The sequence below is a fragment of the Spea bombifrons genome, chromosome 8 (genome assembly GCF_027358695.1).
Source record: "Spea bombifrons isolate aSpeBom1 chromosome 8, aSpeBom1.2.pri, whole genome shotgun sequence".
Taxonomy (NCBI): Eukaryota; Metazoa; Chordata; class Amphibia; order Anura; family Pelobatidae; genus Spea; species Spea bombifrons.
In genome coordinates, this window is record NC_071094.1 from 35,240,246 (window position 1) to 35,384,424 (window position 144,179).

A 144,179-nucleotide genomic window follows, 5' to 3' on the forward strand; every position below is an offset into this window, starting at 1 on the left:
CCTGTCACCGTACCTCCTCCAACTGCCCCATTGAGACTTACACTACAAAACATCACTAAGTGGAAGACATTTGGTAATATTTTGCAGGGTCAAACCCTGTGAGTTTCACCTTCAACACAGGCTGAGTTACCTACAACAATAGTCAACACAAGTTTTACTCTGGTAAGATGTAATTGAACGTTCTGCTAGACAGAAGGAAGCAGTTTGGTTCATGGAAGAATTCTGACAAGATGATGTCACATAGTCACATGGCTGCTTCCAGCACCAGCCATTATGTCATAAAAATTGTAATTAAAACAACAGTATTCTAGTTTTTTTTTCCCCCAAAACAGAAGTCCAGCACAAACGCAATCCTCAATCATACACAGCTTTTTTGTACAATCCAGACAGGTGCTGTCTTATCACAGTGGGATCTTTATCTGGCCACATGTTTCTAAATAAAACACTGCTCATTTTGCTAAAATACAGGGGCGATTAGAAAAATTCTCCGCCCACCATATGCACATTAATGCATATGATGTCTGTCCTCTTATACTTTACCTTTTCCAGCCAGATGTATAGAGAGATTCATCAGAATCACCTTGGTCTGTGTCCTCGCCCCCTGTTTATTCTCTTGTCCCTGTAAGATGGGCTGGTACAATGGGGTAAAATAATGAAAAGTTTATTTTTACTCAATAAAATAAGTTGCTGACCAATTTACACATTTGGAGAGAAAAAAAAAGGTAACCTATTTTAATAATCTATACAATATTTGGAATAAACAACTAGATTCAAAGGATTTATTAGGGAAGTCAGAAAGTGTACATTCATGATTTATAGGGTCATTTTTCAACTCAGTTTAACAAGCTAAAGATAATTGTGAATGGTAATTCTTGTTTAGTTTTTTTTGTGTGCATAAAAACAGCGGTGACTCTTGTCATGTAGTAATTCGAATGGAAACACACAGATTAAAATGTCAAACGTGTCAACAAGGCTGACTTGATGACTGAATTAAAAAATGTGAATGCTATTAATTTTAACTGCCAATTATATTATGGAATTAAAAGTGTGAGGGTTATGTATAAAAAGTAACTCAGCTGTAAAGTAGCAAAAGTGGTCCTATTACCATAGCAACGGATGGAATAAGCCGATCAGCAATGTATTAGTTGCTACGGTGATAAGACCACTTTTCGAACTATGAACCCAAATCACTTTTTATGCACAAGTATATAGGAGTCTGTCTCTCTCTATCTACACTACGGTGATGAGACTACTATGAACCAGAATCACTTTTTATAGTTTATAGGAGTATCTTTTTCTCTCACTCGCATTTTCACAATGTCATCTACCTATAATTCAGGACTCCAAAATTAATACATCTGTGTACAGGTGATAAGACTTTCTTATGCTCCGTCTGCTGAAACCTCCAAACTGAAATATATAAATTAATGGTTACAAAGCATGACTATAACAGTGCAGAAATATCAGCCACGACATAAATATAATGGTATGTGTGTGATAAGGCCATTCTTCCGCTTGGAACATTTACATTCATATGTTTTCCAGTATTTAATGCATTTTAACATAACCACAACCACTGCATTTGCTGTACCTGCCCCAAACCTTTTGCAGTGGAATAGTGTCAGTCCTATACTGCCACCTAGTGGTCATCACTACACCACATCACCTTTGCACGTATAAGGCGATCGCTTTTTTCACAGCTTATAAATATTGAGGTTTGAAAATGGGTGAAATTATTTCTGTATCTGTGACCTGCAAGACAGAGAGGTCTGGGTTTTCAAACAGTGGGACGTATCTGTTAGTCTGTTAGTGACAAGATTTCGAGTATTCGTTCAGGTAGATCCATGAGCACAGCATGTCTTCAAATGTAGTATTGTCGCTTCTGTCATTGGCATGGGCTTGCCATGCAACCAGCAGCTAGTGGTTTACAATCATGTGGATCATCAGTAGAATAATCTGGTTCCTATTTGAACAAGAGGCTCTTACACAGTTACAGTGGAGGCTCTTAAATAGTTACAAGAGTCTCTCACACAGTTGTCCAGAGAGGGTCAATTTTGTTTCAGCTGGTGCAGTTAAAGGCATGGCTGGTGGTGGACTTTAAGAAGACTTTGTGTATATGACTTTGAGACCTATCACAAACATTGATGTGGTGTAGGCCTACCACTTCAGTGACTGGCTTAGTATATAGTAGGGATGCACTGAAATGTAAATTCTTGACCGAAACTGAAAATTCAGCATTCATTTGGCCAAAACCGAAAAAAACAAAACCAAAAAAAGACAACTACTTTAAAAATAACACCAAAATTAGACAGAAAAATCAATAACAAAATTAATATTAATTGTTCTAGCATGTACTGGCTGACTTAGCATGATAGCTGTTAGTAATTATGTATATATATATATATATATATATATATATATATATATATTAATACTGTTATTTAATTTTTCGGTCCAATTTTGGTGTGTTATTTTCTTTTAATAAAAGTGTTGTTAACACACCAAAATTGGACAAAAAATATATAATTGATAGCAGCAATCACACTCTTATCATGCCCAGGCAGCCAGTGCATGTTGGAACCTGCGCATGATAGGAATGTGATTGCAGCCACCCTATGCCATGCTACCCCCCACACACTTACACATCCATGCTATCTCAAACCCTCATTCACAAACATTCAGCATAAACTACAGTATAACACCCATTACTCTTACACACTTACTAATCCACTCTCCCTAAATATTTTCCTACCTTTCCTCTGTCACTGTCACTTTTCCTCCTCCTCTTTGTTCTTCCTCTTCTTCTTCTGTGTCCTGTCCTTCTGGTGCAGTGAGCGCAGTCTAAGTTTTTTCACATTTTCAGCCATATCTGGTGTCCAATGTAGCTTCCAAAGCAGGCCTCCAATACCATTCCTTTTAACTAGGATGTTATGTGGGATGCTAAAGGAATTATTTCCTAAAGTTTTAAGTTTTTTCACATTTTGAGCCATATCTGGTGTCCCATGTAGCAGGCCTCCAATACCATTCCTTTTAACTAGGATGTTATGTGGATAGCCAATAGGGGCGGGATAAGGCATCTCTGGGGCAGAGTGGTAAATAGGGGGGTATAAGGCATATATCGTGGGCACAGTGGCAAATAGGGGGTATAAGGCATGTAGGGGGTAGAGAGTGGCATATCAGGGGGTGGCATATAGAGGGGTATAAGGCATGCCTGGGGGCAGAGTAGCAAGCAGTGGGGCAGATGTGCATAACTGAGTGGCAGGTTGGGAATTAAAAGGAAATAAAAACAAAAATTTGCGGACAGTCCTAATTTTTGGGCACTGCAATGCTGTCCCGAGAAACTATCCCATTTGGGCAGGCAGTGGGGATCATGAGTTAGTTGAGAAGATCCTCTGATCTCTCCAGGGATCTGTAAAATCAAATCAAATGCATACAGTTTAAAACCAAAGCAGCCCTGTATGATGCACTTTATTTGAGTCCCTATTTAAAGGGTCCATCTGCTTGCCTTACATTTGTAACAGTTCTACTGCACCACAGATGAGCGTGTGCTATAATTGAAATCATTCCTACAGAGTGCCTATAATGTATGCATATAGATTGGGCTATAAATAGCACAGCAATTCTGCTGCAGCACAAACACATAATACAGACGAGTGTGTTTATGACTCTATCAGAGAGATAGAACAACGTTTACACCAACAATAGATACCATGTGCAAACACTCGGATAATCTGGAACATCTGGAGAGAATACATTGTATCAGAACATTGTATTGTTCTACCGATTGGGATAAGAAGAGTCTGGTTCCCGTTCTCCGACGGTATGCAAAACCAGGTTTCCAAGACACATTCAGCCCAAGAAAGCCCAGAAATAATAAAACCCAGAAAGTTTGCGACCCTTGCTGATAGGCTTGGAAACTACTAGATAAGGTTTTTATTTTGTTTTACTTTTTTATTCATTAAAACATATTACAAAACAATCACAAAAACATTGAAGACAAAATGATAAAATATGTTTCTTTTATTTCATACCGTTAACATGTGGAGTAGGGTTGACCAAAAAAAATAGTTTGTTTTTTTTTTTCTATTAAAATCTCATGGTGCTGCCACAACCACAAGGAATTCTGGGTAGGCGCATGCAAATAAGGTCACCAATGATCACCTTTTGCTTCTATATCCACTTTATATATAAGTTTAACATTACTTTCAAGGGTTCCATATATAAAGTGGACATAGAGGCATAAGGTGATCATTGTTGACCTTATTTTCATGCGCCTACCCAGAATCCCTTGTGGTTGCGGCAGCACCATGAGATTTCTGCAAAAACACAACATTCCAGAAATTTTAATTGGAAAAACTGTTTTTTTTTTTATTGTTCATTAAACCTATTCAAAAAAATGAAAAGTAATATACCTTTAATGCATTGGCATTACAGAATTGTTCCCTGGTATTCAAAGGTTAATCAATCTCTGATTTTGATTCAAATGGAAGATTCAGTTCTAATCAATAAAAAAAAAAAAGTTTGTTTACTGAAACAATGGTCAGAAGGGGATCTCTTGTTTTGCAAGAAGCATTTTAGTTTGATAAGAGACTTGGTTCTTCTGCCTTGGGGCAAAAATGACCTTTGAAGTAATTGATTTCATTTCTGGTCCAAGAAGATGTTCTCACTTGTGAAGAAGTATAATGAGTTTGTTCTGCCTATTTGTCCAGAACTAAGACGGCCTGTCGGGTCACTAATGAACTGGATCAGACTCTGTCCAACAGTCTGATGTCTGTCTGAGGCATCTCAGAGAGAATTCATGGCCCGATGAATCGTCTGCAGCTCGGATGGTAACTGGAGGAGATCCAAATGTATTCTTTGCATGTAGAGTGGCAAAATATTTCATTTAAACCACCAAACAAATGTTCTCAATACATCAGTCTGTGAACGATGAACAAAGAAACAAAAAGCTAATATTTAGGGAAACATTAAAAAAAAAAATTTGTTGGCATAATGTATATTTTTAATGCAACAAACTAAACAGCTTTTTAAGGATAAAAAGACACTAAGGAAACTTGTTTCAACTGGGGCTGTTTTATTCATTTCAGTACATTTTCTGTGGATGCTTGGTGAGATAAAGAGGTCTATTCCCTAAAGAGAGAGTTGACCTAGAGAGTTGAGGTTTCAGCTCCCTGACTTTACTATACATTATGAAGGGCCAACCCCATTGCGATAACCCCCCCCCCCCCTTTAAAGAAAAAACAGGCAAACTAGATGGGCTGAAGGATTCTAACCCGCCATAAAATTGAATGATTCTTGTGTGTTAACTTCCAAATTCCTTAATTGTTCAAAGATGAAAATATACATGTAATAAAAATCCACCTTTTATGTACACCAGGGGGAAATATACCTTAATGTCCTTTTGTCAGGATCTGAATGATAAAACATGGTTCTACAAGACAATGCGAATGCGTGCAATGGCAATATCAGATAAATGAAAATACACTAGCTAAAACCAACTCTAGATATTGTAGTGTATGTTTAATATATGTTTAACATTCCATTAAGCATTTGAATTATATGTTTATCAGAGACCAATGAATCATTTTAATAATGGCTTTTAAATTTTGCCTACAACTGTATACACGGCAGCAATTCTCACTAGTATCTCATTAGCAACACATGCACTAGCTTTCATTTTGTACCTTTTATGTAAATTGACTAATTTAATGGTATCATAAAGTACTTACAATATAGCAAGTCAATAGATCTATTCACGAAAGGGAGAGTTGCGGTTTTACCACTTGACCCCACTATCCAAAAATCTCATTTGAGCAGGGCCCTCCTTACCTTTTGTCACACACATTGCTGTTGTATAGGACGGTGCAATATAAAACAACTATGATGGCAAGCCAACCCTGGTGCAGGAATGTACCCATCACTATACAGATAAGAAAAGTAGGAAAAAGAGACCATGCCGTAGACATTGTGTATTTGCCTGGTTTTATTTCTTCTCACATTTCTGAGGCTTAAAAAAGTGGTGTCCTTCAGAGAACTGCTGTATTTAGTATTGTTATATGGAAAATCCCAGCTGAGCCCTTTGATGTTTAAGGAAACGCAAGGTCTGCAATCCCTAAACCTGCCACTAGGAGAAAGGCGTTGGTAGAGTACAAAATCTGCAGCACCCTCCCAACGCCACAAATTGTGTTGAGAAAGTATGGCGACTGACCTACTGCTGCTTACTTTTGTCAATCCACTGCATGTCCCATTACATTTGCCAGCTATTTAAAGTTTTGTTCAGTGGAGATCAAAAGCATTTAACAAATTTGTACTGTAATGTAGTGAAACACTAAGGATGCCTGCCACTGGGATTTCAAAATACAACCATGCAAAAAGTTCAAAATAAGAACATAATTTCTGTATAAATTCTATTTCATTTCCATAAACCAAGCAGCAATATTAAAGTATATACAAAAAAAAACTGAGTTGCACGGATCCTTAATTATTTTAGAATTCCCCACGATGGGGGATTTGAAAAGAGAGAAAAAAAAAACAATACAAATTTTACACAAACAAAAGTAAATTCAGTTGAAGGGACAATTCGGCCATCATGTGATCACTATTTGGTCCCTGCAGAACCCATTAAGCTATATTTTGTGTATGAGATGTATTAACCTGACCACATCTCCAGACATGCAATAACTGCTGCCAGTCAGCTCCAGGACTAAGCGCTGGTAATTGGTGGCAAGAATCATCAGACCACAGAGGGCGGCAGCTGAAGCTTCTAACGTTTTTCTATTTTTGAAGAAAGCATATTAAAGTACTTTAATATGCATTATTGATTAGTGGGGCAGTCAGGGACAAACATACAAGCCCTGAGGCAACTTTAAACATGGTCCATAAAGAAACTGTCCAAATCTGCAAAAGAAGCCTTCTTCACATGGCGTCATAGTCTTCGTCATCTTCATGTTTTCGCTTCATGGAGTTGGACTCGGTTGTTGTATTCTGCGAGGACACCATGTTGGTTGTAATGAGAATGTTTTTTGAACCGATTAACGAAGGATTGATGAGGACATTCTGAACTGTGGGAGTAGATGTAGGGGCTGGAAGACAAAGATGGTTCATGCTGGTTAAAATGTTAAACTAAAGTGATCAGTACATAAAATCATGTTTAGATGTGTTTCTACTACACAGGATATAAACTGTATATTGAAATAGTCGATCAACATTTCTTAGAAGTTAAATAAATAGATCAGGGACAACCCAACATGTCTGTTAACCGCATATGTGAGGCGAAACCTTTAAATTAATTTAAGCAAAAAACATTCTGTTACTGCATAGCGTATTGTTTTCCCTACATAAGGACAATTACATTATTAATATATACTATAGTAAAGGCATTAAGTATACTCATGCCCCTTTCTCTCATGTCCCAAAAGGAGACTTATGCATTTTTAAAAATATTTTTGTACCTAAAATGAAATATTACTAACCTGTTTTCACGGTCTGTGAGGTTGGGATCTGAACCGTGAAACGTTGTCCTGTCAGAGATACCGGTGTCCCTACTTTGGAAACAGATACTGTCTGTGCAGATGGGGTCCCTAAAAGCAACACAGGGAGGAACATATAACTTCAATGAAAAATTAGAAGCCTATTAAATATGGTGCTCACATGACTACCCAAAGACCTGATGATTTCAAATAAACAAATGCTTATGTCAAATTAGACTATAAATGAAAATCTGATTTTTCCTTTTTGCAGCCCGACACATTTGTAGCCAGTCTAATTGGCCTGGGCTTTAAAAAAAAAAAAAAAAAAAAAAAAAAAAAAGTCAGGTATATTCTGAGCTTTTTGACAAAATCAGTGTTGTTTCATAAATGGTTTTAAACTTCAGACACTTGAAGATCAGTAGTTGGTGGTCTTCAAAAGCCAGGAAACGTAACTTTTTATCATACCAGTGTGTCCTCCAGGATTTAGTCTCTAAAAAGCCTCCACTGTTCTGGACTTTTTAGAATAATGCACTCACATACAGTAGGGATTTTTTAATCAATGAACACACAGAAACATAAGACTGTACAACTACTATGCAGGACAACCTGCTTCCAGGAATGTGCCCATCACTTTATATACAGATAATACAAGTAGGGAAAAGTGAATGTGCTGTATATGTTGTGTAATTGCCTGTAATGCTAGAGCCTACAGGTATGATCAGGGATCACTGTTAACAGATGACATTATTCAAAACAGATACAAAGAATTATTAAGAGGTGCTTTACATGAACCCTCGCTTACCTAGTGTGGGAGTGCTGGGCCTGCTAGTCACTGCACCTACACTTAGCCTCGGCACAGTAATTCGTCCAGCTGAAGACGAAATCTTGAAGAAAAAGAATAGTTTTAAATATGAAAACAAATACAGTACAAAATATAAGCCAATATATAGATCAGATAATTCCATAAAGCTACTGTAATAAACACACATCAAGACATACTGGTACAGAAGAAGAGACCTGCTCAGGATATTGCCATTTGTTAAGAGATGGGGCTACTAAACCAGATATGTCAGGGACCAACTATAATGTCATATTGCCTAAAGAGGCAGCCAAACGTATAAAATGCAAAATCTATTTCAGAGCTCAGGGAAATAACAGCGCAGAATCCTTGTGTTTTGCATGGAAACACAGATCCAATTACTAAGAAATTACATTGAGCTCTGGCAGGTGCATTCATACTACTAAATAAAACACGACTAATCCACTAAGCCAAAACGAAAAGTATTAGCAGCGAGGTGCTGCAACAACACACAATGGAATCCCATAGAATGAGCTGAAGGCGCGCATAAAGTAATACCAGTATTGACTCCTTGACCAAGTACTTCAAATCACATATAATAGGCAAGGCTTTATTAGATGATGTACATCCTTTTAACAGATGTTACTAACAAGTTAGCTTCACTTACCTTCTTCTGTAAAGCTTTAAGCCGATAGTTGGGAGCAGTCAAGCAGTATCTGTCTGGTGGCAACCTGGGCCCAGCGTACGGTTTGATTAAAGGCAAAGGTGTCTGGTTCTTTTGTCTCGCAATATCTAGGAGAAACTACGGGACCCTTCATATTAGTTTCACAGAGTAAAAGAAATCTCAAAAGTTAATACCACCCTAATCACCCCCCCCCTCCAGTATGTCCATCGAGCAAAGAAAGAAGCTATGAAAAAATGTAGCTCATAGCTTGGAGGCAACCCTTTCTGCAGGCCTGTAAGTGTTAAAATTCAGCAGATTGTTGTGGACATTTGGACCTTACAAGCCTTCAACTTTCTCTACTACTTAGGAAGTATGAATTTGGTGAAATTACATCAAAGGCTTATATGACATCATGCTCAGTTGCTACCTGGATCTGATTTAGTAAGACACTGAAAATCAATCTGCACCTTTACTAGCTGCTAAGATTAGGTCTACTTGCTCATTGCAGAGCTGCACAACTCACAAGAATTACTTTTAGTTATGTTTGTGTAGGGACATATTCTGCCCAATTTGGTGACAAAAACATGCTCATTAAATGTATTAGTGATTGTTCCACATACTGGATATGATTCACAGAACAGCTCATTTTAACATCTACCTCTATGACTTATTAACCACCATATAATGGAGTGCGAGTCAAACTGCTGCCGGGTCAAATCAAAGCAGGAAGAATAATAAAAGTGAAAGTGCCCATCACACCTGATTTAATTATATATATATATATATATATATATATATATATATATATTGGCAATAAAGAAACCTGCAGCTATGGATGAACCCATCAATGGATTATGGGACCAAGGAAACAAATGAAAACACTTTAACAAAGAAGCTAAAAATTCTTCAAACAGGCGCTGCTTCCATTTTTGTATAGGACCTGAGCAGAAACTTTTCAGAACTAAAGAACAGCGCAAAATAAACTAAAAAATTGGAATGCTTTGTTCTGAAATCCTTACATTTACACATTTTTCCTGATCACTGATACTTTATCCCAAACCAAGTTCAAATGCAGAACGCGAAAAACCATAAGTCAATGTAGAGATCAAAAGAAAGTTTTCAAATATCTCTGCCACTTCTGCAATATCTCCAGTATTTCATATTAGAAGGAAATGTACAAAGATAAACTCACATCTCTGGGGGGAGGAGACGTGAAAGACTGGTCCGTCCGGCACTGAATCGCGAGTCTGACATCATCTGCATCTATGTTGTTTTTCTTCGCATGACTTGAGTATATTTTTGCATCTTCAAGTATTGTCGTCACATATCCTAACATACAAAACATTACAGAAACCATGTTTAAATTGTATTTAACAAAAAGCAGGGAAGGAGGAAAGGATTTTGTCTCATCCGTGGATTTTTTCTGAACCTTGCTTTCTTTGGAAATATATCACTTTGAGGTTTAAACTGCTTTCTCAGTAAATTATATATGGAGGTGACATAGCTAATGCATCCCGGGTTTTGGAGCTCATGCTGTCTTTAACAGAAAACATTAAAGAGAAGTCACAGAGATAGACTGAACCTTAACATGAAGTTATGCACTTCTATCATATAGGATACAAAATAACAGTCTAAGAGCGAGTAACGTGCATCCATTGCTTTGTGTGATTGTAATATTTATCTAATCTATATAAAAATGTGTAGTAAATGTTTTGGTGTTCCTATGGCAACAGAGCAGCTATAAACCAATTACAAATAATGGCATAGAAATAAGTCTATAGGTTCTGTTCTCAAACTATTGTTTGCCGGTGGTTTTATTTTACGAATTACGACCCGCTTTGCACTTACGGTATGTGAATTCCAGCATTTGGTTAATCACTCTAGGTTCGTATTCAGTAATTCCCATGTCCTTCAGGATCTGAGCCATAACCTGAAAAAGAAAGAAAACGACTTTCACGTCAGCTTGTTCTGTGTAGGGCCACAATGGTGTCGATTCACTAAAGGGAGAGCTGGCCGAAGGCTTGTGATTTTAACACTCTCAGTTCATTGTTTGTTCTAAAGGGCCAACGCTGACAGGTTCCACCAGCTATACAATATAATCGATTGGAGAAATATTGCTGATTTGATAATGCAGTATACAGGGCCAGCCTACTGTATAGGAGCCAAAACACAACTCAGCCTTTAGTGAATAGACCAAGTTGTCTGTCGTTCATCTTTAAGTTGGGACACTCACGACTGCAGTATCACTCATACACACACACACACACACACACACACACACACACACACGGCTGCGGTATCACTCATACTCACGGCTGCAGTATCACTCATACACACACACACACACACACACACACACACACACACACACACTAAGGCACTTTGCCTCAGTTACTCTTGCGCCATCTGTAAAGTTATTAAAAGACTGAGAACCAACTTTTAAACCAGACAGCCAAGTTTATTTGCACAGCGAGCCACTGCCTCAATGAATGACAGTACAGAGTGACAGCCACATAACACACACCGTGTGCAGCAGACTATTACCCGGGCGGGTATCCGGTGTAAACCTCACGCCAGCTCGGTTACGCACAGAATTCGCACATATAACCCCAAAAACATCACAATACCTGGGCATCCTTCGGCCCGCTTTTAGGAGACGCCATCTTCGCTTGCTCCATGGTATCCACCCCGTTCGAGCGACTTCCGGCTCCGCCAGGAAGGAACCAAAACAAAGGGGCGGCGCTACTCGGTGACTGTCGGCATGACGGATCTGCCATCTTGGTCGAGGAAAGTTTGCCAACCCTCTCCGAGCGTATCGCTATTCGCTTTAGTGCTGCTAAGAGAGCGATTGCTTCTGATATTTATTGACTTTCCCTCTTTTCCAGGACGGTTTATATTGCGCGTGAGCGAGTTCACACCGCGAATTCAATCAATCTTATTGACGGAGCTGCTCGCGTTACCAAAACGCGTCATCTTTCAACATCCGGCTGCTTGATTGGCTGCGAATTCTGTGCGCCTGCCCCCTGTGGGCGAATGAAAATGACTTAGTTACACCAACAGCATAAGGGCTTTTTAAGACTGTGGTTATGCAAACTGTGGTTCTGGGGAATGAGTAACCCATCCCCCAAAATCTAATTGATGCGTGGAGTACAAACCTATCCTTAGCCCAAGTTTACCTGCCAGTAGTCAGTATGTCCTCCTCTCACAGCTCTTTGTCTGTTGGGATAGAACCTTTACAAATTTTCTCTTACTTCACTATATCCATTCGTACAAATCCGATCCGTCACCGCTCGCTACGTTCACCGTCATTCACCAAAATGTGCAACGCAACAAATATACAGAAGCCCATACTTCATAATACTTATATCTTCGAATGGAATTTAACACGGATATCATCAAGGCTATAGACCCCTTGTGAATGATTATTTCTCACTATGTTCATATCAATGCTTTATTTAACCCCATTCAGTACCGAGGATTTTTCATACCCTAAATACCAAAGTTTTGAGGGTTTTGTGCCCTTTTTTACAATGATTCCCCTTTTCGATGTATCCACACAAGTTAGACATTTTTTATGTCTATTATGTTTATTAGTATATTATCGCTAGTATGAAAAAAATGGTACAAAAACATAGTTCTGTCATGTTGTAGAGGGCCGCATCCATCATTTATATAGTATCCTTTATTGATGGGGTTTCTTCTGGCTTAAAGGGGTTTGGAGGTTTTTTCTTAAAATGGTGGTGAGAAATAGTATTCGTTTATGTTTTTACCATTTTTCTTTTTTTCTTTTTTTTTTTTTTTTTTTGCAAAATTGATAGATATGCTTAGGGATCTGTCTCAAATCATGTTAATGCCAGTGTTCCTTCTCCTTCAATAAACCTGCCTGAGTGGAACCCTTGAGTGCCTGGAGCCTTTTTCTATAGTGTTCCTATAATGACATCTCTGGACTACCTAAAACATTTTTTGTAAACATTTTTCTCCCACTGATCTCCTCTGTACTAATCAGTCTGTGATCAGCAAGCATGGCTCCATAGCCTTGTATTGCTGATCACAATATATGTGTGATCAGCCAGCAGAGGAACAGAGATCCCAGCAAGGTCTGGACTGACTAGGTTTCCTTTCTCCTCCCAAGGCCTTAAAGGCAGGTCCCTACCAGGGGTGAATACGTGATCACACAATAGGGGGTTCGCAATGAGTTCCATTACATTGGATCTATGAACATGAATCCAGAAATGCTGTCTTTGCTGAAAGCTGAGCGTTAAGGCTGTTGTTAGCCTGATCTCCCATGCAGCAGCAGAGCGAAGTCCCCGCCACTGCAATAAATATCAGAATACTTCAAAAACTGATTAGTCAAAGGTTGCCAACAAAAGAGATGTCTTTTCAGCTGAGATGTAGCGATTTCGCAGAAGAAACAAAATATGGCATGGGCAGCATTAAAGGCACCCTTCCCAAATACTTGGTTACATAACATTTGGCAACAATCATAGCCTTCAAACATTTCTCGTAGCCATCTATTGGCAGTTCCTCCAAGTCATCGACTGCAATTTGTTAGCGCTGTTGCTGGATTGTTTTCACTGCAATTTCCCTGCATTGCCAAAGAGCTCTGCTTTGGTTTCATCTGTCTGTAGAAGACCTTCCTCAAATGTGGTTTTATCACAGTTCGCACCTACCTTAGACGACATCTTTGATCAATTGTCCTCTTGCCACCATGTCCCAGGAGGCTCTTGAGCGTTCTGTGAGCAGCAGACCTCCAAATAACATTGTGAACTGTTGAAACATCTCTAAAGATGGCCTTGGGCCCTTTAGAATTCTAATTTCTAATAATAATATATTCTGATGCTCTCAGACAACTCTTTTGTCTTCATTAAAAAGGAACAGGGACTAAAGTAGCCTTTTTATCAGTTAAAGCCCTACAACATACGCACTGGCACATTTTGAGCACCTGAAATGTTGGGGTGGGGGGGCACATGTATTACTAATATATTATGTAGAACGATAGCAAATGAGTGTAGCAATGAGCACACCATGAAAGACCACCAAAAAGTCTTTTTAAGGTGTACTTGCTTCTTAAATTGATGTTGAACATATGGATGAAAAGAGACAAGTAGGGGACATAATGCCGCTAGCTGCCACATAGCAGTAAGATTGATCACTATATCCACGTTTGTTTTTCATGCTTCAGTAAAAACGCATTGAAGATCACACAATTCTCTGTTCTCAAAAATTGTAGCAAATGTGATTTTTTTTTGGAGGTTAATGGACTGTTAAGGTACAAAGGACACATTTTGAATCTACTAATTGAACATTAAAACACATTACCATCGAACATGGTGACTTTGTGTAACCCATCACCATCGCTTAGAAACCTTTTTTAAGACAGTTTTGAATAATGATGCATATAATTAGGGTATTGCAAATCAATTAGCGCCACCTTTTTCTAAAACAAAACTTGCACTGGGCACCTCATGGAAATCGGTAGTTTCTCACAAGTCTCTTATGGAATAGGATACCCGCTCCTGCAGACAAAATTGCTAACATGATCGGAATTTTTTGATGGAGTATCTTCTAGCAGCCAGATAAGATGAGGGGTTTTTCGTAACATGGGAGAAATGGGTATCAATAAGACCGACAATAGGTCTGGGATCATGTCCGACTACCCTATGGACAATAAGGACAGCCTATTTGATATTCAGGTATTGATTCCAGTAACTATAATTTGTATTTTGCTGTTTCTGCTAGGAGTCACGGGAAACTTCATAACAATATTGATTTTCAAGAGGTACAAGGACATGAGGTCCACCGTTAATATGTATCTTTCCAGTATGGCAGTTTCCGACATCCTTATTTTCCTTGGTATGCCTTCAGATTTGTACAGAATTTGGAAATATAAACCATATATATTTGGGGACTTTGTCTGCAAATTTCTCGTTTACCTGAGCGAGATGTGCACGTACTGTACAATTCTTCACATTACCACTGTAAGTGTGGAAAGATACCTTGCCATATGTTTTCCTTTGAAAGCCAAGATTATGATAACCAAAAAAAGAGTGAAGGCCGTTATTATCCTTCTGTGGATTGTTTCCTTAATCACGGCTGGGCCAATATTGTTCCTTTTTGGGGTGGAAAATCCTTCTGGATCTCAAGAGGAAGAAACCATGGAGTGTAAATACGTGGAACAGTCAGCCCAAAGTGGACTTCTGCGCGTAATGACATGGGTTTCCACCATATACTTTATCATACCAATGTTCTTTTTGATGTTGTTGTATGGGCTCATCTGCAGAAAGCTTTGGAATACCAAGCATGAGAGCAGAGGACCATCTACTGTCAACAGAGGGAAACAGCACAAGCAAACAGTGAAAATGTTGGGTAAGATAATGAGATATCATTTGTATTGGGATACGTTGGAGGCTTTAGTTAAGTGCCGTAGGAATGCATCATTCATGTGAAGGAAAAAATTAGATCATGAGAACGTACATTTAAGACAAGATTGTAGGGCTTACAGATTTTGGAAGTATTAATTGATGCAGCTCAAGATGGAAGAATTAATTTGAAAGGTAACAGAGCATGCTGATACTACAAAATGCCATGGTTAGTCGGTATAATTAAAAGCTCTGTTCCAAGTTCTCTGCTGAATTTACGTTTTATAATTAAATCCAGACACATAATTCCTAGTGCTGTCGAATGTCCAAAGCCTTTACAGAAGTGACTCTTTAATCATGTCATTTTGCCTCATTAATGTTTTTAGGTAATGGTTGCGTTATTAATAATCTCATATAAATTTTAATGAAGGGATGCGACCCCTTATTTGGGGTCGGATCCTCAAATAAGTCTAAATGGAGACAAATAAGTTTTTGAGCTGCTACAAAACAAGTTGAAAGATTTCAAGTTACGTTATGATAAAGGGGTAGATTCACTGAAGAAAAAAAACATTTTTTTCCCCCGTGGGAAAAAAAGCATACAAGAATAACTAGGCTTTTTAAATTTGACATTATTTTCTTTGTAATAAATAAGACATTTATTCGTAATTTGGCCTTCTGTCTCTTACAGTGCTTGTAGTTCTGTCCTTCGTATTGTGTTGGCTGCCTTTCCACATTAGCCGCATCTTGTTTGCCTGGGCTGGCATCGGAGAACTCATGCTGTACGAACTCACACAGTATTTGAATCTGCTTTCGATGGTTCTTTTTTATCTAAGCGCCTCCATCAATCCCATGCTCTACAATATCATGTCCCAAAAATACAGGACAGCCATGAACAAGATTCTGAACCCACGTCAAGCCCTACAATCCAGGACCATTACACGAAGCGAGCAGTCTTCATTGGAAAGGACTGAGCTCAGTTCATTTCATTGACGGCTTCATTTAAATGACCATGGATCTGTATTTTAAATTTTTCTTTAGATGCAATTATTTCAATATTTCAGAATTTATCTTGGGGAAATTAAATGTTAAATGGTGATACATTTGTAACGCGTTAGATCTGAGCAAATGAGCTTTGGATATAGTCAAATTAAAAATATAGATATACTAGTTGGGCCAAATAGTTCTTCTTTGCAGTCATATTCTAGATGTTCTAGGAATACAAGGTTCAAGATTGCCATGCGAAGCAGGATAACAAGCCGCCAAGCCATGAAACCATTTAGTTACCTAGAAAACATATATATATATTTTTTTTAAGTTTCTTTAAAGTTTGTTTCTACAAATAAAGGAACAAAGGTTCCTGAGGCTGACAGGACCATTAACCCATGTTGAAAAGACCCCTTTTGTATCATTTATATTTTTTTAAAAAGTGAGGCATAAAAAAAATATAAAAATCTTTCATGTTGATTACTGTGTGTACGTTTTGTTTTTTTGCTACAATTAAAAAGAAAAAAAAAAAACAAAAACTAGAATCCAATAAACAAACTCCCCTTTGAACACGTTTATATTTTTTTATTGGACATTAAATATATTATCTATTTCATAGTAACAATTTAGTAATACATATGCAGGGTAATCTTATCGTACTGTAGATAACCTCATATTACAATGAAAATACAAAGCAACTTATTTTGTTTTAACAAGGACACCAACTAAATTACATAAATCTGGAATGTATAATAGTACGTACAAAAAAAATAAAATAATCACAAAGTCTATGAAGAAAAACTAGTATAAATGAATGGCAGTACACTAATCATTCAGTAAAGTATAATAGTTGTATTATGCTTATTTTTTGTGAGCTGTTATAATCCTGATTAGTACTAATCTTGAAGCCTGTAATGCGATTATTTTCTAAAATGAAAAATATGTACTTTAAAAAAAAATATTTTATATGTCTTCGTGTGAAATGTGGTTATTGAGAATAAAAATCCTTTGGCAATGAAGATAGTCTATTTCTTTAAAAAAAATGGGAAACAATATAAAGTAGCCAGATATAAAATAAATTGTAAACATGTCTGTAGCCTAGGGATACTAATGCGTGTACAAAAACATTTAGAGACATATACGCAGACACATAAAAACATTATTTTAACTTTTTCTCTGTGGGGGGGTATGCAAAGCATAGCAGTGTCGCAGAGAAAGGGTTAACAACGCTAGATTTTCTATTTTTTTCCGTCAGGAGACAATTATTTTCTGCTACAATTTGAACAATACATTCAAACCTTTTTTTTTCTTAATGTATTTAATCAAAATAAATATAACACGATTAAAAAAAAAAAGTATTTCTGGAAAAAAATGTACATTTTAGATTGCACGGTAAATCTACTGTAAAAAGGAATGGTAATATATAAAATATAAAATGAAATGATACGCAGGGAGATTATGATTGACATTGATGAGCAATATGTATTTTTTATGATGTATGTAGAGGTTCATACATATAAAAAAAATGCTCATTTTGCATAATGGCTGAGTATTTGATAATGAAAAATAATCTAAGAAATGGACACATTTCACATGACTTTAAAACACTACCACTTTGCTACTATTGTTTCATTTGTAAAAAAAAAAAATCTATTACAAAAGAGAGATCGCATCCGTACAATGGAGTCTTTTAGTTCTATGAGAAACAGTCTTTTTCAAATGGATGCAAAAAAAAAGGATTTGAAAGAACAATGACGTATCGTGAAAACAAAAAAAAAAAAACATCTCCAATATAAAGTGATGGAATGTATATTTATATATTTATATATATATATTATCAGCATGATAACTTTCTTACAAAAAACATCTTATATGTAAAAATATTTAGGTTAGTAGATAATACATCATATGGGCATATCTCACGTGCGATTTTAACTCTTAGATTACAGACAGTATAAAAACATTTGCTCAGTTTGAGCCAAATAGTGTAACATTTATAATAAATGCACTTTTTCTTTTTCCTCCGTAAAGACAAATCTGTGCTTGTTCAGAAAGTGCTGCAATGTTCTTGAGTAGCACAGAAAATTAAGATTTTTGTCTTCTAATATATAAATGAAATGCAAAGCAGGACGATATATGAATATGGAATTGCATACACAGTACAGGGTCGTAAGGCCTATTTAACCTGCAAAAGGCAGAATGGATATTGCAATGAAACGCTCGGAATAATAGCTAATGCTTTCAGGTACGCTATATAACTTAGGTTATCAGTAGGAAGCTTCAGGGTCATGCTATGCATCACTGGGGCTATTATAATTAGGATAATTATAATCCTAGCACCAAACTCCAGCAATGTATTTCTTTTGCTGGAGATGTGTCACTGTTATGATGACTTCACACGGCTGCATATCTGATTCACTCTACTAATGTCCTTCCTTCTTGTGCATGAACAGCCCGACTTTTATTATTATTTTTTAACAAAAACCTTACTATAAATAATTACTCCGCGTGTGTAAAATGATCTGATTACTGGGATAAGGTATTCACCGCAATCAGTAAATACACATTTCTTTTAGCGTGCGCACGTACACACTAGGTGGATTATGCAAGCACCTAATATCAGCTACTTAACAAAATTTCCAAAATGGCGTTCTTCATCTAGAGAACATTTCATCACTCAAAAAAAAGTGATCTTGTGCACCGTCAATTATGGCAAATGGGGAAACCATGTCAAACCGTGGGCTTCAACTGGACCAAATGACAGAGGACTTACGCCGTTTGGCAATGCAAACTTGGTGTGGAACCTGTTTCCACATCTCTGTTCTTCACTTTCCACTTACATCAATATAATATATATGCAGTAAATAACAGTGTGCTTCCCTATGATTTCCTAGAGCTTCCCTATCGTCTTCCGCCTCTACACTCTCTTTCGGCCAGTGTAAAAAGGTACACCAAGACTATTTCTTTTCTTCGTTAACAAGTCCTTTTTTAGCTACCACTTGCAAAAGCTTGAACATTTAAGGACACACTTTAAAAGCAGATGTTCTATATAAACAGCACCGTCTTGACATTGAAGAGTCTATATTAAGGCATATCACACCACAGTCCAGAAACAAAGGACTTAAATTCCCTTTCTAAGAATTTCATGATGTTTTATGGTTTTGCAGGTAGGGAGGATTGTGCTAATCCAGCCTCTCAATGAGTGAGCAGCAAGAATGGAAATGCACTTATATATAATACAATCATTTCCATCTATAAGTTTAATTAGAACAATTAAACATAAATATTGAAAGGAGAAACAAAAATAGTTGTACTGGTTATCTTGAGAATAAGCGACTAATGTCTACTTGATCACAAAGTACTGAATGACGACGGCAAACAGGAAAGCCACGACAGCAAATATCACGAGGAGCAAAATGGCGAACTGCTCGTCGGTGAGAGGTTTCCTCTTGGTCTTTGTGGCTTCCGTCGTAGCGTTAGCACACTGTAGGATCAATTCTTGTCTTTGAGATGAGAACGTGGTGCTTGGACTGTAAGGTCCATACACTTCCTGCAATCCCGTGGCATCTTGGAACTGACGTCCAGCGCAAACTCGAAACCGGTATTCACAGTTTGTTTGAAAGTTTGCAAAACTGAATGAGGTCTCCGGTCCTTTGTATACCTGTTTAAGAGGGAAGAAAAGTGCTGTGAGTTAATATCCCGAACATGCCGGCATGTATAGCTGAACTGGCCGACCAAAGAAGACAGAGAATGAAGAGGAGTGAGATGTCGGGATAAATAAAGGTGACCTGTAGAAACTATGAAAAACTTGGTAAAGTTGACACATTTCAAAGTGAACTGTATCAAAGTGCCAGGTACCTGTATCTTTTTCAAGCCTGAAAACGCAGATTTTATTAAACTTAATACTGGAAGATAGCATACTTCACACTTACATTACGTCTAATTACACATATAGGTAGCAGCGGAAGAAAAGAACCAATAGGCTCAACTGGTCTGCCATTTTTAATCACTATTTGACTTATTACTTCTTTAGGACAGCTTTATGCACAGCCCAAGCTTTCTTGAATTCATTTACTGTCCTACATCCACTGGAAGACTATACCAGGTATCCACTACCCTTTCTGTCCAGTAGTAAAGATGGCTACCTACTAATCCGTACACATACCTGATCAGTCTCTCTCCCATTGGTAAGTTGGAGGATGTAAACAATGGAATCCCCCCTCATCGGTGGCAAGGTTTCCCAGGTTACTTCACACAAGTTATCCTCGATCTGTTGCACTTTGGGTGCTGCAAAAAAAAAAAAAGGCATATACATAAAATAAATAAATAAATAAATAATATATATATATATATATATATATATATATATATTAATCTTCAATTCAGGGCTCCTGCAGACTAGATAGAGTCCTGATTTAGGAAATAACAATTATATACAGCACGAGGTAATTAGGTTACTCTAAGATCCTAAAGGATTAAGGGTGTAGGGAGGTTCTGGGTTCTGTGTTGTATTGAGCAGGGGTAGGTTTCTCTAACACTTCCTCCTTACAAGGGCTACATGGGCCAAGCCCATGGAATATGACATCATATTACAGCGCCTTCAGTCATGGCCAATAAGAAAAACCTGTAATAAGAGCCAGCAATGTCTCGACTATTTCACATGAGGTTACAATGCCAGCCTCTCTTTTGACTTGAGGGTCGACCTGCTGCTGCACCCTCTGTAATGCATTAATCTCTATTAATATTTGGTAGATCCACCTTTTACTGCAATAAAAGCTTTAAGTGATTTGGGGGTAACTATGCGTCCGTGTATATCCGATTCCAATATGTACTGATTTTTAGGACACCGTGTGGAATTCCTACCTTTTAATGCCGATGGTGGTGACTTGGTTGTTGCAAAACTGTAAACATCAGAAAACGGTCCCTCTCCTGCATCATTGTACGCTTGGATTCTGAAGTTATACGTGGTGGATTCGTTAAGCCTCTGAACCTTGTACGTGTGGCAGGGTCCATTGTAGATTGTAAAAAACCTACACGAGAAAACATCCCACTGTGAAACAAATCTCATTTAGCCATTTTCAGTTCTGCAGGTTCTGGATAGCCCTGGCTCAACTTAGCAGCCGGGGCTGCATGTGATTGTGGGGATAAGCGGTCAAATATAGGTCAGGCAGGTAAAGCAGGTTAGGGTCAAAAGTTCAGTGTTTATAATAAAAAAAAAAAAAAAAAAAAAAAAGGGGTAGAATGTTTTATTTACGCTTGCGCTACCAGCACTGCCAGCACTGCACTAATGTCTCGCACTGCGCAAAGGGCGGGAATTTGCGCTATAAATAGCACCACGTTTGAGGTGAGGTGCACTGCAAACTGTCTGCACTGACCTCGTAGGAGCATCTGCTGAGCAGCAGCATAGCAGGAGAGCCAAAGGTGGAAGATGGGAGAACTTTTTTTTTTAGGCGACCGCCCTCCCACCCAAAAAGAACTATTCTTTTAAATTGTCGTGGCTTTTATTGGGGTTAAGGTTTCCCTTTCTTAATAATAAAAAATAAAATTAAAAAAAAGGGTGGACTGGTGGTTCGGTGGGCCTTGTGGCTTTAGGGCGGATGGCCTGGAGTAGTGTTAAGGTTTGTTGCACTGGCGGGGGACATCTACGCAATACAACTTCCGGTGCCGGCACCGGAAGTTGTATTGCGTAGATGTCCCCCGCCGGCCCCGCAAGACACCCGGGAGTCTGCTCCGGTAAGTTGGGGGGGGGCAGAGGAGGACAGTGCCAGCGTATCTCGGGGAGGGGGGAGAGTGCCAGCGTATCTCGGGGAGGGAGGACAGTGCCAGCGTATCTCGGGGAGGGAGGACAGTGCCAGCGTATCTCGGGGAGGGAGGACAGTGCCAGCGTATCTCGGGGAGGGAGGACAGTGGCAGCGTATGTCGGGGAGGGAGGACAGTGGTAGCGTATCTCGGGGAGGGAGGACAGTGGCAGCGTATGTCGGGGAGGGAGGACAGTGGTAGCGTATTTCGGGGAGGGAGGACAGTGGTAGCGTATTTCGGGGAGGGAGGACAGTGGTAGCGTATCTCGGGGGGGGGGACAGAGTGGCAGCATGTTTTTTTGGTGCTTTTTTAAAGAAAAAAACTTTTTCTTTAAAAAAGCACCAAACTTTTAGGGTGCGGCCTATATACGGGGGCGGCCTATATCCGAGCCAATACGGTATTACTTGTGTTAGATCTACTTACACTGCTGAAAACAAAGTAAATGTAAAGTCTACTCAATATTATCACATACATTAAGTCTGCTACGGACTCAGTGTCCTCATTGGCTATAAGAGCAAGAAGCAGCATTAAACGGCCCCAAACCTTTCTGTAAGGATTGTATACCAGTTAAAAAACAAAACATTATTTGGCTAGGTGCAATTCCTCTGTTTCACAACACGAAAATGCCCAGTTCCAAGCTTCTGAAAGTAATGAGCAAACATAACCATGGATTCCCTAAAAGATTAATTAGTTGGTTTTATGCCCATTAAAAGGGAACATCTCTAATGTCTGGAAAACCAAACCTTGTCGCGTTAAGTATTAACCCTATTACTTTTAAGCAGCTAATGATCTATTAACATGCAGGAGACTAATGAATCACTCATTAATCCATCGACGGGACTCACTAGAGTGACTTACCTGCTGAGCTTATCCTCCATTTGTAAATTGAACTGGGAAGTCTCTGTTGCTAAAGCTTTGCTGGATCCATCACCCCATTTCAATTTAAGGCTCTGGGGGCTGAAAACCACGCATTCCAGATGAGGAGGGTTAGGCGGCGGTGGTTTTGTTTTGGCTTTAATAGATTGACTGAATGGACCCGCACCCAAGCTGTTTATGGCCTGGATTCGTATCCTGCGGGGGGAAAAAAGCAACAATGAGCCCTGTGTGGAACTTAAAGGGATTTACTAACAGCTGAAAATGCCAGCATTTTATAAACATGAACAATTTATTCAACAATAGTTTTAAACTCTATAACCCTATATCTACATGTATAATAAGCCATATTAATAAAAGTGAATGCTAGAATCCTAATCATCAAGAGACAAAAATGTTGAGCGCGTTACCTGTAGGCGCGGTCTGGGATCAGGTTTTCTAGAATGCAGCTCGTAACGCAGTCAACAGTTAGCTGCTGCTTTTCGCCGTATTCTATGTTGTACCCGGTGATATCAGATCCGTTACAGCATGGCTCTTTCCATGCAATAGCAAGGCACTCTGACGGTGAAGGAAGAGGAGTTTCCAAGAGATCTCCATCAAGCACATGTAAGGATGTCACGGCAGCCGGGACTGATGCTGGTGTGGTCACTACAGCGGTGTCTCCAAACAGTCCTGCACCTGCTGTATTTACTGCCTAGAAGATGTAAAAAAAATTTTTATCGGTCTTAGAAGGCAAGTTAGTGAACTAAATAATACGCAAGTCAATATCCTTTGAAAAATATGCAGTTCTGGTTCAAATATTTTGGTGCTATTATACCTGGACTCTGCAGTAATATGTTGTTGCGGCTGTAAGACCTTTGATTTCATAGCTTGGACAGGAGCCAGTATAAACGATCTGCATGCATCCTTCCATCCTGCCCCATTCTAACCTGTATTCAGTGATTTCCGAGCCATTACACATGGGAGCCTAAAACAGAAACAAGAATCTCAGCCTTAGACAGCACTGAAAACAAAATACCTCCCAGCAGCCTTCTCATATATCGTACATGCATACAGAAAGAGGTTTTCCTAAGCACCTATCACTTAGTACAGGTGCCTTTACACATACTGCCAGATTAACTGACAGACTTGGTCTCCTAGATCTGACAGCATTTACTACAAGTTTTTTTCTGCATTTGCCACTTCATCAGAAATGTGCACATTGGCCGCACTCTTTTTTCATTAAGCATGACTCCTTTCATTTGTATACTGAGCCAGACATTGATGGTGATACAGCATAACTCCCATTAACATTTTCGTTTGCATTTTGTTGCTGTTTAACACTCATTACAGAAATGGGGAGAGGCTGTCCTGGTTGCTCTGCCCTTTTGCAGAAGGGCTCGGGGAGGCCTGGTTCAGAGAGAAGTTAGCACTGCAGAGCTCATGTAGGATGCTCCTGATTTACTTAGTATTGAAAATTGCCTTAATGGCACTGGTCCATCCACTAAATGCCCCATTAGAAACATAATTCGTGGCATTATTAAATGCCTCAAATCCTTCCTAGAAATACTATATTAACAATGAAGTTGCCATGACAAAAATTATGTATGAAACAAAATTATACACAAATACAGTCATTCTCGTACAAACTGCAAAAGTGTCTTCTCCATACACAATACCTGTAACATCCAATAGATGGCAGCAAAATCAACAACTGAGTGTTTTATATAAAAAAATGACCATACCTCCCTGCTCCTGATACAGAATGAACTATTATTTAATCAGATCATCATTTACAAGCCTGACAAATCTTATTCATACTACAGAGTATTTACCATACTCTGTAGTATGAATACGATTTGTCAGGCTTGTAAATGATGTTAAAGGAACACTCTGAACACAAAGTTGAGGCCACACTCACCTCCCAGTTGGCTAGTATGCAGTTTGCACTCTTACAGCTCAACAGCGGCATCTTGCATCTTTCAGGAGGCCCTGGAGCTGTGCAGAATTCAGACTTCTCTGAGAAGGGTCCGCACTAGGAGAACACAAAAGCCCAAATGAGAAATTGTAAAGCACAAAGTAAGTATTACTCAAAGTAGTACCCACTAAGCGTACAAATACTGAAGAAAAAAAAAGCAATACGCAACAAGAAACAACAAGAATGATCACATATGTTTAGAGATACCATACCCCTGCTTTATTGGCGGCTTTGATCCAGAAGGAATAGGTCTGCCCTGGCAGCAGGTTGCTCACTGTGCACTCTAGCTCTGGACCTTGGTACACCGGCCCCCGATCCTCTTGGTCAGACTTTGCCATCTCTACAGTGTAACTCGTCACCGATGTGCCACCGTCAGAAGGAGGGTAAGCTACAAAAAAGAACACCCATCTCAGTTACATGAAGTCATGGTTTTTTTTTTTACGTTCACCATTTCACATGGAAAATGTTTAAGGTGGGACTGCCACCTACAAGTAAAAAAAGAGCTGCCCTACACATTTGCACCGTCCTTTTTCAATATGCAACGTGTCATGTCGAATTGTACATTTGTACATTGTTACCACATTGACAGCAGAACGTTAACTTAGAATATTGCCTAAAAATGCAGATATCAACACATTTATGGGTTGACAAGGTGCAGGACAGAACTGGGTGCACAGTAAGTGGAAACGTACCCCACTGTAAGCTTAAATCCCTGGGCCTGGCCTTCCCAGCCAAACGTGGAGGATGGCAAGGACCTGGCGGTACAACTGCTGTCTGAACTGTTAGGATGTCCGAAACCTAGAAACCACAAGGAAGAGAACATAAGACATTTGTACTGGAAAATCCACCTAGCAGGAAAAAAAAGATTATTGCACTAAGGCTAAACTTGAGACGGCTTGTTAGAAGAGCGGTAGAGCATAGCAAACATAGGTCATGGCCTAGTGAGACACCTCATTGATTTTTGTGGAAAGCATTAAATAACACTTCCTTATGTCAACAATGGTGGAGAACCTGAGAACCAGACGGTTTATAAAGTGTAAAGACATACAGTATATTCATTCACTGAACAACAACATTCCGCGCCTGAATAATCCTACAGATGTAATGGCAGCTTCCTATTTCCCACCAAAAGGTCTACAGTGGGTGCTTAGACACTAATATGTCAGGACACCATGGCAACCTGGCCTTTGTCTCACACGTGTTCAGTTTAGTGAGAAACCCAGGAGCTTTTTATTCACAATGTCTGAACAGGGTGCTCCATGGGAGAAATACCCTGTGACATCATAACGTGGTAGGAGTCACGTGTGATATCAGTTGTCACAATATCTTATGGAGAACATCAAAAAGGTGTTTGGTATGAAGACGTTTGAGCACAAAATGCTAAAAAAAAAGGATTAATGAACAAAAGGAAAATGTGCTGTAAAGATGACAAGTTTGTGTCGTAAGACAAAAGAGAATAATATCAGAACCCGGGCGAAATTTCCAAGCGTGAGACACAAACGTGCGTTTCTCATGCAGGAAATTACGTCGGTTTGTTACGTCACAGCCAGATATTAATAACCGAGTATAGAAGGACTAGCAATCGTATGTTCCTCATTTGATGTTTAGAGAAACGGTGTCTGTCCAAAGAGCAAATGCAAGTGCAACCTATGCAATGGAAAGCTCACCTGACTCGAGCCAACGGCATTGGCACAGTACAATCTTAATCTGTAGACAGTGCCAGGCTTAAGGTGGTCACATACGTGCTCTTTTGAAGATCCGCTGTATATAACGTCCCATCTATTCCCTATTTAAAAGGAATATGTATTAAAAATCCAGTCAACGAGGCGGAAAACATTTATTTTTCTTACGTGTCAATGTTCAAGTAACAAGTGCGCCATTATTGAGCATAACTTCAAGTTGGCTCTTTGCAGTCTTATCTCTCAAGTTCTACTGGGCAGAGGCCTTGTCTCCTAATGTATTCATATCGGTTGTATCTCATCCATAATGTCTGTAGGACCCCTTCTCTTCTTAAACAAATGCATGCACCTCCCCTTTATTATACTGTAAAGCGCTAAACGCATCTGTCATCGATACACAAATATATAGGAACATGTACGACCACAAGGCATGGCAGCAACAAAAAGATAGTTACAGCAAACCTAGTGTTCTTAATAGAAAACAGAGAAACTCTAGACAGTTACCATTTGAGGTTTCTGAGATTTCAAGGAAATATTTGGAGACCTCTGCCCCTCCGTTGTCTTTTGGTGCATCTAAAAGTTAAATAAAACAGGTTAGTAACAAAAATAAAATAAAAATGAAAAACATGTCATAAAAAAAAAAAACAAAACAAAACACAAAACCAGACTTACCCCAGGTTACTTTTACATTATGTGCATGGATTTTCCCCTTTACACTGAGTTTACACGGAGGGCCAGGTCTATCAGGAGAGGTTGCGTATTGTACGACGTTACTGGGGTTACTTCTGCCTTCACTGTTAAAAGCGAATACCTGTGCAATAAAATAAAAACAATAAGATTATTCACTAAAAAGTCCAATAAGGACATTTTAGAAATATTGATAACCTCTAAATATCTTAAAAGCAAAGACAGGACAGACACCCTTTATAGTAATAACAAAGATCACAATACCAAATAAAACATACAAACGCCAAACTTGAGCATACCCTAAACTTGTAAGAAGTGTTCCTTCTCAAGTTTTTTAAAGTGCATGTGAGTTCTTCACCGTTGTGTTTTGGCTTAAAACCGTAACCCTGCAGAAATCAAACACACAAATTCTTCATTCAGTTAATTGTTTCAAGTCAGACCCGAAAACAGCAGAACAGACGTATACATCAAATATAACATACGCAAAGCATGAAACAGGTGGTGAAAGCAGGCTCCTTCATTTCAGCTTCATTTTTATAAGCGCAATCTGAAGGTGGTGAGCCAAGAATGTGTGCCATCCCACCTAGTACTGTTAAACCCCCCCAAACCCACGCCATAAATAATTATTTAAATCGTAACAAAATTTAGATTTTTTTAGGGAATCCTAAATTATCATGCGATACAAAAAACAGACACTCCTCTGTTGCAACGGTAACTAAACCAACATTTTCATCCACACGGAGCAATGGATAATGTGTTTGGGATTATTACTTACAGAACCTTCCTCTTCCATTTCTAAGCAATAAGTTAGTGTCTCATCTGATGAATTGTCGTTGGGTGGGCTCCATTCGAGAGACAGCCATGTGATGCCAGACTGCACAAGCCTGGGAGGCAGTGGTGTGGGTGGGACGCTTCCCGATGTATAGAAGACCACTGTTTCACTAAATCCACTGGAAAGAATGAACGAACGCAAAATGTATTAAGAGTAAACATAAGCACCCCTTCCCCTACCTAAAAACAGAAATAAATACATAAAGCGTGTATTCACGTACCTCATTCCCATGTCATTTTTGGCTGCCAGTCTGAAAGCATATTTTGTGGATGGGGTCAGCTTTGTAAGCTTGTATTGTTTGAAATATCCAGAGTAACACTCCTTAAACGGTCCTTGTTTACCCTTAAATAGAAGAAAAAAATATCGATATAATTTTACACGTAAGACGATATATACCATTATATACGGTTAGGTTTTCACTCTGATGAAGGGGAGCGAGAGGAGGCGATGAAGAGTTAAACAAAATTCTATCAATTTCTTTTCCTTTTTAAAGAGAAATATTAAAGCCCCCTCACTGTTGCCTGTGCCCCGGCACGGTGGTTCTAACAGAAAATGATGCATTTTGGGCAAACCGCACTCCTTTACCGACACTGCCAACCCAGGCATCTGAGCCAAGCTGTTGGGATCATTACTGTACCTGGGGGGGGGGGGTTGCACATGCGCGCTTAGACAACAAAGTCTATGGAATCAACTCAAAAACACACTTTTGTGATTGAGAAAAAAAAACCCAAAAGGGATTTTTATTTGGTATTAGGTAATTCACCAAATATAGTAACAATTACTACAGGCTGCCTTTTTAGATAAACCAAAAGAGTAAAGATATGAGGACAATCGTTGATATCACAACATCCTTGAAACTGTGAGATAAGAAACGGTTCTAGAGAATGCAGACATGCGCGGGTTATTACCTCGTCCCATTCCAGGAGGAAGCCGTTGATTTTCGAACCATTGTCACTGGCGGCCTGAAAATATTTGAGGAGGAAAAGTGAATTTCCATGTAAAGCTTCACTAATCTAACTGTCGTGTGGTCCAAATAACAGCTGAACGCGTGAGTATGTTGCTGGTTATCCCTGGCTCAACCGTTCACCATCATATTACCGACACGTAATTCGGGCACGTGGTATATTAACGATATATCTGTACAATCAGCCCAGGAAACTCACCTTCCACTGTAAGTTCAGCCAGGTCCGGCTTCGGTTGGTGAGTCTCGGTGCCGCCGGAGTGTCCGGCTCACAGCTCTGCGTAGTGAAACTCACTAATTCACAAATGGATCCCTCGAGAGGCGGACAAGTGGCGGAAACTCTGAAAAATCCACGAGCGAACTTTATTACCATAAGGTGACTTTAATCGCCCTGTGTATCTAGCTTACGATTTTGGTGGAAACCCCGTCCTCCCCTCTCACTCCTGTCTTTACTATAGAATGGACCCAACGGTCGTGCTTCAGGCTTCTTTTTCCTGTACCTGGTAGCCGGTTCCCTTACCTGACGTGGTAGTCTGTCGCTGGCCGCAGGTCGGTCAGGGAACACGATGCAGCTTCGCCTCTGTGAACAAGCAGCATGTTACCAAGTGGCACGTACGCTTTAATTATAACTCATACATGTGCCTTTATTGTTTAGACAACACTCTGCTTATACAACTCCCATCAGGCAGGTATCATAAGCAACAGCTGGCGAGTGAAAGGTGCCTGCGCCCAACTTATTATCTCAAATTACTATTGCCGTATTATTAATATTATTACCCCAAAGGAAAGACCACGGAGCGTGAAAACACTACTGTCCTAAACGAGTGCGGACGCGCATGCACGGACAGTACAGGGGCAGGCTGGAGGAGCTGCTTACGTGTACACTTGCTTGAAGTTTCCGTTCTTCCCGCCGTTGGAGACTGCCACCTCGTAGACCAACGGCCCGGGTAAGAGGCTCGCGGGACTCTCTTGGTTCGCTGTACCCATTCCAACACCCCACGACAGGCAAGCGGACCTGGCCTCCAACGCGGAGACCTAAGGAAAAGCAAACAGCGAGCGTCAGCTGCAAGGATTTTACACAGGTGGCGCAGAGACAACCTAAATGTTACCCCCCCAATTGCTGCGCTGCAGAGTATGTTGGTGCTACGTTCGTAATAAGCGGTTTCCTTCGTCTCTTTGAAGCAAATGCTATTAGTTGTATTTGTGAGCGATTTTGGTTCACGTGAGTAAGAGTGTAAACAGCAAAAAAAAATAAAAAAAAAAATGCAGCGGTTGCCATGACAATTGCAACATTCTGCATTCCACCTGAAGAAGAGACAACTGAGCTCCTGAAAGATCATTTAACGTTACATCTTTTTCAACACTGGCTATAAAACAAAAAAAGCGCCAACTTCGAGTAAGACTTTTCCCCGAATATACTCACAGCCGGTTTTGTCACGCTGACGTTAAAATCCTGCAGCTTTTTGGGCTCCGTTTCTCCATCTGGTAGAGAGAGAGATGGAAACATAAACATTGGGGTAAACTTTGCACCCGCGGGATGACTCGGCCCCGTAACGGCTGTGGCCCTTTATTTATTTTGTAAGACCTTCCACGGCACATCAGCCGGCATCGATTACGGCCGGGTTAGAAACGCACAGATTTTACTTTCTGCTGGAAATTAACATTTGCATGAAATTGATCAATTTTTCAATGCTACCCCTCCCCCACCCCCCAAAACACAGCGCCGCGGAATCTGCTGGCGCTATATAGGTAAACATCAATAAACGTTCACGCCGCACGTCCTTATCAACCTCCGCTATATTATTTATTGGCAGCGTCCTGGTGCACATCCTGGATTAGAGAGCACGCCACCAGCCGGAACAAACCTATTTTCCACTCACTGTAATCTACCGCCTTTGCGGGGTAGCGGGGCTTGATTTAACACTCCAGTTAAGAACCAACCGGCCAATATAATCTTTCCCATGTGTATCTAAAAAGCCACATTTTCTTCTTTGTATCTTCCCCCACTCATGCAGCATACCACCCCAGCTGCAAGGCAGGTCCATGCACCCAATACCATACAACGCCATGTTCTCTTTTGAAGGCACATGTTTAATGAATAAACATATTCTATGATATACGGGTACATTTCCCAGAAGTTGTCCTTCCTCTTTCCAAGCTACCAATGCTACATAAAAGCATTATCAATCAACGCGGCAACCGAGGGTAATCGAGACGCCAAAGAGAGGGCAGGTGTGATGGGACAGAGAGACAAAACGCAGCAATAAATAACCGCAAGAAGAGAGGTGTGACAAGCAAAGTGTACGTTTCCAAGAGCGTACGGATCTAGAGCAGCATAAAATGTTTTTCCACCCCACAAAACTAAGAATAGACAGAGACATCTCCGCGTGGCAGCTTTCTGCCTTTTAACGCCGGTGTAGAGCTATAAACCATGCTAAATTCTTAATTTTACGGGGCGGATTTGTGTTCCTAGTTTAGAGAACAGAAATGAATTCAAGCGATTAAAGAGAGCCAGGAGACTGGCTGCCGGTTGCCAGGTTGCCAATTGCATAAATATTTTATAGCTTAATTCAGGCCAATGTTCAAACCCGTTATACACATTTAACAATTTCTATTCTGTAAACACAGGAAAAAGTCATTTACAGACCTCAAGGCAGCAGAGCCGGCGGAAGCGAGCGTGTGTGTCACGTGTGAGTATGGGTGCAGTCGGTTACATCTTTACGGTAATGTAGGGAAGCAGTACGTACCGCCAGCTTCGTTATCCGCAGGCGGACTGCCTCGGCTCTTGGCCGCTTGCTTGAGTTTAATGGGCCCTCCTGGTAAATGCTGCCCCTTGGAGTAGCCATTCTGGATGTGCGCGTTGGCCGCCAGCTGGGCTTTGTGCGGAGAGGAAGGCGGGCTGTTCAGCTTATTATTATTGTGCCCAGTTATCTGTCTGTCTTTTAACCTCTTCCTAACCGGATCTGGCACTTTCATGGCTCGCTCCTCTCTCTGTATGAAGCTGCTCCTCCCGTGGGAACGCGGCTCTGGGAGGAGAAACGGTTAAACATCAAATATCAAAACTGGCTAAATAATAACAACTGACGCTATAAGCTAGCACTTCAATGCAATTCAACAGGTGGAATAATGTCAGGCTGAGAACAATACTGGTGTGTAGAACATTCGCCACCTTCAAACAGCCTTGAATATAAATACATCACATTATTTATTTTAATAAAATCAAGACATTTTCTGCTTCTAAAAACATTTTTTATTCCATAGCTGAATGATCCCCATATGATATTGTGGTCTGGCTCAAAATAGACAAGCTTCTCAGGTATGAAAATAAATATAGAGTATTTACATTGTGTTGTTTTTTTCCTTTTTTTATTACTTATTATTATTATTTATTTATGTTACTTATAAATGAAAAAAAGTTTAAAAAAGCACTTTAACTCGTGTTCTTAACGCAAGAAAAAAAATACAAGTCGTAAAATTAGATAAACAATTGGGAGTAAAAATAGAACGGGATATGACTAACATATTTCCTACAGCTAACAAAAATGTGTATTAAAAATAAATGGCGTTAGAACACTAACTTGTGTTATTAGTCTAATTGCCCTTTATAAATGGGAAGTAGAATAAATACATGAAAACTAATTATTTTAGTAACGGCAGCAACATAAATCCGTTCTCTAAACACCATAGCGCTTCATTTATTTTATCATCCCATTTGGGTTACAGTCGGAGTTTTGGAACTCCCAACGGAAGGCTTTAGAACCATTGACATTTTGTGGACTTTCCCGATGGGATGCATGTGATATAAAAGCACGATCAGGAAGATCGTCTAGTGAAGGTCCGTATTCTGGGCTCGGCCCCCCATCAAAGAACTGTTGAGACATCGGCGTTTGCAATGGCCGTACCTTGTTCTTGGTAGATATGGGGTGGGTGAGGAGGAGGCTGGTGCATAAACTGGGGCATCTCTCCCGTCCCGGGCACGGGGGAATAAACGGGATGAGCCGGATGGGGGAGCAGCGCGGGGTGATGGTGAATATAATGCGCAATGTGTGAAAGCTGAGGGTGCATCGCTTGGTGATAATCTGCTGAATGCGGCAGGACCAGCACTTTGCGCACGCCATTTTCTTCCACAACCTACGACGTAAAAGAGAAAGATCTGAAATTACCATCAGCAGATATTAAAGAATAAAAATGAAAGAATCCTGCACATTTCACCCAAAGATCCCCTAAAGTCTAGTTTATTTTTGCTGTTGGGTCTGCGCTGGGAAAGACAAAGAATGAATAGAAGAGCGAGTTGTGACCAAGTTTATTGCTACCGTATTTTCTTTGGCGGATTAAACTATTGTAGCATTTCCCCTACAGACGAACGCAGAATGACGGATGTGGAGACGCTATTTATGCCAAAAACAAGTTGGACTTCCCGTCAGCCAAAGATAAAAGCAAATGACCCAGTCACTGTCAGGAATATGTATCACGAGGCGAAAACAACTTTAGTAACCCGATGATACGAGTGAAAGGCGCATATTAATATCCGCACCGCAATGCCACCCACAACAGTCCGGGACGAAAACCAGAGCAAACAGAGCTCTACAGGACAGGAGGGAATTATTTCTCATATCACTGTGATGCCAGATGAAATACGGAACGAGGTACACACAGGAACTGGTAAAGTCCACCTATGGCTGCAGAGGTAATGTACTGAGGACTAGCCAGCCGTTACATAAACACACTGAATCTGGCAGCCAGTCGGCCCATCTTTTCCCCAACGTAAGAGAGTAGCCTTGATCAGTCATTGGTCTCCTCTTAGATTCAGGAGCCATATGCCTATCCCATGCATCCCTACTGTATTCACCTCTACCACATCTGCAGGGAGATGGTTCCATTCATCTACCACCCTCCAACTAAAGTAAAACTTTGCTGAATAAGATTGAATCCTTTAACCCTCTAGTTTTACATTATGACCTCATCAGACCGGATCCTCTTTGTGCTTCTTTTCCAGACCTGCTATGCGGTTACTTTTCAGGAATAGATGTGTTGTGATGGAACAGCTCACCCTATGCTGAATAAAGAATAGGATTCACATGATATATAGGTGATACACACCTGAGACATATAGCCAGGTGGCACAAATATGGGAGGCACTGAACCATTTGGTGAGACCATGGGAACGTGAGCAGGGCCTGTAAGAAGAAGAACGTGTTAGATATCTTAATCCTTATGGTTACTGTGTTCTAAATATTACTCTTCTTTGGAGTCACGTGGTTTTCCCCCCATTCTACAGAGCAAAAAATAAAATCTATAATTGCATATCTTTTGCTCTACGCGATATTCTTTAGGCATTTTTTAATAATTGTGTAAGAGGTGCCTGGAGTGTTCACCCGGCCTCGCCGATATCAATAAGTTCAGTATGTCAGATAAAACGATAACGTTGGTTACGTTACAGGAAGCCCTTTGCTAAGAGATCTTATGATGTTACAATGTGGTTTGTCTCGATATTTCACAGCCATCGTGATAACCCAGGAGGTCAATGCTTTGCATTAGTCTGCGTTCTCCTTACCTTGGATACATTGAATCTGCCCATCTTCTGTGCGGATCGTGAAGGTTTCTCCTGGATTCACCTGCACTAGTATGACCTGTAAGTAGAGAGGCTGTTTGGAAGAGTTCGGGTTTTACATGTGTAGTTGGAAGTGGATCCTTAAACTAAAACATGGAATCGCCAATAAACAATGCAGAATAAGCAGTCAACCTTAAAACAATTGTGTTAAATTAGCATCCACCTAGCATTCAATGGGTTAATACATAGCCTATTTTAATATCTAACTATGAGGGCTGACATTAACAGAGCTGCTCATTAAGAACAAAAAAAAAAAAAAAGAAGTGTTCTTTTGGTATTCCCCTTTTAAGAAGAGCAGTTCTGCAGTATGCCAAAAAGCGCTCGGAATCATTTAACTTGAAACAAAAGATCAAAGGGCCGACAGAGCACCCAGTCACTTCTGAGATCCACTGCCGGTATCATGGTCTGGTAGTTCTATCCCAGGAGTGGATTGTGAGCTCCGTGCCGACACCGTACGACCTCTCACCCCCCAGACTGCGGAGAATGCTTTGAGACTATAGAGGCTGTCTGAGCAATAGCATCGAATCACATGATATACCCCAGTGGGAACACCACACGGTCCAAAATAAAGGGCTAAAATATTTTATCCACACAGAACAGCGGGCAGTCCACATAACAGTAATAAAATAACTTAAAAAAATAATTATAAAGGGATAATGAGCACCGGCCGGACATAGAACAAGATGGCAGGTGAGAATCTTTCAGCCCATCCATTCTGCCCATTTTTCTTGATGTAAGAATGCAGATCTTACTCTTATGGAGAACTTACTAGATAGCATTATCACGTTCATTAACATTGTAAATTAAATAAGCCAGTCATAGATACACTTCATTACTTCAACAAGGTCTAAAGGGAAGCCAGCAGCTATGACAAGGGCACGCCAGTCCAACCTGGCCATCGTTGGTCACAATCCTACCAACTGTAGGATATCTGATTTACATCCAAGGAAACCATCAACGCACAATGTATTATGTTTCATCATGGAAACCGAATGTGCTTTAGCCCTGCGGGGTTGAGGTTGGAACTCAAGAGACGTGGACTATATAAGAGAGGGTGAGGTGATTTCAGTATATAGGATACACAAAAAAAGTCTTCGATATATTACATTAAAATATATCTATTAGGAAGGAGTATATTCTTTGTGGGGCTTAATGAAGCCAGCACTGAGTGGATGTCGTATGTTTGTAGTTGATAAGGGGTTTCATTTATATTTATGTAAATATGAGATAAAATCACAGATAATCAGTTGGTGAAGGCATTTATCAACCACCGAACAGTTGGCGACACCACTGTATATGTGCTAATGACACTGAGTTGCAATATAGTTTTGACATACTAAGAGCTGCAATTACCCGGCCCCCTGGATCCTTCATACATGCACCGGTGAAGGAAGTTATATTCTAAACTTTCCTGACTGGGAAGGTCTCCCAAGCTCTTAAGCACTTGAAAAGACTTTGGAGGTCCATGAGCAGAAACATTTGTAACATAAGGATAAAAAAGGACAGAGAGTATAATAAACGGGGGTCGATAAAGAAAAAACATTACGCTCCAGACAAAAATGCCTGCATTCCCGTTCTGCATTATGGAGAATGTTGTCTAAGCGTCTGTCCGAAAGACTTTTACAGTCAGTTTCCAGTAAGTTCAGGAAACCTCTCAGCTTTCCCTGGATACTGAATCCTCCTGGTACCTAAACCAAAGGCCATGATATGACCCTGCCGAATAACGGTCTGAACAAACCCATAAATTATCAGGAACCTCATCGAACTACCCCTGCCAAACAACCTGCGATTAAGAATTGGTCAAGAAGCAGTTATAGAGAAAGAAACGGTCGAGGGTTTGTGATCAATAGAATGATTGGGCAACTGGAGCATCTAACTGTAGCCTTCAAGCTACCAGCGCAAGGCTTACTTAACAAGAAATTAATTTCGGCCTAGAGATAAACCCCCAGCAAACTATGATACGACACACACATTTAAAATAAAAAAGTATAAAAGCTGCAAGTCAAGCAATAAATTCCAGCGGAGTTACTGGGAGATTAATTGCATTGTTCCTGGCTGCCAACAGAACCGGCAATTAGTGGCATGAAGTCATGGAAAATGAGGGGACAGAAGCCAATACCAGCAGCGAGAATATGCTTTTCAAGTCTTCAAATGAAATGTAACAACTGATCCAGATCAGACTTGGTGCAATGGCCAAAATGAAAAGCTTCATGTCTGGAGTGCCAGGGAAGAAAACCATAAGAAGTGGTTTCTCATGTTATATTAGAGAGGATAAACCGGGTTCTCGACCACGGTACGTCATTGCTTCAGTGATTAATAGAGCAAGGAAACGTGCTTGTTGCTCAACAATTTTCACATTTTAAAGGCACTTTCAGTTAACCCTTTCCAGTAGTTCTCTATGCACAACAGGAAACGCAGCATCAATAAATCAGAAGGTGCTGCTCAGCGTCTGTTGGATTTAGAGGACCTATTCCCCTATTGAAGCTTCGGCAGCGTCATAAAAACTGGTGGAAACGACTATTATTCATATTTCGAATATAAAACTGTTCAGTCGGGTTCTGATGACTGTGGCATTATATTAGTTGGAACAGACACCAATGTTTGCGCAATCTAAAGGTCAGAAATGTTCTTTGTATCGTCACAATCCATTATAACGTTCAAAAATCATGAGAAAAACATGCAGGAAGGGAAAAAAAAAAGAAATGAAAACCACAAATCATGGTTTTCAGACAAGAAACCCCTCTGATAGTCCTAAAATGTTTACTGCTCATCGTGGCTGGGAGTTTTATAAAAATGTCTCATGTTTATTATGCATTTGACCTCAATTCCAAAGAAACATCATATTTCTAAGAGCTCGGTTACAAAGTTGCCCGTAGTGGGTACAATACAGTAACGTTTGCAGATTTGAGGTTAGATGGGGCGTGGGAAAAAGTACGCATGACGTCATCCAACAAAATATCTTATGTAGACAACAGATTTCTACAGCATCTTCTGTTTAGTTAATACTATAACTAAACGTCTGTGGGTCTATATACCCAAATACCTGGCTCATAACAAGTGCCCCTCACTTGCCTCATAACACACGATTAGTAGCCTACAGACCTCCAGCAAAATGACTAATGGGCAGCGGGAAAGTCTGCAAGTTGCTTCTAATAGTCAATGGTTTGACCTGACTTGATGTGTTTCATGTATGTACAGAGACGGCCCATGCAGCCTAAATCCTAAATACATCACTCCACTGAACGGCCATACCAGCTCCAGGAACAAAAGCTACAAAGCGGCTACACAACGTCTTTCCATGGCTAATATTTTTCCTGTGTAAAAACAGAACCATATACTAAAACAGCTCTTTTGCTTAAAATTTCTTCTATAACGTGCCACACCTAAACAAAAACCCAATTTATGTTCAGCAGCATGATCAAGGGGCCGCATCCATGCTTTACATATTACCCCATATCACATATTCTTTAATACTATTGGCTTAGGGGGTTTGGGGGTAGTGTTTGGTTTCATTTTTTTTTACTTATAGTGATAGGGCTAAGGTGCACTTCATTTTATTATTTTCCCCCTTTTTCCCTTGTTCTTAGTGCAGTCTGACCCAAGATCCTCTTGGGGACCTCTCAAACTTATGATACCAATGATGTCACGGTGACATCACTGGTTTCTCAATAAATATTTTTTTTATTTCATTTTCCCACTCCATCTCTACTGCATTTGCCCCTATCCCCACCACTAGCCCTGAGACTTACAAGACATGCCCTCAGAGATGCTCTCATGCAAGAGTTCCAGAGGGTCTGCTTTTTTGTCACTTCAAACATGCAAAAGGGGCAAGGAAATGGGACCACAGAGGGGGCAGCGAGTTGCAGCTTCTTCTAAAAGTTAGTACCCTGATTAACCTTACTGGTTAATGAATACATTCTTTGGTGGGGCTATATGGGTCACTAGACTACTTTATCACTTTACAGCATATATAACTACAATAATACCTTTACGGTGCGCCATATACCCATGCTCTTCATGTTACAGCGCGGTGTGATTATAGGTTCCAAGAACAGCCATATCTTTGGTGCTAGACACTTTACTACTATTGGCCTCGCTGGGAAGCTACTCCTAACTAATATATACTATATAACTTAGTTCACCTTGCAATTACATCCATGCTGATACACTATCCTTCCCTTTATAGAACACACAATACAGTCACACCCAACAATCAACCTCTCCCAGTCAGTGCATTCCACGGTAATACCCTACAGCTAAATTCCAGCTGTTACAGCGTAGAATACCTTCCATGCGGCCGCAATCTACAGAGCGGTAACATTATGCCACCGGGGCGAACAACACTCATCAGCCAATAGCAACGTCTGAATTTGTAGGTTCCTGAATGATGTCTATGCTTTTTAATTAAGGTGTCTTCTACTGGTTTTGGCCATCCCAGCTTTCCCCAAACATGATGTGAAACATAGTACGCTACTGCAGGCAGAAATCCATTTACCTGTTGTGTGCTGTCCCCATTAACCATGTGAGGTAGAAGTGAAACTTCATTTAGTAAAGGTGTGGCTTCCAAAGGAGGAGGCTGGTCGGCCATCATAGCTGAAATGATCATTCATCGACGAATGTTCGCGTCCACGACCTGCCAACATGAAAAAAAGCAAAGTTACCTATTACTTGAAAGAATCTTTGTTGGTTACAGATAACAAAAAATTATCGCTTATGTGCATTTTCCAGAAATCATGTATTGGCCCTGCACTCATTTCAATATATATTATACATACGAACACCCCATCCTTCCGCCAATATGAATGATTCCTAACGTTCTATTCCGTCTCGTATATGTTTATAGGCAAACTCTCAAATCCATCAGGTCCCACCAGCATTCTGGGGTCTTTCTACGTAGGACAGGGCTTTCCTACTTGGTCATTAAATGTTAATCAGAAAAACCACACACACACCTCCAGACCGACGGTGGATTAGAACAATGAAATCCAGGAGCTAGAACTTACCACTACACTGTATCTAGAAAAAGAAAAAGGAAAAAAAAAAAAAGAAAAACTTTTGGCAGAGGATCAAGAAAGATTGGTTCCCCAGATTAAAAGCTTCTGGGCGGGCAACGCTTCTCCACCCATGATCTGCATCTAGCTTCCAACTTATCTGATGAGAAGGAATCATTTGGCGAATCCCTGTCTATGGCAGCATCCCATGAGATTAAAATTAAAATAAAAAAATGAAACGCGTCTGTGGGATTTCAATTTTCTCTAAATTCTTACGAAAAAAAAGTGAGATAACAGGATACAGGAAATTTGTCATACCATATTATGTTTATCTGGCAATTTCTCTCGCGCAGAAATAAAACAAAAGAGTTCTGTGTTTGAGACTTTGCGGCAATCGGTTCATAAATTCACGTTCCCAGTGGCAGCTATTTAGACGTGTTACTTCCAGGGCATGCGATGTTTGCTCTGGATTACGCTGGTTAATAGCAGGAAAGTGGAAAAAATGAATCAAAGGCTATATAGATACTGAACTAGCGACTGTTCGTGGAGTTTAACGATTGAACAGTGAATGATTGAACCGAGTTAACTTCCTGGTGTAACGCCACATCACATCCTCTGTGCCAATTCTGGCCAAAGCAGAGACGTCACGTCCGCTTACTACAACATGACACATTTCACCGCCACAGATGATGGTGTGGCTCCATCAAGGAAGAAGGGCTTTGTTTGAGCCTTTAATCAATATGCAGCATGCCACGGAATAGTGTATTAAAGATTCCGTGCCATCAACGGAAGCTATTAGACCCTACATACCCCTATAAACACACACAATGAGGCAGAACATAAAGTAATATCAGAAATAATATCATCCACACTGGATGAGTAAAATTGGCAGTAAGGCCGGTGGTATGGACTAAGCATTCAGACTAAAATATGGAAGACTGAAGCTCATGTTCCACCAAGCTGGACCAAGCTAGGTGCCGGCCTCAACCTCATTGCCAGCATAGGATGGACGAGACCAAGATTTTGTTACATCTCCTTTCTTTAAGGAACAGTCAAGCCATTTCAACGCAGTCTGTTAGAATAGACATACAGAGAGGGAAGTAGATACATGGAACAGCCTCCTACCAGAAGTGGTAGAGTTTAATACAGTGAGGGAATGTAAGCATGCATGGGACAGGCATACAGCTATACTGAATGAAAGACAAGCCCAATGACTGATAAAGGTCTGAGACTTCAGGAAAACTGGGCAGACGAGATGGGCTGAAAGGTTCTTATCTGATGTAAAATCCTGTTTCTTTATATAGATGTATCGGAGGTTAAGCAGACCCAAAAGAGCAGAGAGCCAATGATCTGCTTCAAATAAGTGACAGCTTTTAAAGATTACCTCGACAGCACAAATATGACGTCGTCGCCACATCTGTTAGAAAAAACAAAAAGTACTGAAGAAACCCCCACTTAGTTAATGCAGGGAAATGGTTTATTCCGAAATAGCAACTGAGAAACGGTGCAGCTGCGCTTCTGATACCTCTGTGTTTATTCATCTCAGTTTCTATGAAATACTCGTCTATAAATTCTGCGGTCGAGGAGTTTCAGGGAAGAACATAAGGTGTTCTGAGCAAAGGATGGTCTTTAAATAACAGTCTTAAAGGGCCCGTGTCACCTAAGCATGGGGCCAGCTCGCAAGGTTTAAATGCACAAGTGTCTCTGACACACTTATGTCTTATACAGACGTGCAGATGGCTGCTGTGTAGATTTAATAAGCTTCAGAGAACACTCCAGCCATTATGTGCACTTTAATGCGTATGATAGCTGTGTGGTCCCTTTAAATTTTTGTGGCGTGGCCTTTCACCCCAGTCCAAGCTATTTTCGGTGTAGGAGATGAGTACAGCCAACCACATCTCCACGCAGTTATACGCTTACTGACGGTTAACGCCAACACTGCCGAGACCCCCCCGTGAGCAGGCACGGAAAACCATCACAGCTTTGCTGCCACTGATTGGCTGCTTCAAGCAGTCAATCAGCGGCAGCGGGCGTCAGACCAAAGTGCAGCTGCAGATTGGAACTCAAGTACGGCAAACTGTCCCCTTGGGGGGAAAAAAATCTAAAAACCAAAAGAACGTCTCCTGTTGTATGAATTTCAACAATGTAACTTGCATTCTTTGCTGAACCCACTATCTGTATAAATATCAAACTACCTATAGGTTTCCATTGTTAAAAACTGCATACGCATATTGCCCCCTCCCTAACGGCCTCTTCTACACACACCGCTTGGTGCTGGGAATCTCCCAGTAGCAATGTCATTAGTGAATAACTCTGAATTCAAAGATTTAAGGAACTGGATAGGCTTTAAATACAGAGATTAGCCAGCACATGACAAGGATGTACAGAAAGTGTCCTTAAGAGGAAGATAATGAGCCTTCTCCTGGGTGGGGGATGGTCAGCCCACACACATACACAACATGAACTCATACAGGAAATCCTACAACACTATTTAAGGTCAAGAATGCGTCCAATAACCAACCCTATTTACTAAAAATACTCGTCAGACTGAACAGTACCATCAAGTTCAGATTCAATTGTTAAAAAAAGCTTTAGGAAACAAAAACCCTAAATATAACAGCCGACTTATGAGACGGTAACAGAGCTGTGATGCTGATGGTGGGTTTAGTCCAAAACAGAACATGCACATCATACAAAATTCATACTGTGATACAGCACAGAACACAGACATTAACTGCATTGCCAAGTATATAGAGACATAACATGTACAGTCATTGGTGCCCAAGTGCCGATTTGACTATATTGTATGTAACATTTTGCCAGCCAACTCCTTCTAGACAGGTTATGGTCCATCACTCTCGCTGGTAGGTAACTTGTGACATTGTAACTATGGGTGCAGCTATCATTCCCAACAGGATTTTGTGGTTGTCCCGCTTCCCTGGACCCAAAATACATCAGGTTACAAAATTCTACACACGTAAACTCTTCAGGTAGCTATGGCTTGGAACACAGTTGCAGAACTCATGCCAATCTTAGCAATAAGTGCTGGGAGAAGTTCCTATTGAGTTCACGTTAACCAAGCAGCTCATATCCAACATCACAACGAACAAGGCAGTGTCCAAGCCGCTTAAGAATCATATGGAGTTCAGCTTCCACGCATAGGATGGGTGCAATCCGGGAGAACATGCTCCAGGAGAAAGGCGCCCACCATCCCTTGCTCCCAATTTCAATTTAAGACAAGTAACACAGTAGTGTATGGCCAAGTATTTAGTAGAGCAGGACCTGACAGACTCAAATAAGTATTAGTATTCAGGAGTTCCTCAATTGAATAAGCAACATGGGGTGAAAAAGTTTTTCAATGCTTTAGGACCAGGCAGAAATATTTAAGGAACCAACTGGATTTTTAGGCACACTAAGAGGTAGCTTTATAAGATACTTTACAAGCCATGAGAACATTTTTGGAAGCCAAACATCTTTTTAAGTGGACAGCTTAATGATACATCTCCCAAAGACAAAAGAAATGCCTACCAGACTTAATGAGTTCAATATGAAACATAGTTTGGAAATCTAATCAACAAAGTGGAGTCTGAAACACACAAGTAACATCAACATCATCTGATGTGGATCATCAGCCAGAACTTTCAGATGTTGCGTAACACGTTAGGAGGAATAGCACGCAGCCCACATACTGCCTCTGTGCCCCTTGCGGAGTCTAGACTGATGCGTGTGTACAGAGAGGAAAAAACGTAGAACCGGTATCTTGGTCAGTTTACCAGACAGCATTTTCCTCCTTAAAAATAGTCAAGAAAAGGCTATGTGTATAAAAAAAAAAGGATAAGGATAGGTTTAAGAAGAGTTTTGAACTCAAACACCCCAAGGATAGATGTAACAAAAAGTTACATGATCCGAAGGATTCATTATTTTTCCAAGGGGGTTGGAGTAGAAATTAGGTACGTAAAGATAGAAAAAAGTGCGTATTGACCCATGAATACCCAAAATGTGCCAGGGATGAAAATTGATGAAAAATCAATTAAACAAAACTAGGTAACTTTACATAGTGACATAGTTGGAGGTGGTGAACATAGTTCTATGTAGCGCATACAGCAAGGCTTTAACAAGGTAATATACCAGGCCAGGTGCACGCGATACAGATGTCTGTTCGGCTGTCCAAGCTTCACCAGAGCGCTTCCGCAAAAGGTCGGAGAGTGCGCGCAGACGAAGAAGAACAAGAAGAGGCTGTGGAGCTGTGGAAAAGTAGACAGGGACATAGAAGCAGTCGCCAGAGAGGGTAGGGAGACATTGAGTATGAGTGTGTATGAGAGAGTGTGAGAGACTGAGTGAATTTTTTTGTATCAGTCCAAACCTTAATCCCTCAAACCTTACTCCATACACACCAGGGCACTTTACTTATGATTATAATGATCATCCATGCGCTCAGATCCAGTATACACAAACAACAAATATTTCATTAGCTATTCAAAAACATACAATGAGGAACTGCTCTATATTTGTAAAAAAAAAAAAAAAAAAACAACTCCTAAGATGTTCCTGTAGCCTGTCTGATTATCTAAAATGGTCTTCTATGGATATAACCCATAGTTTTAACAGATTTTTGACTTAACTTCTGTCGATCTCCTAGTTATGCTCTGTGTTTAATGCAGAACACTCCGAACTATCCGATATGCTTTAAATATCTATGCTGATTTCAGCATGTTATTACTCAATTTCATTTTCCCAGAGAATAGTTCATAAAAGGTGCCTTCTTTTTCCCATCTGTATCACTGGTGCCAGGAAGTCTCTATTCACAGAGCACTGGGCCAGCACGGACAGAGGGAATTGGCAAGATATTGGCGTGTTATTATGGACCATACCACAAACTGTTTTCCTTCCAGATGTTTTTATTCCAAACTCCACTGTCCCTTTTTAATTTTGTGTTCATTTGTTTAGCTCAATCACACTCAGCTAATGAGCAGAAGAAGATATTACATTCTTTAGAGAAGACATAAACTCTGTGAATTGTGAAACACTTATATTCAGGAGCGGTTTTCAAATTTTTCCCTTTTCTAATTCATGTGACTGCATTATGGGTTTCGCAGAGCTGTTGATTTTAACCTTTTATGTATTAGTAGTAAATATATATATAACCACAGTATACATAAACAAGCATTTTCAATCAGACAACAGATTCTTACTTTTAATTACAGAAAACACAAAGCTAGACGAGACAAAACAAAGCAATTTTCCTTTTTCCTTAAGAGAAGGAGAATGTACCAATGGAAATCCAAGCTGAGAATGCTACAACACTACTATTTTGCCCAGCATTGCCCCACCTGGGACCTATAGCCCAAGGGTCATAATCCCACCCAGGTCATTAGCAAAGCCGAGTGACCTCTGCGGAGCAGGATGCTGAATTTCAGATAGAGGTTAAAAATTTAGTTCAGGTGACAGCAGCAAATTTCACAAATTCCTTGCATTTTTCTAACTTGAGTGGCCGCAAGACATTTAGCAAACACAGCTCTGTTCCATTGCACCATTGATAAAACATACATCGGGGGACCCACTAGCCCATTATATGCAGTTTAATGCATAAAACAGCCAAGGGTCCCCTTTACATGTTATTTTATGTTTAATTAGAACCTTTATACATTTGCTTTCTTTTGTCAACTATTTGCCATGCAGGAGATGCATTCAGTCGAATGCATGTCTTTCTTAGCAAATGTGCAGGTAGCCAGCGCTAGCTCGTATGAGCGTTCCAGGGATCCTAAAGAGACCCCCCACGCAGATAGACACAAAGCACTCCCATCAATGTCACACGAGAGGGCTTTGTTGCTGGCGCCTGTCTACTTCATGCAGCCAAAGCGGCTGAGAAACGTGGGCATAGGATGGAGTTACGCTGCACAGCTTTAGTTGTATTTTTTTGGTCAAATAATGCAGATAGAATGGAGAAAGTATTACTGTGGTTATGGACTTGCTGATGAGTAGCAACTGAGCAAACCCTTTGTCCCATTGAGGTCAATGAGAGCTACTTCCAAATTCATTCCAAGCTGCATAGTTGACATCGTCAATGCATTCACTTCTCCAAATAAAGGATTCATAATCTCTTTTGTGCCAACTGATCTGAAATCCAAAAGGGGCTATGATGTTTCAATATTTTGGAAGCTCTTTGTTACATTTTAAAGAGAGTCATGGAAAAAATGTGCATCAAATTGTTTTCCTCAAATATCTTCAATCTAAAATCCATGTACAAAAAAATGCAGCCTTAAGGCAACAAAATGAAAAAAATAAATATGGAAAGAACGTAAAAAAAAGAAATTGGGATGAATGCCAGAAGTGAAAGTGATCAATATACAGGAAACCGCAAAATTAGACTAGGATCTGGAAACAGTTATAAAAACATTAACAAGTCGCAAAATGAAATGCAAAACAAAGCAATGGTAAAGCCAGCCAGCGCTCGCCCCCAATCTACAACAAAGAATTAACAAAGAACACTGCTGTTACAATAGCTCCAGGACTTTGTTTCCGGGCCTGTATTTGCACAGAAAAAGCAAAGGTCACTTTGACCCTTTTAGTTAAGTCTGAGAGATCCAGTGTCCCTGGGAATCTACACTGGCTGATTGTTTTTGATGCCGATGTGAACCTTGACAGAATGCAAAGCCTTTGTTATAAAGTAAACATTTGAGCAACTTGTCCTAGTAAAGATTCCCTGGTACGAGAGCCAGGGCACACCATGTGTGAGAAGTCAAAGACCTACACGGCATGGTAGGTATTCTGCATTAGAGACAAACTCTTGGGACCAAACGAACCTAAGGAGTTATGTAGAAAGTGGGAGTGACTCGCATTGAGGTTTGAGAAGTGGTCTACAGAAACCAGTGTAATGGTCTACTCATTTAACTCTTTACCAGTCACATCTTCGCAAGCAGGGCCTATCAGTTCGCCATACACACAGCTAAAATTGCCACAATCCATCAGCACCGATGGCAAGCTAACCTGCTAGACAGGCTTAAACGGGTCAAACGAGGAGAAGGTAAAACATTCCACTGGGGATGCAGGCAAGACTTCAATGGTTAGTTATATGAAGCAGATATGTTTTAAAAAATAATTTGGTAGTAGAAAACGCTACAAAGAGTTTTTTTTTTCTTTCTGGAGGCCATTCAGTCTTTATGGCTCTTTAGAACTTTATCTAATCTTCTCTGATAAGGCAAGCAACCTGCTAGAAAGCCTCCATCATTTCATTGTAAAGTGGTTAGAAGTTATGCCTACAAGATAACTATAAAATACTTAGACCTCTATCAATCACAGATATATGGCTCTGGGGCAATTAACCAACTATGAAGTGATCCATTTCATTCAAAAAGCCTGAAGATTCAGTGTCTGCATCCAGGAAGCCTTAGATTATCTGAGCTGGTTCTAAAGGCCTAGCAACCTTGTTTGTGTTCATGATCATAAAATAGACATGAAAAAAGAGCTGTATTAACATTAGTGGATTCTTCTGCTGTCCACCCTACATGGAGTAGGTCTCAGTGAGAAGAATCACTCCTTCCAAAATTCCTTTGATAAGACACTTGGCAACTGGGGTTTTGCACTTTTACATGGTATGGAAACTCAGATCTATGATTATTATAAATATCCCCAGGTATACAAGAGATTTGTAAGACTGGTGGATATTGATGGAGAATAGTTAATACCCAAAATACAATATCCATTTGGAACATCACGGACTGTGAACCGACATGGCAAGCTCACTATATGTTTAAATAATTCAATAAGTACTTATGTTTAAGCTAATATTTTCCTCCAATCTAATTAAGTACACCAGTGGAACAAAACAATCCTTCCGATCTACAGACGACTCCCCATCTCAAATATGGATCCCACAGTCCTGGGTCTTGATGAACATTCAGTCCAATCCCTACAAGGACGGTATTTTTACGATCATCTTACGGATACATATGAAACGGGCAGGGAGTACACTCTGTAACCTTTGGAACAGTATCCTCTGGAATAGTCTGTCCCACAGGCATAACCAAAGTTATGATGACTCAGTAACTTAAACGGAAATAGAGGCTGGTGATGCACAAAACCAGAAAGAAAGAGGAAATGAGCAGCGAGCAGGAGATTAAGTGAAATATTCTGAATGCAATTATCCATTTGCTCAGTGGGTGCCAACTGCCTACCAGTATACGGATGACGGATGGCACAGCCGGTAAAGGGCTTGGCATTTTTCATTACTCAGATATTTAACAGCCTTCCTAAAAAAAACAAATGTTATCTCTTATATTAACCCTTTTACTACATTGAAGGCATTTTGTTCATTTACGTTACCAGGGAACATCTTGAGAACCTTATTTACTTTCAGGACCAGAGATGGAGGCGGAAGGCTAAAGGGAAGCGGACACTGGAAGGGATATCAAAGCAGGGAGGGGGAAAACAGCTAAATTCTGATTTCAATGTAAAAAGGAGTACATTCAATTTACCTTAGTCGTTTAACCTCTTGAGCACCGGAGTGATGCACTGAAAGCCACGATAGCACTTAATAGGCTTCATCTAATTATAAAGTTGAGCAATAAAAGGGAAAAAACACAAGCTGGGGAAATCAGAATGTGGTTTCAGCAGAAGAAGTATTGCCGCCCTTGGCCGGTTTCTCTGATGAGGTCAACGCAACGCAGCTTCTGCAAACCCACCCACGACCCTTGGTTCATGCCCGTGTCCGGAGACATTCCACGCTTTAGCAGAGGTTGCTCTCCTTACAGACCTCAAGCAGAAGGAGTTAAAAACTATTTCACATCCCAGTCTGTTCTTTTTGTTTGCCCTTCTTTTTAGAGGTCTGATCCCAAGCGGTCAAAGCATGTGCTGGGTTTTTTTTTTTTTTAAACATTCCACTTTGTGTGTGGGCGGTAATGAAGGCAGAGAGGAAGAGCAGGAGGACAGGAAGCAAAGAAACAGAACCAGGAGTCATCCTAACCTCGGGGATCTAACAAGAAATGCAGATTTATATTATGGACACCAGTGCTGCGCTCAATAGGAACTCAATGACCAGCAGCGGCCCATTTCTCACTGTGTTTGCCGGCACACAGTGTCTTCTTAGCAGGTGTTACAACAGCTGCGCTAAACATTTGGTACATTTAAAACATAAGGAATTACAACAAAGAAGAACAATAGAGTGTGGAGACGTAGGTAACGGGACAGTTAAAGGGAAAGAAGAAGAGATGGGGTTAGTGGCAGTGCAATTCCCACATGCGCTTATACCGTAAAGATGACATTGCCTCGTAGGCTCTGGGCTGATGTAGGAGCAGGAAGAGATTTAGGGTTACCCGGCCTGGAAAAGCAACAGACCCAACGAAAGCACAAGGCATTGGGTGAAGGTGGTGCTGGGGTACAGGCGGGTGAAGGGTCAGAATGAAAGATGAATGGTGCTAGAGAAGTATCACAGAAGATGTGGACCACGCACAGAATATAGTCAGACCGGGGAAAAATGTGGCCCAGGCTACATTCTTACACTGTGCCGCGTTGGGGCACAGCGTGGGCCTGCTAGAAACCCAAGAGCAGGCCATGCTCATAAGGGGACTCTTGGACAGTAAAGTGGAGGAACTGAGCAGAAAGAGGAAAACATGTTACATGCTTAAAATGTATCTCTGGGATAGGTTTGGAAATTATGTATTAAGGAGAAGTTAGGGAAACAGCATTATTAAGAGGGCTCTGGGAGAAGCGGGTACACAGAAACAACTATTCAAAATTCACCAAAATATAAAAGATACTAGCAAGCAAGTAGAAGAAATGTAAAGGTTATCACATGCATCACTCTTAACATTTCTTTCAGGGTCACGTCCACCACAAACATCTCTGCATTTCCTTGCCAAGAAAACGCCATGCGAATCAGCTGCGCAGTATCACGACAATTAGCCTTAACGTTACACGAGGATGGGAAGCTACTATGAAACGTGAAATAAGATTCAACACACAGTAAACTCATTCATATAAACAAAGTGTGTACCGACCACAGGCAAAAAGACTAACTTGACTAAACTGCACAAAATCAATACATTCCACGGTAATTCTTTGAAGTAAATAGCATAAAATCAACAATTAGGAAGCTTGGTTAGCGACTCCCTGCAATTAATTTGTGGACTATGGGGGGGCAGCTCCCACGTGGCCCCCTTTATGAAGATATGCGGCTGAGCGCCAAGAGGTGGCTCTTCAGGTAAGGTGCTTCAGGTAAGCAGGTAAGCACCTGCTTCTGGCTCTTCTCTTACCACCCCCCGGTGTGAGAAACACATGGTAAATTTACACTGCAGAGTGAATTAAAAATGTTTCCTCCTATCAATGTGTCAGGAGGTAAAAGGGGCCACCAGACATAACCGAAACTTATGAGAAACCCAAGGAGATGAAATCTATTTTTCTATTTGTTTGTTTGATATGCCTAGAAAACATTTGCGAACAAGGAGGTATTGGCTTTCTGCAGCTGACGATAGAGCTATTTAACATCTTGTACAAACACACCGCTGTGCGTAACATTTACATCACTACTTTCGTTGTGTTGGACTTTGAGAATATGAACAATACACAAAGCGGCCAGGAGAAACGCTGACATTTATGGGGCCTGAGAGCAGAATGAGCTGCACCTGGACACCATGCGATTAATAAGGAATCCATCACCAAAATCTGATATTACTGCTTAAATGTGAAACGGATTATTCGGCCCTCTATGGGTTAGGCACAGCCTTAAAGGGATAGGAACACCATTTCTTGGACCAGTAAAGCAGACCATGAGATTCATATATCTAGAACATCAACTGCTGCATTCGTGAAAAGGAGAATGGTGGTGCTCTTCTTCCAACATCACTATAAGCAAATAAGCTTTAGTTCACAATTAAAGGGATACTACAGAATAGTGCATATTAAAGTACTATGCTCTTACCTGATACAGAAGATACTCTTCCACCACGGTCTGACTATTCTTGCCACTGACTGGCAGATGCAGGAAAGCATGCTTACTAAAATCAGTGATAGAGCTTTCTGCGCATGCACACAGAGGTCTGAACCAACACTCTCGCCCAGCTTTTTCCGAGCCAGCACTAGAGCCTCCTGGAGGTAAGTATATCATGTGTAGGGAGATGTGTTCGGCCCAACAAACCTTCTGCATGGCATTTAGATGGGGAGTGGGGAAAAGGGCAAATGCATATGGAGGGGATTCTGCTGATAATGCAACAATGTAAGAGGACTATGCAACTGTCACGGGCATTAAGGTGCATATGAAGTGTCCCTTTAAGTGACAAAACATACGGATAAGCCAAAATGTTGCTTCTGAATTATGTCCATGGGTTTTCCTAGGGTTCTTACTGTGTACGGTTCACTCTTCACTAAGACAACCCTTGATAAAGTGGACTCTCACAACTTTCCCAAACCACGGAGAGGTGAGGTTTACCTCCGGAACAATGAAATCCAAGGAATCTCATTGGTGGAAAGATTGCAAACACAGCTATCATTGGTAGTGTCACCTCTCCAAAGGCATTCACATGAGCCATAGACATATGCCGCTGGGACTCATGTACTGCCCGTTAACACTTAAAAGGATCGGAAACATTGTGTTTTGTATCTCATTTTGGTGAACATGCTGGCCTTTGTATCACTCCTCTATTTTACATTGGAAAAGCTTTCAATAAAACGTTAAAAAGAAGACTTGTTTCGGGAAAGGCTATAGGAGAATGCATATTAGGTATGCGCTGCTGCTGACAGGAGGTAAGCATTCTGTAGATCTCCTCCCATGCATTTGCAAGAGGGGCACCACAAAAAAATTAAAGGGACTACACAGCTATTGTATGCATTGAAGACCTTACGATGGCTGGAGTGTTCCTTTAAATGCAGCGGAGTGCGTAAAACATCATCGTTAGAATGTAAAAAGCCAGTGTGTTACTAAAAAGGGTTTTAAGCTACAGGCACAGATCGCTGCTGTAATGAGCAATATGAGCTGCCTGTAGCCGGAAGCGTTTCCAAGATCTCCGACACCACTGCATGCAGGAAATTACACAAACAACACACATTATTAATGATTTATAAGGCAATATGGAAATCCCCAAGTATAAGCAGATACAGGATTTAGCAAATAAATTATTAATGGCCTATCCACCTCGGTCAGAAGCCTCCCTACAGGAGACCATACTCATCGTGTGTATAAGGTCTTCAAGGGTTTATGGAAGTCCAACCGGTGGGTGTCACATCCTGTTGTTAATATGATGCCCCAACCTAGATGTGCGGCCACAGACTCTGCATAAACAAACACACATGGAGCTGTAGGACACGAACGTAAATAACGTTCAAAAGCTCCTCTGCGTGTTAGAAAGTAGGCTTTAATTAGCAGATGCAAGTAATTGCTCCATTGTCCTTTGTATTCATAACATTTAACCAACAAGAAAGTGAAGTGTCTGTATTTCTTCACAAACCATATAAGTTATTTCATTTTCGCTCAGGATTCCACAGACCACCAGATAATTCTCTGTGGAAATGCTTATATATCCTGTTGGGTGCATTTAGCCACACAGAAGGCTTTCGAGTGGAAGAAGAAGTTGACAATCTAAAACTAATTAAGGTTAAATAAACAAAAACATAAGGAACAATGAATGATACGCTGACATCCTACAGTGCTGGTGATCCAAGCAGGAACTCAATCCATAACCTTTCTAGATCCTGAAAGTTCACAGAGTTCTGGCTCCTGCTCCCACGCAACATCAAAAGGAGTGGAGATCTCTTTTTTTTTCCTACCCAAAGGCAATTTGCCTTTTCCAACCTTATGCAAACCAAACTCATTGCTGGCAGTAGGGCCGTACCAGCAAACACGAAGGAGCCTGTGATGTCACATGCAATTTCACGCTTCACGAACGTGAGGACATCAACAGGAATATTGAGGAACATGCCTGCTGGGTAGTGTTGTTAACATGAATAAAGTGGTTAAAGCAGTGTGAAAAGCAGCAAACATTTTATTTATTAAGCGGCGAGACATAAAGTAATAAAACAATCTTTAGAAGTTGTTCATTTCTATCTCACACACAACTGACACATGGATGATCTAACAATGATAAACCAGTTTTAACCCTGTCCTAGACTTACACAAGATGTCAGCTCCAGACCATGCTTTATGTCCATCTTGGCTACTTCTATATTACACGCACTCACCCCTCCTGACAGTTGTCGCTGCATTACCATACCATACTGCATTACCATACAGACAAACACCTTGCTGTTCCCGGCAGACGCAGCAAATACAGACCGGCCATTCATCTCTATGGTTTGTCTAGTACTTTCCGACAGCAAGGCCTCCAGAAGGAAATAGAAGCGCCGAGTATGTTTTATCTGCTACACTAGAGTGACAAGGAAACGGAATATAAAATAATATGAATATTTATTTATATAATATTTATTTAATAATTATTTTAGAAAATAAACAGGCATGATGATGAAAGGAGAAGACCCATGATTTTTTATTTATAATATTAGATTTGAAATAGGCTTTCAGCCATTTGTATGTATTCTGGCTCTGTTATTTTAACACAATCTACTAAAACAACCACCCGACTCCTCATCACGCTGCCTTGCGGTAAACAATAGAATAGCTCAGTCTTAATTCTAAACCGGGCCCTCTGGCCACAGCAAGTCTATGGTGGAACAGACTTCATTCGTATTGCCATAACGAATTAGCTCAGTGTGGGGTTTGAGCGGGGAAAGTCACTCAAAATATCGCAACCGACGGCAGCCTCCAGCCTTTCATGAGCAAGGAAAAAAAAATTCTCTTATGGGACTTTCCCTTTAAATGGTTATTTTTGACACAATCTGTTATACATACTAGAAATGCCTTACTATCTCTCCTCTGCCCTAAAGGTTTTACTAGAACTGGAAAGTTCACTGTGCCCTTTTCTTCCCATCAGGAATGCAAAATAGTAATACTTTTTTTTCTTAACAAAAGTAACAGTTATATACCAGCCGATGTGACCTTGGCTGATTTAGACAAAAACTTAGATTTTTCAGTCGGTTGCCGCCTACAACACACAGGCAAGGCAAGAAAACAAAGATAAATTCAAATACCAGAATACTTAGTCACTAACCCATGCATTCTCATGGGGACCCCCTCTGCCGGGACACTGGGAAACCTCCAGCGATGTAGTCCAGTAATGTTTTGGAATGTTGCTGAATGTCAATCACCAACTGGAGAATCCAGACTATATTTTGCCAGAAAAAGAAGGGGTCAGAAATGGTCCTTACCAGTAAATAGATGTACCCATCCAGAACTGTGAGAAAAGGGGAGGTGGACACACCCACGCACGACTATTGCGTCGGACAGAGTGGCGGTGATCTCTTGTCCGACATAAGGCATAAAGGCCTTCCCAGAGTCTACATATGTTGAGGTCCATTTGAGCCATGGCGCTATTACAAAATGAGAGGCTCGACCTTTAGAAAGAAAAATGGCCTATCCGTGAATACATTGATCTGTACAGTAAGGAGTGCAGTGTTTGGTGGGAAATACACAGCTGCCAACATTCCCAAATTGGAAGGCCCAATAAGTAGACACGTCAACACGTAAAAATACATTGTACAGGAATTGCATCTTTGCAAGCAGTGGAAAATGTGCTAAAAAGGGGCAAAATGTGAGTACTATTTGTGACATTTTATAGTAGGGTTTTCTCTTTAAAACGTTGTTTTCATTGCACATGATACGCCACTGCATTTCACAACCCAGCACCGCACAGAAACAGGCAGGAAACAATCTTGGTGTCACAAGAGCAGATGTCTTTCCCTCAGGAAGAAGACTACTTCTGAAGAGATGTTTTTACGAAGCGTGTTTGAGAGCGTTAGTGGGGAGTGCCAAGCTGTGTGAGTTCAAGCGGGCCACCGTCACAAGGGGTCTCTCCTGCACGTGTCTGAAAGGGGACGCGTACAAGCGTACAAAACTAATACTCGGCCAACCAAGCTGTGTCAACATCTCAGAATTCCCTTGTAGATGTCCCGGAACACGCAAAGTGAAAAAAATGACTCCTTCCTGCAAGAGACACCTTGTTATTGGGTCAACATAGAGATGTAGTCCCATACACTTTTGGGACCTCAGAGGACTCTCTTTTAGATGTTCTGCATTTCTCTAAAAAGGTACCAGCTTTGACTAAAAATTCCATTATAAAATGGGGCAACGCAACTAAAAACTCCCCAAGACCTTGTTACTTATATATCTTCAACAATGAACATAAAGCACACTTCTACAAAGCCAGAAATGTTGGCAACATCATCGTAACTCTAATTAGCCACCCTGACACCCAATTACGGCTGCCGTATCTTTATTACTGCAGTCCAAGTATCTAAACCTGGAGATGCCAAGATTCTTGTGAATTTCTGCCAATTATCTGTTAGATCAATCCCAAGGACACCATACTTTATTCCAAGCTTTCATATTTCTAATAAAGCAGAACTGTTTGTATGACAACTGAGCTGTTGATGTTGGCCCCAGGTCACCATACTTTTATTGAAGGTGTTAAAAAGAAGCAGCGAGCAAGTAAAATAAAACAATAAGCTTTCTTTTGACACAATCCTAACCTTTTAGCAAACTGCGGTACATTAGCCACATGAAACATATTTGGAAAGTGAATTTTGAATGAAATCTCACAGCTTCCATACAATGGAAGGTTCTGAGGATGGCATGGACCTCTAACGTAGATTGCAGCCAACGCTTCCAGAACATTATCCTAAATCAGGCTAAAACCAAATAAAAAGATGGGGTCCAGCAACTACTGAAGAAGAAGAAAGCCGTCAATAATAAACCTATATGCTTGAGAATGGAACATTGTCCTTATTCTATACATCATATATATATATATATATATATATATATATTTATATGTATCTTACAACTTTTTTTCCCATGTATGCCTCTTTCTTTGGGTCACGACAGGTGGCCTAGAAGCAGAATCATGAAATATCTTCATGTATTTTAGATTAGTGAGCAGCCATGTTTAAAATATGGTAAGTGATCTTGAACGGACTCAACAATAATCCCAGCTAAGGACCAGGTAATGCCCTGCTGATAACATCTAAAAAGGTGGACGAAAGAATGGTCATTACAAAAAAAAGCACCAAAGTAATTATTTTCGTTATTAGCCATTACCTTCCTAACATGAACAACCTTAGAGGCAAGAGGCTCCAAAATCATGTTTCACTGTTCCACATCATGAGCATCTCCGTGCCAGCCGGCCCTTTGCTCATTCCAGGCTGAAATAGTCTTATAAAAAGACAAAGCTCATCCTTGAAGATCACAATGAAAGGTAAAGGAGATCGGATATCACAGAGGTACTTAGATGGAACAAGGAAGTCACTGTTTGTCTATGGGAAAGAGAGAACATCTATATGGAGCGAGCAGAAAAGCAGGCCAACAGAGTATTAGCTTACTCATTTTTGAAAGGGCTATTTATAGTCAGGCAGAAGGTCTGCCAGAAAACACTTCTAGACATTCATTATTCAATGTCATTGCCAAGGTATTGCCTGAATACAACCTAGGCCAAATGCATTGGGAGGGGGCAGTAAACTTGTTACAACAATATATTATGTACAAACGTGTTCAGCTTGTGGTAGCTTGTTCCGGGGGAATAGTGTGCAAAAAAAAGTACTGATAAAGGAGAATCATAAGACAGCTACGTCCTACGGTGTTCCTCCGCTGCCTAAATTATACAAGTTGGGCTTTGATTCACTGCAAAGGAATGCGACTCTGAAGGCCTGGAGAAAGAAGGACGACCGGAGACTGAATCATATGGAGGAGAAAACCAGCCAATGGCACAGCTGTTCAACTGGAACAAGGTCCGCACCGGCCAGAGGTAATCTTGGAAGTGCTAGGACACAAATATCGTATCGTATGGAAATACTGCTGTATGATGCCAGACTCTTACCGACTCCGCGAGGAATGGCGAGATGGGGGGGTATGAAGTCACCTCTGATCCAACATAAATGCCACAAAAACTGGCGTGGGCACATATCCACGGATCAGGAACTAAACACCCCCCCACACACACACACACAAAAAATAATGGGAGTGGGGAATTTAAGGGAATTTCGCACCACAATGCTTGCATTGTACTTTCAGGCTTACATGTATCACCATCATATTCTGTAGCGCTGTACAATGGTAAACATGACTTTACAGGTGGAGCGTCATAAAAAAGAAACAAAAGTTGAGGAAGACCTTCCAAGGCGTTAAAATATATAACTCCGATGTATGTTCTTCCAAGTATTTCGTATTAACCCTTTAATCTAAAATGTGTTCTCTTATACTTGACCAGCAGATTTACGGGTCTATTCAGGTGTTAAAGCGACAGATTACAAGAATCGCCAACAAAGCCCCATTTGTGTATTAATGTATGGCCATTTAACCAATTATCCCATTAAAAAGAGATTTTCCAAAATATATCGGGGGTCCAGGGAGAGCCTCAACATTCCCCCCCACAAATTGTTTTATTTAACATTATTATTTTGTTAAACGGATAACGTGACATTAAGTTTATTGTACAGCACCCCGGGGTATGAGGGCACTATTTAAAACAATAAATAAAAATAATTAATGGTTAGATGACTGCACGTTACCCTTAATTAGATAGATTGCTTTAACCCATTCATGTCCTTGACATCACAAAAAAAAATTACGGCATATATATATATATACATATGTCAGACTCTGTTGCAGCAGATATTTAACCTCTCATTGTCAAGCTACATTCCATTGGTACCCAGAGGGTTAAAACTGCTAAAGTGTTTGCTTAACAATGAGAAACTCAAACCAGGATAATCACATGCATGTTTAAATTCCTTCACGATATTAACCTTTATCACTTCTGCTGGGAGGATGCTCCACTAATCTACCACCCTCTCAGCAAAGTTAAACCCCCTGATGTTACATCTAAATTCCCTGGTTTGCAAACTTGTATCAAGTTTGTCTGGATGTTTCACAACACACCATGGAATTGCTCAGGGAGATGGGGCTGGGGTATGTTGGAGGAGGGGGACACAAACTATTGACAATCCAAAAGCTCCCTGGGACCCTGAATAGGAATAATCCCAGTCTAGGCTACCCCCTCGCCCCCCTCTTACTGACATCAGAGCCCGCCTGCAACAAGTAACTGTCCATGTGGATGACGTCACCCAAAAAGTCAATAGCCCTTTGTTATGACTTTGTAGGGGAGAAGGGGGTGAAGACTGTACCGCCTGGGGAGGGGATGAGGGGTTAATGAGCAAAACGGAAGGGAAAAGGTTAAAAAAGCAAACATTAAAAGAAACGAGATTTTGCGAAAGAATTTGAAGAGGGGGAACTAAAGGGAAAAGAAATGAGAGAAGGGAGAAAAAGAGGAGGAGGAGAGAAAAGTGAGCAGGGAGGGCGCAGGATCCTCTCCATCTGCAGTGACTGAAGCCTACGTGGCATTTCCAGGAGGCAAGGACAGGGGGGCAGTGGGGGCTGCAGACACCGGGGAGGGGGTAAGGGGCACCCGGGGCAACACCAACAGCACCCAAAGGCAAAGGGCAAGAGCTTGAAAGTTGTTAACCCTTCAGCCCCCGACTCCCTGCAGATGCTTACCCAGGCATTGCGCAACACAGCCCAGGGCTTGACCCCTTCGGGAGGGGGTATGCTTAATGTATGTGACATCCCAAGGGTTCTAAGCAATTACTTAACGCGTACTCGTCTCACCCCACTAGGGGGCAAGTTAAAAGTCTTTCGCAAGCCAAAATGAGTTTTTTTGTGTGGCCCATAGATAATAAAGCTAGCAAAGTTTTCATTAGGGGGCCAACGCTTGGGGGGTGCAGGCGATTAGAGCACTAAGTATCGGTGTCTGCTGCCTTCAAGATGTAGATAGTGGTGTCAGGGTAATTAAAATATTCTTGTTGGGGGGGTAAGCGGGTGCACCGGGTGCTAGCTGCGGTTTGAAATCACGACTTACCTGGGTGCTGCCGAGAGATGCTGAGGTGGGATCGGGACGCCCGGTGAGAGGCTTTCCTGCTCGTTTGTGTCCCCGGGGCCGCTGCAATCTCAGTGCGCAGCTCCTACACTGCCGGGCTGCAGCGCCATGCTGGAATGCGGCCACTGCGCATGTGCGGTGGGCTGGGCACAGGCGGCCAGACAGGAGCACCCCCTCCCTCGCTGTGCACACAGACAGACAGCTCGGGATACACACAGCCCGCCTTACTGTACACAGAGACAGCCTGGGACTGGCACACTGAGAGAGACAGCCTGGGACTGGCACACTGAGAGAGACAGCCTGGGATAGACACACAGCCCTCCTCAATGTACACAGAGACTGCCTGGGACTGGCACACTGAGAGAGACAGCCTGGGACTGGCACACTGAGAGAGACAGCCTGGGATAGACACACAGCCCTCCTCAATGTACACAAAGACTGCCTGGGACTGACACACAGACCCCCACAGAGTGCATATTTAATGCCTGGGACAGACACACACACAGAGACTGCTTGAGATAGACACACAACCCTACTGCACACAGAGACTGTCAATGCCTGGTAGAGACACAAAAATACTGCTTGTGGTAGACAGACAACCCTAGAGCTCTCTTTCCTACACACAGAGTCCAGGGTATTAGGATAGACAGGCGCACACACAGTCTCTCTCACTGGCCTACAGAGCGCCCGGGGTAGGCGTGCAGCTTCCCTCAGACTTCCTGGGCTAGGCACCGGGGTGACCACATCAGCCACATTTTCCAGGACATATACACATTTAACCTGTTACTGACCAGCTTGTGTAATGTGTGCGATACGTAAACCCCCAGAAGCGATTCAGTTAATACAGTCTATATAGAGACAGCGCTTTACATGTGCTGGTCAGCAGTATAGGAAACGTATATATCTTTCCTGGAAAACATGGCTGATGTGGTCACCCTGGTAGGCTCGTAGCCTTCCCCATTGTCACGGGGCCATACTTCAGCCCCGCTCGGTATAACAGAATGCTGGAGGAAGGCATGCGGACTCTTTCAGTGTGACAGACTGTCTCTTAGGGTGAAAGGCTGGGGTAGTCACGTAGCCTGACTTAGTGAGGTTTATTCACTAAAGGGATAATTGATGGGGTAATTTGCAGGAGAGTTGTACTTTGACACCAAGATGTATTATAAAAGTCCAACCCTAGTGAATGTCTATTGCTGGAAGAGCTTAGCTGGCCCTGTATAATGTATACTTATATCAGTGAGATTTTTTAATCTCTTGGCTCACTGAATTATGTATTATAAGGGGACAGCTCAGGCCTTCTTGCTTGAGAAGCTTGTGTTGGCCCTTTGTAATTAATAGTGAAGTCAGGGAGCTGAAACCAAGCTCTCCTGACCATCCTCCTTTAGCGAATAAGCCCTGGGTGAAGGTGTGCAGTCCCCTGGTGTAAAAGAGGGTTGGGGTAGGCATGCGGTCTCTTTCAATGACTGTATGAAGTAAGCCTGCAGGTTCACTTAGAGCAGCCTCTCGGTATGATAGACTGCTTGGTCTGGAAGCTTGTGCCTGGGATAAACATGCAGTTTGTCTCAAATGTGACAGACTGCCCAGGATAAATACACAGCCTATCTCAATATGAGACAGCCCACAATAAGCACCCAGTCTATCTCAATGTGACAGACTGCCCAGCGTAAGCATCCAGTCTCTTTCACTCGAGGAGACGTGCAGACTGTTCCACACAGACAAAATCACCTTTCACGAAACATCCACTGACTAAGAGGGAAATAGCCTCCCCCGGTGGAAAATCCAAGCAGACTGATAGCACATAGCTTACCGCTCATACACACACACAAACACACACTGACTAGTTACCAAGGATTTAAACACCACCACCCACATCGGACTGTACACTAGTACACACTGCATGGCTTATTCACAGAGCTGGCTTTGTCTAGATATAAATAAACCCCTTCATCATTGAGGTACACAAACCCTGTCACTTCAAGTATTAGTACTATCGTATTACATGGCTACTATGTATATATGTATGTGTGTGTGTATTTATATATATATATATATATATATATATATATATATATGTATATATAGATAGTAATGTGCAAAAGTTTAAAGCAGGTGTAAAAGATGCAGTAAAGTAAGCATGCTTTGAAAAAATAGACACGTTAATAGATTATTTTTATTATTTAAGAAAATGCAAAGTGAAGAGAAGAAAATGTGTGACCACCCAAAACAGCATCAATTCTTCACATGCACAAAGTCAAGTATGATTAACCCCTTAATGACAAAGCCCGTACATGTACTGGCTCAAAATGCATTGTTTTCAATGGGTTTGGGGACCGCCCATTGTCCTTAAGGGGTTAAATAATTATACCAAACAGGTGCTAATGATCATTTATTTAATATGTAGGTTGAAACACAATCATTAACTGAAACAGAAACGGCTATGTAGGAGGAATAAAAATGGATGGGGAACAGCCAAACTCCGTAACAAGGTAAGGTTAATGACAAAAGTCACACACCATGGTAACAGTCATAAGCCCACCTTTATCGGCAATAAGGGCATCAGACTGCTGCTTATGGTTATTGCTCAGTTTTTCACTACTCCTTAGAGGGATGTTGACCTACCTTTCCACAGAGAACTGCACTTGTGGATTTCCAAGAAGCGCTTCTTTCAGGTCCTGCCATATACTGTTAATAAGGCTTAGGTCTGAACTTTGATTAGGCCATTTTTATTCTTTCATTCTTTTGTTCTTCAGCCATTCTTCTATAGACTTGTTTGTGTGTTTTGGATCGTGACCCAGCTGTCCTTGACCTTCAGCAGACAGACGGATGGTCTGACATTCCCTGGCAAGCATATGCATAGCAGGATTCATGGTTCCTTCAAGGATGGCAAGCTGTCCAGGTCCTAATGTAGCAAACAATGAGACTGCCACCAAGTCCCATTCCCAACCACTGGTGTGAAGTTCTTAATATGAGATGTAGCATTTGCATTTCACCAGGTATGTTTCAAAAAAAAAAATGTCCTCTTTTGATTCATCACAGCATAGAACATTGTTCCATCTGACTTGAGAAACATCCTAGAGAGTGCTTTTACTATGTTACTAATCCTGTGTTTGTCTAGTGTCTTTTTGATGTTAGAGAGGCCTACATGTCCTTGGGTGTAGTTCTAGGGTCTTTTCTGACATCCTGGGTGATTTTCATACCTTGCTATTTATGAAAGTTTGGCAGGATGGCAACTGGATTGATTGACTACTGCCCCAAACCTTCTTTACGTAAAGCTTCAGGAAAAAAAGTGTAGCATGCTAGGTTATATAGAAAAAGTTGTGGGTAGCAGGAAAAAACAGTACAGGGACATATAGTGAAGGAATTAAAGAAAGCTATGGAGCGACATAATGGATAATGCCTTTCATTGGGCTGAGTTTACTTGGTTGGGGGTGGAAAAATATGTTTTTCCTACCTGGAGAAAATGTCTTACCAATCATTTTCATAGAATGTGTAACATAAATTGCATGTTGATACTTTGTGGTAACTAAGGCTCGAATAAATTTAATAGCAAAAAAAAGCCAAACTTGCCATTCCAAGTACCAGAGAGGAAGGCATTTTGATTTCAATACAGCCGGGGCAAAGAACCACAGGAATGGCTAGAGGCATCATTTGATGAGGTAACTGTTTTTGTGGATAGAATCCAGGGAAAACAAGGAAGATCCATTTGAACTTCAAATCACAATCTGTAATACAGTTTATGCGTCTAAATCAGGTTGATAACCGAGCAGTACATTTTCGAAGACCAATTAGCCGGTCTCAACTGTTTAAAACATGGGCTGTCTCAAGCGACCCTTTTAAAGACGATTCTATTGCTCGTCAGTGAAAAGCTAGTCTTCCAATCCCCGTAAACTAAATATTCAGAGTAACTGTGCCCTTCTTATCATCTTTCAAATTTCATGTTTTTTGGGGATAATCCGTGAGGTGTCTACAAATGATGTATGCCACAAGCCAAATATAATTATTTCCAGATAAAATAAATTACACAGCTAATTACATGCACCATTTTACAAGCATTTTTATCTCATAAAATTCCATTTAGGAAATTCGTGGCCCATGGGATCAAATTTCAGCCTATGCAATCCCTGTAGGATGTTCCTGTAATAAAAAATGTATAACCTGGGGTTATCGGCATGCTGATGTCATGTTCATGGAATTCTTGCTGAGCATTGTGGAAGGTCTTTTTATGGATTACTCCTCCTATTTTAAATGGTGTTGACACATTTCTTAGCGCCCACCCCTGGGAAATCTAGAACGCCTAATTAACTCTTTAAGTGTCCATTATTTTGATGATGAGAATCATGGGAACTGTAGTCCGGAGACTACCTCGCTCTTTTACTACGTCTTACTATAAGGTAGAATTTCAATGTAGAACGAGTTATAGCTTAATAAGGAGGTGTATTAAAAATAAAATAAATCAAAATATAATAAGTAGGCACAACAAGACACGTCAAGAGGAAGCTAGGCGCAATGTACACTGAGTATTGTAAAAAATATTCTAATTCTATTACTCGAAACATAAGCCGGGTAACATGCACCAACAGCCTTTGTTACCTTTTTATTTTCTGAAACATTTCAGTATTAGGGAAGTTATTTTCTTGTGTGGAATGACAATAGTTTAATTTGTAATTCACACACTGATTCATCAATGTTAAAGGAAACTTCAAATTATTTTATTACCAGTATCAAAACACCGGTAAGATAAGATAAAAAAAAGATAAACCAGTTTTTTTTATTAATGATTACCAAAATGACCGAATATACTGTTTAACTGTATTTCCCCATTAAGATAATTTGTCCACAAGTTGCTTAGCACTGTGGGGTTCCTAGAAAAATGTTCCCCTTTAGTTCAGCTAATGGCCGCTATTGAAAGCAAAAGAATGAGCAGCTCAAGAAAACTCAGACATGTTAAGCTAATAGCTAACTGATTAATGAAGTGACTTAACGTAAACCAAGTTGTGACCGAACCCATTTTTTTTTCACACAATAAAAAAACTAAAAAATAGATGGGTCCTTCCACTATGCCTTTACGGTGTGTAGTTGCCCGTACGATCATATGATTACCCGTTGCAGTGTTACACATTATAATGTACACATACACTAGCATTGTCCTCTGTATGTTAGGAAACGTGAACAATCACATGAAAAATGTTTCGGATTATTGAAATATAAATGTACATTGGACAGACACAATGGTCTTTGCTACCCCTGGTAATGCCACGCCACTTCTATCAGAAAAGTAATAATGGGAATATTGTGGTGTGAGTGGACAGGGTAACAAAAGAAAATCTTAAAAATGTCATAACATTATATAAAAATACTGGTAATAATGAAGAAAGCTAAATATTGTCAGTAGTTCATACAGCGATTAATATTAGATGTAATGGTTTTATGTGCATACTGAAATGCATTCAATGTATATATTTTTAGTCAGGAACACCAACTGCAATCCCCACTGATACACCAGTGCACGCCGCATAATGGAATTCAAACACTTGGAGATATCTTCATCTTCGCATGCTCTCCTTGGTTGCCCTGCATGTGCGTTAAACAGAAGCCAGATGCGCCAAGGAATGCGCCAAGTTTATTCAAACACTGCCCCAGCTTCCACAACCAGAGGGTTCAAGTATATGAAATACATAACCATATATTACAAATACAGACTTATTTAGGTTTCGAAAGAGTGAAATGTGTGATCTTTCAGCATGGACCATATGTTGGACCATGTATGCACTTAAAAGGTAAAGAATCAGCAAAGATCCATGATATTCTGTACTTGATTTGGCATGTTGATAATCACAGGCTAGCACTGAGCATCATTCTGTGTGCTACGTTTTAGCAGCAAGTGCAGTCACCCTCATGGAATAGAACAGAATTGTTTTGGTGCTTTTTGAGACACAGAGTTCTCGTGACTTCTCATCCAACTCCAAAAGGTTGGTCTACTTGGCTTACTCCGTGCTTGGCTGTTCTCCTTGTTTCCTTTTTCCTCCTGGCTATTATTGCTTGTATCAGGTTAATGATGTAAATAACAACTACTACTCAGCTGCCGATTCGGTTTATTCCATGAGCATGTGCTAAAAATCGCTTTGAGTCCCTCTGGGATATAAATACTAGGTCTTATGTAAGTTCAGGTGGGACATTTTAAGTGGGATCTATAAAAGAAACGTTATGGGGCAAAAATTAGGTGTGAGGTTTTTACAGCGGGAGAAATTGGCAAATTAGATGGACCAAATAGTTCTTATCTGCTCTTAAATTCTAGATTTCTATGCTGGTTCCATCTGGACTGGGCTTGGTCAATACTAGTGATTTGTGTCACAATGGCTCTCCCACGACTGATTCTAGCTGGACAGTTTAATTATACATCCCTGAATGTAAATGGGAAAAGGTGTCATAAAGTGGTTTAGTTTCAACTGTAAAAGGTCAAAAAAAAAAGAGAAAGCACTACAAAAAAAGTAAAGTTCTTTGTATGATTCATGAAATGCAGAAAGAAATTCACCAAACTGAAAACTGTTCAAGAACGGTAAAAAAAATGTCTTTGTGGAGCGGTAGAAGCAAGCTGGGTAGCTAATAACTGCACAGAAAGTTCCTCTGGGAAGCAGAATCTAACGAAGAATGCTTGGAATTTGCGCATAAAGAAGAGGGGGGCAAATTGTGTGACTCAGCTGTCCCTTGTCTCTCCTGCAGGAGACCACATGATGTCATAATCCTTTAACACTGCTAATCTTTCTCATAAATACTTCCAAAACAAGGCTGCAAAAAAAAGCCCCATAGAGGGACATTATTTTAATAGACAATTGACTTCAGCAAGTTATCCTTCCTTTATGGAAATGCCGGTTATACCAAGAATTGTAGTCCGTTATTACGGTTTATTTATTCAATGTCAATACCATTAGATTGCATAGCATCAAACAAATGGGCAACAAATTACAGGAGAAAATAATTAAGAATAATAACAGTATCACAGTCACGAGAAAATGTATTTTCACACTGGTCACCATTCTGCAATGGTGACCAGTTTTATTTGAATCTATCTCAGCGCTACGGAATGTGATGGCACTATATAAAACAATAAATAATAATAATAGGTGTCACATTAACCAGCATAGCAATAGATAATATCCCTAGTCTGATGTCTATATACTGTGTATATATATATATACACACATTCTTGATTAGAATTATAAATATATATATATATATATATTTATAATTCTAATCAAGAATGTATGTACCGTATATATATATATATATATATATATATAACATTTAATTATTTTTTGTGCAAAGTGGCATACAAAGATTCTGTTGAAGCCCTGCTGGAGATTAAGGCTGAGACCTTGCATGACCCATTCCAGCAGGGCTTTCCCAACATAGAGCCTCTTGAATTTAAATTAGGCTTTTCTAAAAATGTCTCAGGCAAACCGTACAGGATCAATGAGTAACAGAATTTGATGCTGTGAAACAAATACTTCACAGCCATGGAACGGTGTGACCTAAAACAAAGGGAAGGAGATTGTTAAAATGGCAGTCACTTGCAGTAGGTTTGGAAGTCACTTAAACAAAAGTCCTGCATGATCTTATTCCCAACCCAGGCTGTTTAGTGACACAATACAAAGCTAAAATGATTGCAGAGGAAAGGAACAACAAACAACAAAGCAAGGTCTCCTTAGCTTATACACCCTGGGAGACGGATGCCCTGAAAACCCGGCAGTGATGCATGCAACTGTTGCAACATCACTAGGGCCTTCAGCTATCTAAGCTTCAAAAGAGCCATCACTGATGTTCTGCTTTTCTGCTAGAGAACAGTAGGGCAGATTCACAAAACTGTAATTAGGAAAATGCAGAAATGATTTTCCTCAGAGCAGCAGGCCAATGATTTGTTCAAGGAAGCCGTATGTGAGTCTAAAATGTGTAGAGTTTTCTGGAGAAAAAAACTAAACAAAATTAACCTCCACATCCAAAGTAGCGTTATCACATCCAAAACAGCACTCTCTCACACCCTCTCTCCAAAAAATGCTCTCTCACACTCTCACTCATGCTCTCTTACACTCTCTAAGACAGAAGAACAAGAAGACAAGATGGAACTGTGGAGACGAAGACAGTGGAAGTGGTCTGCTGAGAAGGCAGAGAAACACTGAGAGATAGCATAAGAGTGAATGAGACTATGGAAGAGAGTGAATTAGGGCTGCAACTAACGATTATTTTAATAATCGATTAATCGGCCGATTATTTTTCGATTAATCGATTAGTCGGATAAAAAAAACAATATGCAAATTTTTCGTTTATTTAAAAGAATTTAATGAACTGGATGTTAAAAAACAACTTAAAATTTACATTAACATTCTTATTTTGTTATGATGTAATAAAAAACAATATTTTCAAAGTACAAGAACCCAAACACAATATTTATGAAACAAAATAACCCCAAACATTCTGAAAAGAGGTGGACTATTACTGTTCAAGAAACTTTGCCCCAGCACTTTGCACTTTGCACCCAGCACTTTGCACCCAGCACTTTGCACCCAGCCCTGGCACTTTGCCCCCAGCACTTTGCCCCAGCCCTGGCACTTTGCATCCAGCACTTTGCACCCAGCATTCAGCACTTTGCACCAGCACTTTGCACTTTGCACCCAGCCCTGGCACTTTGCACCCAGCACTTTGTACCCAGCACTTTGTACCCAGCACTTTGCCCCAGCCCTGGCACTTTGCACCCAGCACTTTGCACCCAGCCCTGGCACTTTGCACCCAGCACTGGCACTTTGCACCCAGCACTTTGTACTGTGCCCCTGCACCCAGTCTCCAACTCTGCCCTGCACCCAGCCCTGCCCCCACATTCTGCCCTGCCCCCACACTCACACTCTGCCCTGCACCCACTCTGCCCTGCACCCAGTCTCACAGCCTGCCCTGCATCCCCACTCTGCTCTGCACCCAGTCTCACACCCTGCCCTGCCCCCCCACCCCCACTCTACTCTGCACCCAGTCTCACACCCTGCCCTGCATCCCAACCCCCACTCTGCTCTGCACCCAGTCTGCCACCCTGCCCTCCCACCCCCACTCTGACCTGCATCCAGTCTCCTGGCCCCACTCTGCCCTGCACTCACATCCTGCCCTGCATCCCCTGCCCCCCCACCCCCTGTGCCGCGGACCCCCACCCCCTGTGCCGCGGACCCCCCACTGTGCAGCGCACCCCCCCCACTCACTGTGCAGCGCACCCCCCCACTCACTCTGCCGCGCACCCACACACACTCTGCCGCGCGCACACACGCACACACACACACACACACACACACACACACACACACACACACACACTCTGCCGCGCACCCAGTCTCGCACATAAACATTCGCACAGACAATAGACATAAAGAGTACTTACCTCCGCTACGAACTTGTTCCACTTCCAACTTGATAGTAGACGCGCGTCACATCCGTCGTCACGTAGCTTGAAGAAGGCGGAGACTGCAGAGCGTGGAGCAGAAGCGGGGAACGCTGGCGGAGGTAAGTAAAAGGAGCCTAGTGCTCCAACGACGAATCGATCACTCGATTCATCGATAACGGAAATCGTTATCGATGATTTCCGTTATCGATTATTATCGATTTTATCGATTCGTTGTTTCAGCTCTAGAGTGAATGCATGAGTGAGGGTAAGTGACAACGCATTTAGTTTCCGAATGGAAAAGGCCCTCCGAATTTCATCTGAACAGAAAGGGCAGGTGGGGGAAATCAAAGATCTTGCCCATTGTGCGGCAGGACATAGGGGGGTTTTAATTGCCCAAGAGGGAGAACTGTCACCTGTTCTGTTGACATGCCGCCCTAGACCTGGACCTAGTTGGCCTAGGCCATGATACATCACTGCATATACAGTATCTATACTGTATGTGTGTATCAATATATATATATATATATATATATATATATAATAGTATATAATAGTATATATATATATATACTCGTGTGTGTATATATACATACGATACCATTAAAAAGTTTGTGGTCACAAGCTGTTTTCATGAAGGACACATCTTGCAGTAACATAATTGCAAAATATTTTTCTAATGATCAATTAGCCTTTTAAACATGGTACCTTACCATAAAAAAGAACTTGACTGAATTTAATTATATAAATATATATTTTATATTTTTATCTATATCTTGTGCTGGTGACACAACCAGATAATGTATTCACTTATAGATAATTTCTGTAGTTCCCTCTGCTGTATTTCCTGTATTTATATGTCCGCCAACGGTTACCAAAATGTGCTTTTAGTCTTGCTTGTTAGTGGGCACCAGCTGGCAATGCCCTCAAAGGGACACTGCGGCCACCATATGCACTTAAATACACTAAAGGTCCACGCAGTACGTGTACTGTATAATACATATGTGTTGTAGCATATTTGATACCAAGGATTAAGATTTGGCTACTGATTTTCATAATCACCCTGTCTTAGATAAAAAGTATCAGCCTGCGTCTATCTCTGACAGCTTCAAACTGGAGAAAAAAGGAGAAATCGTCACTTTACAAAATGTTATAGTGACTGTTTTTTTTCTACAGCAAGAAACGATGCTGGAAAAAAGCCTTATTTCCCATAGTTTTTGTAATGGTTGATGAGTTACTTTTGTGACATAATGCCACTGTTTGAAATCCACAGTCCGAAGTGCAACTCTAAAGTGTAGCAAATATCTATATGTTAAGTGGCATTAATGCACTTTTTTTCTGGCACCTGCTAGACATACATAGCTGACTCTCTCTTTCATATGGTTGTCTTTAAATGTTATGAGATCTAACAGTATTCTCCATCTACTGACCATCTTTGCAATGTCCCACGGGACTGCATAAGGGGCGAGTTGTGGTTTCAGTTCCTCGATTTTACTAAAGACTAAAGGATCTCAATATGTATAGACTAGAGGAAAGAATAGAGAGGGGGTAATGTGAAACATTTAAGTACATACAGTGATAATAAAGTATAGCAGGGCCCAATGGTTCTTATCTGCCATCAAATTCTGTGTTTCTATAAAAGATAGCTGAATGCCAACTTCCTTTTGCATGTTCAGCGTAATTCTTACCCCCATTGAGTGATCTCTCTATGTTTAAGCTGCTGATCGCTGTTTATAGGTTCAGGCAGCCTTTCTAACGGTGGTTTTGGAGAAGACGACAACTTCAAAGAAGGAAATGGGTCAAACAGTGCTGGTGCGGCCAAAGATATTAGCTTCCCCAAAGCTAACCTTTAAATGTCTTACGTCATTGTTATTCAAGATTCTGGTTATGTTAAAAAAACTGTGATAGCAACTGCTCCTCTTAAAGCATGGTTAAGCATCAACCATTTTCTAGCTGCCGTTGCATTTGTTCTCCTTTTTATTAACTAGTTTCTCAAACGTTTCTCAGGCCAGAATCTGTCCACCGTCCACCGCACAACTAACCCATGCCTTATTATTAAGTGTGGAACTAGTACTTTAACCTCACTATGGCTAAAAGCCAGTTACAAAGTGATGGGATGTGGCCATGTTTCTATCTGCGAAACTCCCCAAAGTGATGAGTATGTTCTAGAAAGCACAGACAATATGAATGAAGAATCCTTATGATTGGCGGCTGGTCCTTGAGATCAAATGTAATTAAGTGCAGATCTCAACTTAAACAGTATCCCCATTTTTTTCAATAAAGGTCCCATTAAGCAAAGCATGGATTTGTAACAGTATATTTTAAACTGTTTCATTTTATCATTCCGTGGCAAACATCTGAATTTATTATGACATCAGAGATCTCTTCTAGAACTGTATGAATACAAATGACTCCCAGATTCTGCGTTATCGGAGCTACAATGCAAGAATACTTGACGCAACAATGCAGGCTACACTTTATTTGGTGAAAGCACATGCATTTCTAGGATATTTGTGCTAACTGCACAGGCTTGAAGAGGAACAAAGGCTGGTTAATGATATCATCTTGCAGGGAATTTCAGGAATCTCCACCACTGTTAGACAGGAATCTTGCAAATCCAAGCCTAAACTGGCCTTGCACCAGCGGCTCTGTTTGCTTTCTTCGCTGTTCTGTTTGCGTCTCCAAACATTCGCCAAACCTGTGTTAAAGTCACTCTCTACGCATTGCTGAAATCAGGCAGACGCTATTAAGTACAATGCTAACATTTCAGCTGCATTGCTTTTAGCTGCCTCATACCATGCCATAAAAAGTAAAAAAAGATAAAATAAAAAAGGGTGCCAACAGGTCGTCAGCTGATATATAGTTAGTTCAACTGACTGGCACACTGAAAACACTGTCTGATCCCTTCTGACATGCAGGGGGTCTATAATGGGGCAGCCACCCCCTCAACTGCAAATAAAATCAATAACTTAAATAAAAAAATTAAATAAGAAAAAAATCACCTTTTTTTTTTTTTTTTTTACAAATGGGTTGATGACTCTCTTGATTACAATTCCCATCACTCACAGCCAGGCTCATGGCAAGAGTGATTGGAGTTGTGGCCGATGGAAAGCGGGTCCACGAGAAAAGCAAAAGGTTGGCATACTTGTGAAAATGTATCTTTTTTATCTAAACTGTGTTTGTATAGTGTATTATAATTTAACCCTTTATGTTCTGTGTGCCTAGCCTGCCCTATTATGTGTGCTGTTGTGCAGTGAAATCAGCATGCCCTGTAGGTTAAAAAGAAAAACTTATACATGTGGGGTATTTCTGTAATCTGGAGATGCAGCTGGATGCATCTTGGTGGGGTTCTCTGTAGTTGCCTATAACATATGCAAACAATCCAAAGAAACATGGAAAGTTGCGTCTAGTGAAATACCCTGGATTGTCTTCTCTCCACAAATATATACTTTGTGGGGGTATTCTGAAATGATGGGCTACTAAAATGTCCAAATGAGACATAGGCTTCACAAAATAAAATTAGAAAATGTAAAATTTGGAAAAGAGAACAAAACAGCTTCAACCTTCCTTTTTGATACCAAAAAGCAAGCCTCCTGGTGGACTTTAGGTTACAGGCTGTAGTCACCTGTGCTCCTACCGGTCAATAGAAGATATAAAACCACAATATGACTCCACGCAACAATAAATGACACACTGGGCTTATGCCAAAAAACGTGCATTTATTTTCAGCACTTACAGGTGCCCTTGTCCCAGTGGAAAGAAACAATGCCTTACATGTTTCATTCCCGTGGGTCATCCTATGATTAAGCGCCAGAGGGCTTGAAACATGTAAGGCATTGTTTCTTTCCACCAGGACAAGAGCACCTGTAAGTGCTGAAAATAAATGTTCCATTCAGTGCCCCATAACTTCCAACAAAACCAAACAAAAAAAAAAAACATGAGGTTTTCTCAAATTCAAGACACTATTTTGTGGTAGTTTGGTCAACTGAACTGGTTTGGGGACAATCATCATAGTGAAATATAATCTGTTTTTTCATTATCCATATATTTTCATTATTTAATGTATTATCCATGCTAAATGATCCATTTGTATCTTTAACCCTCTAAATGAAAAGGACAACCAATAGAATACCTGGTGTTAACAATGCCATAAAACAGACACACAACTGAAAACAACAGATCATTTTTCTTTTGCTACAAAGATGTCCTCCTGAATAGCGCCATCTGCTGGTGACAGGAGATAATTCGGCTAGATCCAAGCCAATTGGAATTGCCACATCAGACTTTATATCATACCTGACTCCACCATCTGTTGATTGTGTTAATATTTTTATTTTAAGCTTCTTAGAGTTGTATTCTCAAAGCATTTCTGCTCCTAGTGAAGTTTTGTTATCATAAAATATAACTGCCGCATAACTAAACTCTAATGAAATATTCAGAGACACGGGTACTTCATTGTCCATAGTAGCAAATGCAGCTCATGACAACTTACAGCAAGGGGCAAAAAAAGCAGAATTGCAATAGGACGGACACCTACATACAACTTGACTGAGTTAATTCATGGACTAAACATACATTTCATATGCAACATACAGCTGTTGCAATCTCATAACACAGAATAGCAATAGCTGTGAATCTGACAGTTTCAGTATTCTTTATGGTGAGCAAAGGTTCCATGGTAAACCATTAGTGACTGGTTTAATAAGTCTGCCAACTGCCAGGACACTACGAAGCTCTTTTAATAACTTTGGGTTTTTCCCATCAGGTCCCATGGCTTTGTCTCTTTTTACTTTGGGGAGTTAAAGTACAACTTCTTCCTCTCTAAACACCCCTGTTTTACATGTCACCCTATTTCTCTTTGCCAACTTTACTGTTTCATTTATTTATTTTATTTTGACCTTTGAATGCATTGGATTTCCAGTAATTGTCTGCAGTTCCAGACATAGAGAGGAGTTAGTGATGGCTGGCAATGATAGACAGAATTCTGTTTCCATTGTTGGCATTGCTGATGGAGATCATAATATGCAGAGAACAAAAGTTCCTTGGAGGTGAATGCCTGGCATTCCTGACAGTGACTGGTGCACAGATACCAGGTCTTGCATTTACTTTACTTTCCCCCTCTCAATGGGGGGGGGTATAACTTTATATTCTGGGAAAGTGAAAACACTTACCTGGAAATTCACCTGCAATTTAAGTATCTGATTATGGGAACAGCTTAAACATGGCCTCATAGTTTTGTTTACCTGCTTTTTTAATTTAACCAAGAGGTCCAATGACTTTACCTAGCAGTTTGGATACTAAAGTACACAGCTAAAACTTGGGAGAAACTGGTTGTATGGCAGAACACAAATCTTCCCATCAATACCTTCTTGTTCCTACCCACCCACCTTGGTTTGCATCAACTGGCATTGGAGGTGGATTTGTAATGATCTAGATGTCTTTTGTGGCACATATCTTTACAGTACTATTTGTGTGCATCATACTTGTAATCAGGTGATTTTCAACTCACCAACTTTACTATGCATTATGAGGTGTTGGCCCCGGTCAGAAAAGTTTGGTAGACTCTGTATAATGTACAGTTCAACTGATTAAAGCTCGCTGATTTAATTCCCCCCCACACCCCACCCCACCCCAAGAAGCCTAGGGTGTCATGCTTCCAATTCTACCTTCAGCTGCCAGCCAGGGCAAGTGCCCAAAAACCAATAGTGTAGAAGAAGGGTCTATCTGTACTCTGTGCTCTTAACAGATAACATCAATAACAGCTCAGTGACGGGTGTACCCCTCACCATGTCACAAATGCATGGCTTCAAATTAACTTGACCTTAAACAAGAGGATCAAGTTTTCCACCTGACACAGGTACTCAGTTGATTTTAACCAAAAGGCCAACACATATTTTAGTGACTTCTGGGCTTTGTCAAGTAGATGTGATTGCTCACCAATTGTATTATGTATTGTGTGTGGCTAGTGCAGACAACACATTGGTTATGAAGAGTTGACTTTTCATAATGCACAGGGAAGTCAGTGATTCAGAACTGCAACCCACCTGGAAATTCACCTGCAGCATTCCCCTTTAGTGAAAAATCCCTTTGTTTGATCAGCAGTGGCACCACAATGCTATCTGCTCCGTAAGGTTCATTCTGTCGTATGAGGGACCCCTGGACGTACTTTGTGGAAAGAAAATGAAACACTTTTCAGACGTTGTTGATTAAAGATTCAAAGTCCTTGTGTGGCTTTTAGGCACCAGGTGGAGCACTTTCACGGAGTTCTTAGTTTTAAAACAAGTTCTATTTAGAGTTTTATTATATCAAGAAAATACATTTATTGTAAGCTGTCAGCAGCTTTAACAACATGAAGAAGTTATAATAAGAACACATACAAGTATATACAATATGATGACATTATATAGATTATCATTTATTATATATATTCCGCAGCACTGTCTAATGGATAAACAGACCGTTACAAGTGGTGCTTTATATAGCATTTACAGATACAGAAAATCAGCTCACACCAAATAATAGTGTTTAGGCTGAGTTTTCATGTTATTAAAAGAAAAAAACTTAAAAATACAAATATTTTTTTTCGGTGATGAATAGTTCTTTAGGTCATAGCTGGAGGAATACTACAAAGACAAAGATTTAGGATCTAATGCTCAATTTTGCCCATTTATACACAGTTTGGCACGGGAGCCACCTATAACACATACCATCCTTAAAACAAGCTATTCTAAACTATTAGCTTTCCTAATCTTTCAAGAGAGCTTCCCTAAAACTAGCAAAATTTTTCTTTAGTGGTAGCTGACTTGATTACTGGATGCATAGAGATTCTAAACCCTTTATTCTTATGGAGGCCTGTGATGGCTGATTTAAGCTCCTACTCAGCTGGAAAATACATTGATTGTTACCTTGCAATAGTACAAACAAGTAAAAATAATCTTCAATCATATACAAAATGAAGATCTGTTATAGGGCAAGCTCTCTATTTTTTATTTAGGATAGTCTCAGACTCATTTATTTTTTGTAGACTATTATGATATTACTTCTCACTTAAATTGCCCTAGCTGGTGGGTAGAGGATTTTTGTGATACCAGCCACGGGCTGGGGTCAGAGATGGCACCGTCACATTCAACTAGCATTCTTTTTGTGCATGTGTGATTTTGTTTTTATACAGTTTTGTTTTAAAAAAAAAAGTGGATCCCTGAAGAAAAACTGCAAACCCCCCCCAACCCATTGTGTTCTGTGAAAGGGTTAATAATGTGATGAAGGCATGTTTGTGTAAGGGTTATTATGCACTTTTTCAGTTATTCTTTGTATAAAAGCATAACAGGAACTTCAAATCAAAGTAATGTCATAGTTGAACATGTCCTTGTACCTAGGATGTTGGGAGTTTAAGGACAGGATTGGGAGTACGGCATGAAACTAACCACAAAATTACTGAACAAGTTAATGAGCATGACCATGTAGACCGATAGTTACATAGATTTCATTGTATTAATAAAAGATATAAAAGCGGGACCCGTCCTGCAATTAAGAGAGACTCCGTCACGGATTATTTTGTGATGTCATTTCATTGTTGAGCAAGAAAAACAGAATATTGAAAGTTAAATCCAATTCCTCTGTAATCCTAGTATCGCAGTGTGTCTCATCCACTGAACACACCAGCTCAGCCTATAAATTGACACATATACAATGCTAGAAAATCAGAATTCTGTAGTCTGTAAATTAAAACCAAGATCAAATACGTACTGCCATCCTCTGCTTTTCGCCCCCACTCAGTACATCCAGTCTTGAAGACTGTCCCAGCCGCCTTCACGTTCCAAAATCTAACCCAGCTGCACATTGTCAAGGTATTCCTTCAATACCTAGGGAGTGAATATAAAACAAAGATGAGTAGTTAAGCCACTTAACTAAATACAGCTAAGCAAGTCATTTCAGTGTGTAAGAAAATTAGAAGAGAAGTTTCAACATACCGGACCGTTTTTCTCGCCTTATCAGGAATACCTTTACGTTTCCAGTGTTCTGGAGTGTCTGGGTAAATGACTTGGTCCCGTAACGTTCCCAAAGTCATATGGTCTCTATGTAAGATATTGTCATTTCCCGTCCTGCGAGGACGATTCGTCCCAATGCCTGAGACATCCTCAGCAGCATTCTTCCACTCTGGTAATAATCCTTCAAGGCAAAGCATTAAACATTAAGAACATGCCCGGCTGCAGAGTATATCATCGTTTATCCCACCATTATTTCACTCACCTCAAGGAGCTCAGCTCAGTCCACGCGGGGTGGTTAGGGGTGAGGAACGGACTGCTGACAACCAGGTAACCAACCACAGTCTCTAGATCTGCAATAATCAAAAAGCACATCACAGACATTAAATGCCAGCATAGACACTGACCACTTAAAATCAATAAACAGTCTACTTTTTACACAGCTATATGCAGATGAAGCCATCTGAGAGACCCAGGCATACAGAGTGTCTCCCACTGCCTCAGCCTACCTATATCCCACAGTAAATAATAATAATGCTAAACTGTCACCATCTTCTATAGCAAACGTAAAAATATTACTAGTAATGACATGCAAATAATTCTTAAGAGTAACATTTTCTGATGGTCTCCTGTCTGGTGTGAGTAGCCAAAAACCACCATGTTCACATTGTAATGTTGCATCTCTTGGAAGCCCCATGGAGATTTATGCTCTAATAAAGCCGGATGCCCCACACCATTGCACAACAGACTGCCTTGAGTGAAACGCCAGTTACTAGCAAAATGGAGCCCTTTAGATAATATTATATAATATTAATACAATATATTAAAAGGTTACTTGAAAGAATAAAAAAATAATCAATATACCATAAAAAAAAAAAAAAAAATTCTACCATAAACTCTTAAAAGTAATCCATGTGCGTATAATATTGAGGCTTTGACTTGGATGCAACTAAAAAACAAAATATATCAGCATGTGAAGAATGATTTGTCCTGGCTGATTTTCTACATTATGAAAAATTCAGATAACATGGGGGGGGGGGGGTTGGGACCTGGTTATATCATGATGACCACAGCAGTAATAACCACAGTCAAATCTGTTCAATCTGACCGGGATTTTGGCCCTCTGCTCTTTGCACAATAGATGTAATTCATCAATATTTGTGACTTGTGTTGTTAAAGAAGCCCTAGTCACACAAAAACATACCTGAACGCCAAAAGCATTTGTCAGCTTGACGATATACAGAACGATATCCAAAAATGGCTGAAGAAAAAAAAATAACAAATGAAACTCACAATAAAACAACTCTATGTACCCGCAACAATAATGGGAAATATCTATAATATAGGAGAATAGGAAAGCAAGCCACTAGTTAACGTGGCAAATGATTACATGTTATTCACAAGAACAGCGTATGCATGTGTGTAAATTGTATTGATAAATAACAGCATAATAAAAGGGGAGGCATAATAAGTGTAGCCAAAAGATTGTCATCTTCGGTACCAGTATATTTAACGTATGTTCATTTGTAAGTTGCATTTACTTTTACGGTACCCTATCGTAACAGCTCTACCAAATCTGTTGGTGCTATATAAAATGTAAACGCAGTCATGAAAGTACAACAGTCTACAGACCACTTTATTGGGGTAAAATAGCTATGGATACATTTGTAAAGGAGGCCCCTGTCTGTAAATCTCACAGTGTAAGTAATACACCGGTAATATAAATGGCAGCTACATTAACTTTATAATTATTTTCCTTGTGAAAGGAATACAGTAAGAGCATAAAGGGCCATAGCCTATTTTTGAAGTACCCAGCACAAACTAAAAAAAAAAAAAAAAAAAAAAAAAAAGGTAACAAAACACTCACAACTAGAAGAGCCATGAGGAAACTCACCTTGCTTAAGTTTGAATACTGGTTCACCACGCTGTTACAAAACCTCTCAACATCTTGCGTGAGCAGCTGATCTGCATTTGCTGTCCTGTTGTCCAAGTTGCCCATTTTGTAATAGGTAAAGGATCTTAAATGGGGGAAAAAAGAACAATCTATGTGGGGAACGTATTATACATCTAATGGAACATTACTGAGAAGATAAGTAATTGTCTCTTAGGCTCAAAACATGGTTATATCACCACGATCACAGCAACAATAACCACAGTCAAACTCTTCCAGTAGTTATCAATCTGGCCGGGATTTTGTTCACCGGCACGTTGTAGAATTGATGTAATTCATCAATGTTTGTGGCTTGAAGTCCTAGTCATACAAAAACATACCCGAGCCCCAATAGCACTTACCAGCTTGACAATATACAGACAGACATAATCCTACAGAATTAGCTGCTAGACACGATTAATCCATCTTGTATGTCCAGTTATTTAGCCTTGTTCAAGACTATGTTAGCTGTAGCTAAAGTTTCCACACACACACACACACACACACCTACCTACAGTTTTTACCATCATTAAGCCATGGCAAAAATTGCCCATAGATCCTGCTTTGGATGATTTTGTTTTTTTGAAGATATAGGTTTTAAAAGGTGGCAAACACAGCAGAACAGATCTCTGCCTTGTAGGCCTCTATTGTTTTTCTCTTAGACAGCATGTCATGACCTACATGTACTTCCCAAAAGGGAGGCGGAATACCTTAAGGGGAGATGGTTCAGGACAACATGGCTACATATATATATATATATATATATATATATATATATATATATATATATATATATATATATATATATATATATATATATATATATACACACACACATTTACATATCATATATAAACACTTAAATGCAACATTCTCCTGAGCTTACAAACTCAGCGTCTCCTTGCACAAATATATCCACAGGCTAGAAGATAAAATAAAGTTAATATACGGACAGAATGTTTTAAGAGACGTGCATCTTCACTCATGCCATGCCACAGAGGCCAAAAGAAGAAAACAAACATAAAACAAACGTTTTAGCTTACTATAATAACTAGAAAAGCGTCTGGCAGCGAGCGGCTCTAGGAAATATAATCTGGTCGTGTGATATAGCCGCTACCAAGCACACACGTTTTAGCATGTCCCCCAATGTCTAATCTTTCGATTAAGTAGAAAAAAAGGCAACACAAGAATGCTTACGGCAGGCATGGTGGCTATAAAGTTGAAGAGGTTTCTGCTGCGGCCGATGATCGCACTGCAAACCACCACATCTATGTATGTATGTATGTTATAGCGCACTTTTCACAGAGGCACAAGATTCTTGAGAAAATCGGTGAAATGCAATATCCTCATACAAGGCTTTTGATGGATGCAGAACGGATTTAAAATAAAGCCACGTGGCAGAAATACGATACTGCACAGGCTGCGCGCAAATAGGTGACCGTCAAAACCGAGATTCTACCTGCTGACTGGCAGCTATATGGCGCCAAACCGGGAGTCGGCGCCAAACCGGAAGTGGCCATGGGAAGTCAGCGCATGCGCAGAACGGACCTGAAGCTAAACCGGAAGTGGGGCATCCACCTACTACGCATGCGCGAAATCGGAAGTTAGCGCATGCGCAGAACGGACCTGACGCTAAACCGGAAGTGGGGCATCCACCTACTGCGCATGCGCGAAATCGGAAGTCAGCGCATGCGCAGAACGGACCTGACACTAAACCGGAAGTAAGCGCCAAACCGGAAGTGGGGCATCCACCTACTGCGCATGCGCGAAACCGGAAGTTCGCGCATGCGCACAACGGGCCGGACTAAACCGGAAGTCGACCAAACCCGGAAGTGACCGTCTCCCTACTGCGCATGCGCCAAACTGGAAGCCCGCGCATGCGCACAACGGACCTGACCCCGACTTTTTAGCTGATGAAAGATTGAGACAGATCATTTCATTGATGAAGATGATCTGCAGCAGCATGGTAGCAGATTCTTTTCTAAACACACAGCTGTCAGCACAGGTTTCACATAGTCCTGTAATTGGATTCTATAATTTTACATTTTCTTGGTAAAAACACATTTAATCTTTAATGTTTGTATATGTATATATACACAGTATTTATGTTTTACAGCAATTATATTCACACACACACACGCATACACATTTGGCCCATCAAAATATCAACCAGATCAGAAATACAGAAAACAGCCTGCGGTCTGATGACACGTTGTTATCACTAATTCAAGTTTAAGTTTAAAAGGCTAATTGATTATTAGAAAACTCTTTTTGCTATATTACAGCTACAAATTTCCATGAAAACAGCTAGCAGACCCCAAACATTTAACTAACTGCAATATTTTAACACATGTTTGAGAAGTACCTGCCTCGAGCCCCGTATATATTTCCTGATCATTGCCTCTGGGTCTCGGCGCGTACGATTCTTCTCACCTGATGCGGCAGAGGTAGGTGGCAACACAAAAACTCACAACTATGGATAAATATCACTGTTCTGTTACTGCTTATCTTAAAGGGAAAATATAATGTCACAGACAGCTTCACAAAAAATCATGTTAAATATGCATTAATATGCATTCTTAAAAAAAAAAAAAAAAAAAGCAGCCAATGAGTGACAAGAAAGCCATGCATTTCCCTTGTTACAAGGAAATTTAGAATATGGCAGCAGCAGTATTGAGGTGCGTTCAAATAAAATAAGCAAAATACTTTATTATGCACAAAAGTGCTACTAGAGCATAAATTATAAAAAATCAATACATACATGGCAGAAGAGCAGATAATGTGGAAGATCCCCAACGTTTCCGCACAGCAGAACCGCCAAAGTCCATCGAGGCTGCCCGTGTGTCCTGAGACAGTTCTTGGTCTTGTTTTAGCTTCAAGGTGGCTTTATGCTTGTTCCATGTATGTTCCCTTAAAGAAGCAAATAACAGGAATAGGTTGCAGTAGTTATCTTAACCGAGCAGAAGGGGTTCTAAAACATTTGGTCCGTAGTGAGGTCACTTACCAACGGCTGTAGGTAACTCGCAGTCCGGTCACTCGGCAAGGGTAGCAGGCGAATTACACAGGAGTGGTGTCAGGTCACCAGAGAACAGGACTGGACAGCGGTCAGGTCGATGATTACAGCCAGATAACTGAAATAGGATTGGGTTTCTTGCCACGACTTTTAACAACAGATAAAGAGTCAGATTACGGAGTTGAAAGTCAATAAAAAGGAAGCCATGAGCACCGTAAGTGTAAGGTGTATGCGTGAGGCCTTACACGGCTATTACTGCTGGGCGTTAATTAGCACCATGTACCACAAAGAAATTGAATACGAATCAGTGCTGTCCGGAATTCAAAAACCTGCAGAGTTTCCAATGGAAGCAGAGACTTATGGATAAACACATATAATATGTATTAACTCCTTAATTCCCACTTTAGGGATTTGAGAGGTAGACAGTAGTTCATTTTTGGTTTCAGATCCACGTTGAGGACAGAATAGACTGTCCTTAAGTGTAGCGAGGATAAAATGTGTAATAATAGTAATGGAGATCTGTGTAGGGAGAGGAACAACCCAGGGCCACCAAGAGCTGTCTCTATTTAGCATGATTATAATGCTAGGAGGGTACAGGTAGGCATTTTCATTATGCGGTGCTGGCGAGTGTTACCGTCGGACAGCACCCAATATGAAGCCAACGCTTGCCCTTTGCCTACCCCTTTGTTCACCAAAAGAAATGCTCTCCACTCTTCAGTCCTTTTTCCCCAGTCTGTCTCTGGCGTGGTGCGGGTACTATAATACGTGACTGCCCATCAAAGCCGGCTTTTCCTCCCCATCCCCTGTGTCTTTTGATTGATTAAATATTAATTGCTTACCATTTGATGAATGCTCTCTTTTTCTGCCAATTGACAAATATGTTTTCTCGTGTTCAAGCTCCAAGAAAGGACCCATGCAAAAAACAAACAAACAAACAACAAAACAGTAAAATTTCAGATGAAGAAAAAAGCAAATAAAAAAGAAAAGATGCCAGAAAGACTCCTTCTGCATCAGAGGAAAACATTATGAAAACTGATAACTGGTTTCGCTTAATAAGTTATATTATAACATACATAACACATAACACCCTCAGCTTCATTAGGTTAACTGCAGCTCTAGTCTTATTATCATGAAGCCCAATGGAGTGATCCAGCTGATTATTGCTGTGGTTGCTTATAGCGATTAGACCATTTTTCAGCCAGCAGAATAGCTTTGTGTCTGAAATGCCGCCCCGACCCAGGAAAAAAAAAAAAAAAAAAAAAGAAAGAGGAATATGATACGATTGGAGTCCAAGACCTGCAGTAACTGTGCTAACTATGGCTGTATAAAATAGTTTTGTGTGTTTGGGTTTATCTTCAGCTCCGTAGTTGACTACAAAACCGAATGCGAAGCGCAGACTATTTTTATTATTTACTGTTTTATATCGCACCATCAAATTCCAGAGCGCTGTACAATGGGTAGACAGGACATAGCAAGTAGCGTGTAACATAACACATTGACTTACAGAAAAAACAGGTGAGGAGAGCCCTGCTCAAAGGAGCTTACAATCTAGAGGGATTTAGGATGTATTACACCATAGTTAAAAGGTGCCATTGTAAGGGATAGACTAGCCACACTAGTGTAAGTATTGCATTAGAGGGACTAGGAGAGATGAGCTAAGGGAATATGGGGGTTGTTAATGTGCAATATTATAAGCGTCCTTAAGGAAGTGGGTCTTGAGGGATCTTTTGAAGGACCGAAGGCAGTGGGGAGAAGGATAGACCGGGGGAGGGCATTCCAGAGGATAGGAGCAGCCCTGGAGAAATCTCGTAAGCGTGCATGAGAGCTAGAAATCAGAGGAGAGGATAGAAGGAAATCGTTGGATGAGCGGAGGGACCGGTGTGAAGTGTATTTAGAGAGATGAGCGAGGAGATGTAGGGAGGGGAAACGCTGTGAAGGGCTTTGAAAGAAAGAGTGAGGATTTTGAAATGAATCCTGAAGCGCACAGGCAGCCAGCGAAGAGACTGACAGAGGGGAGAGACGTTAGTATGCGACGGGAGAGGAAGATGAGTCTGGCAGCAGCATTCATGGTGGATTGTAGAGAGGTGAGACGGTTAAGAGGGAGACCAGCTAAGACAGAGTAACAGTAGCCAAGACGGGAGTGAGGGGAGGTGACGTTGAAAAGTGCTTGGGATGAGAGAAGGGGAGAAGAAAGTAGTCATGGTGCATTACAGACATAGTGTGGGGTTGCAGATGGCTGGAGAGAGATAATGATTTTACTAACAACAGAGGAAAGAGGAACAAGAGGATTGTGAACACGGTATGTGAAGGAAAATGGTGATGGGAATGGAATGGAGGTGGGGGAAACACAAAAAGCAGTAGGCAGCACTTGACAGTTCAGTGGAATATTGATTGCAGGGAGTCTCCCAGGCCTTCTCTGTCCTTCCTTGTTGTCCAACTTGGTGAACTCCCAGGTAGTGGCATCCGGTGATGGAAAGTGGCACATTCATTAAGATTTAAAAAATAGGGTACTTAACCTTAGGGGGCAGCGGCAGCTGTTCTCCTCCACTGCAGTCCAATCACTTTCCACGGGTTAGCTGCGTGAAATCAGGTGGAGCACTTTGCACACGCGCACACAATGTTCGCAGAGTCGGGGCTGGGGCAGTAAGTATATCACATGGCAGGAGATATAGAATGCACAGAAAATAGCTGGTGCCATTTCAGTGCGCCCAATAAAACCATATATTTTTGAAAACTAGACACCCCAGAGTGTTTTAAATGCTGGTATTTTAACTCTTTGCATGCACACATTTTACAGCAAGTTTGCAGTAGTATTTTTTTGTGTGTATTTTTCCCCCCACACACCTACTTTATGTATGAATTTACAGCTCCTGGTATATGCCGCTGTCACACGACACCCCAATATGTGTTCAGCAACATCTCCTGAGTCCAGTGGGGAACTAAAAGGCCACATTTGGGACGTGTGCATTTTTCTAATTGGAAATTAGATGTGTGGCCATCCTTCCCCCCGTGTTAATTGGGACATTGTTGAACCCGGCCAATTCAATTTACCCCATCAAATCATAAATTTGGGCATTTAATATGCCAGTATTTTAACTCTTTCCATGCGAGAATTGTTTTAAGCAAATGTGCAATTTTAGGACTTGCTCACAAAAATATATTTTTCATATATAAATTATTTTATTTATTTTTACATTTTTTTCCACTTGAAGGTTCCCCTGATAGTGACATCAGTGGGAAATTATTTTTACATTTTACTGTTTTTTTTTTTAAACTATTTTTTTTCTAATTGTTATTTTTAATTTAATTTTACTAATCACAGTGATTAGAAAGATGCGCTCCATTGACTTGCATGGTTGAATGCAGTACCTGTATTCAACCTGCAAGTGGAGCCAGAGTTCTCTAGAGGGTCTGGAGACCATCTAGCGAACTTTTTCAACTTGATTGCTTTTTACTTATTTTTTTTTTTACAGGGTGGCCACCGTCTTGCGGATGGCAAAGATCACTTGCAGCGGCGGCTGTGACCGCTCTCCGGAGCGGTCACAGCCCGTCCTGGGGTAAGTATTTGGTGTCGCTGAATGCCTCCTGATCGAGGCATTCCAGCGACACCATTTAAGTTTAGGAGGTGATCGTTGATCGCCTCCTAAACGCTTTTAAGACGGGCGTCCGCCGCCATACAAGGTATGGCGGAAGTTGACACCCCGGGGAGGGGCCACACATGGCCCCTAGTGCCGATCGTGGTGTTGCTGAATGCCTCGAGGTCGAGGCATTACAGCAACACCGTTTGGGTGCAGAAAGCGAACGTAGATCGCTTTCTGCACCCGCTTAGTCATGACGGTCCTGGCACGTCAATTGTCACTAACCTGATGTTAGTGCATGACGTGCCAGAACCGACAATTGTCATTAAGGGGTTAAAATATTTATGGATAGGGAAGGCTTCCCCACGACACTTACTCAAGCGCAGACCTGTATACCTTGCATTCTCGTCTTGGATAAGTGATGTAGTGTACAGTGACGTGATATTACACCCCGCGTGATGAGCCCGGTGATTTATGCCAGCAGAACAGTATCCTAGTAGCCGATACATACCTCCACCTTCATGCCACTTCATGGGTTGTATTTTGATAAATAAGGTGTATGAGTTTCTACGGGTAATGTATTATTTGCCATCAAGTTGAAGTTATTATTGGTTTAGTAAAAAAAAAAAAGGGTATGTTATATAATAAGGTATCGGAATGGTCTTACTTACATTCCTTCCGTCACTGCGGCCGCTGTAATCAGTCGTTTTAAGTAACAGTGATTTTGAACACAGGTGCAGATCTAAGATGCTGGCGTGCAAGCAGTTCTTCAGACGAGGGTACCGGTTTCCATGCAGTCTGCTTCTCCAGACGTGTTTTTTTTTTTTTTTTTTTTTGTGTCCGTTCACATCCAACCCTTATGTTTGTATTATATCGGAAGGTTTAAAGCCACCAAGCGGTGTAGACAATTTGTGTATTTATCATTATTAACCCACAACAACCTGTTTATTTAAATAAGCGGGAGGTACGGGGAACATTTGAAGGGAATACATCAATGTGTTGCCCACAAAGTATTAGAATCGGATATTGTGTAAGTGAGATTCCAACTACAAGAAGTGCATCATAGCATAGTATGGAACATAAGGAAATGCGAGTAAAATTAATGGGTCACCAACAATGGTCACTCGTAGTAATTTGAAGTTACAATTGACCAGGGAATTTGCTCATTTGAAATATATCTATTTCCGACGAGGCACTGAATCTCTCTATTAACTTTCCGACCAGAGAAACTTGAATACATTTGAAGATCAAAAGGAGGACTGTGCTGACCCGAGTGCTCTGTGTGGGAAAAACAAAACCGACGTCAAAGTACAAAAAGCCCAAAGTGCTTACTTTGCATCGAACCCAATCCGTGGCTACTCGATTAGGAAGTCATATTTATTGAGGAGTCTGTTTACATTATATGTGGAATATTATGCACTAAAGAAGTTAAACAAATTGTGGCAGATGTTTGGATTTCAGTTATGTAGACTACTTTAGTGATCAGTCATAGAAGTCATTTCCCCCCCCCCCGAGCACATAAATTGGATAATTTATGGTATTTCAGAAATCACTACTTGTGAAACGTCTGTGTGATTTTCCAACATATACTTCATTGCAGATTTCCATGGGATAATGATTAAGTATCCTATTACAGTGGGAAGGTAGGAGTGTATACTAGGGCATTCCTCATAGGATTTCATCCATGTAGTTTATGCAAGTTTACAGCTACCCGCTTCCTTACCGGTATAATATGGTGGTGGAGTGTTCAGGAGAAAAACATTTTTTGCACATTTTAATTACCTTGGCTGCCTTATAAATATCCACGGTGACACAGGTTACTTCAAAAGGTTTTAGCAATAATTGGGGGGAAAGCAGACCAAGGACCGTTTAAGGTCTGAGTCTCTACATCGCATGGCATGGGAAGTTTTCTATGGCCGCTGGTTAGAGCCAACCGTACGGATTTGTTCCAGCGAATGCAGTAAGTTTGTGGATCAAACTTTACCCAGATTGTTTACCATTTGCCAGGATGACATTAAGCACAGAGTAGAGACTTTGGGGAAGGATTCACACACATTCAATTTATTGCATACGTAGTGCATGCCTTCATCAAGCACATTTCTGTTACACGATTTGCTCAACCCCCCCAAAACACATATCTACAATACATGGTTTACGTTCCAGTAGAGACTGCTCCATTTAACAATGTAAAAAGTCATCCTACTAGTTTAAATTAATAGATTTTAAATCTTACTGGGAAGGACATGTAAATCTTTATCAGGGAACTGTATAAAATCTGACGACGTATGAATTCAGTCCAACCCGCACACGTAGTGAGACATACGAACCTGTCAACTGGCTCTATTTTGGGCCAAGTGCCAACGCTCAGGGATTTTACTCAACCGATTAGTCAGGTGCAAAAAAATTGAACCGGAGATTAATTTAAAAGGAAAACCGTTACAGCAGATGCAGCGTATCCCATCAGAGCCAGGTGCTTAGGGGATCCTCTAGTCTAGCCAGCGGTATCTAGTGCAAAACAAGAAGTGACACAATCATCTACGATCCTACGGCCATTCTTTGGTCAAAAAAAAAACCAAAAAGAAATTATAGCATTCGCTTCGGAACTAAACTTCAAGGAAAAAAAAAAAAAAAAAGTTACTTTCGAGTTCCAGTGTACACCGATATTTATCAGCATAAAACACTTAAGAGCTGAATTCAATGGCGTCATCTGTTATCTGCTGTTTCCTCTGCTGTCCATGTGGAGGTAGTACTGCGAGAGAGGGGAAACATGAATCAGTGACCTCAATATTACGGAGCAAAATAATAAAAATGTAGTTCTAATATTAGAAACACCACATGTATCACCAAAAAAAACAGATTTGCACATATACTGGTGGTGCGGCTGTGCCATCTTCAGACCTTAAGCCTGGCACTGGCATTACAACATAAGGCAAAGCACGCTTTCTTGGCAGAGGTAATTACGTCTCTTAAGAAGCGGCCTTTGCCTCATCAAACAAGAGTTGAGGTTCTCCCTAAACAGCGATCGACTGTCCCACTGACCACAAGGACACAGAATGAGGCCCAACTATGATTCAGTACCTGCCGCCTATTCCTATGAAAGGCGCCCACTCACTCGCATTGGCAAGGGTTGGGGTTTCAGCTTTCTCGCTTTACAATTCAGTTTGCCGGTTTGTCCAGCCTCAAGGGCTGAGCTGGCCCTGTATAATGCACAATGTGATAGGCGAAGAGACTTATTATTTATGTTTTATATAGCACCATCAGATTCTGTAGCGCTGGACAACGGGTAGACAGGACATAGCAAGTAGTATGTAACATAACAAATTGACTTACAGCAACAACAGGTGAGGAGGTCCCTGCGCAAAGGAGTTAACAATCTAGAGGGATTTAGTGCCATGGTATGGGATGGGGCAGCCACACTAGTGTAAGTACTGCATTAGAGAGACTAGGAGAGGTGAGCTAAGGGAATATGGGGGGGGTGTTAATGTGCAATATAAGCGCCCTTAAAGAAGTGGGGAAGAGGGATTTTTTGAAGGATCGAAGGCAGGGAGAGAGACGGATAGACTGGGGGAGGGCATTCCAGAGGATAGGGGCAGCCCTGGAGAAATCTTGTAAGCGTGCATGAGAGCTAGAAATCAGAGGAGAGAAGGAGATCATTGGATGAGCAGAGAGAGCGGCGTGGAGTGTATTTAGAGATGAACGAGGAGATGTAGGGAGGGGAACCGAAGGGCTTTGAAGGTAAGAGTAAGGATTTTGAAATGAATCCTGAGGCGCACAGGAAGCCAGTGAAGAGACTGACAGAGGGGAGAGATGTTAGTAAAGCGATGAGAGAGTAAGATAAGTCTGGCAGCAGCATTCATGGTGGATTGTAGAGCGGTGAAGCTGTTAAGACCAGCTTAGACAGAGTTACAGTAATCAAGATGGGAGACAATCAGGGCATGGACAAGAGCCTAAGTGGCATGCTGTGTTTGGAAGGGAGGGATGGATGCTGGCAATGTTTTTTAAGATGGGGACGGAGACAGACTGAATGTGGGGGGTGAACGAAAGGTCAGAGGTCAAGGGTGACACCAAGACTGCGTGTGCATGAGTAGACTGGGAGATGATGGCGCAATCAACAATGAGGGAAATTGATGGGGGAGTCTTAGCATCGGAAGGCGGGAAGATGAGAAGTCCTGTTTTGGAGAGGTTAAGTTTCAAGAAACATGTTGATATCCAGGTGGAGACAGATGCAAGGCAGTTAGTTACACGATCTAAGGCAGAGGGAGAGAGATCAGGGGAGGATAGATAGATCTGGGCTTCATCAGCATACAGGTGGTATTGAAAGCCTAAGGATGAGGGCAGGGCGGTGACTGTGCAGATATGTCATCTCTGATAGTTTTCATTTTATTATCGAAGTATGTGGCAAAGTCTGATGCATTAAGGTTAGTGGAAGGGGTCGTAGGGATCGGTTGAAGCAGGGAATTGAAAGCATTATTAGAGTCGTTTAGGGTTGTAAGACAGGGAGGAGATTGAAGGCAGAGTAGTAGGAACATAGCATTCATTTATAGCGCAGAAAGTCAGACATGGAATGAGGGGACTTTCGCCAACTACGTTGAGCGGTGCGGGAACATCGACGTAGGTGTTGGGGTTACAGTCATGTGCCAGGGTTGGAAGCGTGAACGTCGCGAGGAGCGAGTAGTAACTGGTGCTACATGATAGAGAGCAGATGCGAGAGTGGAGTTATAGACAGAGGTGGCGTTGTTAAGGGCATGTCATGTTTGAGATAGGAGAGAGAGTAAATTGATTGAGTTCTGAAGGTTAATAGAGCTGAGGTCTGTGCGGAGATCTGTGAGAGCCAGGGACACCTTTATCTAATCAGTATTCATGTCCTAAACCTTCTCCCCACCCACCCTTACAAATGAACAACGGCGTAAAGGTAACATAATGGTGAGGAATAATCATGTAGATTCAGTGAGAAGGAGAAGATAACCCCCAAGGGTATACACTTAAGGTGGGTTTGTAACATATATGCCTTGCTTATTTAATGCCTAAGCATAGTTACATATACGTATTTAGTGTAAAGAACTATAAATGCGGGTTTAGCAAAAGGGGCACATTAAGTCTCCAAGTAGTGGTAGTAGTAGAAGTTGTAGTGTGGTCAACAGGTGTATCTGTCTAGAAGGTTAATGAAGATACACAATGTCTTGAATAAACGCATGGTCTACCTTTTCTTTTCAGGCTAGGAGCCCTTTTCATAGCATTTTCTTTAGAGATGAAGGGAATTAAGATTTTTTTTTTTAAATACAATTCTGCAGACTCTGCAGTGCTTTCATGAAATGTTTAAAAGATTTACCTCGTGGTGCTTCCATAGGGACTTTCTGTGTGACACTGTGCTTCCTTTTCTTATCCTCTTAGGTTGGAATAGCTTTGTTCACAGTTGAAAGAGGCAACGTGCTGGAGACAACAGACGGCATTAGAAGACCAATGTATGAAAATCTGGAGCGTGTGTAAGACGACGTCTAAGCAACTGATTTTGGAACACACGCACAGCAAAAAGTTTCCACGATCGGATGGCTTCTGTGGATAAAATTCTGTCAACGGCAGAAAATGTCACAGAATTTATAAGGTCCACGCGCTAATGACATTTCTTTATAAACGTCAAACAATTATAAACTGCCTGCCGTCCTTCACCAGGAGCTCTGGGCGTATGCGGAATCCCAATCTGCACTGCTTGGGCACCGTGTGTTTAGTTTTATTAACTACAGGAGCGAAGCTTTGGTCGATTAGTTAGCACAGGGTTCCATAGGGATCTTCAACTGTCCATATTTACAGTTTTGTGCACATTGGTGTTATTGCCACAGCTGTAAGACTCTTGTGTATCGTAATCAAAGTCAATAATCCAAAGTGACTGATTTAGCATAGCCACAGTGAAAAATACTAATTTCAGAAAATGTGAATTTGAAGTTAGATTACCCAGACTTGCTTTTATTATAGACTTGCTTCTATTATAAAGTTTTACTATGTTTTTTTTCCCCATTTCATTTCATTGTTGAGCAAGTACAAATTGGAGATAGTTGGATGGATTTATTAGCTGTCAAAAACAGAATATTGAAAGTTAAATCCAATTCCTCTGTAATCCTAGTATCGCAGTGTGTCTCATCCACTGAACACACCAGCTCAGCCTATAAATTGACACATATACAATGCTAGAAAATCAGAATTCTGTAGTCTGTAAATTAAAACCAAGATCAAATACGTACTGCCATCCTCTGCTTTTCGCCCCCACTCAGTACATCCAGTCTTGAAGACTGTCCCAGCCGCCTTCACGTTCCAAAATCTAACCCAGCTGCACATTGTCAAGGTATTCCTTCAATACCTAGGGAGTGAATATAAAACAAAGATGAGTAGTTAAGCCACTTAACTAAATACAGCTAAGCAAGTCATTTCAGTGTGTAAGAAAATTAGAAGAGAAGTTTCAACATACCGGACCGTTTTTCTCGCCTTATCAGGAATACCTTTACGTTTCCAGTGTTCTGGAGTGTCTGGGTAAATGACTTGGTCCCGTAACGTTCCCAAAGTCATATGGTCTCTATGTAAGATATTGTCATTTCCCGTCCTGCGAGGACGATTCGTCCCAATGCCTGAGACATCCTCAGCAGCATTCTTCCACTCTGGTAATAATCCTTCAAGGCAAAGCATTAAACATTAAGAACATGCCCGGCTGCAGAGTATATCATCGTTTATCCCACCATTATTTCACTCACCTCAAGGAGCTCAGCTCAGTCCACGCAGGGTGGTTAGGGGTGAGGAACGGACTGCTGACAACCAGGTAACCAACCACAGTCTCTAGATCTGCAATAATCAAAAAGCACATCACAGACATTAAATGCCAGCATAGACACTGACCACTTAAAATCAATAAACAGTCTACTTTTTACACAGCTATATGCAGATGAAGCCATCTGAGAGACCCAGGCATACAGAGTGTCTCCCACTGCCTCAGCCTACCTATATCCCACAGTAAATAATAATAATGCTAAACTGTCACCATCTTCTATAGCAAACGTAAAAATATTACTAGTAATGACATGCAAATAATTCTTAAGAGTAACATTTTCTGATGGTCTCCTGTCTGGTGTGAGTAGCCAAAAACCACCATGTTCACATTGTAATGTTGCATCTCTTGGAAGCCCCATGGAGATTTATGCTCTAATAAAGCCGGATGCCCCACACCATTGCACAACAGACTGCCTTGAGTGAAACGCCAGTTACTAGCAAAATGGAGCCCTTTAGATAATATTATATAATATTAATACAATATATTAAAAGGTTACTTGAAAGAATAAAAAAATAATCAATATACCATAAAAAAAAAAAAAAAAAAATCTACCATAAAATCTTAAAAGTAATCCATGTGCGTATAATATTGAGGCTTTGACTTGGATGCAACTAAAAAACAAAATATATCAGCATGTGAAGAATGATTTGTCCTGGCTGATTTTCTACATTATGAAAAATTCAGATAACATGGGGGGGGGGGGGGGACCTGGTTATATCATGATGACCACAGCAGTAATAACCACAGTCAAATCTGTTCAATCTAACCGGGATTTTGGCCCTCTGCTCTTCGCACAATAGATGTAATTCATCAATATTTGTGACTTGTGTTGTTAAAGAAGCCCTAGTCACACAAAAACATACCTGAACGCCAAAAGCATTTGTCAGCTTGACGATATACAGAACGATATCCAAAAATGGCTGAAGAAAAAAAAATAACAAATGAAACTCACAATAAAACAACTCTATGTACCCGCAACAATAATGGGAAATATCTATAATATAGGAGAATAGGAAAGCAAGCCACTAGTTAACGTGGCAAATGATTACATGTTATTCACAAGAACAGCGTATGCATGTGTGTAAATTGTATTGATAAATAACAGCATAATAAAAGGGGAGGCATAATAAGTGTAGCCAAAAGATTGTCATCTTCGGTACCAGTATATTTAACGTATGTTCATTTGTAAGTTGCATTTACTTTTAGGGTACCCTATCGTAACAGCTCTACCAAATCTGTTGGTGCTATATAAAATGTAAACGCAGTCATGAAAGTACAACAGTCTACAGACCACTTTATTGGGGTAAAATAGCTATGGATACATTTGTAAAGGAGGCCCCTGTCTGTAAATCTCACAGTGTAAGTAATACACCGGTAATATAAATGGCAGCTACATTAACTTTATAATTATTTTCCTTGTGAAAGGAATACAGTAAGAGCATAAAGGGCCATAGCCTATTTTTGAAGTACCCAGCACAAACTAAAAAAAAAAAAAAAAAAAAAAAGGTAACAAAACACACAACTAGAAGAGCCATGAGGAAACTCACCTTGCTTCAGTTTGAATACTGGTTCACCACGCTGTTACAAAACCTCTCAACATCTTGCGTGAGCAGCTGATCTGCATTTGCTGTCCTGTTGTCCAAGTTGCCCATTTTGTAATAGGTAAAGGATCTTAAATGGGGGAAAAAAGAACAATCTATGTGGGGAACGTATTATACATCTAATGGAACATTACTGAGAAGATAAGTAATTGTCTCTTAGGCTCAAAACATGGTTATATCACCACGATCACAGCAACAATAACCACAGTCAAACTCTTCCAGTAGTTATCAATCTGGCCGGGATTTTGTTCACCGGCACGTTGTAGAATTGATGTAATTCATCAATGTTTGTGGCTTGAAGTCCTAGTCATACAAAAACATACCCGAGCCCCAATAGCACTTACCAGCTTGACAATATACAGACAGACATAATCCTACAGAATTAGCTGCTAGACACGATTAATCCATCTTGTATGTCCAGTTATTTAGCCTTGTTCAAGACTATGTTAGCTGTAGCTAAAGTTTCCACACACACACACACACAGCTACAGTTTTTACCATCATTAAGCCATGGCAAAAATTGCCCATAGATCCTGCTTTGGATGATTTTGTTTTTTTGAAGATATAGGTTTTAAAAGGTGGCAAACACAGCAGAACAGATCTCTGCCTTGTAGGCCTCTATTGTTTTTCTCTTAGACAGCATGTCATGACCTACATGTACTTCCCAAAAGGGAGGCGGAATACCTTAAGGGGAGATGGTTCAGGACAACATGGCTACATATATATATATATATATATATATATATATATATATATATATATATATATATATATATATATATACACACACACATTTACATATCATATATAAACACTTAAATGCAACATTCTCCTGAGCTTACAAACTCAGCGTCTCCTTGCACAAATATATCCACAGGCTAGAAGATAAAATAAAGTTAATATACGGACAGAATGTTTTAAGAGACGTGCATCTTCACTCATGCCATGCCACAGAGGCCAAAAGAAGAAAACAAACATAAAACAAACGTTTTAGCTTACTATAATAACTAGAAAAGCGTCTGGCAGCGAGCGGCTCTAGGAAATATAATCTGGTCGTGTGATATAGCCGCTACCAAGCACACACGTTTTAGCATGTCCCCCAATGTCTAATCTTTCGATTAAGTAGAAAAAAAGGCAACACAAGAATGCTTACGGCAGGCATGGTGGCTATAAAGTTGAAGAGGTTTCTGCTGCGGCCGATGATCGCACTGCAAACCACCACATCTATGTATGTATGTATGTTATAGCGCACTTTTCACAGAGGCACAAGATTCTTGAGAAAATCGGTGAAATGCAATATCCTTATACAAGGCTTTTGATGGATGCAGAACGGATTTAAAATAAAGCCACGTGGCAGAAATACGATACTGCACAGGCTGCGCGAAAATAGGTGACCGTCAAAACCGAGATTCTACCTGCTGACTGGCAGCTATATGGCGCCAAACCGGGAGTCGGCGCCAAACCGGAAGTGGCCATGGGAAGTCAGCGCATGCGCAGAACGGACCTGAAGCTAAACCGGAAGTGGGGCATCCACCTACTACGCATGCGCGAAATCGGAAGTCAGCGCATGCGCAGAACGGACCTGACGCTAAACCGGAAGTGGGGCATCCACCTACTGCGCATGCGCGAAATCGGAAGTCAGCGCATGCGCAGAACGGACCTGACGCTAAACCGGAAGTGGGGCATCCACCTACTGCGCATGCGCGAAATCGGAAGTCAGCGCATGCGCAGAACGGACCTGACGCTAAACCGGAAGTGGGGCATCCACCTACTGCGCATGCGCGAAATCGGAAGCCAGCGCATGCGCAGAACGGACCTGACGCTAAACCGGAAGTGGGGCATCCACCTACTGCGCATGCGCGAAATCGGAAGTCAGCGCATGCGCAGAACGGACCGGACCCTAAACCGGAAGTAAGCGCCAAACCGGAAGTGGGGCATCCACCTACTGCGCATGCGCGAAACCGGAAGTTCGCGCATGCGCACAACGGGCCGGACTAAACCGGAAGTCGACCAAACCCGGAAGTGACCGTCTCCCTACTGCGCATGCGCCAAACTGGAAGCCCGCGCATGCGCACAACGGACCTGACCCCGACTTTTTAGCTGATGAAAGATTGAGACAGATCATTTCATTGATGAAGATGATCTGCAGCAGCATGGTAGCAGATTCTTTTCTAAACACACAGCTGTCAGCACAGGTTTCACATAGTCCTGTAATTGGATTCTACAATTTTACATTTTCTTGGTAAAAACACATTTAATCTTTAATGTTTGTATATGTATATATACACAGTATTTATGTTTTACAGCAATTATATTCACACACACACACGCATACACATTTGGCCCATCAAAATATCAACCAGATCAGAAATACAGAAAACAGCCTGCGGTCTGATGACACGTTGTTATCACTAATTCAAGTTTAAGTTTAAAAGGCTAATTGATTATTAGAAAACTCTTTTTGCTATATTACAGCTACAAATTTCCATGAAAACAGCTAGCAGACCCCAAACATTTAACTAACTGCAATATTTTAACACATGTTTGAGAAGTACCTGCCTCGAGCCCCGTGTATATTTCCTGATCATTGCCTCTGGGTCTCGGCGCGTACGATTCTTCTCACCTGATGCGGCAGAGGTAGGTGGCAACACAAAAACTCACAACTATGGATAAATATCACTGTTCTGTTACTGCTTATCTTAAAGGGAAAATATAATGTCACAAACAGCTTCACAAAAAATCATGTTAAATATGCATTAATATGCATTCTTAAAAAAAAAAAAAAAGCAGCCAATGAGTGACAAGAAAGCCATGCATTTCCCTTGTTACAAGGAAATTTAGAATATTTAGAATATGGCAGCAGCAGCAGTATTGAGGTGCGTTCAAATAAAATAAGCAAAATACTTTATTATGCACAAAAGTGCTACTAGAGCATAAATTATAAAAAATCAATACATACATGGCAGAAGAGCAGATAATGTGGAAGATCCCCAACGTTTCCGCACAGCAGAACCGCCAAAGTCCATCGAGGCTGCCCGTGTGTCCTGAGACAGTTCTTGGTCTTGTTTTAGCTTCAAGGTGGCTTTATGCTTGTTCCATGTATGTTCCCTTAAAGAAGCAAATAACAGGAATAGGTTGCAGTAGTTATCTTAACCGAGCAGAAGGGGTTCTAAAACATTTGGTCCGTAGTGAGGTCACTTACCAACGGCTGTAGGTAACTCGCAGTCCGGTCACTCGGCAAGGGTAGCAGGCGAATTACACAGGAGTGGTGTCAGGTCACCAGAGAACAGGACTGGACAGCGGTCAGGTCGATGATTACAGCCAGATAACTGAAATAGGATTGGGTTTCTTGCCACGACTTTTAACAACAGATAAAGAGTCAGATTACGGAGTTGAAAGTCAATAAAAAGGAAGCCATGAGCACCGTAAGTGTAAGGTGTATGCGTGAGGCCTTACACGGCTATTACTGCTGGGCGTTAATTAGCACCATGTACCACAAAGAAATTGAATACGAATCAGTGCTGTCCGGAATTCAAAAACCTGCAGAGTTTCCAATGGAAGCAGAGACTTATGGATAAACACATATAATATGTATTAACTCCTTAATTCCCACTTTAGGGATTTGAGAGGTAGACAGTAGTTCATTTTTGGTTTCAGATCCACGTTGAGGACAGAATAGACTGTCCTTAAGTGTAGCGAGGATAAAATGTGTAATAATAGTAATGGAGATCTGTGTAGGGAGAGGAACAACCCAGGGCCACCAAGAGCTGTCTCTATTTAGCATGATTATAATGCTAGGAGGGTACAGATAGGCATTTTCATTATGCGGTGCTGGCGAGTGTTACCGTCGGACAGCACCCAATATGAAGCCAACGCTTGCCCTTTGCCTACCCCTTTGTTCACCAAAAGAAATGCTCTCCACTCTTCAGTCCTTTTTCCCAGTCTGTCTCTGGCGTGGTGCGGGTACTATAATACGTGACTGCCCATCAAAGCCGGCTTTTCCTCCCCATCCCCTGTGTCTTTTGATTGATTAAATATTAATTGCTTACCATTTGATGAATGCTCTCTTTTTCTGCCAATTGACAAATATGTTTTCTCGTGTTCAAGCTCCAAGAAAGGACCCATGCAAAAAACAAACAAACAAACAACAAAACAGTAAAATTTCAGATGAAGAAAAAAGCAAATAAAAAAGAAAAGATGCCAGAAAGACTCCTTCTGCATCAGAGGAAAACATTATGAAAACTGATAACTGGTTTCGCTTAATAAGTTATATTATAACATACATAACACATAACACCCTCAGCTTCATTAGGTTAACTGCAGCTCTAGTCTTATTATCATGAAGCCCAATGGAGTGATCCAGCTGATTATTGCTGTGGTTGCTTATAGCGATTAGACCATTTTTCAGCCAGCAGAATAGCTTTGTGTCTGAAATGCCGCCCCGACCCAGGAAAAAAAAAAAAAAAAAAAAAAAAAAAAAAGAAAGAGGAATATGATACGATTGGAGTCCAAGACCTGCAGTAACTGTGCTAACTATGGCTGTATAAAATAGTTTTGTGTGTTTGGGTTTATCTTCAGCTCCGTAGTTGACTACAAAACCGAATGCGAAGCGCAGACTATTTTTATTATTTACTGTTTTATATCGCACCATCAAATTCCAGAGCGCTGTACAATGGGTAGACAGGACATAGCAAGTAGCGTGTAACATAACACATTGACTTACAGAAAAAACAGGTGAGGAGAGCCCTGCTCAAAGGAGCTTACAATCTAGAGGGATTTAGGGTGTATTACACCATAGTTAAAAGGTGCCATTGTAAGGGATAGACTAGCCACACTAGTGTAAGTATTGCATTAGAGGGACTAGGAGAGATGAGCTAAGGGAATATGGGGGTTGTTAATGTGCAATATTATAAGCGTCCTTAAGGAAGTGGGTCTTGAGGGATCTTTTGAAGGACCGAAGGCAGTGGGGAGAAGGATAGACCGGGGGAGGGCATTCCAGAGGATAGGAGCAGCCCTGGAGAAATCTCGTAAGCGTGCATGAGAGCTAGAAATCAGAGGAGAGGATAGAAGGAAATCGTTGGATGAGCGGAGGGACCGGTGTGAAGTGTATTTAGAGAGATGAGCGAGGAGATGTAGGGAGGGGAAACGCTGTGAAGGGCTTTGAAAGAAAGAGTGAGGATTTTGAAATGAATCCTGAAGCGCACAGGCAGCCAGCGAAGAGACTGACAGAGGGGAGAGACGTTAGTATGCGACGGGAGAGGAAGATGAGTCTGGCAGCAGCATTCATGGTGGATTGTAGAGAGGTGAGACGGTTAAGAGGGAGACCAGCTAAGACAGAGTAACAGTAGCCAAGACGGGAGTGAGGGGAGGTGACGTTGAAAAGTGCTTGGGATGAGAGAAGGGGAGAAGAAAGTAGTCATGGTGCATTACAGACATAGTGTGGGGTTGCAGATGGCTGGAGAGAGATAATGATTTTACTAACAACAGAGGAAAGAGGAACAAGAGGATTGTGAACACGGTATGTGAAGGAAAATGGTGATGGGAATGGAATGGAGGTGGGGGAAACACAAAAAGCAGTAGGCAGCACTTGACAGTTCAGTGGAATATTGATTGCAGGGAGTCTCCCAGGCCTTCTCTGTCCTTCCTTGTTGTCCAACTTGGTGAACTCCCAGGTAGTGGCATCCGGTGATGGAAAGTGGCACATTCATTAAGATTTAAAAAATAGGGTACTTAACCTTAGGGGGCAGCGGCAGCTGCTCTCCTCCACTGCAGTCCAATCACTTTCCACGGGTTAGCTGCGTGAAATCAGGTGGAGCACTTTGCACACGCGCGCACAATGTTCGCAGAGTCGGGGCTGGGGCAGTAAGTATATCACATGGCAGGAGATATAGAATGCACAGAAAATAGCTGGTGCCATTTCAGTGCGCCCAATAAAACCATATATTTTTGAAAACTAGACACCCCAGAGTGTTTTAAATGCTGGTATTTTAACTCTTTGCATGCACACATTTTACAGCAAGTTTGCAGTAGTATTTTTTTGTGTGTATTTTTCCCCCCACACACCTACTTTATGTATGAATTTACAGCTCCTGGTATATGCCGCTGTCACACGACACCCCAATATGTGTTCAGCAACATCTCCTGAGTCCAGTGGGGAACTAGAATTAGAAATGGGGAAATTAGATGTGTGGCCATCCTTCCCCCCGTGTTAATTGGGACATTGTTGAACCCGGCCAATTCAATTTACCCCATCAAATCATAAATTTGGGCATTTAATATGCCAGTATTTTAACTCTTTCCATGCGAGAATTGTTTTAAGCAAATGTGCAATTTTAGGACTTGCTCACAAAAATATATTTTTCATATATAAATTATTTTATTTATTTTTACATTTTTTTCCACTTGAAGGTTCCCCTGATAGTGACATCAGTGGGAAATTATTTTTACATTTTACTGTTTTTTTTTTAAACTATTTTTTTTCTAATTGTTATTTTTAATTTAATTTTACTAATCACAGTGATTAGAAAGATGCGCTCCATTGACTTGCATGGTTGAATGCAGTACCTGTATTCAACCTGCAAGTGGAGCCAGAGTTCTCTAGAGGGTCTGGAGACCATCTAGCGAACTTTTTCAACTTGATTGCTTTTTACTTATTTTTTTTTTTACAGGGTGGCCACCGTCTTGCGGATGGCAAAGATCACTTGCAGCGGCGGCTGTGACCGCTCTCCGGAGCGGTCACAGCCCGTCCTGGGGTAAGTATTTGGTGTCGCTGAATGCCTCCTGATCGAGGCATTCCAGCGTCACTAACCTGATGTTAGTGCATGACGTGCCAGAACCGACAATTGTCATTAAGGGGTTAAAATATTTATGGATAGGGAAGGCTTCCCCATGACACTTACTCAAGCGCAGACCTGTATACCTTGCATTCTCGTCTTGGATAAGTGATGTAGTGTACAGTGACGTGATATTACACCCCGCGTGATGAGCCCGGTGATTTATGCCAGCAGAACAGTATCCTAGTAGCCGATACATACCTCCACCTTCATGCCACTTCATGGGTTGTATTTTGATAAATAAGGTGTATGAGTTTCTACGGGTAATGTATTATTTGCCATCAAGTTGAAGTTATTATTGGTTTAGTAAAAAAAAAAAAAGGGTATGTTATATAATAAGGTATCGGAATGGTCTTACTTACATTCCTTCCGTCACTGCGGCCGCTGTAATCAGTCGTTTTAAGTAACAGTGATTTTGAACACAGGTGCAGATCTAAGATGCTGGCGTGCAAGCAGTTCTTCAGACGAGGGTACCGGTTTCCATGCAGTCTGCTTCTCCAGACGTGTTTTTTTTTTTTTTTTTTTTTGTGTCCGTTCACATCCAACCCTTATGTTTGTATTATATCGGAAGGTTTAAAGCCACCAAGCGGTGTAGACAATTTGTGTATTTATCATTATTAACCCACAACAACCTGTTTATTTAAATAAGCGGGAGGTACGGGGAACATTTGAAGGGAATACATCAATGTGTTGCCCACAAAGTATTAGAATCGGATATTGTGTAAGTGAGATTCCAACTACAAGAAGTGCATCATAGCATAGTATGGAACATAAGGAAATGCGAGTAAAATTAATGGGTCACCAACAATGGTCACTCGTAGTAATTTGAAGTTACAATTGACCAGGGAATTTGCTCATTTGAAATATATCTATTTCCGACGAGGCACTGAATCTCTCTATTAACTTTCCGACCAGAGAAACTTGAATACATTTGAAGATCAAAAGGAGGACTGTGCTGACCCGAGTGCTCTGTGTGGGAAAAACAAAACCGACGTCAAAGTACAAAAAGCCCAAAGTGCTTACTTTGCATCGAACCCAATCCGTGGCTACTCGATTAGGAAGTCATATTTATTGAGGAGTCTGTTTACATTATATGTGGAATATTATGCACTAAAGAAGTTAAACGAATTGTGGCAGATGTTTGGATTTCAGTTATGTAGACTACTTTAGTGATCAGTCATAGAAGTCATCCCCCCCCCCCGAGCACATAAATTGGATAATTTATGGTATTTCAGAAATCACTACTTGTGAAACGTCTGTGTGATTTTCCAACATATACTTCATTGCAGATTTCCATGGGATAATGATTAAGTATCCTATTACAGTGGGAAGGTAGGAGTGTATACTAGGGCATTCCTCATAGGATTTCATCCATGTAGTTTATGCAAGTTTACAGCTACCCGCTTCCTTACCGGTATAATATGGTGGTGGAGTGTTCAGGAGAAAAACATTTTTTGCACATTTTAATTACCTTGGATGCCTTATAAATATCCACGGTGACACAGGTTACTTCAAAAGGTTTTAGCAATAATTGGGGGGAAAGCAGACCAAGGACCGTTTAAGGTCTGAGTCTCTACATCGCATGGCATGGGAAGTTTTCTATGGCCGCTGGTTAGAGCCAACCGTACGGATTTGTTCCAGCGAATGCAGTAAGTTTGTGGATCAAACTTTACCCAGATTGTTTACCATTTGCCAGGATGACATTAAGCACAGAGTAGAGACTTTGGGGAAGGATTCACACACATTCAATTTATTGCATACGTAGTGCATGCCTTCATCAAGCACATTTCTATGTTACACGATTTGCTCAACCCCCCCAAAACACATATCTACAATACATGGTTTACGTTCCAGTAGAGACTGCTCCATTTAACAATGTAAAAAGTCATCCTACTAGTTTAAATTAATAGATTTTAAATCTTACTGGGAAGGACATGTAAATCTTTATCAGGGAACTGTATAAAATCTGACGACGTATGAATTCAGTCCAACCCGCACACCTAGTGAGACATACGAACCTGTCAACTGGCTCTATTTTGGGCCAAGTGCCAACGCTCAGGGATTTTACTCAACCGATTAGTCAGGTGCAAAAAAATTGAACCGGAGATTAATTTAAAAGGAAAACCGTTACAGCAGATGCAGCGTATCCCATCAGAGCCAGGTGCTTAGGGGATCCTCTAGTCTAGCCAGCGGTATCTAGTGCAAAACAAGAAGTGACACAATCATCTACGATCCTACGGCCATTCTTTGGTCAAAAAAAAAACCAAAAAGAAATTATAGCATTCGCTTCGGAACTAAACTTCAAGGAATGGGGCGTGTCTGACCGCCGAGAGAGATGGCCGCATGAGCTAGTTGCTCCGCCGCCGCTCGCCTTCTATCCGACGACATCTGACCGCTACACCAGCATGGGGCGAAATAAGAAGACGGTCTCTGACCCCTCACCAGCTGGGGATCGCCGCAGGTCCACCTCGGCCTCTCTCCGTGAATATTTCAGCACCCCGGCGGACTTGGCGTCGCAGGCCTCAGAGGCCTCGGAGGACCACGTGGCTGTTTCTCCTGCAAGCTCTTCCTCGGCTGAGGAATCGGCTTCCACCACGCGCCTGCCTCCACCTTCTCATCCCCCAGAGGTTGTGCAGCTCTTCTCTTCGGCCCCGTGGAAGGCAGACTTTTCGCTCCTAATTGCCGAGCTCAAGCAGGTGGTCCGAGATGAGGTGTCGGCCCTGCGCACTGACCTGTCGGCCCTGGAGCAGCGGGTCCTGGCCCTGGAGGGCTCGGAGACCCAGAATAAACTCGCTCTCGCTACTACGCAACGCATGGGTGACCGCCACACTCATTACCTCAGGGAGCTGCGTCGGCGAGTTGAAGATATAGACAACCGCAGCCGGAGGCAGAATGTGCGGATCAGAGGGGTTCCCGAACCGGATGCGTCGGAGGATGTCTTTGGCCTTCTGGAGGAGATCTTCAACGGCCTTCTGGGGCGCCCGTTGGACACCCCCGTGCCCGCGGACAGGGCCCATCGCGCCCTGCGCCCTCGTGGAGATCCAGGGTCCCCTCCTCGGGACATAATTTGCCACCTAACAGACTTCCGCCTGAAAGAAAGCATCATGGCCCGCGCCAGGGAGGTTGGTGAGTGGTCCTTCCGAGGACACCCAATTTCCTTCTACCAGGACCTCTCTGACCTGACGCTTCAGGCGAGGCGGGCACTGCGTCCCTTACTAGCCGAGCTACGGCGGCTCCGCATCCCATACCGCTGGGGCTACCCGTTTGCCTTGGTTATCAGGCATGGCAACAGGTCCCTGACTATCACGCACCACCACGACATCCCTGAGGTGCTGCGCCTCTTGGCCCTGCCGGATCTCCAGATCTCTGACTGGGTGGATGTTGATGCCCTTTCTGGTCGTCCTCTCAACCCACTACCCGGGCCACGCAGACCTCGGCGCCCTGACCCTGTGAGACGACGATCTCCACCCGACCCTTCCACGCACTCTCCTGCTGTACTGGCCTCTCGCCGCTTAGGCCCTATTGAGGAGTAGAGGACTTTCACGCGCATTGCCTGCTCCGCCGTTATTAACGCCGTATATTCTTTCGTTTATTCCTTGATTTGTTTCGTTTTTGCCCTTGCTGTTTTCGTTTTTTTTTTTTTTTTTTTTTTTTTTTTTTTTTTTTTTTTTACATGCACGCACTTACTTGAACTCGCATTAGTCACAGCCACTGCGGCGCCTTGCTCGGGCTCTGTGTGCACTGGTTGCCTCCTCTCCTGCCTTTATGTCTAACTGTCTATGTATGTATTTATTTATTTATTTTTATTTTTAATTTTTTTTTTTTTTTTTTTTTTTTTTTTTTTTTTTTTATGACCTATGGGCCATACACGTCCCGCATCGCATCTCTCTGTTTTACTTTATCATCTGTTTATGATTTACTGTCTATGTATTTTATGTTTTGCACTGCTGATGTGGCTGGGGGGCACCTTGCTTTTGGTGCTGTCGGTTCCCCCGTCCTTGACGCCTCTGAGCGGGTGGCGACTCGGCCCCTCGCCTGGTTCTCCGGGCCATGCATGCACCACATCACGTCCATATGTATGCCTATACACGCTGTTCATATATGTCCCCCCCCCCACTTACTTATTATGATTTTTTTTTTTTTTTTTTTTTTTTTTTTTTTTACACTACGGCTGGGGGGCGCTATGCGTCTGGCGCTGCTACGTGCGCGCTGGTTACCTTTCCCCTACCGCCTCCGGGGGCGCCTTGCTCGGGCTACTATGTGTGCACTGGTTGCCTCATCTCCTGCCTGTCCCTGTGGGCCATACGCGCACCACATCACGTCTCTCTGTATTATTATTATTATTTTTTTTTTTTTTTTTTTTTTTTTTTTTTTTTTTTTTATCTCTTGTTTGTGATTACACTGCTGTTATGATTGCACTGCTGCTGTGGCTGGGGGGCACCTTGCCTTCGGTGTTGGTTCCCCCGTCCCTCTGAGCGGGTGACGACTCTGCCCCTCGCCTGGTTCTCCGGGCCATGCACGCACCACACCACGTCTATCTGTATGCCTATACACACTGTTTTTTTTTTTTTTTTTTTTTTTTTTTTACACTACGGCTGGGGGGCGCTATGCGTCTGGCGCTGCTACGTGCGCGCTGGTTACCTTTCCCCTACCGCCTCCGAGCAGGTGATGATTCTGTCCCTTGCCTGTACTTACGGGCCATGCGCACACCACATCACACTTATCTCTTTACCTATGCACAATGTATGTATATATATATACCTGTTTTATTTATTTACTCCCCATGACGTTCGGCCTCTCTATCCTACGCTGATACCGTTGGAGGCATTTTGTTTCTTTTCAATGGTTGGGTTCTGACTTGCACAGCGGTCCTCTGATTGTCGATATAGCTATTAATGTTTTATCTAGTAAAGAGTGGCGGGCGGCGGCCCGCACCTGGTTCACTCATTTTTGGTTTTGTGTTTCTTTTCTGTTCTGTTTTCGTATTTGGTGGTTCCACCTTTCTCGTGGTCTCGTCTGTTCCCCTACACAGAGACGCCCTGTTGTTGTCGGGTGTATAGTACCCGTCGGGCGTAGTTGGTGTTTTTCTTTATTTGTCCTTCACCTTACCAGGTCCCTCCGTTCTTTCTCCCTTTCTTCCTCCGCCTTGCTCCCGCTTCTTTTCTTCCCCCCCTCTACCCCTTTTTTTTTTTTTTTTTTTTTTTTTTTTTTTTTCTTCTCTCATGTCGTCTTCCCATACACGTGGGCTTAACCTTCTTTCGCTCAATGTCAAGGGTCTTAATACCCCTGAGAAACGCTCCTCCCTCTTCCGAGATCTCCGTAGGGGTCGGGTAGACATCGCCTTTATTCAGGAAACTCACTTCTTGGGGCCTCGTGCTCCCCGGCTCTCCTGCCGCTCCTACCCCACCAGTTTTTTCAGTAATAACCCGACGGCGAAGGCTAAGGGGGTAGCGATTATTTTTTCTGCCCAGGTCCCCTTCGAAGCTCTAGACGTTATAGCGGACTCCGAGGGGAGGTATTTACTGGTTAAGGGCACGATCGCGGATCAAACGTACACGTTGGTGAATGTCTACCTCCCTAACCGAGGCCAACATATCACTCTTCGTTCTGTCCTGCAAAAACTCACTGGCTTTCAGGAGGGGATTCTAGTCCTGGGGGGGGATTTTAATGTGGCGCTGTACCCGGCTTTAGACACCTCTTCCGGGTCCTCACGGACTCCTCGCCATGTCCTCCGCAGGATTCATTCCCTCCTTACTACGCACAGACTAGTCGACTGCTGGAGGGCTCTCCATCCTAATGTGCGGGACTACACTTTCTATTCCACGCCTCATAACTCATATTCCCGCATCGATTTCTTCTTTCTTCCTTGCCACTTTGCCACTCTTCTTCGCCGTTCTGCCATTGGGTCGGCTACCTGGTCGGACCATGCCCCTTTATCTCTTTCCCTGGCTTCCCCCCTGCCCCGTCCCACTGGGGGCTCATGGCGTCTCAATGAATCTGTTTTATCTGACGTGCTGGCCCGCTCTGAATCGCTCGAGGTCCTCCGCTGTTATTTTCGGGAGAACTTGCTCCAAGGTACCTCTGAATTAATGGTCTGGGAGGCGCACAAATGTGTAATTAGGGGACATTTTATCAAGGAGTGCTCTCGGCGCAAACGCGCTGAGCGGGAGAAGATAGACAAGCTCTATACTGATATAGCCTTGGCGGAGCAGGCGCACAAATCTTCCATGTCGGGAAGCGACCTGCAGCTCCTCTTGTCTCTTCGGGGTGAGCTGGCCTCGATTCTCAACCGCAGGTTGCACAACTCCTTTCTGAAAACCAAGGCACTATATTATGAACATGGCAATAAGCCAGGTAAACACCTGGCTCGGGCGCTACGGGCTGTACGGAAACCCACCTATGTACCCAAGATCCGCTCCTCGAGTGGTCTCCTTCACTCGCACCCGTCTGATATCTCTCGTTGCTTTCAGAGTTACTATGAGGGCCTCTACAATCTCCGCACGACCCCTCCGGGCCCCTCCCTTCCTAGTCAGTCAGCGGACGTTAGGTCCTATTTGGCTAAGACTATTAAGCGGACTATCTCGGCGGACGACGCAGCCACGCTAGACTCCCCAATCACGCTTCCTGAGTTTCTCTTGGCCCTTAAGTCTTCTCCGGCTGGGAAATGCCCCGGCCCAGATGGGCTTCCTCTGCGTTATTACTCGGAATTCAAGGACGTTTTGGGTCCTCACTTTGTGAGTGCCTTTAACTCCATCTTAACTGGCACTAGTATTCCGGATCATACTCTGTCGGCCTCGATTACCCTGATCCCTAAAGAGGGTAAAGACCCAGAACAATGCGGCAGCTATAGGCCAATCTCGCTTCTGAACGCAGATCTGAAACTGTTGGCCAAGATCCTGGCTAACCGTATTAAGCCCTTTATGTCCTCTCTGGTCCACCCGGACCAGACCGGCTTCATCCCTGGGCGTGAGGCTAGGGATAGCACTATTAGGGCCCTTACACTTATGCACTACGCCAAGCACACTGTCACTCCGACTATATTGCTTTCCACGGACGCAGAGAAGGCTTTCGACAGGGTGGACTGGCCTTTTATGCTGTCCACCCTGACGCACATGGGTTTCGGTCCTGGTCTGCTGACCTGGATTCGGTCCCTGTATTCTACCCCCTCGGCTTGTGTCCGTGTTAACGGCTCTCTTTCGGGTTCCTTTGCTATTCGGAACGGGACCCGGCAGGGCTGCCCGCTGTCCCCCCTGCTTTTTGTGCTTTCTGTTGAGCCCTTCCTCCAAGCTGTCCGGATGAACCCCGACATCTGTGGGTTACGGGTCGGGGGAACTGATCATAAGATTTTGGGTTACGCAGATGACCTCCTCTTCGTTATCACCCGCCCTCATGTCACTCTCCCGAACATCCTCCGGGAGTTTTCCATATACGGCGCCCTCACTAATTTTAAACTCAACGCCTCCAAGTCTGAAATACTGAACGTGAACCTGGCTCAAGAGGTGGTCTGTCCCCTGAAGGCCTCCTTCCCTTTTGCCTGGTGTAGCTCTAAGCTCAAGTACCTGGGGACTTGGTTGACGTCTGACTTCTCCCAACTGTTCCACTATAATTTCTCCCCTTTGCTGGCCACTGTCCGGTCTGATCTACTGTCCTGGAAGTCGTTGACGATCTCCTGGTTGGGTCGCATCAATGTGCTTAAAATGAACATCATGCCTCGTATTCTATACCTGTTTCAGACCCTCCCTGTTGCTATCCCTCCCTCTTTCTTTGCCTCTCTGCGTGCAGCTTTTCTGCGGTTTGTCTGGGGCTCTCGGGCCCCTAGGGTACGCCTGGCTACGCTGATTCTCCCCAAATCTAAAGGCGGTTTGGCGTTGCCCTGTCCCCGCACTTATTACAGGGCATGCCACTTGTTACGCGTTATGGAATGGTCCCATAGCCCTGCACATAAACAATGGGTGGCCGTGGATTCTGCTTTGCTAGGCCTTCCTGCGTCCTCTTTGCCGTGGCTCCTGTCTCCCACTGCTCGGGGTGTGGCTTTGCCCCATCCCTTCATACGGGCTACCCTTGCGGTCTGGTCCCAGGTTCTTAGGAGGACACGGCTATCCTCTGTGCCCTCGCCTCTGACACCAGTTAGGTATAACCCTGACTTCCCTCCTGGGATGAGTGGTGCCTTCCTTTCGCCTGTGTCTGGGGACGGGAGGTCGGAGATCCGCGCTTACCTCTCTGGGGCTGGCCTTAAGCCTCTGGATCAACTTTCTCGCCACACACCCCCTTCTCTTCTGGACGTGTTCCGTTATGCCCAACTCCGCAACTTTGTGCGGTCGTTACCCCGGAGGCACACTCTGTCGCGTGCACTCACTGTGTTTGAGGACCTCTGTGTTGCTGCTGAGCTCCCGCCCCATGGTGTTTCGCGGCTCTACGGTCTACTCCTTGAGGCGTCTAACCCGGTGCCTCCTACGTTTATGGGACGGTGGGAATCTGCGCTGCAGGTTGCCTTTACGGCGGAGCAATGGGACAAGATATGCGTCCTTACCCACTGTTGTTCCGTGAGTACTGCTGACCGGGAAATGTCTTACAAGCTCCTAGCTTTGTGGTACCGTCCCCCGGCATTGACATCCCTGTACCGCCCTGACGTGCCGAACAGGTGTTGGAGATGCGACGCCTCCCCGGGCTCTCTCCTGCACTTGTGGTGGCAGTGTCCTCGCATAGCTCCCTTCTGGAAATCCGTTCATGCCCAGTTGCGACGCCTTACAGACCGCGAGGTTCCATTCACCCCGGAGTTCTGCCTTCTTTTTCATACCTCCCTCTCGGAACGATGGTTCCGCAGGTCTATTACGCGCCATCTTCTCACGGCTGCTAAGGCACTCATCCCATTACACTGGGGTGACCCTGCTCCGCCTACCTTCAAGGAGTGGGTCCTCCGGGTTGAGCAAACGAGGGTCCTGGAGGAATTACGTTTACTCGCCACGGGTGCGGAGGCAAGATACCAGAAGACCTGGTTTTATTGGCTGGAGTTCGTCTCCGGCCCTGCTATTTGCCCCCTGTTGGATTAGTTGCACTGAGACGCTTTTCCCTGGGTTGGGTCGAGGTAGTTGAGAGGCGTGTATCTTATCTCCCTTGTCTTTCCCCCTCCTTATTTTTTTTTTTTTTTTTTTTTTTTTTATTTTTTTTTTTTTTTTTTTCTCTTTTTCCCTGGGTTCCTACCTTATCACGCAGCACCTCTATGGCGTACTATTCACCATTCTCCTATGTTCTGCTGTCTATGACTTCTTGTCTCGTGCCCTATGGCCTGTTGTGCACGTGGGTGCGCGGCTGTTCTGCGCCTTGTCCCTCGCCTGCTATCTTGTTTTGTGTCCCCTTGGGTCTCTCACTTTGATACCCCCCTTTTCGTCTTTCCCCTCTTTCCTTTTGGCCTTCATGCCTTCCCCTCTCTTCTCTTACCCGTCCTTGTCATTTTCCTCCCCTTGGGTGGCGTTCCCATGAGGGCTTCTTCCATAGCCTCCTTTGTGCTCGCACAGTGGGTTTTGCTGTATCCTGTGGTTCCAACAGTTATGTTTTATTGCACGTATTTCATTGCCCCTTGACGTGCAACTCTTCACTGTACCTATGTGAGCTGTTATCATGCACAATGTCTTTCATATGATGTGATGTGTTTCTTTAGGTCTCCCACCGCGATGCTCTCTTTCAGTTTTTGCCTCATGTCCCCCCTTTTCCTTCTGTACCCCCCTTTTTGTTTTTTTTTGTTATGTACTGAAAATTCAAAAATAAAGATTTTGATTTACCCTAAACTTCAAGGAAAAAAAAAAAAAAGTTACTTTCGAGTTCCAGTGTACACCGATATTTATCAGCATAAAACACTTAAGAGCTGAATTCAATGGCGTCATCTGTTATCTGCTGTTTCCTCTGCTGTCCATGTGGAGGTAGTACTGCGAGAGAGGGGAAACATGAATCAGTGACCTCAATATTACGGAGCAAAATAATAAAAATGTAGTTCTAATATTAGAAACACCACGTGTATCACCAAAAAAAACAGATTTGCACATATACTGGTGGTGCGGCTGTGCCATCTTCAGACCTTAAGCCTGGCACTGGCATTACAACATAAGGATCCCCTTAAAATGAGCAAGGCAAAGCACGCTTTCTTGGCAGAGGTAATTACGTCTCTTAAGAAGCGGCCTTTGCCTCATCAAACAAGAGTTGAGGTTCTCCCTAAACAGCGATCGACTGTCCCACTGACCACAAGGACACAGAATGAGGCCCAACTATGATTCAGTACCTGCCGCCTATTCCTATGAAAGGCGCCCACTCACTCGCATTGGCAAGGGTTGGGGTTTCAGCTTTCTCGCTTTACAATTCAGTTTGCCGGTTTGTCCAGCCTCAAGGGCTGAGCTGGCCCTGTATAATGCACAATGTGATAGGCGAAGAGACTTATTATTTATGTTTTATATAGCACCATCAGATTCTGTAGCGCTGGACAACGGGTAGACAGGACATAGCAAGTAGTATGTAACATAAATTGACTTACAGCAACAACAGGTGAGGAGGTCCCTGCGCAAAGGAGTTAACAATCTAGAGGGATTTAGTGCCATGGTAAGGGATGGGGCAGCCACACTAGTGTAAGTACTGCATTAGAGAGACTAGGAGAGGTGAGCTAAGGGAATATGGGGGGGGGGGTGTTAATGTGCAATATAAGCGCCCTTAAAGAAGTGGGGAAGAGGGATTTTTTGAAGGATCGAAGGCAGGGAGAGAGACGGATAGACTGGGGGAGGGCATTCCAGAGGATAGGGGCAGCCCTGGAGAAATCTTGTAAGCGTGCATGAGAGCTAGAAATCAGAGGAGAGAAGGAGATCATTGGATGAGCAGAGAGAGCGGCGTGGAGTGTATTTAGAGATGAACGAGGAGATGTAGGGAGGGGAACCGAAGGGCTTTGAAGGTAAGAGTAAGGATTTTGAAATGAATCCTGAGGCGCACAGGAAGCCAGTGAAGAGACTGACAGAGGGGAGAGATGTTAGTAAAGCGATGAGAGAGTAAGATAAGTCTGGCAGCAGCATTCATGGTGGATTGTAGAGCGGTGAAGCTGTTAAGACCAGCTTAGACAGAGTTACAGTAATCAAGATGGGAGACAATCAGGGCATGGACAAGAGCCTAAGTGGCATGCTGTGTTTGGAAGGGAGGGATGGATGCTGGCAATGTTTTTTAAGATGGGGACGGAGACAGACTGAATGTGGGGGGTGAACGAAAGGTCAGAGGTCAAGGGTGACACCAAGACTGCGTGTGCATGAGTAGACTGGGAGATGATGGCGCAATCAACAATGAGGGAAATTGATGGGGGAGTCTTAGCATCGGAAGGCGGGAAGATGAGAAGTCCTGTTTTGGAGAGGTTAAGTTTCAAGAAACATGTTGATATCCAGGTGGAGACAGATGCAAGGCAGTTAGTTACACGATCTAAGGCAGAGGGAGAGAGATCAGGGGAGGATAGATAGATCTGGGCTTCATCAGCATACAGGTGGTATTGAAAGCCTAAGGATGAGGGCAGGGCGGTGACTGTGCAGATATGTCATCTCTGATAGTTTTCATTTTATTATCGAAGTATGTGGCAAAGTCTGATGCATTAAGGTTAGTGGAAGGGGTCGTAGGGATCGGTTGAAGCAGGGAATTGAAAGCATTATTAGAGTCGTTTAGGGTTGTAAGACAGGGAGGAGATTGAAGGCAGAGTAGTAGGAACATAGCATTCATTTATAGCGCAGAAAGTCAGACATGGAATGAGGGGACTTTCGCCAACTACGTTGAGCGGTGCGGGAACATCGACGTAGGTGTTGGGGTTACAGTCATGTGCCAGGGTTGGAAGCGTGAACGTCGCGAGGAGCGAGTAGTAACTGGTGCTACATGATAGAGAGCAGATGCGAGAGTGGAGTTATAGACAGAGGTGGCGTTGTTAAGGGCATGTCATGTTTGAGATAGGAGAGAGAGTAAATTGATTGAGTTCTGAAGGTTAATAGAGCTGAGGTCTGTGCGGAGATCTGTGAGAGCCAGGGACACCTTTATCTAATCAGTATTCATGTCCTAAACCTTCTCCCCACCCACCCTTACAAATGAACAACGGCGTAAAGGTAACATAATGGTGAGGAATAATCATGTAGATTCAGTGAGAAGGAGAAGATAACCCCCAAGGGTATACACTTAAGGTGGGTTTGTAACATATATGCCTTGCTTATTAAATGCCTAAGCATAGTTACATATACGTATTTAGTGTAAAGAACTATAAATGCGGGTTTAGCAAAAGGGGCACATTAAGTCTCCAAGTAGTGGTAGTAGTAGAAGTTGTAGTGTGGTCAACAGGTGTATCTGTCTAGAAGGTTAATGAAGATACACAATGTCTTGAATAAACGCATGGTCTACCTTTTCTTTTCAGGCTAGGAGCCCTTTTCATAGCATTTTCTTTAGAGATGAAGGGAATTATGATTTTTTTTTTTTAAATACAATTATGCAGACTCTGCAGTGCTTTCATGAAATGTTTAAAAGATTTACCTCGTGGTGCTTCCATAGGGACTTTCTGTGTGACACTGTGCTTCCTTTTCTTATCCTCTTAGGTTGGAATAGCTTTGTTCACAGTTGAAAGAGGCAACGTGCTGGAGACAACAGACGGCATTAGAAGACCAATGTATGAAAATCTGGAGCGTGTGTAAGACGACGTCTAAGCAACTGATTTTGGAACACACGGACAGCAAAAAGTTTCCACGATCGGATGGCTTCTGTGGATAAAATTCTGTCAACGGCAGAAAATGTCACAGAATTTATAAGGTCCACGCGCTAATGACATTTCTTTATAAACGTCAAACAATTATAAACTGCCTGCCGTCCTTCACCAGGAGCTCTGGGCGTATGCGGAATCCCAATCTGCACTGCTTGGGCACCGTGTGTTTAGTTTTATTAACTACAGGAGCGAAGCTTTGGTCGATTAGTTAGCACAGGGTTCCATAGGGATCTTCAACTGTCCATATTTACAGTTTTGTGCACATTGGTGTTATTGCCACAGCTGTAAGACTCTTGTGTATCGTAATCAAAGTCAATAATTCAAAGTGACTGATTTAGCATAGCCACAGTGAAAAATACTAATTTCAGAAAATGTGAATTTGAAGTTAGATTACCCAGACTTGCTTTTATTATAGACTTGCTTCTATTATAAAGTTTTACTATGTTTTTTTTCCCCATTTCATTTCATTGTTGAGCAAGTACAAATTGGAGATAGTTGGATGGATTTATTAGCTGTCAAAAACAGAATATTGAAAGTTAAATCCAATTCCTCTGTAATCCTAGTATCGCAGTGTGTCTCATCCACTGAACACACCAGCTCAGCCTATAAATTGACACATATACAATGCTAGAAAATCAGAATTCTGTAGTCTGTAAATTAAAACCAAGATCAAATACGTACTGCCATCCTCTGCTTTTCGCCCCCACTCAGTACATCCAGTCTTGAAGACTGTCCCAGCCGCCTTCACGTTCCAAAATCTAACCCAGCTGCACATTGTCAAGGTATTCCTTCAATACCTAGGGAGTGAATATAAAACAAAGATGAGTAGTTAAGCCACTTAACTAAATACAGCTAAGCAAGTCATTTCAGTGTGTAAGAAAATTAGAAGAGAAGTTTCAACATACCGGACCGTTTTTCTCGCCTTATCAGGAATACCTTTACGTTTCCAGTGTTCTGGAGTGTCTGGGTAAATGACTTGGTCCCGTAACGTTCCCAAAGTCATATGGTCTCTATGTAAGATATTGTCATTTCCCGTCCTGCGAGGACGATTCGTCCCAATGCCTGAGACATCCTCAGCAGCATTCTTCCACTCTGGTAATAATCCTTCAAGGCAAAGCATTAAACATTAAGAACATGCCCGGCTGCAGAGTATATCATCGTTTATCCCACCATTATTTCACTCACCTCAAGGAGCTCAGCTCAGTCCACGCAGGGTGGTTAGGGGTGAGGAACGGACTGCTGACAACCAGGTAACCAACCACAGTCTCTAGATCTGCAATAATCAAAAAGCACATCACAGACATTAAATGCCAGCATAGACACTGACCACTTAAAATCAATAAACAGTCTACTTTTTACACAGCTATATGCAGATGAAGCCATCTGAGAGACCCAGGCATACAGAGTGTCTCCCACTGCCTCAGCCTACCTATATCCCACAGTAAATAATAATAATGCTAAACTGTCACCATCTTCTATAGCAAACGTAAAAATATTACTAGTAATGACATGCAAATAATTCTTAAGAGTAACATTTTCTGATGGTCTCCTGTCTGGTGTGAGTAGCCAAAAACCACCATGTTCACATTGTAACGTTGCATCTCTTGGAAGCCCCATGGAGATTTATGCTCTAATAAAGCCGGATGCTCCACACCATTGCACAACAGACTGCCTTGAGTGAAACGCCAGTTACTAGCAAAATGGAGCCCTTTAGATAATATTATATAATATTAATACAATATATTAAAAGGTTACTTGAAAGAATAAAAAAATAATCAATATACCATAAAAAAAAAAAAAAAAAAAATCTACCATAAACTCTTAAAAGTAATCCATGTGCGTATAATATTGAGGCTTTGACTTGGATGCAACTAAAAAACAAAATATATCAGCATGTGAAGAATGATTTGTCCTGGCTGATTTTCTACATTATGAAAAATTCAGATAACATGGGGGGGGGGGGTTGGGACCTGGTTATATCATGATGACCACAGCAGTAATAACCACAGTCAAATCTGTTCAATCTGACCGGGATTTTGGCCCTCTGCTCTTTGCACAATAGATGTAATTCATCAATATTTGTGACTTGTGTTGTTAAAGAAGCCCTAGTCACACAAAAACATACCTGAACGCCAAAAGCATTTGTCAGCTTGACGATATACAGAACGATATCCAAAAATGGCTGAAGAAAAAAAAATAACAAATGAAACTCACAATAAAACAACTCTATGTACCCGCAACAATAATGGGAAATATCTATAATATAGGAGAATAGGAAAGCAAGCCACTAGTTAACGTGGCAAATGATTACATGTTATTCACAAGAACAGCGTATGCATGTGTGTAAATTGTATTGATAAATAACAGCATAATAAAAGGGGAGGCATAATAAGTGTAGCCAAAAGATCGTCATCTTCGGTACCAGTATATTTAACGTATGTTCATTTGTAAGTTGCATTTACTTTTACGGTACCCTATCGTAACAGCTCTACCAAATCTGTTGGTGCTATATAAAATGTAAACGCAGTCATGAAAGTACAACAGTCTACAGACCACTTTATTGGGGTAAAATAGCTATGGATACATTTGTAAAGGAGGCCCCTGTCTGTAAATCTCACAGTGTAAGTAATACACCGGTAATATAAATGGCAGCTACATTAACTTTATAATTATTTTCCTTGTGAAAGGAATACAGTAAGAGCATAAAGGGCCATAGCCTATTTTTGAAGTACCCAGCACAAACTAAAAAAAAAAAAAAAAAAAAAACAAAGGTAACAAAACACTCACAACTAGAAGAGCCATGAGGAAACTCACCTTGCTTCAGTTTGAATACTGGTTCACCACGCTGTTACAAAACCTCTCAACATCTTGCGTGAGCAGCTGATCTGCATTTGCTGTCCTGTTGTCCAAGTTGCCCATTTTGTAATAGGTAAAGGATCTTAAATGGGGGAAAAAAGAACAATCTATGTGGGGAACGTATTATACATCTAATGGAACATTACTGAGAAGATAAGTAATTGTCTCTTAGGCTCAAAACATGGTTATATCACCACGATCACAGCAACAATAACCACAGTCAAACTCCTCCAGTAGTTATCAATCTGGCCGGGATTTTGTTCACCGGCACGTTGTAGAATTGATGTAATTCATCAATGTTTGTGGCTTGAAGTCCTAGTCATACAAAAACATACCCGAGCCCCAATAGCACTTACCAGCTTGACAATATACAGACAGACATAATCCTACAGAATTAGCTGCTAGACACGATTAATCCATCTTGTATGTCCAGTTATTTAGCCTTGTTCAAGACTATGTTAGCTGTAGCTAAAGTTTCCACACACACACACACAGCTACAGTTTTTACCATCATTAAGCCATGGCAAAAATTGCCCATAGATCCTGCTTTGGATGATTTTGTTTTTTTGAAGATATAGGTTTTAAAAGGTGGCAAACACAGCAGAACAGATCTCTGCCTTGTAGGCCTCTATTGTTTTTCTCTTAGACAGCATGTCATGACCTACATGTACTTCCCAAAAGGGAGGCGGAATACCTTAAGGGGAGATGGTTCAGGACAACATGGCTACATATATATATATATATATATATATATATATATATATATACACACACACACACACACACACACACACATTTACATATCATATATAAACACTTAAATGCAACATTCTCCTGAGCTTACAAACTCAGCGTCTCCTTGCACAAATATATCCACAGGCTAGAAGATAAAATAAAGTTAATATACGGACAGAATGTTTTAAGAGACGTGCATCTTCACTCATGCCATGCCACAGAGGCCAAAAGAAGAAAACAAACATAAAACAAACGTTTTAGCTTACTATAATAACTAGAAAAGCGTCTGGCAGCGAGCGGCTCTAGGAAATATAATCTGGTCGTGTGATATAGCCGCTACCAAGCACACACGTTTTAGCATGTCCCCCAATGTCTAATCTTTCGATTAAGTAGAAAAAAAGGCAACACAAGAATGCTTACGGCAGGCATGGTGGCTATAAAGTTGAAGAGGTTTCTGCTGCGGCCGATGATCGCACTGCAAACCACCACATGTATGTATGTATGTATGTATGTTATAGCGCACTTTTCACAGAGGCACAAGATTCTTGAGAAAATCGGTGAAATGCAATATCCTTATACAAGGCTTTTGATGGATGCAGAACGGATTTAAAATAAAGCCACGTGGCAGAAATACGATCCTGCACAGGCTGCGCGCAAATAGGTGACCGTCAAAACCGAGATTCTACCAGCTGACTGGCAGCTATATGGCGCCAAACCGGGAGTCGGCGCCAAACCGGAAGTGGCCATGGGAAGTCGGCGCATGCGCAGAACGGACCTGACGCTAAACCGGAAGTGGGGCATCCACCTACTGCGCATGCGCGAAATCGGAAGTCAGCGCATGCGCAGAACGGACCTGACGCTAAACCGGAAGTGGGGCATCCACCTACTGCGCATGCGCGAAATCGGAAGTCAGCGCATGCGCAGAACGGACCTGACGCTAAACCGGAAGTGGGGCATCCACCTACTGCGCATGCGCGAAATCGGAAGCCAGCGCATGCGCAGAACGGACCTGACGCTAAACCGGAAGTGGGGCATCCACCTACTGCGCATGCGCGAAATCGGAAGTCAGCGCATGCGCAGAACGGACCTGACCCTAAACCGGAAGTAAGCGCCAAACCGGAAGTGGGGCATCCACCTACTGCGCATGCGCGAAACCGGAAGTTCGCGCATGCGCACAACGGGCCGGACTAAACCGGAAGTCGACCAAACCCGGAAGTGACCGTCCCCCTACTGCGCATGCGCCAAACTGGAAGCCCGCGCATGCGCACAACGGACCTGACCCCGACTTTTTAGCTGATGAAAGATTGAGACAGATCATTTCATTGATGAAGATGATCTGCAGCAGCATGGTAGCAGATTCTTTTCTAAACACACAGCTGTCAGCACAGGTTTCACATAGTCCTGTAATTGGATTCTACAATTTTACATTTTCTTGGTAAAAACACATTTAATCTTTAATGTTTGTATATGTATATATACACAGTATTTATGTTTTACAGCAATTATATTCACACACACACACGCATACACATTTGGCCCATCAAAATATCAACCAGATCAGAAATACAGAAAACAGCCTGCGGTCTGATGACACGTTGTTATCACTAATTCAAGTTTAAGTTTAAAAGGCTAATTGATTATTAGAAAACTCTTTTTGCTATATTACAGCTACAAATTTCCATGAAAACAGCTAGCAGACCCCAAACATTTAACTAACTGCAATATTTTAACACATGTTTGAGAAGTACCTGCCTCGAGCCCCGTGTATATTTCCTGATCATTGCCTCTGGGTCTCGGCGCGTACGATTCTTCTCACCTGATGCGGCAGAGGTAGGTGGCAACACAAAAACTCACAACTATGGATAAATATCACTGTTCTGTTACTGCTTATCTTAAAGGGAAAATATAATGTCACAGACAGCTTCACAAAAAATCATGTTAAATATGCATTAATATGCATTCTTAAAAAAAAAAAAAAGCAGCCAATGAGTGACAAGAAAGCCATGCATTTCCCTTGTTACAAGGAAATTTAGAATATTTAGAATATGGCGGCAGCAGCAGTATTGAGGTGCGTTCAAATAAAATAAGCAAAATACTTTATTATGCACAAAAGTGCTACTAGAGCATAAATTATAAAAAATCAATACATACATGGCAGAAGAGCAGATAATGTGGAAGATCCCCAACGTTTCCGCACAGCAGAACCGCCAAAGTCCATCGAGGCTGCCCGTGTGTCCTGAGACAGTTCTTGGTCTTGTTTTAGCTTCAAGGTGGCTTTATGCTTGTTCCATGTATGTTCCCTTAAAGAAGCAAATAACAGGAATAGGTTGCAGTAGTTATCTTAACCGAGCAGAAGGGGTTCTAAAACATTTGGTCCGTAGTGAGGTCACTTACCAACGGCTGTAGGTAACTCGCAGTCCGGTCACTCGGCAAGGGTAGCAGGCGAATTACACAGGAGTGGTGTCAGGTCACCAGAGAACAGGACTGGACAGCGGTCAGGTCGATGATTACAGCCAGATAACTGAAATAGGATTGGGTTTCTTGCCACGACTTTTAACAACAGATAAAGAGTCAGATTGCGGAGTTGAAAGTCAATAAAAAGGAAGCCATGAGCACCGTAAGTGTAAGGTGTATGCGTGAGGCCTTACACGGCTATTACTGCTGGGCGTTAATTAGCACCATGTACCACAAAGAAATTGAATACGAATCAGTGCTGTCCGGAATTCAAAAACCTGCAGAGTTTCCAATGGAAGCAGAGACTTATGGATAAACACATATAATATGTATTAACTCCTTAATTCCCACTTTAGGGATTTGAGAGGTAGACAGTAGTTCATTTTTGGTTTCAGATCCACGTTGAGGACAGAATAGACTGTCCTTAAGTGTAGCGAGGATAAAATGTGTAATAATAGTAATGGAGATCTGTGTAGGGAGAGGAACAACCCAGGGCCACCAAGAGCTGTCTCTATTTAGCATGATTATAATGCTAGGAGGGTACAGGTAGGCATTTTCATTATGCGGTGCTGGCGAGTGTTACCGTCGGACAGCACCCAATATGAAGCCAAAGCTTGCCCTTTGCCTACCCCTTTGTTCACCAAAAGAAATGCTCTCCACTCTTCAGTCCTTTTTCCCAGTCTGTCTCTGGCGTGGTGCGGGTACTATAATACGTGACTGCCCATCAAAGCCGGCTTTTCCTCCCCATCCCCTGTGTCTTTTGATTGATTAAATATTAATTGCTTACCATTTGATGAATGCTCTCTTTTTCTGCCAATTGACAAATATGTTTTGTCGTGTTCAAGCTCCAAGAAAGGACCCGTGCAAAAAACAAACAAACAAACAACAAAACAGTAAAATTTCAGATGAAGAAAAAAGCAAATAAAAAAGAAAAGATGCCAGAAAGACTCCTTCTGCATCAGAGGAAAACATTATGAAAACTGATAACTGGTTTCGCTTAATAAGTTATATTATAACATACATAACACATAACACCCTCAGCTTCATTAGGTTAACTGCAGCTCTAGTCTTATTATCATGAAGCCCAATGGAGTGATCCAGCTGATTATTGCTGTGGTTGCTTATAGCGATTAGACCATTTTTCAGCCAGCAGAATAGCTTTGTGTCTGAAATGCCGCCCCGACCCAGGAAAAAAAAAAAAAAAAAAAGAAAGAGGAATATGATACGATTGGAGTCCAAGACCTGCAGTAACTGTGCTAACTATGGCTGTATAAAATAGTTTTGTGTGTTTGGGTTTATCTTCAGCTCCGTAGTTGACTACAAAACCGAATGCGAAGCGCAGACTATTTTTATTATTTACTGTTTTATATCGCACCATCAAATTCCAGAGCGCTGTACAATGGGTAGACAGGACATAGCAAGTAGCGTGTAACATAACACATTGACTTACAGAAAAAACAGATGAGGAGAGCCCTGCTCAAAGGAGCTTACAATCTAGAGGGATTTAGGGTGTATTACACCATAGTTAAAAGGTGCCATTGTAAGGGATAGACTAGCCACACTAGTGTAAGTATTGCATTAGAGGGACTAGGAGAGATGAGCTAAGGGAATATGGGGGTTGTTAATGTGCAATATTATAAGCGTCCTTAAGGAAGTGGGTCTTGAGGGATCTTTTGAAGGACCGAAGGCAGTGGGGAGAAGGATAGACCGGGGGAGGGCATTCCAGAGGATAGGAGCAGCCCTGGAGAAATCTCGTAAGCGTGCATGAGAGCTAGAAATCAGAGGAGAGGATAGAAGGAAATCGTTGGATGAGCGGAGGGACCGGTGTGAAGTGTATTTAGAGAGATGAGCGAGGAGATGTAGGGAGGGGAAACGCTGTGAAGGGCTTTGAAAGAAAGAGTGAGGATTTTGAAATGAATCCTGAAGCGCACAGGCAGCCAGCAAAGAGACTGACAGAGGGGAGAGACGTTAGTATGCGACGGGAGAGGAAGATGAGTCTGGCAGCAGCATTCATGGTGGATTGTAGAGAGGTGAGACGGTTAAGAGGGAGACCAGCTAAGACAGAGTAACAGTAGCCAAGACGGGAGTGAGGGGAGGTGACGTTGAAAAGTGCTTGGGATGAGAGAAGGGGAGAAGAAAGTAGTCATGGTGCATTACAGACATAGTGTGGGGTTGCAGATGGCTGGAGAGAGATAATGATTTTACTAACAACAGAGGAAAGAGGAACAAGAGGATTGTGAACACGGTATGTGAAGGAAAATGGTGATGGGAATGGAATGGAGGTGGGGGAAACACAAAAAGCAGTAGGCAGCACTTGACAGTTCAGTGGAATATTGATTGCAGGGAGTCTCCCAGGCCTTCTCTGTCCTTCCTTGTTGTCCAACTTGGTGAACTCCCAGGTAGTGGCATCCGGTGATGGAAAGTGGCACATTCATTAAGATTTAAAAAATAGGGTACTTAACCTTAGGGGGCAGCGGCAGCTGCTCTCCTCCACTGCAGTCCAATCACTTTCCACGGGTTAGCTGCGTGAAATCAGGTGGAGCACTTTGCACACGCGCACACAATGTTCGCAGAGTCGGGGCTGGGGCAGTAAGTATATCACATGGCAGGAGATATAGAATGCACAGAAAATAGCTGGTGCCATTTCAGTGCGCCCAATAAAACCATATATTTTTGAAAACTAGACACCCCAGAGTGTTTTAAATGCTGGTATTTTAACTCTTTGCATGCACACATTTTACAGCAAGTTTGCAGTAGTATTTTTTTGTGTGTATTTTTCCCCCCACACACCTACTTTACGTATGAATTTACAGCTCCTGGTATATGCCGCTGTCACACGACACCCCAATATGTGTTCAGCAACATCTCCTGAGTCCAGTGGGGAACTAAAAGGCCACATTTGGGACGTGTGCATTTTTCTAATTGGAAATTAGATGTGTGGCCATCCTTCCCCCCGTGTTAATTGGGACATTGTTGAACCCGGCCAATTCAATTTACCCCATCAAATCATAAATTTGGGCATTTAATATGCCAGTATTTTAACTCTTTCCATGCGAGAATTGTTTTAAGCAAATGTGCAATTTTAGGACTTGCTCACAAAAATATATTTTTCATATATAAATTATTTTATTTATTTTTACATTTTTTTCCACTTGAAGGTTCCCCTGATAGTGACATCAGTGGGAAATTATTTTTACATTTTACTGTTTTTTTTTTTAAACTATTTTTTTTCTAATTGTTATTTTTAATTTAATTTTACTAATCACAGTGATTAGAAAGATGCGCTCCATTGACTTGCATGGTTGAATGCAGTACCTGTATTCAACCTGCAAGTGGAGCCAGAGTTCTCTAGAGGGTCTGGAGACCATCTAGCGAACTTTTTCAACTTGATTGCTTTTTACTTATTTTTTTTTTTACAGGGTGGCCACCGTCTTGCGGATGGCAAAGATCACTTGCAGCGGCGGCTGTGACCGCTCTCCGGAGCGGTCACAGCCCGTCCTGGGGTAAGTATTTGGTGTCGCTGAATGCCTCCTGATCGAGGCATTCCAGCGACACCATTTAAGTTTAGGAGGTGATCGTTGATCGCCTCCTAAACGCTTTTAAGACGGGCGTCCGCCGCCATACAAGGTATGGCGGAAGTTGACACCCCGGGGAGGGGCCACACATGGCCCCTAGTGCCGATCGTGGTGTTGCTGAATGCCTCGAGGTCGAGGCATTACAGCAACACCGTTTGGGTGCAGAAAGCGAACGTAGATCGCTTTCTGCACCCGCTTAGTCATGACGGTCCTGGCACGTCAATTGTCACTAACCTGATGTTAGTGCATGACGTGCCAGAACCGACAATTGTCATTAAGGGGTTAAAATATTTATGGATAGGGAAGGCTTCCCCACGACACTTACTCAAGCGCAGACCTGTATACCTTGCATTCTCGTCTTGGATAAGTGATGTAGTGTACAGTGACGTGATATTACACCCCGCGTGATGAGCCCGGTGATTTATGCCAGCAGAACAGTATCCTAGTAGCCGATACATACCTCCACCTTCATGCCACTTCATGGGTTGTATTTTGATAAATAAGGTGTATGAGTTTCTACGGGTAATGTATTATTTGCCATCAAGTTGAAGTTATTATTGGTTTAGTAAAAAAAAAAAAGGGTATGTTATATAATAAGGTATCGGAATGGTCTTACTTACATTCCTTCCGTCACTGCGGCCGCTGTAATCAGTCGTTTTAAGTAACAGTGATTTTGAACACAGGTGCAGATCTAAGATGCTGGCGTGCAAGCAGTTCTTCAGACGAGGGTACCGGTTTCCATGCAGTCTGCTTCTCCAGACGTGTTTTTTTTTTTTTTTTTTTTTGTGTCCGTTCACATCCAACCCTTATGTTTGTATTATATCGGAAGGTTTAAAGCCACCAAGCGGTGTAGACAATTTGTGTATTTATCATTATTAACCCACAACAACCTGTTTATTTAAATAAGCGGGAGGTACGGGGAACATTTGAAGGGAATACATCAATGTGTTGCCCACAAAGTATTAGAATCGGATATTGTGTAAGTGAGATTCCAACTACAAGAAGTGCATCATAGCATAGTATGGAACATAAGGAAATGCGAGTAAAATTAATGGGTCACCAACAATGGTCACTCGTAGTAATTTGAAGTTACAATTGACCAGGGAATTTGCTCATTTGAAATATATCTATTTCCGACGAGGCACTGAATCTCTCTATTAACTTTCCGACCAGAGAAACTTGAATACATTTGAAGATCAAAAGGAGGACTGTGCTGACCCGAGTGCTCTGTGTGGGAAAAACAAAACCGACGTCAAAGTACAAAAAGCCCAAAGTGCTTACTTTGCATCGAACCCAATCCGTGGCTACTCGATTAGGAAGTCATATTTATTGAGGAGTCTGTTTACATTATATGTGGAATATTATGCACTAAAGAAGTTAAACGAATTGTGGCAGATGTTTGGATTTCAGTTATGTAGACTACTTTAGTGATCAGTCATAGAAGTCATTCCCCCCCCCCGAGCACATAAATTGGATAATTTATGGTATTTCAGAAATCACTACTTGTGAAACGTCTGTGTGATTTTCCAACATATACTTCATTGCAGATTTCCATGGGATAATGATTAAGTATCCTATTACAGTGGGAAGGTAGGAGTGTATACTAGGGCATTCCTCATAGGATTTCATCCATGTAGTTTATGCAAGTTTACAGCTACCCGCTTCCTTACCGGTATAATATGGTGGTGGAGTGTTCAGGAGAAAAACATTTTTTGCACATTTTAATTACCTTGGATGCCTTATAAATATCCACGGTGACACAGGTTACTTCAAAAGGTTTTAGCAATAATTGGGGGGAAAGCAGACCAAGGACCGTTTAAGGTCTGAGTCTCTACATCGCATGGCATGGGAAGTTTTCTATGGCCGCTGGTTAGAGCCAACCGTACGGATTTGTTCCAGCGAATGCAGTAAGTTTGTGGATCAAACTTTACCCAGATTGTTTACCATTTGCCAGGATGACATTAAGCACAGAGTAGAGACTTTGGGGAAGGATTCACACACATTCAATTTATTGCATACGTAGTGCATGCCTTCATCAAGCACATTTCTATGTTACACGATTTGCTCAACCCCCCCAAAACACATATCTACAATACATGGTTTACGTTCCAGTAGAGACTGCTCCATTTAACAATGTAAAAAGTCATCCTACTAGTTTAAATTAATAGATTTTAAATCTTACTGGGAAGGACATGTAAATCTTTATCAGGGAACTGTATAAAATCTGACGACGTATGAATTCAGTCCAACCCGCACACCTAGTGAGACATACGAACCTGTCAACTGGCTCTATTTTGGGCCAAGTGCCAACGCTCAGGGATTTTACTCAACCGATTAGTCAGGTGCAAAAAAATTGAACCGGAGATTAATTTAAAAGGAAAACCGTTACAGCAGATGCAGCGTATCCCATCAGAGCCAGGTGCTTAGGGGATCCTCTAGTCTAGCCAGCGGTATCTAGTGCAAAACAAGAAGTGACACAATCATCTACGATCCTACGGCCATTCTTTGGTCAAAAAAAAAACCAAAAAGAAATTATAGCATTCGCTTCGGAACTAAACTTCAAGGAAAAAAAAAAAAAAGTTACTTTCGAGTTCCAGTGTACACCGATATTTATCAGCATAAAACACTTAAGAGCTGAATTCAATGGCGTCATCTGTTATCTGCTGTTTCCTCTGCTGTCCATGTGGAGGTAGTACTGCGAGAGAGGGGAAACATGAATCAGTGACCTCAATACTACGGAGCAAAATAATAAAAATGTAGTTCTAATATTAGAAACACCACGTGTATCACCAAAAAAAACAGATTTGCACATATACTGGTGGTGCGGCTGTGCCATCTTCAGACCTTAAGCCTGGCACTGGCATTACAACATAAGGATCCCCTTAAAATGAGCAAGGCAAAGCACGCTTTCTTGGCAGAGGTAATTACGTCTCTTAAGAAGCGGCCTTTGCCTCATCAAACAAGAGTTGAGGTTCTCCCTAAACAGCGATCGACTGTCCCACTGACCACAAGGACACAGAATGAGGCCCAACTATGATTCAGTACCTGCCGCCTATTCCTATGAAAGGCGCCCACTCACTCGCATTGGCAAGGGTTGGGGTTTCAGCTTTCTCGCTTTACAATTCAGTTTGCCGGTTTGTCCAGCCTCAAGGGCTGAGCTGGCCCTGTATAATGCACAATGTGATAGGCGAAGAGACTTATTATTTATGTTTTATATAGCACCATCAGATTCTGTAGCGCTGGACAACGGGTAGACAGGACATAGCAAGTAGTATGTAACATAACAAATTGACTTACAGCAACAACAGGTGAGGAGGTCCCTGCGCAAAGGAGTTAACAATCTAGAGGGATTTAGTGCCATGGTATGGGATGGGGCAGCCACACTAGTGTAAGTACTGCATTAGAGAGACTAGGAGAGGTGAGCTAAGGGAATATGGGGGGGGGGGGTGTTAATGTGCAATATAAGCGCCCTTAAAGAAGTGGGGAAGAGGGATTTTTTGAAGGATCGAAGGCAGGGAGAGAGACGGATAGACTGGGGGAGGGCATTCCAGAGGATAGGGGCAGCCCTGGAGAAATCTTGTAAACGTGCATGAGAGCTAGAAATCAGAGGAGAGAAGGAGATCATTGGATGAGCGGAGAGAGCGGCGTGGAGTGTATTTAGAGATGAACGAGGAGATGTAGGGAGGGGAACCGAAGGGCTTTGAAGGTAAGAGTAAGGATTTTGAAATGAATCCTGAGGCGCACAGGAAGCCAGTGAAGAGACTGACAGAGGGGAGAGATGTTAGTAAAGCGATGAGAGAGTAAGATAAGTCTGGCAGCAGCATTCATGGTGGATTGTAGAGCGGTGAAGCTGTTAAGACCAGCTTAGACAGAGTTACAGTAATCAAGATGGGAGACAATCAGGGCATGGACAAGAGCCTAAGTGGCATGCTGTGTTTGGAAGGGAGGGATGGATGCTGGCAATGTTTTTTAAGATGGGGACGGAGACAGACTGAATGTGGGGGGTGAACGAAAGGTCAGAGGTCAAGGGTGACACCAAGACTGCGTGTGCATGAGTAGACTGGGAGATGATGGCGCAATCAACAATGAGGGAAATTGATGGGGGAGTCTTAGCATCGGAAGGCGGGAAGATGAGAAGTCCTGTTTTGGAGAGGTTAAGTTTCAAGAAACATGTTGATATCCAGGTGGAGACAGATGCAAGGCAGTTAGTTACACGATCTAAGGCAGAGGGAGAGAGATCAGGGGAGGATAGATAGATCTGGGCTTCATCAGCATACAGGTGGTATTGAAAGCCTAAGGATGAGGGCAGGGCGGTGACTGTGCAGATATGTCATCTCTGATAGTTTTCATTTTATTATCGAAGTATGTGGCAAAGTCTGATGCATTAAGGTTAGTGGAAGGGGTCGTAGGGATCGGTTGAAGCAGGGAATTGAAAGCATTATTAGAGTCGTTTAGGGTTGTAAGACAGGGAGGAGATTGAAGGCAGAGTAGTAGGAACATAGCATTCATTTATAGCGCAGAAAGTCAGACATGGAATGAGGGGACTTTCGCCAACTACGTTGAGCGGTGCGGGAACATCGACGTAGGTGTTGGGGTTACAGTCATGTGCCAGGGTTGGAAGCGTGAACGTCGCGAGGAGCGAGTAGTAACTGGTGCTACATGATAGAGAGCAGATGCGAGAGTGGAGTTATAGACAGAGGTGGCGTTGTTAAGGGCATGTCATGTTTGAGATAGGAGAGAGAGTAAATTGATTGAGTTCTGAAGGTTAATAGAGCTGAGGTCTGTGCGGAGATCTGTGAGAGCCAGGGACACCTTTATCTAATCAGTATTCATGTCCTAAACCTTCTCCCCACCCACCCTTACAAATGAACAACGGCGTAAAGGTAACATAATGGTGAGGAATAATCATGTAGATTCAGTGAGAAGGAGAAGATAACCCCCAAGGGTATACACTTAAGGTGGGTTTGTAACATATATGCCTTGCTTATTAAATGCCTAAGCATAGTTACATATACGTATTTAGTGTAAAGAACTATAAATGCGGGTTTAGCAAAAGGGGCACATTAAGTCTCCAAGTAGTGGTAGTAGTAGAAGTTGTAGTGTGGTCAACAGGTGTATCTGTCTAGAAGGTTAATGAAGATACACAATGTCTTGAATAAACGCATGGTCTACCTTTTCTTTTCAGGCTAGGAGCCCTTTTCATAGCATTTTCTTTAGAGATGAAGGGAATTATGATTTTTTTTTTTTTAAATACAATTATGCAGACTCTGCAGTGCTTTCATGAAATGTTTAAAAGATTTACCTCGTGGTGCTTCCATAGGGACTTTCTGTGTGACACTGTGCTTCCTTTTCTTATCCTCTTAGGTTGGAATAGCTTTGTTCACAGTTGAAAGAGGCAACGTGCTGGAGACAACAGACGGCATTAGAAGACCAATGTATGAAAATCTGGAGCGTGTGTAAGACGACGTCTAAGCAACTGATTTTGGAACACACGGACAGCAAAAAGTTTCCACGATCGGATGGCTTCTGTGGATAAAATTCTGTCAACGGCAGAAAATGTCACAGAATTTATAAGGTCCACGCGCTAATGACATTTCTTTATAAACGTCAAACAATTATAAACTGCCTGCCGTCCTTCACCAGGAGCTCTGGGCGTATGCGGAATCCCAATCTGCACTGCTTGGGCACCGTGTGTTTAGTTTTATTAACTACAGGAGCGAAGCTTTGGTCGATTAGTTAGCACAGGGTTCCATAGGGATCTTCAACTGTCCATATTTACAGTTTTGTGCACATTGGTGTTATTGCCACAGCTGTAAGACTCTTGTGTATCGTAATCAAAGTCAATAATCCAAAGTGACTGATTTAGCATAGCCACAGTGAAAAATACTAATTTCAGAAAATGTGAATTTGAAGTTAGATTACCCAGACTTGCTTTTATTATAGACTTGCTTCTATTATAAAGTTTTACTATGTTTTTTTTCCCCATTTCATTTCATTGTTGAGCAAGTACAAATTGGAGATAGTTGGATGGATTTATTAGCTGTCAAAAACAGAATATTGAAAGTTAAATCCAATTCCTCTGTAATCCTAGTATCGCAGTGTGTCTCATCCACTGAACACACCAGCTCAGCCTATAAATTGACACATATACAATGCTAGAAAATCAGAATTCTGTAGTCTGTAAATTAAAACCAAGATCAAATACGTACTGCCATCCTCTGCTTTTCGCCCCCACTCAGTACATCCAGTCTTGAAGACTGTCCCAGCCGCCTTCACGTTCCAAAATCTAACCCAGCTGCACATTGTCAAGGTATTCCTTCAATACCTAGGGAGTGAATATAAAACAAAGATGAGTAGTTAAGCCACTTAACTAAATACAGCTAAGCAAGTCATTTCAGTGTGTAAGAAAATTAGAAGAGAAGTTTCAACATACCGGACCGTTTTTCTCGCCTTATCAGGAATACCTTTACGTTTCCAGTGTTCTGGAGTGTCTGGGTAAATGACTTGGTCCCGTAACGTTCCCAAAGTCATATGGTCTCTATGTAAGATATTGTCATTTCCCGTCCTGCGAGGACGATTCGTCCCAATGCCTGAGACATCCTCAGCAGCATTCTTCCACTCTGGTAATAATCCTTCAAGGCAAAGCATTAAACATTAAGAACATGCCCGGCTGCAGAGTATATCATCGTTTATCCCACCATTATTTCACTCACCTCAAGGAGCTCAGCTCAGTCCACGCAGGGTGGTTAGGGGTGAGGAACGGACTGCTGACAACCAGGTAACCAACCACAGTCTCTAGATCTGCAATAATCAAAAAGCACATCACAGACATTAAATGCCAGCATAGACACTGACCACTTAAAATCAATAAACAGTCTACTTTTTACACAGCTATATGCAGATGAAGCCATCTGAGAGACCCAGGCATACAGAGTGTCTCCCACTGCCTCAGCCTACCTATATCCCACAGTAAATAATAATAATGCTAAACTGTCACCATCTTCTATAGCAAACGTAAAAATATTACTAGTAATGACATGCAAATAATTCTTAAGAGTAACATTTTCTGATGGTCTCCTGTCTGGTGTGAGTAGCCAAAAACCACCATGTTCACATTGTAACGTTGCATCTCTTGGAAGCCCCATGGAGATTTATGCTCTAATAAAGCCGGATGCTCCACACCATTGCACAACAGACTGCCTTGAGTGAAACGCCAGTTACTAGCAAAATGGAGCCCTTTAGATAATATTATATAATATTAATACAATATATTAAAAGGTTACTTGAAAGAATAAAAAAATAATCAATATACCATAAAAAAAAAAAAAAAAAAAATCTACCATAAACTCTTAAAAGTAATCCATGTGCGTATAATATTGAGGCTTTGACTTGGATGCAACTAAAAAACAAAATATATCAGCATGTGAAGAATGATTTGTCCTGGCTGATTTTCTACATTATGAAAAATTCAGATAACATGGGGGGGGGGGGTTGGGACCTGGTTATATCATGATGACCACAGCAGTAATAACCACAGTCAAATCTGTTCAATCTGACCGGGATTTTGGCCCTCTGCTCTTTGCACAATAGATGTAATTCATCAATATTTGTGACTTGTGTTGTTAAAGAAGCCCTAGTCACACAAAAACATACCTGAACGCCAAAAGCATTTGTCAGCTTGACGATATACAGAACGATATCCAAAAATGGCTGAAGAAAAAAAAATAACAAATGAAACTCACAATAAAACAACTCTATGTACCCGCAACAATAATGGGAAATATCTATAATATAGGAGAATAGGAAAGCAAGCCACTAGTTAACGTGGCAAATGATTACATGTTATTCACAAGAACAGCGTATGCATGTGTGTAAATTGTATTGATAAATAACAGCATAATAAAAGGGGAGGCATAATAAGTGTAGCCAAAAGATCGTCATCTTCGGTACCAGTATATTTAACGTATGTTCATTTGTAAGTTGCATTTACTTTTACGGTACCCTATCGTAACAGCTCTACCAAATCTGTTGGTGCTATATAAAATGTAAACGCAGTCATGAAAGTACAACAGTCTACAGACCACTTTATTGGGGTAAAATAGCTATGGATACATTTGTAAAGGAGGCCCCTGTCTGTAAATCTCACAGTGTAAGTAATACACCGGTAATATAAATGGCAGCTACATTAACTTTATAATTATTTTCCTTGTGAAAGGAATACAGTAAGAGCATAAAGGGCCATAGCCTATTTTTGAAGTACCCAGCACAAACTAAAAAAAAAAAAAAAAAAAAAACAAAGGTAACAAAACACTCACAACTAGAAGAGCCATGAGGAAACTCACCTTGCTTCAGTTTGAATACTGGTTCACCACGCTGTTACAAAACCTCTCAACATCTTGCGTGAGCAGCTGATCTGCATTTGCTGTCCTGTTGTCCAAGTTGCCCATTTTGTAATAGGTAAAGGATCTTAAATGGGGGAAAAAAGAACAATCTATGTGGGGAACGTATTATACATCTAATGGAACATTACTGAGAAGATAAGTAATTGTCTCTTAGGCTCAAAACATGGTTATATCACCACGATCACAGCAACAATAACCACAGTCAAACTCCTCCAGTAGTTATCAATCTGGCCGGGATTTTGTTCACCGGCACGTTGTAGAATTGATGTAATTCATCAATGTTTGTGGCTTGAAGTCCTAGTCATACAAAAACATACCCGAGCCCCAATAGCACTTACCAGCTTGACAATATACAGACAGACATAATCCTACAGAATTAGCTGCTAGACACGATTAATCCATCTTGTATGTCCAGTTATTTAGCCTTGTTCAAGACTATGTTAGCTGTAGCTAAAGTTTCCACACACACACACAGCTACAGTTTTTACCATCATTAAGCCATGGCAAAAATTGCCCATAGATCCTGCTTTGGATGATTTTGTTTTTTTGAAGATATAGGTTTTAAAAGGTGGCAAACACAGCAGAACAGATCTCTGCCTTGTAGGCCTCTATTGTTTTTCTCTTAGACAGCATGTCATGACCTACATGTACTTCCCAAAAGGGAGGCGGAATACCTTAAGGGGAGATGGTTCAGGACAACATGGCTACATATATATATATATATATATATATATATATATATATATACACACACACACACACACACACACACACATTTACATATCATATATAAACACTTAAATGCAACATTCTCCTGAGCTTACAAACTCAGCGTCTCCTTGCACAAATATATCCACAGGCTAGAAGATAAAATAAAGTTAATATACGGACAGAATGTTTTAAGAGACGTGCATCTTCACTCATGCCATGCCACAGAGGCCAAAAGAAGAAAACAAACATAAAACAAACGTTTTAGCTTACTATAATAACTAGAAAAGCGTCTGGCAGCGAGCGGCTCTAGGAAATATAATCTGGTCGTGTGATATAGCCGCTACCAAGCACACACGTTTTAGCATGTCCCCCAATGTCTAATCTTTCGATTAAGTAGAAAAAAAGGCAACACAAGAATGCTTACGGCAGGCATGGTGGCTATAAAGTTGAAGAGGTTTCTGCTGCGGCCGATGATCGCACTGCAAACCACCACATGTATGTATGTATGTATGTATGTTATAGCGCACTTTTCACAGAGGCACAAGATTCTTGAGAAAATCGGTGAAATGCAATATCCTTATACAAGGCTTTTGATGGATGCAGAACGGATTTAAAATAAAGCCACGTGGCAGAAATACGATCCTGCACAGGCTGCGCGCAAATAGGTGACCGTCAAAACCGAGATTCTACCAGCTGACTGGCAGCTATATGGCGCCAAACCGGGAGTCGGCGCCAAACCGGAAGTGGCCATGGGAAGTCGGCGCATGCGCAGAACGGACCTGACGCTAAACCGGAAGTGGGGCATCCACCTACTGCGCATGCGCGAAATCGGAAGTCAGCGCATGCGCAGAACGGACCTGACGCTAAACCGGAAGTGGGGCATCCACCTACTGCGCATGCGCGAAATCGGAAGTCAGCGCATGCGCAGAACGGACCTGACGCTAAACCGGAAGTGGGGCATCCACCTACTGCGCATGCGCGAAATCGGAAGCCAGCGCATGCGCAGAACGGACCTGACGCTAAACCGGAAGTGGGGCATCCACCTACTGCGCATGCGCGAAATCGGAAGTCAGCGCATGCGCAGAACGGACCTGACCCTAAACCGGAAGTAAGCGCCAAACCGGAAGTGGGGCATCCACCTACTGCGCATGCGCGAAACCGGAAGTTCGCGCATGCGCACAACGGGCCGGACTAAACCGGAAGTCGACCAAACCCGGAAGTGACCGTCCCCCTACTGCGCATGCGCCAAACTGGAAGCCCGCGCATGCGCACAACGGACCTGACCCCGACTTTTTAGCTGATGAAAGATTGAGACAGATCATTTCATTGATGAAGATGATCTGCAGCAGCATGGTAGCAGATTCTTTTCTAAACACACAGCTGTCAGCACAGGTTTCACATAGTCCTGTAATTGGATTCTACAATTTTACATTTTCTTGGTAAAAACACATTTAATCTTTAATGTTTGTATATGTATATATACACAGTATTTATGTTTTACAGCAATTATATTCACACACACACACGCATACACATTTGGCCCATCAAAATATCAACCAGATCAGAAATACAGAAAACAGCCTGCGGTCTGATGACACGTTGTTATCACTAATTCAAGTTTAAGTTTAAAAGGCTAATTGATTATTAGAAAACTCTTTTTGCTATATTACAGCTACAAATTTCCATGAAAACAGCTAGCAGACCCCAAACATTTAACTAACTGCAATATTTTAACACATGTTTGAGAAGTACCTGCCTCGAGCCCCGTGTATATTTCCTGATCATTGCCTCTGGGTCTCGGCGCGTACGATTCTTCTCACCTGATGCGGCAGAGGTAGGTGGCAACACAAAAACTCACAACTATGGATAAATATCACTGTTCTGTTACTGCTTATCTTAAAGGGAAAATATAATGTCACAGACAGCTTCACAAAAAATCATGTTAAATATGCATTAATATGCATTCTTAAAAAAAAAAAAAAGCAGCCAATGAGTGACAAGAAAGCCATGCATTTCCCTTGTTACAAGGAAATTTAGAATATTTAGAATATGGCGGCAGCAGCAGTATTGAGGTGCGTTCAAATAAAATAAGCAAAATACTTTATTATGCACAAAAGTGCTACTAGAGCATAAATTATAAAAAATCAATACATACATGGCAGAAGAGCAGATAATGTGGAAGATCCCCAACGTTTCCGCACAGCAGAACCGCCAAAGTCCATCGAGGCTGCCCGTGTGTCCTGAGACAGTTCTTGGTCTTGTTTTAGCTTCAAGGTGGCTTTATGCTTGTTCCATGTATGTTCCCTTAAAGAAGCAAATAACAGGAATAGGTTGCAGTAGTTATCTTAACCGAGCAGAAGGGGTTCTAAAACATTTGGTCCGTAGTGAGGTCACTTACCAACGGCTGTAGGTAACTCGCAGTCCGGTCACTCGGCAAGGGTAGCAGGCGAATTACACAGGAGTGGTGTCAGGTCACCAGAGAACAGGACTGGACAGCGGTCAGGTCGATGATTACAGCCAGATAACTGAAATAGGATTGGGTTTCTTGCCACGACTTTTAACAACAGATAAAGAGTCAGATTGCGGAGTTGAAAGTCAATAAAAAGGAAGCCATGAGCACCGTAAGTGTAAGGTGTATGCGTGAGGCCTTACACGGCTATTACTGCTGGGCGTTAATTAGCACCATGTACCACAAAGAAATTGAATACGAATCAGTGCTGTCCGGAATTCAAAAACCTGCAGAGTTTCCAATGGAAGCAGAGACTTATGGATAAACACATATAATATGTATTAACTCCTTAATTCCCACTTTAGGGATTTGAGAGGTAGACAGTAGTTCATTTTTGGTTTCAGATCCACGTTGAGGACAGAATAGACTGTCCTTAAGTGTAGCGAGGATAAAATGTGTAATAATAGTAATGGAGATCTGTGTAGGGAGAGGAACAACCCAGGGCCACCAAGAGCTGTCTCTATTTAGCATGATTATAATGCTAGGAGGGTACAGGTAGGCATTTTCATTATGCGGTGCTGGCGAGTGTTACCGTCGGACAGCACCCAATATGAAGCCAACGCTTGCCCTTTGCCTACCCCTTTGTTCACCAAAAGAAATGCTCTCCACTCTTCAGTCCTTTTTCCCAGTCTGTCTCTGGCGTGGTGCGGGTACTATAATACGTGACTGCCCATCAAAGCCGGCTTTTCCTCCCCATCCCCTGTGTCTTTTGATTGATTAAATATTAATTGCTTACCATTTGATGAATGCTCTCTTTTTCTGCCAATTGACAAATATGTTTTGTCGTGTTCAAGCTCCAAGAAAGGACCCGTGCAAAAAACAAACAAACAAACAACAAAACAGTAAAATTTCAGATGAAGAAAAAAGCAAATAAAAAAGAAAAGATGCCAGAAAGACTCCTTCTGCATCAGAGGAAAACATTATGAAAACTGATAACTGGTTTCGCTTAATAAGTTATATTATAACATACATAACACATAACACCCTCAGCTTCATTAGGTTAACTGCAGCTCTAGTCTTATTATCATGAAGCCCAATGGAGTGATCCAGCTGATTATTGCTGTGGTTGCTTATAGCGATTAGACCATTTTTCAGCCAGCAGAATAGCTTTGTGTCTGAAATGCCGCCCCGACCCAGGAAAAAAAAAAAAAAAAAAAGAAAGAGGAATATGATACGATTGGAGTCCAAGACCTGCAGTAACTGTGCTAACTATGGCTGTATAAAATAGTTTTGTGTGTTTGGGTTTATCTTCAGCTCCGTAGTTGACTACAAAACCGAATGCGAAGCGCAGACTATTTTTATTATTTACTGTTTTATATCGCACCATCAAATTCCAGAGCGCTGTACAATGGGTAGACAGGACATAGCAAGTAGCGTGTAACATAACACATTGACTTACAGAAAAAACAGGTGAGGAGAGCCCTGCTCAAAGGAGCTTACAATCTAGAGGGATTTAGGGTGTATTACACCATAGTTAAAAGGTGCCATTGTAAGGGATAGACTAGCCACACTAGTGTAAGTATTGCATTAGAGGGACTAGGAGAGATGAGCTAAGGGAATATGGGGGTTGTTAATGTGCAATATTATAAGCGTCCTTAAGGAAGTGGGTCTTGAGGGATCTTTTGAAGGACCGAAGGCAGTGGGGAGAAGGATAGACCGGGGGAGGGCATTCCAGAGGATAGGAGCAGCCCTGGAGAAATCTCGTAAGCGTGCATGAGAGCTAGAAATCAGAGGAGAGGATAGAAGGAAATCGTTGGATGAGCGGAGGGACCGGTGTGAAGTGTATTTAGAGAGATGAGCGAGGAGATGTAGGGAGGGGAAACGCTGTGAAGGGCTTTGAAAGAAAGAGTGAGGATTTTGAAATGAATCCTGAAGCGCACAGGCAGCCAGCAAAGAGACTGACAGAGGGGAGAGACGTTAGTATGCGACGGGAGAGGAAGATGAGTCTGGCAGCAGCATTCATGGTGGATTGTAGAGAGGTGAGACGGTTAAGAGGGAGACCAGCTAAGACAGAGTAACAGTAGCCAAGACGGGAGTGAGGGGAGGTGACGTTGAAAAGTGCTTGGGATGAGAGAAGGGGAGAAGAAAGTAGTCATGGTGCATTACAGACATAGTGTGGGGTTGCAGATGGCTGGAGAGAGATAATGATTTTACTAACAACAGAGGAAAGAGGAACAAGAGGATTGTGAACACGGTATGTGAAGGAAAATGGTGATGGGAATGGAATGGAGGTGGGGGAAACACAAAAAGCAGTAGGCAGCACTTGACAGTTCAGTGGAATATTGATTGCAGGGAGTCTCCCAGGCCTTCTCTGTCCTTCCTTGTTGTCCAACTTGGTGAACTCCCAGGTAGTGGCATCCGGTGATGGAAAGTGGCACATTCATTAAGATTTAAAAAATAGGGTACTTAACCTTAGGGGGCAGCGGCAGCTGCTCTCCTCCACTGCAGTCCAATCACTTTCCACGGGTTAGCTGCGTGAAATCAGGTGGAGCACTTTGCACACGCGCACACAATGTTCGCAGAGTCGGGGCTGGGGCAGTAAGTATATCACATGGCAGGAGATATAGAATGCACAGAAAATAGCTGGTGCCATTTCAGTGCGCCCAATAAAACCATATATTTTTGAAAACTAGACACCCCAGAGTGTTTTAAATGCTGGTATTTTAACTCTTTGCATGCACACATTTTACAGCAAGTTTGCAGTAGTATTTTTTTGTGTGTATTTTTCCCCCCACACACCTACTTTACGTATGAATTTACAGCTCCTGGTATATGCCGCTGTCACACGACACCCCAATATGTGTTCAGCAACATCTCCTGAGTCCAGTGGGGAACTAAAAGGCCACATTTGGGACGTGTGCATTTTTCTAATTGGAAATTAGATGTGTGGCCATCCTTCCCCCCGTGTTAATTGGGACATTGTTGAACCCGGCCAATTCAATTTACCCCATCAAATCATAAATTTGGGCATTTAATATGCCAGTATTTTAACTCTTTCCATGCGAGAATTGTTTTAAGCAAATGTGCAATTTTAGGACTTGCTCACAAAAATATATTTTTCATATATAAATTATTTTATTTATTTTTACATTTTTTTCCACTTGAAGGTTCCCCTGATAGTGACATCAGTGGGAAATTATTTTTACATTTTACTGTTTTTTTTTTTAAACTATTTTTTTTCTAATTGTTATTTTTAATTTAATTTTACTAATCACAGTGATTAGAAAGATGCGCTCCATTGACTTGCATGGTTGAATGCAGTACCTGTATTCAACCTGCAAGTGGAGCCAGAGTTCTCTAGAGGGTCTGGAGACCATCTAGCGAACTTTTTCAACTTGATTGCTTTTTACTTATTTTTTTTTTTACAGGGTGGCCACCGTCTTGCGGATGGCAAAGATCACTTGCAGCGGCGGCTGTGACCGCTCTCCGGAGCGGTCACAGCCCGTCCTGGGGTAAGTATTTGGTGTCGCTGAATGCCTCCTGATCGAGGCATTCCAGCGACACCATTTAAGTTTAGGAGGTGATCGTTGATCGCCTCCTAAACGCTTTTAAGACGGGCGTCCGCCGCCATACAAGGTATGGCGGAAGTTGACACCCCGGGGAGGGGCCACACATGGCCCCTAGTGCCGATCGTGGTGTTGCTGAATGCCTCGAGGTCGAGGCATTACAGCAACACCGTTTGGGTGCAGAAAGCGAACGTAGATCGCTTTCTGCACCCGCTTAGTCATGACGGTCCTGGCACGTCAATTGTCACTAACCTGATGTTAGTGCATGACGTGCCAGAACCGACAATTGTCATTAAGGGGTTAAAATATTTATGGATAGGGAAGGCTTCCCCACGACACTTACTCAAGCGCAGACCTGTATACCTTGCATTCTCGTCTTGGATAAGTGATGTAGTGTACAGTGACGTGATATTACACCCCGCGTGATGAGCCCGGTGATTTATGCCAGCAGAACAGTATCCTAGTAGCCGATACATACCTCCACCTTCATGCCACTTCATGGGTTGTATTTTGATAAATAAGGTGTATGAGTTTCTACGGGTAATGTATTATTTGCCATCAAGTTGAAGTTATTATTGGTTTAGTAAAAAAAAAAAAGGGTATGTTATATAATAAGGTATCGGAATGGTCTTACTTACATTCCTTCCGTCACTGCGGCCGCTGTAATCAGTCGTTTTAAGTAACAGTGATTTTGAACACAGGTGCAGATCTAAGATGCTGGCGTGCAAGCAGTTCTTCAGACGAGGGTACCGGTTTCCATGCAGTCTGCTTCTCCAGACGTGTTTTTTTTTTTTTTTTTTTTTGTGTCCGTTCACATCCAACCCTTATGTTTGTATTATATCGGAAGGTTTAAAGCCACCAAGCGGTGTAGACAATTTGTGTATTTATCATTATTAACCCACAACAACCTGTTTATTTAAATAAGCGGGAGGTACGGGGAACATTTGAAGGGAATACATCAATGTGTTGCCCACAAAGTATTAGAATCGGATATTGTGTAAGTGAGATTCCAACTACAAGAAGTGCATCATAGCATAGTATGGAACATAAGGAAATGCGAGTAAAATTAATGGGTCACCAACAATGGTCACTCGTAGTAATTTGAAGTTACAATTGACCAGGGAATTTGCTCATTTGAAATATATCTATTTCCGACGAGGCACTGAATCTCTCTATTAACTTTCCGACCAGAGAAACTTGAATACATTTGAAGATCAAAAGGAGGACTGTGCTGACCCGAGTGCTCTGTGTGGGAAAAACAAAACCGACGTCAAAGTACAAAAAGCCCAAAGTGCTTACTTTGCATCGAACCCAATCCGTGGCTACTCGATTAGGAAGTCATATTTATTGAGGAGTCTGTTTACATTATATGTGGAATATTATGCACTAAAGAAGTTAAACGAATTGTGGCAGATGTTTGGATTTCAGTTATGTAGACTACTTTAGTGATCAGTCATAGAAGTCATTCCCCCCCCCCGAGCACATAAATTGGATAATTTATGGTATTTCAGAAATCACTACTTGTGAAACGTCTGTGTGATTTTCCAACATATACTTCATTGCAGATTTCCATGGGATAATGATTAAGTATCCTATTACAGTGGGAAGGTAGGAGTGTATACTAGGGCATTCCTCATAGGATTTCATCCATGTAGTTTATGCAAGTTTACAGCTACCCGCTTCCTTACCGGTATAATATGGTGGTGGAGTGTTCAGGAGAAAAACATTTTTTGCACATTTTAATTACCTTGGATGCCTTATAAATATCCACGGTGACACAGGTTACTTCAAAAGGTTTTAGCAATAATTGGGGGGAAAGCAGACCAAGGACCGTTTAAGGTCTGAGTCTCTACATCGCATGGCATGGGAAGTTTTCTATGGCCGCTGGTTAGAGCCAACCGTACGGATTTGTTCCAGCGAATGCAGTAAGTTTGTGGATCAAACTTTACCCAGATTGTTTACCATTTGCCAGGATGACATTAAGCACAGAGTAGAGACTTTGGGGAAGGATTCACACACATTCAATTTATTGCATACGTAGTGCATGCCTTCATCAAGCACATTTCTATGTTACACGATTTGCTCAACCCCCCCAAAACACATATCTACAATACATGGTTTACGTTCCAGTAGAGACTGCTCCATTTAACAATGTAAAAAGTCATCCTACTAGTTTAAATTAATAGATTTTAAATCTTACTGGGAAGGACATGTAAATCTTTATCAGGGAACTGTATAAAATCTGACGACGTATGAATTCAGTCCAACCCGCACACCTAGTGAGACATACGAACCTGTCAACTGGCTCTATTTTGGGCCAAGTGCCAACGCTCAGGGATTTTACTCAACCGATTAGTCAGGTGCAAAAAAATTGAACCGGAGATTAATTTAAAAGGAAAACCGTTACAGCAGATGCAGCGTATCCCATCAGAGCCAGGTGCTTAGGGGATCCTCTAGTCTAGCCAGCGGTATCTAGTGCAAAACAAGAAGTGACACAATCATCTACGATCCTACGGCCATTCTTTGGTCAAAAAAAAAACCAAAAAGAAATTATAGCATTCGCTTCGGAACTAAACTTCAAGGAAAAAAAAAAAAAAGTTACTTTCGAGTTCCAGTGTACACCGATATTTATCAGCATAAAACACTTAAGAGCTGAATTCAATGGCGTCATCTGTTATCTGCTGTTTCCTCTGCTGTCCATGTGGAGGTAGTACTGCGAGAGAGGGGAAACATGAATCAGTGACCTCAATACTACGGAGCAAAATAATAAAAATGTAGTTCTAATATTAGAAACACCACGTGTATCACCAAAAAAAACAGATTTGCACATATACTGGTGGTGCGGCTGTGCCATCTTCAGACCTTAAGCCTGGCACTGGCATTACAACATAAGGATCCCCTTAAAATGAGCAAGGCAAAGCACGCTTTCTTGGCAGAGGTAATTACGTCTCTTAAGAAGCGGCCTTTGCCTCATCAAACAAGAGTTGAGGTTCTCCCTAAACAGCGATCGACTGTCCCACTGACCACAAGGACACAGAATGAGGCCCAACTATGATTCAGTACCTGCCGCCTATTCCTATGAAAGGCGCCCACTCACTCGCATTGGCAAGGGTTGGGGTTTCAGCTTTCTCGCTTTACAATTCAGTTTGCCGGTTTGTCCAGCCTCAAGGGCTGAGCTGGCCCTGTATAATGCACAATGTGATAGGCGAAGAGACTTATTATTTATGTTTTATATAGCACCATCAGATTCTGTAGCGCTGGACAACGGGTAGACAGGACATAGCAAGTAGTATGTAACATAACAAATTGACTTACAGCAACAACAGGTGAGGAGGTCCCTGCGCAAAGGAGTTAACAATCTAGAGGGATTTAGTGCCATGGTATGGGATGGGGCAGCCACACTAGTGTAAGTACTGCATTAGAGAGACTAGGAGAGGTGAGCTAAGGGAATATGGGGGGGGGGGGGTGTTAATGTGCAATATAAGCGCCCTTAAAGAAGTGGGGAAGAGGGATTTTTTGAAGGATCGAAGGCAGGGAGAGAGACGGATAGACTGGGGGAGGGCATTCCAGAGGATAGGGGCAGCCCTGGAGAAATCTTGTAAACGTGCATGAGAGCTAGAAATCAGAGGAGAGAAGGAGATCATTGGATGAGCGGAGAGAGCGGCGTGGAGTGTATTTAGAGATGAACGAGGAGATGTAGGGAGGGGAACCGAAGGGCTTTGAAGGTAAGAGTAAGGATTTTGAAATGAATCCTGAGGCGCACAGGAAGCCAGTGAAGAGACTGACAGAGGGGAGAGATGTTAGTAAAGCGATGAGAGAGTAAGATAAGTCTGGCAGCAGCATTCATGGTGGATTGTAGAGCGGTGAAGCTGTTAAGACCAGCTTAGACAGAGTTACAGTAATCAAGATGGGAGACAATCAGGGCATGGACAAGAGCCTAAGTGGCATGCTGTGTTTGGAAGGGAGGGATGGATGCTGGCAATGTTTTTTAAGATGGGGACGGAGACAGACTGAATGTGGGGGGTGAACGAAAGGTCAGAGGTCAAGGGTGACACCAAGACTGCGTGTGCATGAGTAGACTGGGAGATGATGGCGCAATCAACAATGAGGGAAATTGATGGGGGAGTCTTAGCATCGGAAGGCGGGAAGATGAGAAGTCCTGTTTTGGAGAGGTTAAGTTTCAAGAAACATGTTGATATCCAGGTGGAGACAGATGCAAGGCAGTTAGTTACACGATCTAAGGCAGAGGGAGAGAGATCAGGGGAGGATAGATAGATCTGGGCTTCATCAGCATACAGGTGGTATTGAAAGCCTAAGGATGAGGGCAGGGCGGTGACTGTGCAGATATGTCATCTCTGATAGTTTTCATTTTATTATCGAAGTATGTGGCAAAGTCTGATGCATTAAGGTTAGTGGAAGGGGTCGTAGGGATCGGTTGAAGCAGGGAATTGAAAGCATTATTAGAGTCGTTTAGGGTTGTAAGACAGGGAGGAGATTGAAGGCAGAGTAGTAGGAACATAGCATTCATTTATAGCGCAGAAAGTCAGACATGGAATGAGGGGACTTTCGCCAACTACGTTGAGCGGTGCGGGAACATCGACGTAGGTGTTGGGGTTACAGTCATGTGCCAGGGTTGGAAGCGTGAACGTCGCGAGGAGCGAGTAGTAACTGGTGCTACATGATAGAGAGCAGATGCGAGAGTGGAGTTATAGACAGAGGTGGCGTTGTTAAGGGCATGTCATGTTTGAGATAGGAGAGAGAGTAAATTGATTGAGTTCTGAAGGTTAATAGAGCTGAGGTCTGTGCGGAGATCTGTGAGAGCCAGGGACACCTTTATCTAATCAGTATTCATGTCCTAAACCTTCTCCCCACCCACCCTTACAAATGAACAACGGCGTAAAGGTAACATAATGGTGAGGAATAATCATGTAGATTCAGTGAGAAGGAGAAGATAACCCCCAAGGGTATACACTTAAGGTGGGTTTGTAACATATATGCCTTGCTTATTAAATGCCTAAGCATAGTTACATATACGTATTTAGTGTAAAGAACTATAAATGCGGGTTTAGCAAAAGGGGCACATTAAGTCTCCAAGTAGTGGTAGTAGTAGAAGTTGTAGTGTGGTCAACAGGTGTATCTGTCTAGAAGGTTAATGAAGATACACAATGTCTTGAATAAACGCATGGTCTACCTTTTCTTTTCAGGCTAGGAGCCCTTTTCATAGCATTTTCTTTAGAGATGAAGGGAATTATGATTTTTTTTTTTTTAAATACAATTATGCAGACTCTGCAGTGCTTTCATGAAATGTTTAAAAGATTTACCTCGTGGTGCTTCCATAGGGACTTTCTGTGTGACACTGTGCTTCCTTTTCTTATCCTCTTAGGTTGGAATAGCTTTGTTCACAGTTGAAAGAGGCAACGTGCTGGAGACAACAGACGGCATTAGAAGACCAATGTATGAAAATCTGGAGCGTGTGTAAGACGACGTCTAAGCAACTGATTTTGGAACACACGGACAGCAAAAAGTTTCCACGATCGGATGGCTTCTGTGGATAAAATTCTGTCAACGGCAGAAAATGTCACAGAATTTATAAGGTCCACGCGCTAATGACATTTCTTTATAAACGTCAAACAATTATAAACTGCCTGCCGTCCTTCACCAGGAGCTCTGGGCGTATGCGGAATCCCAATCTGCACTGCTTGGGCACCGTGTGTTTAGTTTTATTAACTACAGGAGCGAAGCTTTGGTCGATTAGTTAGCACAGGGTTCCATAGGGATCTTCAACTGTCCATATTTACAGTTTTGTGCACATTGGTGTTATTGCCACAGCTGTAAGACTCTTGTGTATCGTAATCAAAGTCAATAATCCAAAGTGACTGATTTAGCATAGCCACAGTGAAAAATACTAATTTCAGAAAATGTGAATTTGAAGTTAGATTACCCAGACTTGCTTTTATTATAGACTTGCTTCTATTATAAAGTTTTACTATGTTTTTTTTCCCCATTTCATTTCATTGTTGAGCAAGTACAAATTGGAGATAGTTGGATGGATTTATTAGCTGTCAAAAACAGAATATTGAAAGTTAAATCCAATTCCTCTGTAATCCTAGTATCGCAGTGTGTCTCATCCACTGAACACACCAGCTCAGCCTATAAATTGACACATATACAATGCTAGAAAATCAGAATTCTGTAGTCTGTAAATTAAAACCAAGATCAAATACGTACTGCCATCCTCTGCTTTTCGCCCCCACTCAGTACATCCAGTCTTGAAGACTGTCCCAGCCGCCTTCACGTTCCAAAATCTAACCCAGCTGCACATTGTCAAGGTATTCCTTCAATACCTAGGGAGTGAATATAAAACAAAGATGAGTAGTTAAGCCACTTAACTAAATACAGCTAAGCAAGTCATTTCAGTGTGTAAGAAAATTAGAAGAGAAGTTTCAACATACCGGACCGTTTTTCTCGCCTTATCAGGAATACCTTTACGTTTCCAGTGTTCTGGAGTGTCTGGGTAAATGACTTGGTCCCGTAACGTTCCCAAAGTCATATGGTCTCTATGTAAGATATTGTCATTTCCCGTCCTGCGAGGACGATTCGTCCCAATGCCTGAGACATCCTCAGCAGCATTCTTCCACTCTGGTAATAATCCTTCAAGGCAAAGCATTAAACATTAAGAACATGCCCGGCTGCAGAGTATATCATCGTTTATCCCACCATTATTTCACTCACCTCAAGGAGCTCAGCTCAGTCCACGCAGGGTGGTTAGGGGTGAGGAACGGACTGCTGACAACCAGGTAACCAACCACAGTCTCTAGATCTGCAATAATCAAAAAGCACATCACAGACATTAAATGCCAGCATAGACACTGACCACTTAA

The 144,179-nt window shown here is 41.8% G+C and overlaps 3 protein-coding genes across 4 annotated transcripts; 1 reads left to right on the forward strand and 2 right to left on the reverse strand.

Moving 5' to 3' along the window:
• Positions 1-5,965: 5,965 nt before the first annotated feature.
• Positions 5,966-11,891, reverse strand: LOC128502854 (transcription initiation factor TFIID subunit 9-like). Its single transcript, XM_053472800.1, has 7 exons — positions 11,560-11,891; positions 10,781-10,862; positions 10,125-10,261; positions 8,936-9,070; positions 8,272-8,353; positions 7,473-7,580; positions 5,966-7,082 (listed from the first exon to the last, which is right to left on the reverse strand). The coding sequence occupies exons 1-7, from the start codon at positions 11,707-11,709 to the stop codon at positions 6,916-6,918; spliced, it is 861 nt and encodes a 286-aa protein (XP_053328775.1). The 5' UTR covers positions 11,710-11,891; the 3' UTR covers positions 5,966-6,915.
• Positions 11,892-14,580: 2,689 nt separating this feature from the next.
• On the forward strand, positions 14,581-16,281 carry LOC128503683 (growth hormone secretagogue receptor type 1-like). Its single transcript, XM_053473859.1, has 2 exons — positions 14,581-15,298; positions 15,980-16,281. Exons 1-2 carry the CDS (start codon positions 14,593-14,595, stop codon positions 16,279-16,281), a joined length of 1,008 nt encoding a protein of 335 aa, XP_053329834.1. The 5' UTR covers positions 14,581-14,592.
• Positions 16,282-16,839: 558 nt separating this feature from the next.
• On the reverse strand, positions 16,840-58,750 carry LOC128502749 (fibronectin type-III domain-containing protein 3A-like). 2 transcript variants are annotated; one of them, XM_053472655.1, is made up of 26 exons: positions 58,616-58,750; positions 39,170-39,307; positions 34,618-34,693; positions 34,164-34,240; positions 32,966-33,194; positions 31,811-32,089; positions 30,487-30,545; positions 29,941-30,098; positions 29,584-29,643; positions 29,266-29,404; positions 29,011-29,064; positions 28,323-28,444; positions 28,046-28,220; positions 27,570-27,656; positions 27,256-27,394; positions 27,088-27,156; positions 26,572-26,690; positions 25,597-25,702; positions 25,117-25,292; positions 24,848-24,961; positions 23,765-23,914; positions 23,358-23,641; positions 22,933-23,145; positions 21,139-21,305; positions 20,441-20,562; positions 16,840-19,936 (listed from the first exon to the last, which is right to left on the reverse strand). In XM_053472655.1, the coding sequence occupies exons 2-26, from the start codon at positions 39,278-39,280 to the stop codon at positions 19,619-19,621; spliced, it is 3,603 nt and encodes a 1,200-aa protein (XP_053328630.1). In that variant the 5' UTR covers positions 39,281-39,307; positions 58,616-58,750; the 3' UTR covers positions 16,840-19,618. The 2 variants fall into 2 exon arrangements, with proteins under 2 accessions (XP_053328630.1, XP_053328629.1); XM_053472654.1 differs by having other exon boundaries at positions 34,618-34,708.
• Between the last annotated feature and the right edge of the window lie 85,429 nt (positions 58,751-144,179).

Excerpts from the sequence above, each read along its gene's own strand:
- LOC128502854 (XM_053472800.1), bottom strand. The coding sequence starts at position 11,709 with ATGGCAGATCCGTCATGCCGACAGTCACCGAGTAGCGCCGCCCCTTTG. Across the intron at positions 10,262-10,780 it reads AATGCTGGAATTCACATACC|GATATGTGACGACAATACTT; the intron begins GTAAGTGCAAAG and ends TTTGTATGTTAG. Across the intron at positions 8,354-8,935 it reads TTAAAGCTTTACAGAAGAAG|ATTTCGTCTTCAGCTGGACG; the intron begins GTAAGTGAAGCT and ends TTTTTCTTCAAG.
- LOC128503683 (XM_053473859.1), top strand. The coding sequence starts at position 14,593 with ATGGACAATAAGGACAGCCTATTTGATATTCAGGTATTGATTCCAGTA. Across the intron at positions 15,299-15,979 it reads GCAAACAGTGAAAATGTTGG|TGCTTGTAGTTCTGTCCTTC; the intron begins GTAAGATAATGA and ends TGTCTCTTACAG.
- LOC128502749 (XM_053472654.1), bottom strand. The coding sequence starts at position 39,280 with ATGATCATTTCAGCTATGATGGCCGACCAGCCTCCTCCTTTGGAAGCC. Across the intron at positions 25,703-26,571 it reads ATGCCGTTGGCTCGAGTCAG|GTTTCGGACATCCTAACAGT; the intron begins GTGAGCTTTCCA and ends TGTGGTTTCTAG. Across the intron at positions 21,306-22,932 it reads ATGGAGGATAAGCTCAGCAG|GTTTTTTACAATCTACAATG; the intron begins GTAAGTCACTCT and ends TTTCTCGTGTAG.